The sequence below is a fragment of the Cydia amplana genome, chromosome 25 (genome assembly GCF_948474715.1).
Source record: "Cydia amplana chromosome 25, ilCydAmpl1.1, whole genome shotgun sequence".
In the NCBI taxonomy this organism is placed as follows: Eukaryota; Metazoa; Arthropoda; class Insecta; order Lepidoptera; family Tortricidae; genus Cydia; species Cydia amplana.
Window position 1 is genome coordinate 5,779,420 of NC_086093.1, and position 125,608 is coordinate 5,905,027.

The 125,608-nt window shown below is 47.2% G+C and overlaps 21 protein-coding genes and 1 long non-coding RNA gene across 22 annotated transcripts; 2 read left to right on the top strand and 20 right to left on the bottom strand.

The window, feature by feature from the left end:
- Positions 1 to 5,939: 5,939 nt before the first annotated feature.
- Positions 5,940 to 6,617, bottom strand: LOC134659751 (histone H1C-like). Its single transcript, XM_063515444.1, has one exon. The coding sequence runs from the start codon at positions 6,615 to 6,617 to the stop codon at positions 5,940 to 5,942; it is 678 nt and encodes a 225-aa protein (XP_063371514.1).
- A 4,590-nt stretch (positions 6,618 to 11,207) lies between these two features.
- LOC134659778 (histone H2B) lies at positions 11,208 to 11,585 on the bottom strand. Its single transcript, XM_063515480.1, has one exon. The coding sequence runs from the start codon at positions 11,583 to 11,585 to the stop codon at positions 11,208 to 11,210; it is 378 nt and encodes a 125-aa protein (XP_063371550.1).
- Positions 11,586 to 12,334: 749 nt separating this feature from the next.
- LOC134659780 (histone H2A) lies at positions 12,335 to 12,709 on the bottom strand. Its single transcript, XM_063515483.1, has one exon. The coding sequence runs from the start codon at positions 12,707 to 12,709 to the stop codon at positions 12,335 to 12,337; it is 375 nt and encodes a 124-aa protein (XP_063371553.1).
- A 696-nt stretch (positions 12,710 to 13,405) lies between these two features.
- On the bottom strand, positions 13,406 to 14,083 carry LOC134659776 (histone H1C-like). The gene has a single exon (XM_063515478.1). It carries the CDS (start codon positions 14,081 to 14,083, stop codon positions 13,406 to 13,408), a length of 678 nt encoding a protein of 225 aa, XP_063371548.1.
- A 3,438-nt stretch (positions 14,084 to 17,521) lies between these two features.
- Positions 17,522 to 17,932, bottom strand: LOC134659777 (histone H3). The gene has a single exon (XM_063515479.1). It carries the CDS (start codon positions 17,930 to 17,932, stop codon positions 17,522 to 17,524), a length of 411 nt encoding a protein of 136 aa, XP_063371549.1.
- A 741-nt stretch (positions 17,933 to 18,673) lies between these two features.
- LOC134659636 (histone H2B) lies at positions 18,674 to 19,051 on the bottom strand. The gene has a single exon (XM_063515313.1). It carries the CDS (start codon positions 19,049 to 19,051, stop codon positions 18,674 to 18,676), a length of 378 nt encoding a protein of 125 aa, XP_063371383.1.
- Positions 19,052 to 19,800: 749 nt separating this feature from the next.
- Positions 19,801 to 20,175, bottom strand: LOC134659762 (histone H2A). The gene has a single exon (XM_063515460.1). The coding sequence runs from the start codon at positions 20,173 to 20,175 to the stop codon at positions 19,801 to 19,803; it is 375 nt and encodes a 124-aa protein (XP_063371530.1).
- Positions 20,176 to 26,595: 6,420 nt separating this feature from the next.
- LOC134659750 (histone H1C-like) lies at positions 26,596 to 27,273 on the bottom strand. The gene has a single exon (XM_063515443.1). The coding sequence runs from the start codon at positions 27,271 to 27,273 to the stop codon at positions 26,596 to 26,598; it is 678 nt and encodes a 225-aa protein (XP_063371513.1).
- Positions 27,274 to 31,863: 4,590 nt separating this feature from the next.
- Positions 31,864 to 32,241, bottom strand: LOC134659800 (histone H2B). The gene has a single exon (XM_063515505.1). The coding sequence runs from the start codon at positions 32,239 to 32,241 to the stop codon at positions 31,864 to 31,866; it is 378 nt and encodes a 125-aa protein (XP_063371575.1).
- A 749-nt stretch (positions 32,242 to 32,990) lies between these two features.
- Positions 32,991 to 33,365, bottom strand: LOC134659801 (histone H2A). The gene has a single exon (XM_063515506.1). The coding sequence runs from the start codon at positions 33,363 to 33,365 to the stop codon at positions 32,991 to 32,993; it is 375 nt and encodes a 124-aa protein (XP_063371576.1).
- A 6,420-nt stretch (positions 33,366 to 39,785) lies between these two features.
- LOC134659798 (histone H1C-like) lies at positions 39,786 to 40,463 on the bottom strand. The gene has a single exon (XM_063515502.1). It carries the CDS (start codon positions 40,461 to 40,463, stop codon positions 39,786 to 39,788), a length of 678 nt encoding a protein of 225 aa, XP_063371572.1.
- A 3,438-nt stretch (positions 40,464 to 43,901) lies between these two features.
- Positions 43,902 to 44,312, bottom strand: LOC134659799 (histone H3). The gene has a single exon (XM_063515504.1). It carries the CDS (start codon positions 44,310 to 44,312, stop codon positions 43,902 to 43,904), a length of 411 nt encoding a protein of 136 aa, XP_063371574.1.
- A 741-nt stretch (positions 44,313 to 45,053) lies between these two features.
- Positions 45,054 to 45,431, bottom strand: LOC134659639 (histone H2B). The gene has a single exon (XM_063515317.1). The coding sequence runs from the start codon at positions 45,429 to 45,431 to the stop codon at positions 45,054 to 45,056; it is 378 nt and encodes a 125-aa protein (XP_063371387.1).
- Positions 45,432 to 51,916: 6,485 nt separating this feature from the next.
- Positions 51,917 to 52,291, bottom strand: LOC134659811 (histone H2A). The gene has a single exon (XM_063515516.1). The coding sequence runs from the start codon at positions 52,289 to 52,291 to the stop codon at positions 51,917 to 51,919; it is 375 nt and encodes a 124-aa protein (XP_063371586.1).
- A 696-nt stretch (positions 52,292 to 52,987) lies between these two features.
- Positions 52,988 to 53,665, bottom strand: LOC134659749 (histone H1C-like). Its single transcript, XM_063515442.1, has one exon. It carries the CDS (start codon positions 53,663 to 53,665, stop codon positions 52,988 to 52,990), a length of 678 nt encoding a protein of 225 aa, XP_063371512.1.
- Positions 53,666 to 58,255: 4,590 nt separating this feature from the next.
- On the bottom strand, positions 58,256 to 58,633 carry LOC134659794 (histone H2B). Its single transcript, XM_063515499.1, has one exon. The coding sequence runs from the start codon at positions 58,631 to 58,633 to the stop codon at positions 58,256 to 58,258; it is 378 nt and encodes a 125-aa protein (XP_063371569.1).
- A 749-nt stretch (positions 58,634 to 59,382) lies between these two features.
- On the bottom strand, positions 59,383 to 59,757 carry LOC134659796 (histone H2A). The gene has a single exon (XM_063515500.1). The coding sequence runs from the start codon at positions 59,755 to 59,757 to the stop codon at positions 59,383 to 59,385; it is 375 nt and encodes a 124-aa protein (XP_063371570.1).
- A 6,259-nt stretch (positions 59,758 to 66,016) lies between these two features.
- Positions 66,017 to 66,694, bottom strand: LOC134659792 (histone H1C-like). Its single transcript, XM_063515497.1, has one exon. The coding sequence runs from the start codon at positions 66,692 to 66,694 to the stop codon at positions 66,017 to 66,019; it is 678 nt and encodes a 225-aa protein (XP_063371567.1).
- A 3,452-nt stretch (positions 66,695 to 70,146) lies between these two features.
- Positions 70,147 to 70,557, bottom strand: LOC134659793 (histone H3). The gene has a single exon (XM_063515498.1). It carries the CDS (start codon positions 70,555 to 70,557, stop codon positions 70,147 to 70,149), a length of 411 nt encoding a protein of 136 aa, XP_063371568.1.
- Positions 70,558 to 71,300: 743 nt separating this feature from the next.
- Positions 71,301 to 71,678, bottom strand: LOC134659641 (histone H2B). The gene has a single exon (XM_063515319.1). The coding sequence runs from the start codon at positions 71,676 to 71,678 to the stop codon at positions 71,301 to 71,303; it is 378 nt and encodes a 125-aa protein (XP_063371389.1).
- Positions 71,679 to 79,833: 8,155 nt separating this feature from the next.
- LOC134659492 (uncharacterized) lies at positions 79,834 to 81,421 on the top strand. Its single transcript, XR_010097811.1, has 3 exons — positions 79,834 to 79,957; positions 80,502 to 80,558; positions 81,362 to 81,421. It is a non-coding gene; the product is annotated as an uncharacterized LOC134659492 (long non-coding RNA).
- Positions 81,422 to 81,452: 31 nt separating this feature from the next.
- LOC134659839 (zinc finger protein 883-like) lies at positions 81,453 to 83,739 on the top strand. Its single transcript, XM_063515547.1, has 2 exons — positions 81,453 to 81,474; positions 81,545 to 83,739. Exons 1-2 carry the CDS (start codon positions 81,453 to 81,455, stop codon positions 83,659 to 83,661), a joined length of 2,139 nt encoding a protein of 712 aa, XP_063371617.1. The 3' UTR covers positions 83,662 to 83,739.
- The last annotated feature ends 41,869 nt before the right edge of the window (positions 83,740 to 125,608 follow it).

Genomic DNA, 125,608 nt, shown 5'->3' on the forward strand with positions numbered 1-125,608 from the left:
TAGTGCGGCGCGATCCCTCGTAGATGGTCGTGGCTGCAGTTGTCCGCGCGGTCGAACATGCCCCGCGCGAGACGCTCGACGAACTCCTCCAGGCTGCTCCACTTCAGGTACTCGGCGATGGCTGCGTTGGTCACGTACCGCGTTGCTGCGACGATGGTCCGTAGCGAGAGGGTCTCCTGACGCCTCATCTTCTCCTTGTTGGTCCTGGAACAGAAAGAATACCAGGCTGGTGAAGCGTATGTTAGGCGTGAGCGGACGTAAGCTTTGTACAGACCGAGTTTGGTCCGTACAGGGAGCTTACTGTGGAGGACTGGTCGCAGTTTCATGCGAGCGGTTTTCGCTCGCATGACTGTGTTTGCGACGTGCGGTTGCATGGTCAGTCCCCTGTCTATGGTCACCCCCAGGTATTTCACTGTGGGTGACCATGTGAGGGGTTGGCCCGCGAGAGAGGGGGGTGTGGGCAGCGGCACTCTTGCGTGTGGCTGCCCTGTGATGATGGCTTGCGTCTTGCCCACGTTGACTGATAGCCTCCATTTGGAGAGCCAGTCAGGAAGGGCGTCGAGCGTTGGCTGGATCTTCGTAACCGCGTGCTGCATCTGTAAAGAAGTCGTATAGTAAGCGGCGTCGTCTGCGAATAGGGCTAGTTGCGCTTGTCCAACGACTGGGATGTCGTTGGTGTAGCGCACATAGCATGCGGGTGAGAGGCAGCTCCCCTGGGGGACGCCCGCCCGTATTGGGCGGTCTTGCGACTGCGCCGTGCCTTCCACTTGCACGTGGAAGCGTCGGTCGGTCAGGAACGATGCGATGACTCTCACGATGCGGCGGGGTGCTGTGGACAGAGAAAGTTTGTATATTAGTCCTTCGTGCCAAACTCGATCGAACGCTTTCTCCATGTCTAGGAGAACGGCAACGGTGTGCTCCTTTTTGTTGTGAGCCATGCCCATGTGGTGTAACACACGGGTGAGCTGCAACGTGGTGGAGTGTTGAGACCTGAAACCAAATTGCTCCGGCCTGGGTGCCAGGTGTGGCGAGAGGTTCCGGAGCAGCAACCTCTCGAACACCTTTGATAGGTTGCATAGCAACGTGATGGGCCGGTAGTTCTCCGGCTTCTTCCTGTCCTTCCCGGGTTTGGGAATGACGATGACCCGTCCTGTCTTCCAGATGGTGGGGAAGTGCCCCGACCGCAAGATCCCGTTGAACAGGCGCGCCACTGCCGCTAAGGTGTTTAGCGGCAGTTGGCGGAGCGCCATGTTCGGGATCTCGTCGGGGCCCGGCGCCTTCTTCGGGTTGCAGTGACGCCTGATAGTCGCCTGGACCTGCGAAGGAGAAAAGTAGAGTGGATCATCGTGTGTCTCTACGGGCACGTTGAGATAATCTCGAACGTGCTGTACGATGACCGCCGTGTGTTGCGGGTCGGTGTCGGGGAAGGGCCTGAATTGCTGCTCAAGGCTGCGAGCGAGTATTTCCGCTCTGTCCTTGGCTGCGTATTTCAGGATCCCGTCGGTTTCGTCCACTAGGGGTCGAATCGGCTCTGGCGTCGCGCTGAGTTGTCTGCATAACCTGTGGATGGAAGGAACGTGATCAGTTACGCTTTCAATGTGTGTTTCCCAGCTCGCAGCTCTGTGCTCGCTGAGTTTTTCCCTTAACAGTCGCTCGAGACGATTGAGCTCAGTCTTGACCGACTGAGCTCTAGTCCTTTGCCACTGTTTCCTATACCAGCGCTTTTTCTCTAAAAGCGCTTGAAGCGGCCTCGGAAGCGGCTTACGCCGGTCTGTGTGTGGGACCGGGTGTGTGGCCTCGGCGAGGGCTGCTTTGATGTCCCTGGTGATTGTGGCTGCTGCGGCATCGACCTCTTCTGCGGTCGATATGGGACCTGTACGGGGAGAGATTACCATGGCTTCTGTGAAAGCCGTCCAATCGTAGCGGCGTCCGGGTCTGTAGAGTCTCGTCGTCGGCTGGTCTGCGATGGTCAGGAGCACCGGCCTGTGGTCGGATGAGAGATCGTAGAATACCTGATGCCTCATAAGAGAATCAACTCCGCGAGAAATCGCAAAGTCGATCGTGGTGCCTCTGCGGTATACGTCGGCGTGGTGGTAGTGCGTGGGCTCGTAGGGGCCCCCTACGGTGAGGTCGAGGTCCTCTACGACCTGGTAGATGACGTTTCCCGATTGGGAATGCGCGGAGGAGTTCCAGGCGGAGTGCTCGGCGTTGAAGTCCCCGGCCAGGATGGTCGGCACGGGGGAGTCCACTAGTAGTCGTTTGAGGTCGGCGCGCGTCTCTGCTAGCAGACAGTATCTGCTGGGCCTGTAGACAGCAAACAAACGCAGGTTATGCCTTTGTAGTTTGATGTCTACCCCTAACGCGGACAGCGTGTTGGGCTGCGCGACGTCCTCCACCAGTTGGTGGATGATTGTCCTCTTTATGAGGATGGCGAGGCCTCGCCAGGCAACCCCGGTAACGGGGTTCGCTTGGTCCAAGCGGTACGCCATGTAGCCGCTGACTGTGAGCGTCATTGCTGACGTCAGCTTGGTCTCGCAGATCAGCATGATGTCGATGTCCTGGCTGTGGAGAAAAGTACGGATATCATTAATTTTACCATTTAATGTTTCCGCGTTCCAATACACTATCCTTAACTCTTTCTCTTTTATGCCGTAAGAGGGAGTGAAGCTAGCGAATAACTGGCGTTATTGCTGAGAGAGGGGCGAGCTAAGCCTGATTGTGGTCAGGCTTAGACAGAGACTTAATAGCTAGTACTAACTCGTCTAGCGTTGGCCTCAGGGATATAGTTACCGCGGATTGCACCGCGGTAACTATGTCCTTGTGCAATGCTGTGGTGTCGAGTGCGGGGGCCGCAGGGGGCGCTGTGGTCCGCGTCGCTCGGGGCTCTGCTTGTGGCATCCTCTGCGGTTTAGGTTGTGGCTGCGTCCGTCCTCGATGTCCGGTTGTCCGCTGCCTCGGCTGATTGGCGGGTGCCATTAGAGAACCTGTGGAAGAGTCCTCTACCAGGTTGGGCGTGTCCGAAGCCCTGGTGTCGGGGCCTCGTTGCGGGCGGCGGGTTGGCGGGCGGCGTGTGTGGGAGCGGGTGCCCGCTCGCCAGTTGCGCAGCTCCTGCAAGTAAAACTCGCACTGCTTGTGGTTGCCCGGGTGGTCCCTCAGGCAGTTGGCGCACGTCGCTGGCTCGTCCCTCGGCCGCGTGCACTGGTGCGATAAGTGCGGCAGCGCGCACTTTACGCAGCGCATCGGCCGGTGGCATCCCTGTGAGGAATGTCTGAAGCCCTGGCACCGGTAACATTGCGGTGGCCCAGGCTTACCTCTCCAAGGTTCGACACGAACCTTGGTGTTGATGTTTGCGATGCTGGTGAGGTCGAGAAAACCGAAGTTCTCTCGCTCCGTGCCGTCGAGTTGGACGAAGAAGATGGTGCCCCCTCGTCCTCTGCCTGTGGAGATAAGACGTGCGTGTGATACGTTATACCCCTCTTTGGCGCAGGCGTCCTTCACGTCCTGCACCGTCATGGTTGACGGTAGGCCGCGGATAGCGGCCTTCATGGGCAGGGTCGACTTCTCCGGGTGCTTGACGAACTGGATCATCGGGTTGAGTTTCTGCTCCTTGCAGAGGTAGGCGAATACCACACGGTATTCCTCCGAGGTCCTGGGGTAGAACCGCACGCCGGTAGGTTCGACGTTCTCGGTTTTGGCCTCAAAACCGAGGCGTTCGTTGAGGGTCCTTAGGTGGTGGCCCGCGTCTGGGAGGACCTCGACCAGAATCTGGGGCGGTTTGGCCCTCTTGGCCGGCGGCTGCGGCTGCTGCTTCTTCTTCTTGCTGGCTGCGGTATCTGTGGGCAGTGAAGAGGCGGTTTTAGGTGGCGATTTTGCAGCGGCCGCGTACGTGTCGGTGTTTGCTACCGGGGTCGGTAGTAACACCTTGCGTGGAGGCGGCTGTTGCGAGCATCCGGCCGCGGGTGTCGATGGGACGGTTGTGTCCATCGGTGAGACCTGTGGGCAGACGGCGGGTTGAGTAGGTCCGCGCGACACAGGAGTGATACGGTTACATTCCCGTTTCTCCTCCTGTGCCGGCGGGCTGTCCTCCGCCCGTCGTCTCTTCTGTTGGCGCGCCCCGGAGTGCGCCAACAGGGTTGATAATAGCGCCGCCTCGAGCGGGCCGAGGGTGCAACTGTCTAGCGATCCCCGAGCTACTCTGTCGAGTTTCTCGAATATCGCCATCCAGGCGTCCCCGGTCAACCCGAGGCCGGGCTGAGGGCGGCAAGGCGGCTGGTGGCGGCGTTGCGGTGAGTTGGCCGGCGTGCTGAAGTTGCCGGCCGGCTGCGATGGCGGCGGGCTCGCCGCACGTGGTGAATAATTACCACGTGGTGATAAGTCAAGCGGCAATAAATCGCCACGTGACAAATCACCACGTGTCAATTCTCCGTTGTCGCCTGCCCGCCCCGACTCTCCGTCCACGGGGGGCTCGGAATTGCATTGGTCCTCCGCGTCTGAGCCTTCGCTAGGGCCCTCCACGGGGTCGACAACATCGATGGACTCATCCGAGTCACTATCTGAGATCGTCGACCCCGTGTAGCTTCCACGCGCTGGCAGACGCTTTGGCCTTTTGCATTCCGATCCACCTGCGATTTCGTCGAGCAGGAGCAGGCCGGTGTCTGGGAGCACCACCACGTGCGTAGGGCCCGCCGCCTGGGCTGCGTCCTCTTCCTGTGCTGCCGCCGTCTTGGTGGGCGTCCTCTGGATGACCATGATGGCGTGTGTGTGTGTGTGGCGTCGGCGCGTTGACCTGTAATTAATTACAGGCGTGAGTACAAGTAGTACAGCTTGCGCCGGACTGTCTGGGTTTTCACCCCGTTTGTGGTGTGTGTGCGAACCAGCAAAACGGCCACTGCTAACGCCTGGGGCTTGTGTTGGCACCGTTAGGTTTAGCCTGGCAGGACGATCACAGCAAAAGTGGTCTTTACGACAGGGGCTACACTACACAGAATACACAGATATGCACAATCGTGCGTACATACAGACAAAATAGTACAGCTGGTTGCCGGACTGTCTGGGTTTTCACCCCGCTTGTGGTGTATGTGCAAACCAACAAAACGGCCACTGCTAACGCCTGGGGCTTGTGTTGGCACCGTTAGGTTTAGCCTGGCAGGACGATCACAGCAAAAGTGGGCTTTCCGACAGGGGCTATACTATACCGGTATGCACTACACTTGCACAACACTGGCGTTAATACTGATCAACTAGTGAGTTGGGTAGGGTGCGTAAGTCTCGAGAGCGAGCTCAAGCGCGTGCGTTCCCCTCAACGTCACAGTTGCGACTTTAAAAAATATCATAGCGCTACGTATATCCTTTTATACGTTCACGGAGTACGCTGATAGTGGGGATACAACGAGCCGACATAACACGAGCCCGATCGACCAATCAACGCCCCGCCCCGCTTGCAAGAGCGCGAATTAGAGAGAATAGAAAATTCAATTTACAAACAACTAAGTATAAATATATTATAATTTTTAATACGTATGTAGATAGATGACTATTGTTTGAAGTCTTGAGACTTTTAAATAATGTTTATTCACGTTCTAATAACCGTGTAAATTCATATATAAAATCTAATTTAATTTAACGTAACGTGACCCATCCGTCTATCTATCGGTATCTAAAAATATATTCGTAAAATATTTGGTCCGTTTATTTTTATATCTTATTTTGATTGATTGTTTGATCGATCGACTCGTGTATTGTGCTTATATTGCAATGAAACAGAGGCGATATGAACCTTTGAATACATTTGTTAGCCCTGAAAAGGGCTTTTTGATGTGCGTTTAACGCGCACAGGCGTATCACGTGAGTCGAGAAGAGGCGACGCGTCGTCGTATAAGAATATTATAGCGACGACAATCGACATCTCCTCTACGACGACAACAATAACTGTCGCAGTCTTACTTCTTCGAGGCAGCCTTCTTGGCGGCGGGCTTCGCTTTGGGTGCGGCCGCTGCCTTCTTGGGCTTCGGAGCTTTAGGCTTCTTGGTCGGCGGCTTCGCGGTCTTCTTGGCCTTAGGCGCGGCGGCGCTCTTGCCCTTGGCGGGGGTGGAGGGTTTCTTAGCGGCGGGCTTCTTCTTGGCGGCGGCTGCCTTCTTGTCCTTCGTGGCGGCCTTAGGCTTGGCCGGGGAAGCGGCGGCCTTCTTCGCCTTAGCGGGCTTAGCTGCGGCGGGCTTCTTGGCGGCTGCTGAAGATTTAGCGCTAGATTTCTTGGCCGCGGCGGGCTTCTTGCCGGCCGATGATGACTTCGACTCCAGTTTGAACGAGCCGGACGCGCCCTTGCCTTTGGTCTGAATGAGTGCGCCGGATTCGACTGCGCTCTTCAGATATTTTCTGATGAAAGGGGCCAGTTTCTCGGCGTCGACCTTGTACTGGGCGGCGATGTACTTCTTGATAGCCTGCAGGGACGAACCGCTCCTCTCCTTCAACTCCTTGATGGCGCTGTTAACCATCTCGGACGTCTTAGGGTGGGTGGGCTTCGCCTTAGGCTTCTTAGCGCCTGCGGATGCGGACGCCTTGGGCTTCTTCGCGGGCGTCGCCGGGGCGGGAGCGTCGGCAGCAACTGCGGTATCGGCCATAATTATTTATTATTATTTAATAACGAAATGAGCAAGTAAATTTAGTAAATCGCACGAACTGCGCAAAGATAGAATACAGGCGGACGCGTGTAAGCGGAGCGCTGCGCTGGCGAGTACTAAACACGTCAAATTGGGGGCGCCACTTTTTATATATACTCCGGCTTAACCGTAACGCAGACCCTTGTGTCGCGGGACGTTTTCTCGTAATAACAGTTCCAACTTTTCACTTACTCGTTTATGATTAAACTAAATTTATAGCGAATTATATTATAATGATTATAATAAAATTACACATATATATTCTTTATGAATTGATATATGTATTTTAATGGATGTTTAAAGTTTTGGAACGGCGATAAACGAATGAGAGAACTTTACTTTTGGTATTATAGGTTGCGGACACCTCGGGTCAGTTTAAAAAGTGATTTTTCTTAATTAAAATCACATTTAACACTATTATGTGTCTTCCATTTAAAAGTGAAGATACCATAGATAGATGTGACACAATAACAACAGTTGAAAATTATCGTTATAATGTTATTTTGACTTGTTGTCTTCACTGTCGTAAAACAGCCGTACCGCGACTTGGATTGCCTACGTTCAGTTCAGTTTGCTCTCTGCTGGTACCGATGTAAAACGGGATAGGTACTTTATATTAAGTTTAATAAATTATGTACTATTATACATTACTATATCGTATTAATGAATATTATTATAATTCGTATTATAGTTTAAATAAACGAGCGATCTTCTACGGGGATCATACAGGTAGAGCGCGAAACTCGCGGAGCGTGCGGTGCGGGCAGGGCATGGTGGTTATTTAGTGTATCGTGTATATCGTATTTATTTATAATAATTTAACGTATTATATTATCGTAAGTGAGGTGAGAGTGGGTGCGGTGATGGTGGGTGTCCCTGTCTGTCTGTTTGTTTTGCGCACTATATGCGAATCATTTACCTGATTGGGCAGTTCATCCCAATCTTAAGTAGGTGGCAGGTCGGATCGGTACACCTAGTTACAGGTCACATCACATCACATCACAGTGCATGTGATTGTTGTTGTTTATTTATACATATTATGGTGTTATTACCTATTGGTGAAAGTAATAATAAGTGAGTGCGTGTGTGAGAAAAATATGTAAATGGATGCAGTGCAAGACATGATTTTCGATTTGGAAAACGTGAGTAGGTAAATACCTAACCTAATGATAAATAAATAAGATAATAGTGCAATGTATGTATGTCGGGAAGTCGGGAAAAATAAGAAGATGAAGATACTGTATGATACGGGAGAGATATATGTATACATATATGTATATGTATCTGAATGTATGAAATGAAATGAAATTGATGCTCCACTTACTACCTGAATAAATTACCCCAACATACATTACATTATTATAGAGAAGTTTCGAACGAAAAGTGTAGTGTAGTGTAGGTAGGTACTACGTTCAATCGATCGAATCTATATCTATGCCTATTTTTATTTTATTTTTATTTTATTTTATTTTATTTTATTTTAAGGTTCACCAACAGTTATTACATTGAGGCTTAAGTACATCAATACAAACTTAAATAACATGCTGAATGTATAACTAATTACTGGTAAACACCACATGCAAAAATTAAAAAAGCAAATTCAACAACAAAGCCACATTTGAACACCTTATTACTATAGAATAAGGAGCAAAGCGCAACCACGATGTAGACTGGTTAAGTTATTTTATACGAGTAAGTAGGTACATGAGGTGTACCAAAATATTTATGTATGTAATAAGTAGGTATACTTAGTACCGTGGTTTGAAACCAAACTCGCAACGAGCAAATTTTGAAGCCCCATTTTGTAATATTATTTATCTATCTTTGTACTTATGTAAAACAATTATTGTAATTGTTTCAGAGAGCTGACTTCATACACCTACCAGTACCACCGAAGCGGCGCGGCGAGCGAACGAACGAGCGAGCTGGCTACACATGCAAGTTAGAAAATTGGACTTGCGGTGCGGGGTGAGTCATTATTTTTAATATACGTAGGTACATATAAATAAATAAATATAATATAATATATAATGACTTAGGTAGGTAGGTAGGTAGGTAGGTACAGTATAGGTACCTACTTAGATAGATCGATTGTTTATACGTCTGTGTTGTGTCGCCACTGAAACTTTGTTTGTATTGTAATCGTATCATAGAATTATTTGCGGCCCTGAAAAGGGCCTTTTTGTATTTGCGTCCGAGGACGCGGGGTGCGGGGTGCGGGGACCGACGACACTGTCTCGGCGGGCGGACAGTGCAGCGGCCGGCCGGCCGGCCGGCGCGCTTAACCTCCGAAACCGTAGAGGGTGCGGCCCTGACGCTTCAGAGCGTAGACGACGTCCATGGCGGTGACGGTCTTCCTCTTGGCGTGCTCGGTGTAGGTGACCGCGTCACGGATCACGTTCTCGAGGAACACCTTGAGAACACCGCGGGTCTCCTCGTAGATCAGACCGGAGATACGCTTGACGCCACCTCTGCGGGCGAGACGACGGATGGCGGGCTTGGTGATACCCTGGATGTTATCGCGGAGCACCTTCCTGTGGCGCTTGGCTCCTCCTTTCCCCAGACCTTTACCTCCCTTACCGCGACCGGTCATTGCGACTTGTGGTAGAGAGAGATTAGACTTCTCGAACGGAATTCAACACACGACACACGACTTGCGGCGCGCGTCGACACGAGTGGAATAACTGGCGTTTGGCTCAGGCCCGCGCTATATTTATACGCTTTACCCCATTGCGGGGCGACGGGGGACGGGGTTAGAGATATCGGAGCATTATTATTTGATTTACTTTTCATATAAATACCTACATGTAAAGTAAAATAAGTTCATACCTATGATACTTTATTTAAAATCATACATATATATATACTATTACTTACTTCATATTACTATAACAACGGCGACCGGATCGTGGAAGAGTGCCCCGTAGCGCTATCTCTCTCTCGTATTTCTCCTCTAATATATATATATATATATATATATATATATTTGTAAGTATTTGAATTTATCGCGACCGAGTAAGCAAATCATTAATAATGAATCATTATGTATATTAACATTAATTCAATTTCCCGTCTAGTAATATATAGGGGTAATAAGTTCATAAGTAAATAATCTTACTTACTTGCGTGTATTTCGTGGTTATATAATTTATTTATTGTAACTACGTGCGAATTAAATATATTTGACTAATGATGATGATCGATTGAATAATCTAAGCAGGCGTTTGTTCAAAGAAACAATTGTGAACTTTTCGAATCATGTGTGGCCCTGAAAAGGGCCTTTTGATATATGACAGAAGCGTCACGTTCGCATGTCCGGGACACAAAATGGCATGCGTTCGCGCAGACTGCGTTCGGTGATGTAGCTCCGTGTCAGTGTTAGTGCAGCATTGTGGTGGTTTAGGCACGTTCACCGCGGATCCTGCGAGCCAGCTGGATGTCCTTGGGCATGATGGTCACACGCTTGGCGTGGATGGCGCAAAGGTTGGTGTCCTCGAAGAGGCCGACGAGGTAAGCCTCGCTGGCCTCCTGGAGAGCCATGACGGCGGAGCTCTGGAACCGCAGGTCGGTCTTGAAGTCCTGAGCGATCTCACGCACCAGACGCTGGAAGGGCAGCTTGCGGATCAGAAGCTCAGTGCTCTTCTGGTAGCGACGGATCTCACGGAGGGCGACGGTGCCGGGCCTGTAACGATGGGGCTTCTTGACGCCCCCGGTGGCTGGCGCGCTCTTGCGGGCCGCCTTGGTGGCGAGCTGTTTACGGGGCGCTTTACCACCGGTGGATTTACGAGCGGTCTGCTTGGTACGGGCCATTGCGAAAAATTTACTACGACACGCGTGTACGTTACGTTAACGAGTCACGAGAGGGAATAAACAAAATTTTAGGCGCGAGGCGCTTTTATATATACGCTCGTCGGAAAGGGACGGAGATAGTGTCCGTGTGAGCGAGAGGGCACGTCCCCCTCGCCCCTCTTCCTTTCTCACAGACACGATTTCTGATTAGAGTAAAACTAATAATATGTAATATTATTGAAATATAATACAATACATTTAAATAAATTAACAAATTTGAACCTAAACTCTTACTCTCATATATATATATTATAGCGTTTTTGATTATGATTTAGGACAGCTAGTTAGGTTAGGCTAGATAACATTATTTCACATAGTAAAGTTTAGCTTAAATAATAATTCCTAACTTATTTTATTATTATTGTATAATTTAAACCCAACTGTTGCCTCACGTTGCGCATGTCTGTCTATCTATAGTTTAGTTTTTCATATTTAAGCGCCCGTCGATTACATACAAAAGCTTTTACTTGCGTGTTGATTGATATAGTGATGTTTAATCGACCGATTGACACCGTATGCACGGTTAGAAACTTGCTATATTATATTCAGAACTTATTTGTGGCCCTGAAAAGGGCCTTTTTGGTTGTTGCACAAACCACACTCTCTCAAAGCGTGTCGTCGTGTCGCAATACGAACTATCTAAACCCATCACACTAAAATGTGCATTGAGAAGACGGACCGCATACGAGGAACGACGGACGCTTACTTGGAGCTGGTGTACTTGGTGACGGCCTTTGTGCCTTCACTGACGGCGTGCTTGGCGAGCTCACCGGGCAGCAAGAGCCTCACGGAGGTCTGCACCTCCCTGCTGGTGATGGTGGACCTCTTGTTGTAGTGAGCGAGACGGGAGGCCTCGGCGGCGATGCGCTCGAAGATGTCGTTCACGAACGAGTTCATGATCGACATGGCCTTGCTGGAGATACCGGTGTCGGGGTGGACCTGCTTGAGCACCTTGTAGATGTAGATGGCGTAGCTCTCCTTGCGCTTATGCTTCTTCTTTTTCTTCGAGTCAGACTTGGAGATGTTCTTCTGGGCCTTGCCGGATTTCTTGGCGGCCTTACCGCTAGTCTTGGGTGGCATTGTGATATAGTTAGATGCTTACAGTACGAGAGTTGAACTGGTAATGTGAACAAAAATTTTTGATATTTTGTTTATATTAGGCGCGGCGAACGGGAAATAGGGGACTAAAGATCGAGCGTTACGCCGGCGTTATCTCGACCAATAGCGTTCGTGCATCATTAGCATCGTCGGTTGGCAAGGTGGGGAGTGAGAGCGCGTGTTGATATTATAATAATACTGACGAATTTACTATTAATGTAATGAAAAGAATATTAATGATTTAGTTAACAGATCTCATTTAAATATATATTATATATAATTAGATCTGTTATTGTCCATTTTAAAACTGTGTGTAGGCGGATTAGCTCATTTGTTTATAACTGCCGTTTTGCTGCTGTAGATGAGCAAGTAATAGCTCTGAGCCATATATATGTACACACATTGTTGTATGTTTAATATCCCATATTTGTAGTTTGTAATATTCTTTAATACTTCTCGAAATCATTAGAATTTAGTATCAGTACATAATAAATAAATAAATAATTGATCTATCGAATGACATCATATACGTACGAGTTATGCCATGAAACTTATATAACGTTATCACAGAATCATATTGTGGCCCTGAAAAGGGCCTTTTGTAACGGTCACTCGGGAGGGAATGTAACATAGGCCCCGTGCGATAAAATATACGCAAGAGACGAATGCAAACATTCACCAATCGCCGGGTGATACCGCTAGAGACGTACACGGATGAGAAGTGTGGACACTTAAGCCTTCTTCTCGGTCTTCTTGGGCAGGAGCACGGCCTGAATGTTAGGCAGCACACCACCCTGGGCGATGGTCACGCCGGAGAGGAGCTTGTTCAACTCCTCGTCGTTACGGATCGCCAGCTGGAGATGTCTAGGGATGATCCTGGTCTTCTTGTTGTCGCGAGCGGCGTTGCCCGCCAACTCGAGAACCTCAGCGGCCAGGTACTCCATGACGGCGGCTAGGTACACCGGGGCACCGGCACCGACGCGCTCGGCGTAGTTGCCCTTGCGTAGAAGCCTGTGGATACGGCCGACGGGAAACTGGAGTCCGGCACGGTTAGAACGGGACTTTGCCTTTCCCTTAACCTTGCCACCTTTACCGCGTCCAGACATGTTTAAAGGGATTAAAGTTTAGTTTATCAACACACACACAAAACGTGAGCACACGAACGTACGCTGCTCAGCCTTTAATAAAAATATCATAGCGCTACGTATATCCTTTTATACGTTCACGGAGTACGCTGATAGTGGGGATACAACGAGCCGACATAACACGAGCCCGATCGACCAATCAACGCCCCGCCCCGCTTGCAAGAGCGCGAATTAGAGAGAATAGAAAATTCAATTTACAAACAACTAAGTATAAATATATTATAATTTTTAATACGTATGTAGATAGATGACTATTGTTTGAAGTCTTGAGACTTTTAAATAATGTTTATTCACGTTCTAATAACCGTGTAAATTCATATATAAAATCTAATTTAATTTAACGTAACGTGACCCATCCGTCTATCTATCGGTATCTAAAAATATATTCGTAAAATATTTGGTCCGTTTATTTTTATATCTTATTTTGATTGATTGTTTGATCGATCGACTCGTGTATTGTGCTTATATTGCAATGAAACAGAGGCGATATGAACCTTTGAATACATTTGTTAGCCCTGAAAAGGGCTTTTTGATGTGCGTTTAACGCGCACAGGCGTATCACGTGAGTCGAGAAGAGGCGACGCGTCGTCGTATAAGAATATTATAGCGACGACAATCGACATCTCCTCTACGACGACAACAATAACTGTCGCAGTCTTACTTCTTCGAGGCAGCCTTCTTGGCGGCGGGCTTCGCTTTGGGTGCGGCCGCTGCCTTCTTGGGCTTCGGAGCTTTAGGCTTCTTGGTCGGCGGCTTCGCGGTCTTCTTGGCCTTAGGCGCGGCGGCGCTCTTGCCCTTGGCGGGGGTGGAGGGTTTCTTAGCGGCGGGCTTCTTCTTGGCGGCGGCTGCCTTCTTGTCCTTCGTGGCGGCCTTAGGCTTGGCCGGGGAAGCGGCGGCCTTCTTCGCCTTAGCGGGCTTAGCTGCGGCGGGCTTCTTGGCGGCTGCTGAAGATTTAGCGCTAGATTTCTTGGCCGCGGCGGGCTTCTTGCCGGCCGATGATGACTTCGACTCCAGTTTGAACGAGCCGGACGCGCCCTTGCCTTTGGTCTGAATGAGTGCGCCGGATTCGACTGCGCTCTTCAGATATTTTCTGATGAAAGGGGCCAGTTTCTCGGCGTCGACCTTGTACTGGGCGGCGATGTACTTCTTGATAGCCTGCAGGGACGAACCGCTCCTCTCCTTCAACTCCTTGATGGCGCTGTTAACCATCTCGGACGTCTTAGGGTGGGTGGGCTTCGCCTTAGGCTTCTTAGCGCCTGCGGATGCGGACGCCTTGGGCTTCTTCGCGGGCGTCGCCGGGGCGGGAGCGTCGGCAGCAACTGCGGTATCGGCCATAATTATTTATTATTATTTAATAACGAAATGAGCAAGTAAATTTAGTAAATCGCACGAACTGCGCAAAGATAGAATACAGGCGGACGCGTGTAAGCGGAGCGCTGCGCTGGCGAGTACTAAACACGTCAAATTGGGGGCGCCACTTTTTATATATACTCCGGCTTAACCGTAACGCAGACCCTTGTGTCGCGGGACGTTTTCTCGTAATAACAGTTCCAACTTTTCACTTACTCGTTTATGATTAAACTAAATTTATAGCGAATTATATTATAATGATTATAATAAAATTACACATATATATTCTTTATGAATTGATATATGTATTTTAATGGATGTTTAAAGTTTTGGAACGGCGATAAACGAATGAGAGAACTTTACTTTTGGTATTATAGGTTGCGGACACCTCGGGTCAGTTTAAAAAGTGATTTTTCTTAATTAAAATCACATTTAACACTATTATGTGTCTTCCATTTAAAAGTGAAGATACCATAGATAGATGTGACACAATAACAACAGTTGAAAATTATCGTTATAATGTTATTTTGACTTGTTGTCTTCACTGTCGTAAAACAGCCGTACCGCGACTTGGATTGCCTACGTTCAGTTCAGTTTGCTCTCTGCTGGTACCGATGTAAAACGGGATAGGTACTTTATATTAAGTTTAATAAATTATGTACTATTATACATTACTATATCGTATTAATGAATATTATTATAATTCGTATTATAGTTTAAATAAACGAGCGATCTTCTACGGGGATCATACAGGTAGAGCGCGAAACTCGCGGAGCGTGCGGTGCGGGCAGGGCATGGTGGTTATTTAGTGTATCGTGTATATCGTATTTATTTATAATAATTTAACGTATTATATTATCGTAAGTGAGGTGAGAGTGGGTGCGGTGATGGTGGGTGTCCCTGTCTGTCTGTTTGTTTTGCGCACTATATGCGAATCATTTACCTGATTGGGCAGTTCATCCCAATCTTAAGTAGGTGGCAGGTCGGATCGGTACACCTAGTTACAGGTCACATCACATCACATCACAGTGCATGTGATTGTTGTTGTTTATTTATACATATTATGGTGTTATTACCTATTGGTGAAAGTAATAATAAGTGAGTGCGTGTGTGAGAAAAATATGTAAATGGATGCAGTGCAAGACATGATTTTCGATTTGGAAAACGTGAGTAGGTAAATACCTAACCTAATGATAAATAAATAAGATAATAGTGCAATGTATGTATGTCGGGAAGTCGGGAAAAATAAGAAGATGAAGATACTGTATGATACGGGAGAGATATATGTATACATATATGTATATGTATCTGAATGTATGAAATGAAATGAAATTGATGCTCCACTTACTACCTGAATAAATTACCCCAACATACATTACATTATTATAGAGAAGTTTCGAACGAAAAGTGTAGTGTAGTGTAGGTAGGTACTACGTTCAATCGATCGAATCTATATCTATGCCTATTTTTATTTTATTTTTATTTTATTTTATTTTATTTTATTTTAAGGTTCACCAACAGTTATTACATTGAGGCTTAAGTACATCAATACAAACTTAAATAACATGCTGAATGTATAACTAATTACTGGTAAACACCACATGCAAAAATTAAAAAAGCAAATTCAACAACAAAGCCACATTTGAACACCTTATTACTATAGAATAAGGAGCAAAGCGCAACCACGATGTAGACTGGTTAAGTTATTTTATACGAGTAAGTAGGTACATGAGGTGTACCAAAATATTTATGTATGTAATAAGTAGGTATACTTAGTACCGTGGTTTGAAACCAAACTCGCAACGAGCAAATTTTGAAGCCCCATTTTGTAATATTATTTATCTATCTTTGTACTTATGTAAAACAATTATTGTAATTGTTTCAGAGAGCTGACTTCATACACCTACCAGTACCACCGAAGCGGCGCGGCGAGCGAACGAACGAGCGAGCTGGCTACACATGCAAGTTAGAAAATTGGACTTGCGGTGCGGGGTGAGTCATTATTTTTAATATACGTAGGTACATATAAATAAATAAATATAATATAATATATAATGACTTAGGTAGGTAGGTAGGTAGGTAGGTACAGTATAGGTACCTACTTAGATAGATCGATTGTTTATACGTCTGTGTTGTGTCGCCACTGAAACTTTGTTTGTATTGTAATCGTATCATAGAATTATTTGCGGCCCTGAAAAGGGCCTTTTTGTATTTGCGTCCGAGGACGCGGGGTGCGGGGTGCGGGGACCGACGACACTGTCTCGGCGGGCGGACAGTGCAGCGGCCGGCCGGCCGGCCGGCGCGCTTAACCTCCGAAACCGTAGAGGGTGCGGCCCTGACGCTTCAGAGCGTAGACGACGTCCATGGCGGTGACGGTCTTCCTCTTGGCGTGCTCGGTGTAGGTGACCGCGTCACGGATCACGTTCTCGAGGAACACCTTGAGAACACCGCGGGTCTCCTCGTAGATCAGACCGGAGATACGCTTGACGCCACCTCTGCGGGCGAGACGACGGATGGCGGGCTTGGTGATACCCTGGATGTTATCGCGGAGCACCTTCCTGTGGCGCTTGGCTCCTCCTTTCCCCAGACCTTTACCTCCCTTACCGCGACCGGTCATTGCGACTTGTGGTAGAGAGAGATTAGACTTCTCGAACGGAATTCAACACACGACACACGACTTGCGGCGCGCGTCGACACGAGTGGAATAACTGGCGTTTGGCTCAGGCCCGCGCTATATTTATACGCTTTACCCCATTGCGGGGCGACGGGGGACGGGGTTAGAGATATCGGAGCATTATTATTTGATTTACTTTTCATATAAATACCTACATGTAAAGTAAAATAAGTTCATACCTATGATACTTTATTTAAAATCATACATATATATATACTATTACTTACTTCATATTACTATAACAACGGCGACCGGATCGTGGAAGAGTGCCCCGTAGCGCTATCTCTCTCTCGTATTTCTCCTCTAATATATATATATATATATATATATATATATTTGTAAGTATTTGAATTTATCGCGACCGAGTAAGCAAATCATTAATAATGAATCATTATGTATATTAACATTAATTCAATTTCCCGTCTAGTAATATATAGGGGTAATAAGTTCATAAGTAAATAATCTTACTTACTTGCGTGTATTTCGTGGTTATATAATTTATTTATTGTAACTACGTGCGAATTAAATATATTTGACTAATGATGATGATCGATTGAATAATCTAAGCAGGCGTTTGTTCAAAGAAACAATTGTGAACTTTTCGAATCATGTGTGGCCCTGAAAAGGGCCTTTTGATATATGACAGAAGCGTCACGTTCGCATGTCCGGGACACAAAATGGCATGCGTTCGCGCAGACTGCGTTCGGTGATGTAGCTCCGTGTCAGTGTTAGTGCAGCATTGTGGTGGTTTAGGCACGTTCACCGCGGATCCTGCGAGCCAGCTGGATGTCCTTGGGCATGATGGTCACACGCTTGGCGTGGATGGCGCAAAGGTTGGTGTCCTCGAAGAGGCCGACGAGGTAAGCCTCGCTGGCCTCCTGGAGAGCCATGACGGCGGAGCTCTGGAACCGCAGGTCGGTCTTGAAGTCCTGAGCGATCTCACGCACCAGACGCTGGAAGGGCAGCTTGCGGATCAGAAGCTCAGTGCTCTTCTGGTAGCGACGGATCTCACGGAGGGCGACGGTGCCGGGCCTGTAACGATGGGGCTTCTTGACGCCCCCGGTGGCTGGCGCGCTCTTGCGGGCCGCCTTGGTGGCGAGCTGTTTACGGGGCGCTTTACCACCGGTGGATTTACGAGCGGTCTGCTTGGTACGGGCCATTGCGAAAAATTTACTACGACACGCGTGTACGTTACGTTAACGAGTCACGAGAGGGAATAAACAAAATTTTAGGCGCGAGGCGCTTTTATATATACGCTCGTCGGAAAGGGACGGAGATAGTGTCCGTGTGAGCGAGAGGGCACGTCCCCCTCGCCCCTCTTCCTTTCTCACAGACACGATTTCTGATTAGAGTAAAACTAATAATATGTAATATTATTGAAATATAATACAATACATTTAAATAAATTAACAAATTTGAACCTAAACTCTTACTCTCATATATATATATTATAGCGTTTTTGATTATGATTTAGGACAGCTAGTTAGGTTAGGCTAGATAACATTATTTCACATAGTAAAGTTTAGCTTAAATAATAATTCCTAACTTATTTTATTATTATTGTATAATTTAAACCCAACTGTTGCCTCACGTTGCGCATGTCTGTCTATCTATAGTTTAGTTTTTCATATTTAAGCGCCCGTCGATTACATACAAAAGCTTTTACTTGCGTGTTGATTGATATAGTGATGTTTAATCGACCGATTGACACCGTATGCACGGTTAGAAACTTGCTATATTATATTCAGAACTTATTTGTGGCCCTGAAAAGGGCCTTTTTGGTTGTTGCACAAACCACACTCTCTCAAAGCGTGTCGTCGTGTCGCAATACGAACTATCTAAACCCATCACACTAAAATGTGCATTGAGAAGACGGACCGCATACGAGGAACGACGGACGCTTACTTGGAGCTGGTGTACTTGGTGACGGCCTTTGTGCCTTCACTGACGGCGTGCTTGGCGAGCTCACCGGGCAGCAAGAGCCTCACGGAGGTCTGCACCTCCCTGCTGGTGATGGTGGACCTCTTGTTGTAGTGAGCGAGACGGGAGGCCTCGGCGGCGATGCGCTCGAAGATGTCGTTCACGAACGAGTTCATGATCGACATGGCCTTGCTGGAGATACCGGTGTCGGGGTGGACCTGCTTGAGCACCTTGTAGATGTAGATGGCGTAGCTCTCCTTGCGCTTATGCTTCTTCTTTTTCTTCGAGTCAGACTTGGAGATGTTCTTCTGGGCCTTGCCGGATTTCTTGGCGGCCTTACCGCTAGTCTTGGGTGGCATTGTGATATAGTTAGATGCTTACAGTACGAGAGTTGAACTGGTAATGTGAACAAAAATTTTTGATATTTTGTTTATATTAGGCGCGGCGAACGGGAAATAGGGGACTAAAGATCGAGCGTTACGCCGGCGTTATCTCGACCAATAGCGTTCGTGCATCATTAGCATCGTCGGTTGGCAAGGTGGGGAGTGAGAGCGCGTGTTGATATTATAATAATACTGACGAATTTACTATTAATGTAATGAAAAGAATATTAATGATTTAGTTAACAGATCTCATTTAAATATATATTATATATAATTAGATCTGTTATTGTCCATTTTAAAACTGTGTGTAGGCGGATTAGCTCATTTGTTTATAACTGCCGTTTTGCTGCTGTAGATGAGCAAGTAATAGCTCTGAGCCATATATATGTACACACATTGTTGTATGTTTAATATCCCATATTTGTAGTTTGTAATATTCTTTAATACTTCTCGAAATCATTAGAATTTAGTATCAGTACATAATAAATAAATAAATAATTGATCTATCGAATGACATCATATACGTACGAGTTATGCCATGAAACTTATATAACGTTATCACAGAATCATATTGTGGCCCTGAAAAGGGCCTTTTGTAACGGTCACTCGGGAGGGAATGTAACATAGGCCCCGTGCGATAAAATATACGCAAGAGACGAATGCAAACATTCACCAATCGCCGGGTGATACCGCTAGAGACGTACACGGATGAGAAGTGTGGACACTTAAGCCTTCTTCTCGGTCTTCTTGGGCAGGAGCACGGCCTGAATGTTAGGCAGCACACCACCCTGGGCGATGGTCACGCCGGAGAGGAGCTTGTTCAACTCCTCGTCGTTACGGATCGCCAGCTGGAGATGTCTAGGGATGATCCTGGTCTTCTTGTTGTCGCGAGCGGCGTTGCCCGCCAACTCGAGAACCTCAGCGGCCAGGTACTCCATGACGGCGGCTAGGTACACCGGGGCACCGGCACCGACGCGCTCGGCGTAGTTGCCCTTGCGTAGAAGCCTGTGGATACGGCCGACGGGAAACTGGAGTCCGGCACGGTTAGAACGGGACTTTGCCTTTCCCTTAACCTTGCCACCTTTACCGCGTCCAGACATGTTTAAAGGGATTAAAGTTTAGTTTATCAACACACACACAAAACGTGAGCACACGAACGTACGCTGCTCAGCCTTTAATAAAAATATCATAGTAGTGGATGTCTTTCGACGCCCCTTTTGAAGGGGTGTGAGAGGCCTCTTCCGCCTTCCGGCTGCGGAGGCTGCGTCGAATCGCGCCCCACCTTGTGGGGCGGTCATTTCGCTCGTCGTTTGGAGGACGGCTGTGTTGCTGGTGTGGGCCAGCTTTATCACTACCGGCCGTTATCCAACCCCGCGACCCCTAGCCTGGTGATACCGTTTGAGCGGGGCCAGGTTCGGGACCGCAGGGAAGGCGACCGGCAGCTTAGGCTGGCGTGTGCGTCGTGCCTATGTAGGCGTCATCCGATGTTGAGTGTTTGTGTCTTCTTCTTCTTCGTCGTCTGTGTTGTGTAGGAGGGCTCGGGGGAGATGCCGAGCCCTTGGCTGGTCCGGTGGCCGCGTGTAGTGCGGCGCGATCCCTCGTAGATGGTCGTGGCTGCAGTTGTCCGCGCGGTCGAACATGCCCCGCGCGAGACGCTCGACGAACTCCTCCAGGCTGCTCCACTTCAGGTACTCGGCGATGGCTGCGTTGGTCACGTACCGCGTTGCTGCGACGATGGTCCGTAGCGAGAGGGTCTCCTGACGCCTCATCTTCTCCTTGTTGGTCCTGGAACAGAAAGAATACCAGGCTGGTGAAGCGTATGTTAGGCGTGAGCGGACGTAAGCTTTGTACAGACCGAGTTTGGTCCGTACAGGGAGCTTACTGTGGAGGACTGGTCGCAGTTTCATGCGAGCGGTTTTCGCTCGCATGACTGTGTTTGCGACGTGCGGTTGCATGGTCAGTCCCCTGTCTATGGTCACCCCCAGGTATTTCACTGTGGGTGACCATGTGAGGGGTTGGCCCGCGAGAGAGGGGGGTGTGGGCAGCGGCACTCTTGCGTGTGGCTGCCCTGTGATGATGGCTTGCGTCTTGCCCACGTTGACTGATAGCCTCCATTTGGAGAGCCAGTCAGGAAGGGCGTCGAGCGTTGGCTGGATCTTCGTAACCGCGTGCTGCATCTGTAAAGAAGTCGTATAGTAAGCGGCGTCGTCTGCGAATAGGGCTAGTTGCGCTTGTCCAACGACTGGGATGTCGTTGGTGTAGCGCACATAGCATGCGGGTGAGAGGCAGCTCCCCTGGGGGACGCCCGCCCGTATTGGGCGGTCTTGCGACTGCGCCGTGCCTTCCACTTGCACGTGGAAGCGTCGGTCGGTCAGGAACGATGCGATGACTCTCACGATGCGGCGGGGTGCTGTGGACAGAGAAAGTTTGTATATTAGTCCTTCGTGCCAAACTCGATCGAACGCTTTCTCCATGTCTAGGAGAACGGCAACGGTGTGCTCCTTTTTGTTGTGAGCCATGCCCATGTGGTGTAACACACGGGTGAGCTGCAACGTGGTGGAGTGTTGAGACCTGAAACCAAATTGCTCCGGCCTGGGTGCCAGGTGTGGCGAGAGGTTCCGGAGCAGCAACCTCTCGAACACCTTTGATAGGTTGCATAGCAACGTGATGGGCCGGTAGTTCTCCGGCTTCTTCCTGTCCTTCCCGGGTTTGGGAATGACGATGACCCGTCCTGTCTTCCAGATGGTGGGGAAGTGCCCCGACCGCAAGATCCCGTTGAACAGGCGCGCCACTGCCGCTAAGGTGTTTAGCGGCAGTTGGCGGAGCGCCATGTTCGGGATCTCGTCGGGGCCCGGCGCCTTCTTCGGGTTGCAGTGACGCCTGATAGTCGCCTGGACCTGCGAAGGAGAAAAGTAGAGTGGATCATCGTGTGTCTCTACGGGCACGTTGAGATAATCTCGAACGTGCTGTACGATGACCGCCGTGTGTTGCGGGTCGGTGTCGGGGAAGGGCCTGAATTGCTGCTCAAGGCTGCGAGCGAGTATTTCCGCTCTGTCCTTGGCTGCGTATTTCAGGATCCCGTCGGTTTCGTCCACTAGGGGTCGAATCGGCTCTGGCGTCGCGCTGAGTTGTCTGCATAACCTGTGGATGGAAGGAACGTGATCAGTTACGCTTTCAATGTGTGTTTCCCAGCTCGCAGCTCTGTGCTCGCTGAGTTTTTCCCTTAACAGTCGCTCGAGACGATTGAGCTCAGTCTTGACCGACTGAGCTCTAGTCCTTTGCCACTGTTTCCTATACCAGCGCTTTTTCTCTAAAAGCGCTTGAAGCGGCCTCGGAAGCGGCTTACGCCGGTCTGTGTGTGGGACCGGGTGTGTGGCCTCGGCGAGGGCTGCTTTGATGTCCCTGGTGATTGTGGCTGCTGCGGCATCGACCTCTTCTGCGGTCGATATGGGACCTGTACGGGGAGAGATTACCATGGCTTCTGTGAAAGCCGTCCAATCGTAGCGGCGTCCGGGTCTGTAGAGTCTCGTCGTCGGCTGGTCTGCGATGGTCAGGAGCACCGGCCTGTGGTCGGATGAGAGATCGTAGAATACCTGATGCCTCATAAGAGAATCAACTCCGCGAGAAATCGCAAAGTCGATCGTGGTGCCTCTGCGGTATACGTCGGCGTGGTGGTAGTGCGTGGGCTCGTAGGGGCCCCCTACGGTGAGGTCGAGGTCCTCTACGACCTGGTAGATGACGTTTCCCGATTGGGAATGCGCGGAGGAGTTCCAGGCGGAGTGCTCGGCGTTGAAGTCCCCGGCCAGGATGGTCGGCACGGGGGAGTCCACTAGTAGTCGTTTGAGGTCGGCGCGCGTCTCTGCTAGCAGACAGTATCTGCTGGGCCTGTAGACAGCAAACAAACGCAGGTTATGCCTTTGTAGTTTGATGTCTACCCCTAACGCGGACAGCGTGTTGGGCTGCGCGACGTCCTCCACCAGTTGGTGGATGATTGTCCTCTTTATGAGGATGGCGAGGCCTCGCCAGGCAACCCCGGTAACGGGGTTCGCTTGGTCCAAGCGGTACGCCATGTAGCCGCTGACTGTGAGCGTCATTGCTGACGTCAGCTTGGTCTCGCAGATCAGCATGATGTCGATGTCCTGGCTGTGGAGAAAAGTACGGATATCATTAATTTTACCATTTAATGTTTCCGCGTTCCAATACACTATCCTTAACTCTTTCTCTTTTATGCCGTAAGAGGGAGTGAAGCTAGCGAATAACTGGCGTTATTGCTGAGAGAGGGGCGAGCTAAGCCTGATTGTGGTCAGGCTTAGACAGAGACTTAATAGCTAGTACTAACTCGTCTAGCGTTGGCCTCAGGGATATAGTTACCGCGGATTGCACCGCGGTAACTATGTCCTTGTGCAATGCTGTGGTGTCGAGTGCGGGGGCCGCAGGGGGCGCTGTGGTCCGCGTCGCTCGGGGCTCTGCTTGTGGCATCCTCTGCGGTTTAGGTTGTGGCTGCGTCCGTCCTCGATGTCCGGTTGTCCGCTGCCTCGGCTGATTGGCGGGTGCCATTAGAGAACCTGTGGAAGAGTCCTCTACCAGGTTGGGCGTGTCCGAAGCCCTGGTGTCGGGGCCTCGTTGCGGGCGGCGGGTTGGCGGGCGGCGTGTGTGGGAGCGGGTGCCCGCTCGCCAGTTGCGCAGCTCCTGCAAGTAAAACTCGCACTGCTTGTGGTTGCCCGGGTGGTCCCTCAGGCAGTTGGCGCACGTCGCTGGCTCGTCCCTCGGCCGCGTGCACTGGTGCGATAAGTGCGGCAGCGCGCACTTTACGCAGCGCATCGGCCGGTGGCATCCCTGTGAGGAATGTCTGAAGCCCTGGCACCGGTAACATTGCGGTGGCCCAGGCTTACCTCTCCAAGGTTCGACACGAACCTTGGTGTTGATGTTTGCGATGCTGGTGAGGTCGAGAAAACCGAAGTTCTCTCGCTCCGTGCCGTCGAGTTGGACGAAGAAGATGGTGCCCCCTCGTCCTCTGCCTGTGGAGATAAGACGTGCGTGTGATACGTTATACCCCTCTTTGGCGCAGGCGTCCTTCACGTCCTGCACCGTCATGGTTGACGGTAGGCCGCGGATAGCGGCCTTCATGGGCAGGGTCGACTTCTCCGGGTGCTTGACGAACTGGATCATCGGGTTGAGTTTCTGCTCCTTGCAGAGGTAGGCGAATACCACACGGTATTCCTCCGAGGTCCTGGGGTAGAACCGCACGCCGGTAGGTTCGACGTTCTCGGTTTTGGCCTCAAAACCGAGGCGTTCGTTGAGGGTCCTTAGGTGGTGGCCCGCGTCTGGGAGGACCTCGACCAGAATCTGGGGCGGTTTGGCCCTCTTGGCCGGCGGCTGCGGCTGCTGCTTCTTCTTCTTGCTGGCTGCGGTATCTGTGGGCAGTGAAGAGGCGGTTTTAGGTGGCGATTTTGCAGCGGCCGCGTACGTGTCGGTGTTTGCTACCGGGGTCGGTAGTAACACCTTGCGTGGAGGCGGCTGTTGCGAGCATCCGGCCGCGGGTGTCGATGGGACGGTTGTGTCCATCGGTGAGACCTGTGGGCAGACGGCGGGTTGAGTAGGTCCGCGCGACACAGGAGTGATACGGTTACATTCCCGTTTCTCCTCCTGTGCCGGCGGGCTGTCCTCCGCCCGTCGTCTCTTCTGTTGGCGCGCCCCGGAGTGCGCCAACAGGGTTGATAATAGCGCCGCCTCGAGCGGGCCGAGGGTGCAACTGTCTAGCGATCCCCGAGCTACTCTGTCGAGTTTCTCGAATATCGCCATCCAGGCGTCCCCGGTCAACCCGAGGCCGGGCTGAGGGCGGCAAGGCGGCTGGTGGCGGCGTTGCGGTGAGTTGGCCGGCGTGCTGAAGTTGCCGGCCGGCTGCGATGGCGGCGGGCTCGCCGCACGTGGTGAATAATTACCACGTGGTGATAAGTCAAGCGGCAATAAATCGCCACGTGACAAATCACCACGTGTCAATTCTCCGTTGTCGCCTGCCCGCCCCGACTCTCCGTCCACGGGGGGCTCGGAATTGCATTGGTCCTCCGCGTCTGAGCCTTCGCTAGGGCCCTCCACGGGGTCGACAACATCGATGGACTCATCCGAGTCACTATCTGAGATCGTCGACCCCGTGTAGCTTCCACGCGCTGGCAGACGCTTTGGCCTTTTGCATTCCGATCCACCTGCGATTTCGTCGAGCAGGAGCAGGCCGGTGTCTGGGAGCACCACCACGTGCGTAGGGCCCGCCGCCTGGGCTGCGTCCTCTTCCTGTGCTGCCGCCGTCTTGGTGGGCGTCCTCTGGATGACCATGATGGCGTGTGTGTGTGTGTGGCGTCGGCGCGTTGACCTGTAATTAATTACAGGCGTGAGTACAAGTAGTACAGCTTGCGCCGGACTGTCTGGGTTTTCACCCCGTTTGTGGTGTGTGTGCGAACCAGCAAAACGGCCACTGCTAACGCCTGGGGCTTGTGTTGGCACCGTTAGGTTTAGCCTGGCAGGACGATCACAGCAAAAGTGGTCTTTACGACAGGGGCTACACTACACAGAATACACAGATATGCACAATCGTGCGTACATACAGACAAAATAGTACAGCTGGTTGCCGGACTGTCTGGGTTTTCACCCCGCTTGTGGTGTATGTGCAAACCAACAAAACGGCCACTGCTAACGCCTGGGGCTTGTGTTGGCACCGTTAGGTTTAGCCTGGCAGGACGATCACAGCAAAAGTGGGCTTTCCGACAGGGGCTATACTATACCGGTATGCACTACACTTGCACAACACTGGCGTTAATACTGATCAACTAGTGAGTTGGGTAGGGTGCGTAAGTCTCGAGAGCGAGCTCAAGCGCGTGCGTTCCCCTCAACGTCACAGTTGCGACTTTAAAAAATATCATAGCGCTACGTATATCCTTTTATACGTTCACGGAGTACGCTGATAGTGGGGATACAACGAGCCGACATAACACGAGCCCGATCGACCAATCAACGCCCCGCCCCGCTTGCAAGAGCGCGAATTAGAGAGAATAGAAAATTCAATTTACAAACAACTAAGTATAAATATATTATAATTTTTAATACGTATGTAGATAGATGACTATTGTTTGAAGTCTTGAGACTTTTAAATAATGTTTATTCACGTTCTAATAACCGTGTAAATTCATATATAAAATCTAATTTAATTTAACGTAACGTGACCCATCCGTCTATCTATCGGTATCTAAAAATATATTCGTAAAATATTTGGTCCGTTTATTTTTATATCTTATTTTGATTGATTGTTTGATCGATCGACTCGTGTATTGTGCTTATATTGCAATGAAACAGAGGCGATATGAACCTTTGAATACATTTGTTAGCCCTGAAAAGGGCTTTTTGATGTGCGTTTAACGCGCACAGGCGTATCACGTGAGTCGAGAAGAGGCGACGCGTCGTCGTATAAGAATATTATAGCGACGACAATCGACATCTCCTCTACGACGACAACAATAACTGTCGCAGTCTTACTTCTTCGAGGCAGCCTTCTTGGCGGCGGGCTTCGCTTTGGGTGCGGCCGCTGCCTTCTTGGGCTTCGGAGCTTTAGGCTTCTTGGTCGGCGGCTTCGCGGTCTTCTTGGCCTTAGGCGCGGCGGCGCTCTTGCCCTTGGCGGGGGTGGAGGGTTTCTTAGCGGCGGGCTTCTTCTTGGCGGCGGCTGCCTTCTTGTCCTTCGTGGCGGCCTTAGGCTTGGCCGGGGAAGCGGCGGCCTTCTTCGCCTTAGCGGGCTTAGCTGCGGCGGGCTTCTTGGCGGCTGCTGAAGATTTAGCGCTAGATTTCTTGGCCGCGGCGGGCTTCTTGCCGGCCGATGATGACTTCGACTCCAGTTTGAACGAGCCGGACGCGCCCTTGCCTTTGGTCTGAATGAGTGCGCCGGATTCGACTGCGCTCTTCAGATATTTTCTGATGAAAGGGGCCAGTTTCTCGGCGTCGACCTTGTACTGGGCGGCGATGTACTTCTTGATAGCCTGCAGGGACGAACCGCTCCTCTCCTTCAACTCCTTGATGGCGCTGTTAACCATCTCGGACGTCTTAGGGTGGGTGGGCTTCGCCTTAGGCTTCTTAGCGCCTGCGGATGCGGACGCCTTGGGCTTCTTCGCGGGCGTCGCCGGGGCGGGAGCGTCGGCAGCAACTGCGGTATCGGCCATAATTATTTATTATTATTTAATAACGAAATGAGCAAGTAAATTTAGTAAATCGCACGAACTGCGCAAAGATAGAATACAGGCGGACGCGTGTAAGCGGAGCGCTGCGCTGGCGAGTACTAAACACGTCAAATTGGGGGCGCCACTTTTTATATATACTCCGGCTTAACCGTAACGCAGACCCTTGTGTCGCGGGACGTTTTCTCGTAATAACAGTTCCAACTTTTCACTTACTCGTTTATGATTAAACTAAATTTATAGCGAATTATATTATAATGATTATAATAAAATTACACATATATATTCTTTATGAATTGATATATGTATTTTAATGGATGTTTAAAGTTTTGGAACGGCGATAAACGAATGAGAGAACTTTACTTTTGGTATTATAGGTTGCGGACACCTCGGGTCAGTTTAAAAAGTGATTTTTCTTAATTAAAATCACATTTAACACTATTATGTGTCTTCCATTTAAAAGTGAAGATACCATAGATAGATGTGACACAATAACAACAGTTGAAAATTATCGTTATAATGTTATTTTGACTTGTTGTCTTCACTGTCGTAAAACAGCCGTACCGCGACTTGGATTGCCTACGTTCAGTTCAGTTTGCTCTCTGCTGGTACCGATGTAAAACGGGATAGGTACTTTATATTAAGTTTAATAAATTATGTACTATTATACATTACTATATCGTATTAATGAATATTATTATAATTCGTATTATAGTTTAAATAAACGAGCGATCTTCTACGGGGATCATACAGGTAGAGCGCGAAACTCGCGGAGCGTGCGGTGCGGGCAGGGCATGGTGGTTATTTAGTGTATCGTGTATATCGTATTTATTTATAATAATTTAACGTATTATATTATCGTAAGTGAGGTGAGAGTGGGTGCGGTGATGGTGGGTGTCCCTGTCTGTCTGTTTGTTTTGCGCACTATATGCGAATCATTTACCTGATTGGGCAGTTCATCCCAATCTTAAGTAGGTGGCAGGTCGGATCGGTACACCTAGTTACAGGTCACATCACATCACATCACAGTGCATGTGATTGTTGTTGTTTATTTATACATATTATGGTGTTATTACCTATTGGTGAAAGTAATAATAAGTGAGTGCGTGTGTGAGAAAAATATGTAAATGGATGCAGTGCAAGACATGATTTTCGATTTGGAAAACGTGAGTAGGTAAATACCTAACCTAATGATAAATAAATAAGATAATAGTGCAATGTATGTATGTCGGGAAGTCGGGAAAAATAAGAAGATGAAGATACTGTATGATACGGGAGAGATATATGTATACATATATGTATATGTATCTGAATGTATGAAATGAAATGAAATTGATGCTCCACTTACTACCTGAATAAATTACCCCAACATACATTACATTATTATAGAGAAGTTTCGAACGAAAAGTGTAGTGTAGTGTAGGTAGGTACTACGTTCAATCGATCGAATCTATATCTATGCCTATTTTTATTTTATTTTTATTTTATTTTATTTTATTTTATTTTAAGGTTCACCAACAGTTATTACATTGAGGCTTAAGTACATCAATACAAACTTAAATAACATGCTGAATGTATAACTAATTACTGGTAAACACCACATGCAAAAATTAAAAAAGCAAATTCAACAACAAAGCCACATTTGAACACCTTATTACTATAGAATAAGGAGCAAAGCGCAACCACGATGTAGACTGGTTAAGTTATTTTATACGAGTAAGTAGGTACATGAGGTGTACCAAAATATTTATGTATGTAATAAGTAGGTATACTTAGTACCGTGGTTTGAAACCAAACTCGCAACGAGCAAATTTTGAAGCCCCATTTTGTAATATTATTTATCTATCTTTGTACTTATGTAAAACAATTATTGTAATTGTTTCAGAGAGCTGACTTCATACACCTACCAGTACCACCGAAGCGGCGCGGCGAGCGAACGAACGAGCGAGCTGGCTACACATGCAAGTTAGAAAATTGGACTTGCGGTGCGGGGTGAGTCATTATTTTTAATATACGTAGGTACATATAAATAAATAAATATAATATAATATATAATGACTTAGGTAGGTAGGTAGGTAGGTAGGTACAGTATAGGTACCTACTTAGATAGATCGATTGTTTATACGTCTGTGTTGTGTCGCCACTGAAACTTTGTTTGTATTGTAATCGTATCATAGAATTATTTGCGGCCCTGAAAAGGGCCTTTTTGTATTTGCGTCCGAGGACGCGGGGTGCGGGGTGCGGGGACCGACGACACTGTCTCGGCGGGCGGACAGTGCAGCGGCCGGCCGGCCGGCCGGCGCGCTTAACCTCCGAAACCGTAGAGGGTGCGGCCCTGACGCTTCAGAGCGTAGACGACGTCCATGGCGGTGACGGTCTTCCTCTTGGCGTGCTCGGTGTAGGTGACCGCGTCACGGATCACGTTCTCGAGGAACACCTTGAGAACACCGCGGGTCTCCTCGTAGATCAGACCGGAGATACGCTTGACGCCACCTCTGCGGGCGAGACGACGGATGGCGGGCTTGGTGATACCCTGGATGTTATCGCGGAGCACCTTCCTGTGGCGCTTGGCTCCTCCTTTCCCCAGACCTTTACCTCCCTTACCGCGACCGGTCATTGCGACTTGTGGTAGAGAGAGATTAGACTTCTCGAACGGAATTCAACACACGACACACGACTTGCGGCGCGCGTCGACACGAGTGGAATAACTGGCGTTTGGCTCAGGCCCGCGCTATATTTATACGCTTTACCCCATTGCGGGGCGACGGGGGACGGGGTTAGAGATATCGGAGCATTATTATTTGATTTACTTTTCATATAAATACCTACATGTAAAGTAAAATAAGTTCATACCTATGATACTTTATTTAAAATCATACATATATATATACTATTACTTACTTCATATTACTATAACAACGGCGACCGGATCGTGGAAGAGTGCCCCGTAGCGCTATCTCTCTCTCGTATTTCTCCTCTAATATATATATATATATATATATATATATATTTGTAAGTATTTGAATTTATCGCGACCGAGTAAGCAAATCATTAATAATGAATCATTATGTATATTAACATTAATTCAATTTCCCGTCTAGTAATATATAGGGGTAATAAGTTCATAAGTAAATAATCTTACTTACTTGCGTGTATTTCGTGGTTATATAATTTATTTATTGTAACTACGTGCGAATTAAATATATTTGACTAATGATGATGATCGATTGAATAATCTAAGCAGGCGTTTGTTCAAAGAAACAATTGTGAACTTTTCGAATCATGTGTGGCCCTGAAAAGGGCCTTTTGATATATGACAGAAGCGTCACGTTCGCATGTCCGGGACACAAAATGGCATGCGTTCGCGCAGACTGCGTTCGGTGATGTAGCTCCGTGTCAGTGTTAGTGCAGCATTGTGGTGGTTTAGGCACGTTCACCGCGGATCCTGCGAGCCAGCTGGATGTCCTTGGGCATGATGGTCACACGCTTGGCGTGGATGGCGCAAAGGTTGGTGTCCTCGAAGAGGCCGACGAGGTAAGCCTCGCTGGCCTCCTGGAGAGCCATGACGGCGGAGCTCTGGAACCGCAGGTCGGTCTTGAAGTCCTGAGCGATCTCACGCACCAGACGCTGGAAGGGCAGCTTGCGGATCAGAAGCTCAGTGCTCTTCTGGTAGCGACGGATCTCACGGAGGGCGACGGTGCCGGGCCTGTAACGATGGGGCTTCTTGACGCCCCCGGTGGCTGGCGCGCTCTTGCGGGCCGCCTTGGTGGCGAGCTGTTTACGGGGCGCTTTACCACCGGTGGATTTACGAGCGGTCTGCTTGGTACGGGCCATTGCGAAAAATTTACTACGACACGCGTGTACGTTACGTTAACGAGTCACGAGAGGGAATAAACAAAATTTTAGGCGCGAGGCGCTTTTATATATACGCTCGTCGGAAAGGGACGGAGATAGTGTCCGTGTGAGCGAGAGGGCACGTCCCCCTCGCCCCTCTTCCTTTCTCACAGACACGATTTCTGATTAGAGTAAAACTAATAATATGTAATATTATTGAAATATAATACAATACATTTAAATAAATTAACAAATTTGAACCTAAACTCTTACTCTCATATATATATATTATAGCGTTTTTGATTATGATTTAGGACAGCTAGTTAGGTTAGGCTAGATAACATTATTTCACATAGTAAAGTTTAGCTTAAATAATAATTCCTAACTTATTTTATTATTATTGTATAATTTAAACCCAACTGTTGCCTCACGTTGCGCATGTCTGTCTATCTATAGTTTAGTTTTTCATATTTAAGCGCCCGTCGATTACATACAAAAGCTTTTACTTGCGTGTTGATTGATATAGTGATGTTTAATCGACCGATTGACACCGTATGCACGGTTAGAAACTTGCTATATTATATTCAGAACTTATTTGTGGCCCTGAAAAGGGCCTTTTTGGTTGTTGCACAAACCACACTCTCTCAAAGCGTGTCGTCGTGTCGCAATACGAACTATCTAAACCCATCACACTAAAATGTGCATTGAGAAGACGGACCGCATACGAGGAACGACGGACGCTTACTTGGAGCTGGTGTACTTGGTGACGGCCTTTGTGCCTTCACTGACGGCGTGCTTGGCGAGCTCACCGGGCAGCAAGAGCCTCACGGAGGTCTGCACCTCCCTGCTGGTGATGGTGGACCTCTTGTTGTAGTGAGCGAGACGGGAGGCCTCGGCGGCGATGCGCTCGAAGATGTCGTTCACGAACGAGTTCATGATCGACATGGCCTTGCTGGAGATACCGGTGTCGGGGTGGACCTGCTTGAGCACCTTGTAGATGTAGATGGCGTAGCTCTCCTTGCGCTTATGCTTCTTCTTTTTCTTCGAGTCAGACTTGGAGATGTTCTTCTGGGCCTTGCCGGATTTCTTGGCGGCCTTACCGCTAGTCTTGGGTGGCATTGTGATATAGTTAGATGCTTACAGTACGAGAGTTGAACTGGTAATGTGAACAAAAATTTTTGATATTTTGTTTATATTAGGCGCGGCGAACGGGAAATAGGGGACTAAAGATCGAGCGTTACGCCGGCGTTATCTCGACCAATAGCGTTCGTGCATCATTAGCATCGTCGGTTGGCAAGGTGGGGAGTGAGAGCGCGTGTTGATATTATAATAATACTGACGAATTTACTATTAATGTAATGAAAAGAATATTAATGATTTAGTTAACAGATCTCATTTAAATATATATTATATATAATTAGATCTGTTATTGTCCATTTTAAAACTGTGTGTAGGCGGATTAGCTCATTTGTTTATAACTGCCGTTTTGCTGCTGTAGATGAGCAAGTAATAGCTCTGAGCCATATATATGTACACACATTGTTGTATGTTTAATATCCCATATTTGTAGTTTGTAATATTCTTTAATACTTCTCGAAATCATTAGAATTTAGTATCAGTACATAATAAATAAATAAATAATTGATCTATCGAATGACATCATATACGTACGAGTTATGCCATGAAACTTATATAACGTTATCACAGAATCATATTGTGGCCCTGAAAAGGGCCTTTTGTAACGGTCACTCGGGAGGGAATGTAACATAGGCCCCGTGCGATAAAATATACGCAAGAGACGAATGCAAACATTCACCAATCGCCGGGTGATACCGCTAGAGACGTACACGGATGAGAAGTGTGGACACTTAAGCCTTCTTCTCGGTCTTCTTGGGCAGGAGCACGGCCTGAATGTTAGGCAGCACACCACCCTGGGCGATGGTCACGCCGGAGAGGAGCTTGTTCAACTCCTCGTCGTTACGGATCGCCAGCTGGAGATGTCTAGGGATGATCCTGGTCTTCTTGTTGTCGCGAGCGGCGTTGCCCGCCAACTCGAGAACCTCAGCGGCCAGGTACTCCATGACGGCGGCTAGGTACACCGGGGCACCGGCACCGACGCGCTCGGCGTAGTTGCCCTTGCGTAGAAGCCTGTGGATACGGCCGACGGGAAACTGGAGTCCGGCACGGTTAGAACGGGACTTTGCCTTTCCCTTAACCTTGCCACCTTTACCGCGTCCAGACATGTTTAAAGGGATTAAAGTTTAGTTTATCAACACACACACAAAACGTGAGCACACGAACGTACGCTGCTCAGCCTTTAATAAAAATATCATAGCGCTACGTATATCCTTTTATACGTTCACGGAGTACGCTGATAGTGGGGATACAACGAGCCGACATAACACGAGCCCGATCGACCAATCAACGCCCCGCCCCGCTTGCAAGAGCGCGAATTAGAGAGAATAGAAAATTCAATTTACAAACAACTAAGTATAAATATATTATAATTTTTAATACGTATCCCTAGCCTGGTGATACCGTTTGAGCGGGGCCAGGTTCGGGACCGCAGGGAAGGCGACCGGCAGCTTAGGCTGGCGTGTGCGTCGTGCCTATGTAGGCGTCATCCGATGTTGAGTGTTTGTGTCTTCTTCTTCTTCGTCGTCTGTGTTGTGTAGGAGGGCTCGGGGGAGATGCCGAGCCCTTGGCTGGTCCGGTGGCCGCGTGTAGTGCGGCGCGATCCCTCGTAGATGGTCGTGGCTGCAGTTGTCCGCGCGGTCGAACATGCCCCGCGCGAGACGCTCGACGAACTCCTCCAGGCTGCTCCACTTCAGGTACTCGGCGATGGCTGCGTTGGTCACGTACCGCGTTGCTGCGACGATGGTCCGTAGCGAGAGGGTCTCCTGACGCCTCATCTTCTCCTTGTTGGTCCTGGAACAGAAAGAATACCAGGCTGGTGAAGCGTATGTTAGGCGTGAGCGGACGTAAGCTTTGTACAGACCGAGTTTGGTCCGTACAGGGAGCTTACTGTGGAGGACTGGTCGCAGTTTCATGCGAGCGGTTTTCGCTCGCATGACTGTGTTTGCGACGTGCGGTTGCATGGTCAGTCCCCTGTCTATGGTCACCCCCAGGTATTTCACTGTGGGTGACCATGTGAGGGGTTGGCCCGCGAGAGAGGGGGGTGTGGGCAGCGGCACTCTTGCGTGTGGCTGCCCTGTGATGATGGCTTGCGTCTTGCCCACGTTGACTGATAGCCTCCATTTGGAGAGCCAGTCAGGAAGGGCGTCGAGCGTTGGCTGGATCTTCGTAACCGCGTGCTGCATCTGTAAAGAAGTCGTATAGTAAGCGGCGTCGTCTGCGAATAGGGCTAGTTGCGCTTGTCCAACGACTGGGATGTCGTTGGTGTAGCGCACATAGCATGCGGGTGAGAGGCAGCTCCCCTGGGGGACGCCCGCCCGTATTGGGCGGTCTTGCGACTGCGCCGTGCCTTCCACTTGCACGTGGAAGCGTCGGTCGGTCAGGAACGATGCGATGACTCTCACGATGCGGCGGGGTGCTGTGGACAGAGAAAGTTTGTATATTAGTCCTTCGTGCCAAACTCGATCGAACGCTTTCTCCATGTCTAGGAGAACGGCAACGGTGTGCTCCTTTTTGTTGTGAGCCATGCCCATGTGGTGTAACACACGGGTGAGCTGCAACGTGGTGGAGTGTTGAGACCTGAAACCAAATTGCTCCGGCCTGGGTGCCAGGTGTGGCGAGAGGTTCCGGAGCAGCAACCTCTCGAACACCTTTGATAGGTTGCATAGCAACGTGATGGGCCGGTAGTTCTCCGGCTTCTTCCTGTCCTTCCCGGGTTTGGGAATGACGATGACCCGTCCTGTCTTCCAGATGGTGGGGAAGTGCCCCGACCGCAAGATCCCGTTGAACAGGCGCGCCACTGCCGCTAAGGTGTTTAGCGGCAGTTGGCGGAGCGCCATGTTCGGGATCTCGTCGGGGCCCGGCGCCTTCTTCGGGTTGCAGTGACGCCTGATAGTCGCCTGGACCTGCGAAGGAGAAAAGTAGAGTGGATCATCGTGTGTCTCTACGGGCACGTTGAGATAATCTCGAACGTGCTGTACGATGACCGCCGTGTGTTGCGGGTCGGTGTCGGGGAAGGGCCTGAATTGCTGCTCAAGGCTGCGAGCGAGTATTTCCGCTCTGTCCTTGGCTGCGTATTTCAGGATCCCGTCGGTTTCGTCCACTAGGGGTCGAATCGGCTCTGGCGTCGCGCTGAGTTGTCTGCATAACCTGTGGATGGAAGGAACGTGATCAGTTACGCTTTCAATGTGTGTTTCCCAGCTCGCAGCTCTGTGCTCGCTGAGTTTTTCCCTTAACAGTCGCTCGAGACGATTGAGCTCAGTCTTGACCGACTGAGCTCTAGTCCTTTGCCACTGTTTCCTATACCAGCGCTTTTTCTCTAAAAGCGCTTGAAGCGGCCTCGGAAGCGGCTTACGCCGGTCTGTGTGTGGGACCGGGTGTGTGGCCTCGGCGAGGGCTGCTTTGATGTCCCTGGTGATTGTGGCTGCTGCGGCATCGACCTCTTCTGCGGTCGATATGGGACCTGTACGGGGAGAGATTACCATGGCTTCTGTGAAAGCCGTCCAATCGTAGCGGCGTCCGGGTCTGTAGAGTCTCGTCGTCGGCTGGTCTGCGATGGTCAGGAGCACCGGCCTGTGGTCGGATGAGAGATCGTAGAATACCTGATGCCTCATAAGAGAATCAACTCCGCGAGAAATCGCAAAGTCGATCGTGGTGCCTCTGCGGTATACGTCGGCGTGGTGGTAGTGCGTGGGCTCGTAGGGGCCCCCTACGGTGAGGTCGAGGTCCTCTACGACCTGGTAGATGACGTTTCCCGATTGGGAATGCGCGGAGGAGTTCCAGGCGGAGTGCTCGGCGTTGAAGTCCCCGGCCAGGATGGTCGGCACGGGGGAGTCCACTAGTAGTCGTTTGAGGTCGGCGCGCGTCTCTGCTAGCAGACAGTATCTGCTGGGCCTGTAGACAGCAAACAAACGCAGGTTATGCCTTTGTAGTTTGATGTCTACCCCTAACGCGGACAGCGTGTTGGGCTGCGCGACGTCCTCCACCAGTTGGTGGATGATTGTCCTCTTTATGAGGATGGCGAGGCCTCGCCAGGCAACCCCGGTAACGGGGTTCGCTTGGTCCAAGCGGTACGCCATGTAGCCGCTGACTGTGAGCGTCATTGCTGACGTCAGCTTGGTCTCGCAGATCAGCATGATGTCGATGTCCTGGCTGTGGAGAAAAGTACGGATATCATTAATTTTACCATTTAATGTTTCCGCGTTCCAATACACTATCCTTAACTCTTTCTCTTTTATGCCGTAAGAGGGAGTGAAGCTAGCGAATAACTGGCGTTATTGCTGAGAGAGGGGCGAGCTAAGCCTGATTGTGGTCAGGCTTAGACAGAGACTTAATAGCTAGTACTAACTCGTCTAGCGTTGGCCTCAGGGATATAGTTACCGCGGATTGCACCGCGGTAACTATGTCCTTGTGCAATGCTGTGGTGTCGAGTGCGGGGGCCGCAGGGGGCGCTGTGGTCCGCGTCGCTCGGGGCTCTGCTTGTGGCATCCTCTGCGGTTTAGGTTGTGGCTGCGTCCGTCCTCGATGTCCGGTTGTCCGCTGCCTCGGCTGATTGGCGGGTGCCATTAGAGAACCTGTGGAAGAGTCCTCTACCAGGTTGGGCGTGTCCGAAGCCCTGGTGTCGGGGCCTCGTTGCGGGCGGCGGGTTGGCGGGCGGCGTGTGTGGGAGCGGGTGCCCGCTCGCCAGTTGCGCAGCTCCTGCAAGTAAAACTCGCACTGCTTGTGGTTGCCCGGGTGGTCCCTCAGGCAGTTGGCGCACGTCGCTGGCTCGTCCCTCGGCCGCGTGCACTGGTGCGATAAGTGCGGCAGCGCGCACTTTACGCAGCGCATCGGCCGGTGGCATCCCTGTGAGGAATGTCTGAAGCCCTGGCACCGGTAACATTGCGGTGGCCCAGGCTTACCTCTCCAAGGTTCGACACGAACCTTGGTGTTGATGTTTGCGATGCTGGTGAGGTCGAGAAAACCGAAGTTCTCTCGCTCCGTGCCGTCGAGTTGGACGAAGAAGATGGTGCCCCCTCGTCCTCTGCCTGTGGAGATAAGACGTGCGTGTGATACGTTATACCCCTCTTTGGCGCAGGCGTCCTTCACGTCCTGCACCGTCATGGTTGACGGTAGGCCGCGGATAGCGGCCTTCATGGGCAGGGTCGACTTCTCCGGGTGCTTGACGAACTGGATCATCGGGTTGAGTTTCTGCTCCTTGCAGAGGTAGGCGAATACCACACGGTATTCCTCCGAGGTCCTGGGGTAGAACCGCACGCCGGTAGGTTCGACGTTCTCGGTTTTGGCCTCAAAACCGAGGCGTTCGTTGAGGGTCCTTAGGTGGTGGCCCGCGTCTGGGAGGACCTCGACCAGAATCTGGGGCGGTTTGGCCCTCTTGGCCGGCGGCTGCGGCTGCTGCTTCTTCTTCTTGCTGGCTGCGGTATCTGTGGGCAGTGAAGAGGCGGTTTTAGGTGGCGATTTTGCAGCGGCCGCGTACGTGTCGGTGTTTGCTACCGGGGTCGGTAGTAACACCTTGCGTGGAGGCGGCTGTTGCGAGCATCCGGCCGCGGGTGTCGATGGGACGGTTGTGTCCATCGGTGAGACCTGTGGGCAGACGGCGGGTTGAGTAGGTCCGCGCGACACAGGAGTGATACGGTTACATTCCCGTTTCTCCTCCTGTGCCGGCGGGCTGTCCTCCGCCCGTCGTCTCTTCTGTTGGCGCGCCCCGGAGTGCGCCAACAGGGTTGATAATAGCGCCGCCTCGAGCGGGCCGAGGGTGCAACTGTCTAGCGATCCCCGAGCTACTCTGTCGAGTTTCTCGAATATCGCCATCCAGGCGTCCCCGGTCAACCCGAGGCCGGGCTGAGGGCGGCAAGGCGGCTGGTGGCGGCGTTGCGGTGAGTTGGCCGGCGTGCTGAAGTTGCCGGCCGGCTGCGATGGCGGCGGGCTCGCCGCACGTGGTGAATAATTACCACGTGGTGATAAGTCAAGCGGCAATAAATCGCCACGTGACAAATCACCACGTGTCAATTCTCCGTTGTCGCCTGCCCGCCCCGACTCTCCGTCCACGGGGGGCTCGGAATTGCATTGGTCCTCCGCGTCTGAGCCTTCGCTAGGGCCCTCCACGGGGTCGACAACATCGATGGACTCATCCGAGTCACTATCTGAGATCGTCGACCCCGTGTAGCTTCCACGCGCTGGCAGACGCTTTGGCCTTTTGCATTCCGATCCACCTGCGATTTCGTCGAGCAGGAGCAGGCCGGTGTCTGGGAGCACCACCACGTGCGTAGGGCCCGCCGCCTGGGCTGCGTCCTCTTCCTGTGCTGCCGCCGTCTTGGTGGGCGTCCTCTGGATGACCATGATGGCGTGTGTGTGTGTGTGGCGTCGGCGCGTTGACCTGTAATTAATTACAGGCGTGAGTACAAGTAGTACAGCTTGCGCCGGACTGTCTGGGTTTTCACCCCGTTTGTGGTGTGTGTGCGAACCAGCAAAACGGCCACTGCTAACGCCTGGGGCTTGTGTTGGCACCGTTAGGTTTAGCCTGGCAGGACGATCACAGCAAAAGTGGTCTTTACGACAGGGGCTACACTACACAGAATACACAGATATGCACAATCGTGCGTACATACAGACAAAATAGTACAGCTGGTTGCCGGACTGTCTGGGTTTTCACCCCGCTTGTGGTGTATGTGCAAACCAACAAAACGGCCACTGCTAACGCCTGGGGCTTGTGTTGGCACCGTTAGGTTTAGCCTGGCAGGACGATCACAGCAAAAGTGGGCTTTCCGACAGGGGCTATACTATACCGGTATGCACTACACTTGCACAACACTGGCGTTAATACTGATCAACTAGTGAGTTGGGTAGGGTGCGTAAGTCTCGAGAGCGAGCTCAAGCGCGTGCGTTCCCCTCAACGTCACAGTTGCGACTTTAAAAAATATCATAGCGCTACGTATATCCTTTTATACGTTCACGGAGTACGCTGATAGTGGGGATACAACGAGCCGACATAACACGAGCCCGATCGACCAATCAACGCCCCGCCCCGCTTGCAAGAGCGCGAATTAGAGAGAATAGAAAATTCAATTTACAAACAACTAAGTATAAATATATTATAATTTTTAATACGTATGTAGATAGATGACTATTGTTTGAAGTCTTGAGACTTTTAAATAATGTTTATTCACGTTCTAATAACCGTGTAAATTCATATATAAAATCTAATTTAATTTAACGTAACGTGACCCATCCGTCTATCTATCGGTATCTAAAAATATATTCGTAAAATATTTGGTCCGTTTATTTTTATATCTTATTTTGATTGATTGTTTGATCGATCGACTCGTGTATTGTGCTTATATTGCAATGAAACAGAGGCGATATGAACCTTTGAATACATTTGTTAGCCCTGAAAAGGGCTTTTTGATGTGCGTTTAACGCGCACAGGCGTATCACGTGAGTCGAGAAGAGGCGACGCGTCGTCGTATAAGAATATTATAGCGACGACAATCGACATCTCCTCTACGACGACAACAATAACTGTCGCAGTCTTACTTCTTCGAGGCAGCCTTCTTGGCGGCGGGCTTCGCTTTGGGTGCGGCCGCTGCCTTCTTGGGCTTCGGAGCTTTAGGCTTCTTGGTCGGCGGCTTCGCGGTCTTCTTGGCCTTAGGCGCGGCGGCGCTCTTGCCCTTGGCGGGGGTGGAGGGTTTCTTAGCGGCGGGCTTCTTCTTGGCGGCGGCTGCCTTCTTGTCCTTCGTGGCGGCCTTAGGCTTGGCCGGGGAAGCGGCGGCCTTCTTCGCCTTAGCGGGCTTAGCTGCGGCGGGCTTCTTGGCGGCTGCTGAAGATTTAGCGCTAGATTTCTTGGCCGCGGCGGGCTTCTTGCCGGCCGATGATGACTTCGACTCCAGTTTGAACGAGCCGGACGCGCCCTTGCCTTTGGTCTGAATGAGTGCGCCGGATTCGACTGCGCTCTTCAGATATTTTCTGATGAAAGGGGCCAGTTTCTCGGCGTCGACCTTGTACTGGGCGGCGATGTACTTCTTGATAGCCTGCAGGGACGAACCGCTCCTCTCCTTCAACTCCTTGATGGCGCTGTTAACCATCTCGGACGTCTTAGGGTGGGTGGGCTTCGCCTTAGGCTTCTTAGCGCCTGCGGATGCGGACGCCTTGGGCTTCTTCGCGGGCGTCGCCGGGGCGGGAGCGTCGGCAGCAACTGCGGTATCGGCCATAATTATTTATTATTATTTAATAACGAAATGAGCAAGTAAATTTAGTAAATCGCACGAACTGCGCAAAGATAGAATACAGGCGGACGCGTGTAAGCGGAGCGCTGCGCTGGCGAGTACTAAACACGTCAAATTGGGGGCGCCACTTTTTATATATACTCCGGCTTAACCGTAACGCAGACCCTTGTGTCGCGGGACGTTTTCTCGTAATAACAGTTCCAACTTTTCACTTACTCGTTTATGATTAAACTAAATTTATAGCGAATTATATTATAATGATTATAATAAAATTACACATATATATTCTTTATGAATTGATATATGTATTTTAATGGATGTTTAAAGTTTTGGAACGGCGATAAACGAATGAGAGAACTTTACTTTTGGTATTATAGGTTGCGGACACCTCGGGTCAGTTTAAAAAGTGATTTTTCTTAATTAAAATCACATTTAACACTATTATGTGTCTTCCATTTAAAAGTGAAGATACCATAGATAGATGTGACACAATAACAACAGTTGAAAATTATCGTTATAATGTTATTTTGACTTGTTGTCTTCACTGTCGTAAAACAGCCGTACCGCGACTTGGATTGCCTACGTTCAGTTCAGTTTGCTCTCTGCTGGTACCGATGTAAAACGGGATAGGTACTTTATATTAAGTTTAATAAATTATGTACTATTATACATTACTATATCGTATTAATGAATATTATTATAATTCGTATTATAGTTTAAATAAACGAGCGATCTTCTACGGGGATCATACAGGTAGAGCGCGAAACTCGCGGAGCGTGCGGTGCGGGCAGGGCATGGTGGTTATTTAGTGTATCGTGTATATCGTATTTATTTATAATAATTTAACGTATTATATTATCGTAAGTGAGGTGAGAGTGGGTGCGGTGATGGTGGGTGTCCCTGTCTGTCTGTTTGTTTTGCGCACTATATGCGAATCATTTACCTGATTGGGCAGTTCATCCCAATCTTAAGTAGGTGGCAGGTCGGATCGGTACACCTAGTTACAGGTCACATCACATCACATCACAGTGCATGTGATTGTTGTTGTTTATTTATACATATTATGGTGTTATTACCTATTGGTGAAAGTAATAATAAGTGAGTGCGTGTGTGAGAAAAATATGTAAATGGATGCAGTGCAAGACATGATTTTCGATTTGGAAAACGTGAGTAGGTAAATACCTAACCTAATGATAAATAAATAAGATAATAGTGCAATGTATGTATGTCGGGAAGTCGGGAAAAATAAGAAGATGAAGATACTGTATGATACGGGAGAGATATATGTATACATATATGTATATGTATCTGAATGTATGAAATGAAATGAAATTGATGCTCCACTTACTACCTGAATAAATTACCCCAACATACATTACATTATTATAGAGAAGTTTCGAACGAAAAGTGTAGTGTAGTGTAGGTAGGTACTACGTTCAATCGATCGAATCTATATCTATGCCTATTTTTATTTTATTTTTATTTTATTTTATTTTATTTTATTTTAAGGTTCACCAACAGTTATTACATTGAGGCTTAAGTACATCAATACAAACTTAAATAACATGCTGAATGTATAACTAATTACTGGTAAACACCACATGCAAAAATTAAAAAAGCAAATTCAACAACAAAGCCACATTTGAACACCTTATTACTATAGAATAAGGAGCAAAGCGCAACCACGATGTAGACTGGTTAAGTTATTTTATACGAGTAAGTAGGTACATGAGGTGTACCAAAATATTTATGTATGTAATAAGTAGGTATACTTAGTACCGTGGTTTGAAACCAAACTCGCAACGAGCAAATTTTGAAGCCCCATTTTGTAATATTATTTATCTATCTTTGTACTTATGTAAAACAATTATTGTAATTGTTTCAGAGAGCTGACTTCATACACCTACCAGTACCACCGAAGCGGCGCGGCGAGCGAACGAACGAGCGAGCTGGCTACACATGCAAGTTAGAAAATTGGACTTGCGGTGCGGGGTGAGTCATTATTTTTAATATACGTAGGTACATATAAATAAATAAATATAATATAATATATAATGACTTAGGTAGGTAGGTAGGTAGGTAGGTACAGTATAGGTACCTACTTAGATAGATCGATTGTTTATACGTCTGTGTTGTGTCGCCACTGAAACTTTGTTTGTATTGTAATCGTATCATAGAATTATTTGCGGCCCTGAAAAGGGCCTTTTTGTATTTGCGTCCGAGGACGCGGGGTGCGGGGTGCGGGGACCGACGACACTGTCTCGGCGGGCGGACAGTGCAGCGGCCGGCCGGCCGGCCGGCGCGCTTAACCTCCGAAACCGTAGAGGGTGCGGCCCTGACGCTTCAGAGCGTAGACGACGTCCATGGCGGTGACGGTCTTCCTCTTGGCGTGCTCGGTGTAGGTGACCGCGTCACGGATCACGTTCTCGAGGAACACCTTGAGAACACCGCGGGTCTCCTCGTAGATCAGACCGGAGATACGCTTGACGCCACCTCTGCGGGCGAGACGACGGATGGCGGGCTTGGTGATACCCTGGATGTTATCGCGGAGCACCTTCCTGTGGCGCTTGGCTCCTCCTTTCCCCAGACCTTTACCTCCCTTACCGCGACCGGTCATTGCGACTTGTGGTAGAGAGAGATTAGACTTCTCGAACGGAATTCAACACACGACACACGACTTGCGGCGCGCGTCGACACGAGTGGAATAACTGGCGTTTGGCTCAGGCCCGCGCTATATTTATACGCTTTACCCCATTGCGGGGCGACGGGGGACGGGGTTAGAGATATCGGAGCATTATTATTTGATTTACTTTTCATATAAATACCTACATGTAAAGTAAAATAAGTTCATACCTATGATACTTTATTTAAAATCATACATATATATATACTATTACTTACTTCATATTACTATAACAACGGCGACCGGATCGTGGAAGAGTGCCCCGTAGCGCTATCTCTCTCTCGTATTTCTCCTCTAATATATATATATATATATATATATATATATTTGTAAGTATTTGAATTTATCGCGACCGAGTAAGCAAATCATTAATAATGAATCATTATGTATATTAACATTAATTCAATTTCCCGTCTAGTAATATATAGGGGTAATAAGTTCATAAGTAAATAATCTTACTTACTTGCGTGTATTTCGTGGTTATATAATTTATTTATTGTAACTACGTGCGAATTAAATATATTTGACTAATGATGATGATCGATTGAATAATCTAAGCAGGCGTTTGTTCAAAGAAACAATTGTGAACTTTTCGAATCATGTGTGGCCCTGAAAAGGGCCTTTTGATATATGACAGAAGCGTCACGTTCGCATGTCCGGGACACAAAATGGCATGCGTTCGCGCAGACTGCGTTCGGTGATGTAGCTCCGTGTCAGTGTTAGTGCAGCATTGTGGTGGTTTAGGCACGTTCACCGCGGATCCTGCGAGCCAGCTGGATGTCCTTGGGCATGATGGTCACACGCTTGGCGTGGATGGCGCAAAGGTTGGTGTCCTCGAAGAGGCCGACGAGGTAAGCCTCGCTGGCCTCCTGGAGAGCCATGACGGCGGAGCTCTGGAACCGCAGGTCGGTCTTGAAGTCCTGAGCGATCTCACGCACCAGACGCTGGAAGGGCAGCTTGCGGATCAGAAGCTCAGTGCTCTTCTGGTAGCGACGGATCTCACGGAGGGCGACGGTGCCGGGCCTGTAACGATGGGGCTTCTTGACGCCCCCGGTGGCTGGCGCGCTCTTGCGGGCCGCCTTGGTGGCGAGCTGTTTACGGGGCGCTTTACCACCGGTGGATTTACGAGCGGTCTGCTTGGTACGGGCCATTGCGAAAAATTTACTACGACACGCGTGTACGTTACGTTAACGAGTCACGAGAGGGAATAAACAAAATTTTAGGCGCGAGGCGCTTTTATATATACGCTCGTCGGAAAGGGACGGAGATAGTGTCCGTGTGAGCGAGAGGGCACGTCCCCCTCGCCCCTCTTCCTTTCTCACAGACACGATTTCTGATTAGAGTAAAACTAATAATATGTAATATTATTGAAATATAATACAATACATTTAAATAAATTAACAAATTTGAACCTAAACTCTTACTCTCATATATATATATTATAGCGTTTTTGATTATGATTTAGGACAGCTAGTTAGGTTAGGCTAGATAACATTATTTCACATAGTAAAGTTTAGCTTAAATAATAATTCCTAACTTATTTTATTATTATTGTATAATTTAAACCCAACTGTTGCCTCACGTTGCGCATGTCTGTCTATCTATAGTTTAGTTTTTCATATTTAAGCGCCCGTCGATTACATACAAAAGCTTTTACTTGCGTGTTGATTGATATAGTGATGTTTAATCGACCGATTGACACCGTATGCACGGTTAGAAACTTGCTATATTATATTCAGAACTTATTTGTGGCCCTGAAAAGGGCCTTTTTGGTTGTTGCACAAACCACACTCTCTCAAAGCGTGTCGTCGTGTCGCAATACGAACTATCTAAACCCATCACACTAAAATGTGCATTGAGAAGACGGACCGCATACGAGGAACGACGGACGCTTACTTGGAGCTGGTGTACTTGGTGACGGCCTTTGTGCCTTCACTGACGGCGTGCTTGGCGAGCTCACCGGGCAGCAAGAGCCTCACGGAGGTCTGCACCTCCCTGCTGGTGATGGTGGACCTCTTGTTGTAGTGAGCGAGACGGGAGGCCTCGGCGGCGATGCGCTCGAAGATGTCGTTCACGAACGAGTTCATGATCGACATGGCCTTGCTGGAGATACCGGTGTCGGGGTGGACCTGCTTGAGCACCTTGTAGATGTAGATGGCGTAGCTCTCCTTGCGCTTATGCTTCTTCTTTTTCTTCGAGTCAGACTTGGAGATGTTCTTCTGGGCCTTGCCGGATTTCTTGGCGGCCTTACCGCTAGTCTTGGGTGGCATTGTGATATAGTTAGATGCTTACAGTACGAGAGTTGAACTGGTAATGTGAACAAAAAGTAGTAGTGGATGTCTTTCGACGCCCCTTTTGAAGGGGTGTGAGAGGCCTCTTCCGCCTTCCGGCTGCGGAGGCTGCGTCGAATCGCGCCCCACCTTGTGGGGCGGTCATTTCGCTCGTCGTTTGGAGGACGGCTGTGTTGCTGGTGTGGGCCAGCTTTATCACTACCGGCCGTTATCCAACCCCGCGACCCCTAGCCTGGTGATACCGTTTGAGCGGGGCCAGGTTCGGGACCGCAGGGAAGGCGACCGGCAGCTTAGGCTGGCGTGTGCGTCGTGCCTATGTAGGCGTCATCCGATGTTGAGTGTTTGTGTCTTCTTCTTCTTCGTCGTCTGTGTTGTGTAGGAGGGCTCGGGGGAGATGCCGAGCCCTTGGCTGGTCCGGTGGCCGCGTGTAGTGCGGCGCGATCCCTCGTAGATGGTCGTGGCTGCAGTTGTCCGCGCGGTCGAACATGCCCCGCGCGAGACGCTCGACGAACTCCTCCAGGCTGCTCCACTTCAGGTACTCGGCGATGGCTGCGTTGGTCACGTACCGCGTTGCTGCGACGATGGTCCGTAGCGAGAGGGTCTCCTGACGCCTCATCTTCTCCTTGTTGGTCCTGGAACAGAAAGAATACCAGGCTGGTGAAGCGTATGTTAGGCGTGAGCGGACGTAAGCTTTGTACAGACCGAGTTTGGTCCGTACAGGGAGCTTACTGTGGAGGACTGGTCGCAGTTTCATGCGAGCGGTTTTCGCTCGCATGACTGTGTTTGCGACGTGCGGTTGCATGGTCAGTCCCCTGTCTATGGTCACCCCCAGGTATTTCACTGTGGGTGACCATGTGAGGGGTTGGCCCGCGAGAGAGGGGGGTGTGGGCAGCGGCACTCTTGCGTGTGGCTGCCCTGTGATGATGGCTTGCGTCTTGCCCACGTTGACTGATAGCCTCCATTTGGAGAGCCAGTCAGGAAGGGCGTCGAGCGTTGGCTGGATCTTCGTAACCGCGTGCTGCATCTGTAAAGAAGTCGTATAGTAAGCGGCGTCGTCTGCGAATAGGGCTAGTTGCGCTTGTCCAACGACTGGGATGTCGTTGGTGTAGCGCACATAGCATGCGGGTGAGAGGCAGCTCCCCTGGGGGACGCCCGCCCGTATTGGGCGGTCTTGCGACTGCGCCGTGCCTTCCACTTGCACGTGGAAGCGTCGGTCGGTCAGGAACGATGCGATGACTCTCACGATGCGGCGGGGTGCTGTGGACAGAGAAAGTTTGTATATTAGTCCTTCGTGCCAAACTCGATCGAACGCTTTCTCCATGTCTAGGAGAACGGCAACGGTGTGCTCCTTTTTGTTGTGAGCCATGCCCATGTGGTGTAACACACGGGTGAGCTGCAACGTGGTGGAGTGTTGAGACCTGAAACCAAATTGCTCCGGCCTGGGTGCCAGGTGTGGCGAGAGGTTCCGGAGCAGCAACCTCTCGAACACCTTTGATAGGTTGCATAGCAACGTGATGGGCCGGTAGTTCTCCGGCTTCTTCCTGTCCTTCCCGGGTTTGGGAATGACGATGACCCGTCCTGTCTTCCAGATGGTGGGGAAGTGCCCCGACCGCAAGATCCCGTTGAACAGGCGCGCCACTGCCGCTAAGGTGTTTAGCGGCAGTTGGCGGAGCGCCATGTTCGGGATCTCGTCGGGGCCCGGCGCCTTCTTCGGGTTGCAGTGACGCCTGATAGTCGCCTGGACCTGCGAAGGAGAAAAGTAGAGTGGATCATCGTGTGTCTCTACGGGCACGTTGAGATAATCTCGAACGTGCTGTACGATGACCGCCGTGTGTTGCGGGTCGGTGTCGGGGAAGGGCCTGAATTGCTGCTCAAGGCTGCGAGCGAGTATTTCCGCTCTGTCCTTGGCTGCGTATTTCAGGATCCCGTCGGTTTCGTCCACTAGGGGTCGAATCGGCTCTGGCGTCGCGCTGAGTTGTCTGCATAACCTGTGGATGGAAGGAACGTGATCAGTTACGCTTTCAATGTGTGTTTCCCAGCTCGCAGCTCTGTGCTCGCTGAGTTTTTCCCTTAACAGTCGCTCGAGACGATTGAGCTCAGTCTTGACCGACTGAGCTCTAGTCCTTTGCCACTGTTTCCTATACCAGCGCTTTTTCTCTAAAAGCGCTTGAAGCGGCCTCGGAAGCGGCTTACGCCGGTCTGTGTGTGGGACCGGGTGTGTGGCCTCGGCGAGGGCTGCTTTGATGTCCCTGGTGATTGTGGCTGCTGCGGCATCGACCTCTTCTGCGGTCGATATGGGACCTGTACGGGGAGAGATTACCATGGCTTCTGTGAAAGCCGTCCAATCGTAGCGGCGTCCGGGTCTGTAGAGTCTCGTCGTCGGCTGGTCTGCGATGGTCAGGAGCACCGGCCTGTGGTCGGATGAGAGATCGTAGAATACCTGATGCCTCATAAGAGAATCAACTCCGCGAGAAATCGCAAAGTCGATCGTGGTGCCTCTGCGGTATACGTCGGCGTGGTGGTAGTGCGTGGGCTCGTAGGGGCCCCCTACGGTGAGGTCGAGGTCCTCTACGACCTGGTAGATGACGTTTCCCGATTGGGAATGCGCGGAGGAGTTCCAGGCGGAGTGCTCGGCGTTGAAGTCCCCGGCCAGGATGGTCGGCACGGGGGAGTCCACTAGTAGTCGTTTGAGGTCGGCGCGCGTCTCTGCTAGCAGACAGTATCTGCTGGGCCTGTAGACAGCAAACAAACGCAGGTTATGCCTTTGTAGTTTGATGTCTACCCCTAACGCGGACAGCGTGTTGGGCTGCGCGACGTCCTCCACCAGTTGGTGGATGATTGTCCTCTTTATGAGGATGGCGAGGCCTCGCCAGGCAACCCCGGTAACGGGGTTCGCTTGGTCCAAGCGGTACGCCATGTAGCCGCTGACTGTGAGCGTCATTGCTGACGTCAGCTTGGTCTCGCAGATCAGCATGATGTCGATGTCCTGGCTGTGGAGAAAAGTACGGATATCATTAATTTTACCATTTAATGTTTCCGCGTTCCAATACACTATCCTTAACTCTTTCTCTTTTATGCCGTAAGAGGGAGTGAAGCTAGCGAATAACTGGCGTTATTGCTGAGAGAGGGGCGAGCTAAGCCTGATTGTGGTCAGGCTTAGACAGAGACTTAATAGCTAGTACTAACTCGTCTAGCGTTGGCCTCAGGGATATAGTTACCGCGGATTGCACCGCGGTAACTATGTCCTTGTGCAATGCTGTGGTGTCGAGTGCGGGGGCCGCAGGGGGCGCTGTGGTCCGCGTCGCTCGGGGCTCTGCTTGTGGCATCCTCTGCGGTTTAGGTTGTGGCTGCGTCCGTCCTCGATGTCCGGTTGTCCGCTGCCTCGGCTGATTGGCGGGTGCCATTAGAGAACCTGTGGAAGAGTCCTCTACCAGGTTGGGCGTGTCCGAAGCCCTGGTGTCGGGGCCTCGTTGCGGGCGGCGGGTTGGCGGGCGGCGTGTGTGGGAGCGGGTGCCCGCTCGCCAGTTGCGCAGCTCCTGCAAGTAAAACTCGCACTGCTTGTGGTTGCCCGGGTGGTCCCTCAGGCAGTTGGCGCACGTCGCTGGCTCGTCCCTCGGCCGCGTGCACTGGTGCGATAAGTGCGGCAGCGCGCACTTTACGCAGCGCATCGGCCGGTGGCATCCCTGTGAGGAATGTCTGAAGCCCTGGCACCGGTAACATTGCGGTGGCCCAGGCTTACCTCTCCAAGGTTCGACACGAACCTTGGTGTTGATGTTTGCGATGCTGGTGAGGTCGAGAAAACCGAAGTTCTCTCGCTCCGTGCCGTCGAGTTGGACGAAGAAGATGGTGCCCCCTCGTCCTCTGCCTGTGGAGATAAGACGTGCGTGTGATACGTTATACCCCTCTTTGGCGCAGGCGTCCTTCACGTCCTGCACCGTCATGGTTGACGGTAGGCCGCGGATAGCGGCCTTCATGGGCAGGGTCGACTTCTCCGGGTGCTTGACGAACTGGATCATCGGGTTGAGTTTCTGCTCCTTGCAGAGGTAGGCGAATACCACACGGTATTCCTCCGAGGTCCTGGGGTAGAACCGCACGCCGGTAGGTTCGACGTTCTCGGTTTTGGCCTCAAAACCGAGGCGTTCGTTGAGGGTCCTTAGGTGGTGGCCCGCGTCTGGGAGGACCTCGACCAGAATCTGGGGCGGTTTGGCCCTCTTGGCCGGCGGCTGCGGCTGCTGCTTCTTCTTCTTGCTGGCTGCGGTATCTGTGGGCAGTGAAGAGGCGGTTTTAGGTGGCGATTTTGCAGCGGCCGCGTACGTGTCGGTGTTTGCTACCGGGGTCGGTAGTAACACCTTGCGTGGAGGCGGCTGTTGCGAGCATCCGGCCGCGGGTGTCGATGGGACGGTTGTGTCCATCGGTGAGACCTGTGGGCAGACGGCGGGTTGAGTAGGTCCGCGCGACACAGGAGTGATACGGTTACATTCCCGTTTCTCCTCCTGTGCCGGCGGGCTGTCCTCCGCCCGTCGTCTCTTCTGTTGGCGCGCCCCGGAGTGCGCCAACAGGGTTGATAATAGCGCCGCCTCGAGCGGGCCGAGGGTGCAACTGTCTAGCGATCCCCGAGCTACTCTGTCGAGTTTCTCGAATATCGCCATCCAGGCGTCCCCGGTCAACCCGAGGCCGGGCTGAGGGCGGCAAGGCGGCTGGTGGCGGCGTTGCGGTGAGTTGGCCGGCGTGCTGAAGTTGCCGGCCGGCTGCGATGGCGGCGGGCTCGCCGCACGTGGTGAATAATTACCACGTGGTGATAAGTCAAGCGGCAATAAATCGCCACGTGACAAATCACCACGTGTCAATTCTCCGTTGTCGCCTGCCCGCCCCGACTCTCCGTCCACGGGGGGCTCGGAATTGCATTGGTCCTCCGCGTCTGAGCCTTCGCTAGGGCCCTCCACGGGGTCGACAACATCGATGGACTCATCCGAGTCACTATCTGAGATCGTCGACCCCGTGTAGCTTCCACGCGCTGGCAGACGCTTTGGCCTTTTGCATTCCGATCCACCTGCGATTTCGTCGAGCAGGAGCAGGCCGGTGTCTGGGAGCACCACCACGTGCGTAGGGCCCGCCGCCTGGGCTGCGTCCTCTTCCTGTGCTGCCGCCGTCTTGGTGGGCGTCCTCTGGATGACCATGATGGCGTGTGTGTGTGTGTGGCGTCGGCGCGTTGACCTGTAATTAATTACAGGCGTGAGTACAAGTAGTACAGCTTGCGCCGGACTGTCTGGGTTTTCACCCCGTTTGTGGTGTGTGTGCGAACCAGCAAAACGGCCACTGCTAACGCCTGGGGCTTGTGTTGGCACCGTTAGGTTTAGCCTGGCAGGACGATCACAGCAAAAGTGGTCTTTACGACAGGGGCTACACTACACAGAATACACAGATATGCACAATCGTGCGTACATACAGACAAAATAGTACAGCTGGTTGCCGGACTGTCTGGGTTTTCACCCCGCTTGTGGTGTATGTGCAAACCAACAAAACGGCCACTGCTAACGCCTGGGGCTTGTGTTGGCACCGTTAGGTTTAGCCTGGCAGGACGATCACAGCAAAAGTGGGCTTTCCGACAGGGGCTATACTATACCGGTATGCACTACACTTGCACAACACTGGCGTTAATACTGATCAACTAGTGAGTTGGGTAGGGTGCGTAAGTCTCGAGAGCGAGCTCAAGCGCGTGCGTTCCCCTCAACGTCACAGTTGCGACTTTAAAAAAAAAGTGTGAACAAAAATTTTTGATATTTTGTTTATATTAGGCGCGGCGAACGGGAAATAGGGGACTAAAGATCGAGCGTTACGCCGGCGTTATCTCGACCAATAGCGTTCGTGCATCATTAGCATCGTCGGTTGGCAAGGTGGGGAGTGAGAGCGCGTGTTGATATTATAATAATACTGACGAATTTACTATTAATGTAATGAAAAGAATATTAATGATTTAGTTAACAGATCTCATTTAAATATATATTATATATAATTAGATCTGTTATTGTCCATTTTAAAACTGTGTGTAGGCGGATTAGCTCATTTGTTTATAACTGCCGTTTTGCTGCTGTAGATGAGCAAGTAATAGCTCTGAGCCATATATATGTACACACATTGTTGTATGTTTAATATCCCATATTTGTAGTTTGTAATATTCTTTAATACTTCTCGAAATCATTAGAATTTAGTATCAGTACATAATAAATAAATAAATAATTGATCTATCGAATGACATCATATACGTACGAGTTATGCCATGAAACTTATATAACGTTATCACAGAATCATATTGTGGCCCTGAAAAGGGCCTTTTGTAACGGTCACTCGGGAGGGAATGTAACATAGGCCCCGTGCGATAAAATATACGCAAGAGACGAATGCAAACATTCACCAATCGCCGGGTGATACCGCTAGAGACGTACACGGATGAGAAGTGTGGACACTTAAGCCTTCTTCTCGGTCTTCTTGGGCAGGAGCACGGCCTGAATGTTAGGCAGCACACCACCCTGGGCGATGGTCACGCCGGAGAGGAGCTTGTTCAACTCCTCGTCGTTACGGATCGCCAGCTGGAGATGTCTAGGGATGATCCTGGTCTTCTTGTTGTCGCGAGCGGCGTTGCCCGCCAACTCGAGAACCTCAGCGGCCAGGTACTCCATGACGGCGGCTAGGTACACCGGGGCACCGGCACCGACGCGCTCGGCGTAGTTGCCCTTGCGTAGAAGCCTGTGGATACGGCCGACGGGAAACTGGAGTCCGGCACGGTTAGAACGGGACTTTGCCTTTCCCTTAACCTTGCCACCTTTACCGCGTCCAGACATGTTTAAAGGGATTAAAGTTTAGTTTATCAACACACACACAAAACGTGAGCACACGAACGTACGCTGCTCAGCCTTTAATAAAAATATCATAGCGCTACGTATATCCTTTTATACGTTCACGGAGTACGCTGATAGTGGGGATACAACGAGCCGACATAACACGAGCCCGATCGACCAATCAACGCCCCGCCCCGCTTGCAAGAGCGCGAATTAGAGAGAATAGAAAATTCAATTTACAAACAACTAAGTATAAATATATTATAATTTTTAATACGTATGTAGATAGATGACTATTGTTTGAAGTCTTGAGACTTTTAAATAATGTTTATTCACGTTCTAATAACCGTGTAAATTCATATATAAAATCTAATTTAATTTAACGTAACGTGACCCATCCGTCTATCTATCGGTATCTAAAAATATATTCGTAAAATATTTGGTCCGTTTATTTTTATATCTTATTTTGATTGATTGTTTGATCGATCGACTCGTGTATTGTGCTTATATTGCAATGAAACAGAGGCGATATGAACCTTTGAATACATTTGTTAGCCCTGAAAAGGGCTTTTTGATGTGCGTTTAACGCGCACAGGCGTATCACGTGAGTCGAGAAGAGGCGACGCGTCGTCGTATAAGAATATTATAGCGACGACAATCGACATCTCCTCTACGACGACAACAATAACTGTCGCAGTCTTACTTCTTCGAGGCAGCCTTCTTGGCGGCGGGCTTCGCTTTGGGTGCGGCCGCTGCCTTCTTGGGCTTCGGAGCTTTAGGCTTCTTGGTCGGCGGCTTCGCGGTCTTCTTGGCCTTAGGCGCGGCGGCGCTCTTGCCCTTGGCGGGGGTGGAGGGTTTCTTAGCGGCGGGCTTCTTCTTGGCGGCGGCTGCCTTCTTGTCCTTCGTGGCGGCCTTAGGCTTGGCCGGGGAAGCGGCGGCCTTCTTCGCCTTAGCGGGCTTAGCTGCGGCGGGCTTCTTGGCGGCTGCTGAAGATTTAGCGCTAGATTTCTTGGCCGCGGCGGGCTTCTTGCCGGCCGATGATGACTTCGACTCCAGTTTGAACGAGCCGGACGCGCCCTTGCCTTTGGTCTGAATGAGTGCGCCGGATTCGACTGCGCTCTTCAGATATTTTCTGATGAAAGGGGCCAGTTTCTCGGCGTCGACCTTGTACTGGGCGGCGATGTACTTCTTGATAGCCTGCAGGGACGAACCGCTCCTCTCCTTCAACTCCTTGATGGCGCTGTTAACCATCTCGGACGTCTTAGGGTGGGTGGGCTTCGCCTTAGGCTTCTTAGCGCCTGCGGATGCGGACGCCTTGGGCTTCTTCGCGGGCGTCGCCGGGGCGGGAGCGTCGGCAGCAACTGCGGTATCGGCCATAATTATTTATTATTATTTAATAACGAAATGAGCAAGTAAATTTAGTAAATCGCACGAACTGCGCAAAGATAGAATACAGGCGGACGCGTGTAAGCGGAGCGCTGCGCTGGCGAGTACTAAACACGTCAAATTGGGGGCGCCACTTTTTATATATACTCCGGCTTAACCGTAACGCAGACCCTTGTGTCGCGGGACGTTTTCTCGTAATAACAGTTCCAACTTTTCACTTACTCGTTTATGATTAAACTAAATTTATAGCGAATTATATTATAATGATTATAATAAAATTACACATATATATTCTTTATGAATTGATATATGTATTTTAATGGATGTTTAAAGTTTTGGAACGGCGATAAACGAATGAGAGAACTTTACTTTTGGTATTATAGGTTGCGGACACCTCGGGTCAGTTTAAAAAGTGATTTTTCTTAATTAAAATCACATTTAACACTATTATGTGTCTTCCATTTAAAAGTGAAGATACCATAGATAGATGTGACACAATAACAACAGTTGAAAATTATCGTTATAATGTTATTTTGACTTGTTGTCTTCACTGTCGTAAAACAGCCGTACCGCGACTTGGATTGCCTACGTTCAGTTCAGTTTGCTCTCTGCTGGTACCGATGTAAAACGGGATAGGTACTTTATATTAAGTTTAATAAATTATGTACTATTATACATTACTATATCGTATTAATGAATATTATTATAATTCGTATTATAGTTTAAATAAACGAGCGATCTTCTACGGGGATCATACAGGTAGAGCGCGAAACTCGCGGAGCGTGCGGTGCGGGCAGGGCATGGTGGTTATTTAGTGTATCGTGTATATCGTATTTATTTATAATAATTTAACGTATTATATTATCGTAAGTGAGGTGAGAGTGGGTGCGGTGATGGTGGGTGTCCCTGTCTGTCTGTTTGTTTTGCGCACTATATGCGAATCATTTACCTGATTGGGCAGTTCATCCCAATCTTAAGTAGGTGGCAGGTCGGATCGGTACACCTAGTTACAGGTCACATCACATCACATCACAGTGCATGTGATTGTTGTTGTTTATTTATACATATTATGGTGTTATTACCTATTGGTGAAAGTAATAATAAGTGAGTGCGTGTGTGAGAAAAATATGTAAATGGATGCAGTGCAAGACATGATTTTCGATTTGGAAAACGTGAGTAGGTAAATACCTAACCTAATGATAAATAAATAAGATAATAGTGCAATGTATGTATGTCGGGAAGTCGGGAAAAATAAGAAGATGAAGATACTGTATGATACGGGAGAGATATATGTATACATATATGTATATGTATCTGAATGTATGAAATGAAATGAAATTGATGCTCCACTTACTACCTGAATAAATTACCCCAACATACATTACATTATTATAGAGAAGTTTCGAACGAAAAGTGTAGTGTAGTGTAGGTAGGTACTACGTTCAATCGATCGAATCTATATCTATGCCTATTTTTATTTTATTTTTATTTTATTTTATTTTATTTTATTTTAAGGTTCACCAACAGTTATTACATTGAGGCTTAAGTACATCAATACAAACTTAAATAACATGCTGAATGTATAACTAATTACTGGTAAACACCACATGCAAAAATTAAAAAAGCAAATTCAACAACAAAGCCACATTTGAACACCTTATTACTATAGAATAAGGAGCAAAGCGCAACCACGATGTAGACTGGTTAAGTTATTTTATACGAGTAAGTAGGTACATGAGGTGTACCAAAATATTTATGTATGTAATAAGTAGGTATACTTAGTACCGTGGTTTGAAACCAAACTCGCAACGAGCAAATTTTGAAGCCCCATTTTGTAATATTATTTATCTATCTTTGTACTTATGTAAAACAATTATTGTAATTGTTTCAGAGAGCTGACTTCATACACCTACCAGTACCACCGAAGCGGCGCGGCGAGCGAACGAACGAGCGAGCTGGCTACACATGCAAGTTAGAAAATTGGACTTGCGGTGCGGGGTGAGTCATTATTTTTAATATACGTAGGTACATATAAATAAATAAATATAATATAATATATAATGACTTAGGTAGGTAGGTAGGTAGGTAGGTACAGTATAGGTACCTACTTAGATAGATCGATTGTTTATACGTCTGTGTTGTGTCGCCACTGAAACTTTGTTTGTATTGTAATCGTATCATAGAATTATTTGCGGCCCTGAAAAGGGCCTTTTTGTATTTGCGTCCGAGGACGCGGGGTGCGGGGTGCGGGGACCGACGACACTGTCTCGGCGGGCGGACAGTGCAGCGGCCGGCCGGCCGGCCGGCGCGCTTAACCTCCGAAACCGTAGAGGGTGCGGCCCTGACGCTTCAGAGCGTAGACGACGTCCATGGCGGTGACGGTCTTCCTCTTGGCGTGCTCGGTGTAGGTGACCGCGTCACGGATCACGTTCTCGAGGAACACCTTGAGAACACCGCGGGTCTCCTCGTAGATCAGACCGGAGATACGCTTGACGCCACCTCTGCGGGCGAGACGACGGATGGCGGGCTTGGTGATACCCTGGATGTTATCGCGGAGCACCTTCCTGTGGCGCTTGGCTCCTCCTTTCCCCAGACCTTTACCTCCCTTACCGCGACCGGTCATTGCGACTTGTGGTAGAGAGAGATTAGACTTCTCGAACGGAATTCAACACACGACACACGACTTGCGGCGCGCGTCGACACGAGTGGAATAACTGGCGTTTGGCTCAGGCCCGCGCTATATTTATACGCTTTACCCCATTGCGGGGCGACGGGGGACGGGGTTAGAGATATCGGAGCATTATTATTTGATTTACTTTTCATATAAATACCTACATGTAAAGTAAAATAAGTTCATACCTATGATACTTTATTTAAAATCATACATATATATATACTATTACTTACTTCATATTACTATAACAACGGCGACCGGATCGTGGAAGAGTGCCCCGTAGCGCTATCTCTCTCTCGTATTTCTCCTCTAATATATATATATATATATATATATATATATTTGTAAGTATTTGAATTTATCGCGACCGAGTAAGCAAATCATTAATAATGAATCATTATGTATATTAACATTAATTCAATTTCCCGTCTAGTAATATATAGGGGTAATAAGTTCATAAGTAAATAATCTTACTTACTTGCGTGTATTTCGTGGTTATATAATTTATTTATTGTAACTACGTGCGAATTAAATATATTTGACTAATGATGATGATCGATTGAATAATCTAAGCAGGCGTTTGTTCAAAGAAACAATTGTGAACTTTTCGAATCATGTGTGGCCCTGAAAAGGGCCTTTTGATATATGACAGAAGCGTCACGTTCGCATGTCCGGGACACAAAATGGCATGCGTTCGCGCAGACTGCGTTCGGTGATGTAGCTCCGTGTCAGTGTTAGTGCAGCATTGTGGTGGTTTAGGCACGTTCACCGCGGATCCTGCGAGCCAGCTGGATGTCCTTGGGCATGATGGTCACACGCTTGGCGTGGATGGCGCAAAGGTTGGTGTCCTCGAAGAGGCCGACGAGGTAAGCCTCGCTGGCCTCCTGGAGAGCCATGACGGCGGAGCTCTGGAACCGCAGGTCGGTCTTGAAGTCCTGAGCGATCTCACGCACCAGACGCTGGAAGGGCAGCTTGCGGATCAGAAGCTCAGTGCTCTTCTGGTAGCGACGGATCTCACGGAGGGCGACGGTGCCGGGCCTGTAACGATGGGGCTTCTTGACGCCCCCGGTGGCTGGCGCGCTCTTGCGGGCCGCCTTGGTGGCGAGCTGTTTACGGGGCGCTTTACCACCGGTGGATTTACGAGCGGTCTGCTTGGTACGGGCCATTGCGAAAAATTTACTACGACACGCGTGTACGTTACGTTAACGAGTCACGAGAGGGAATAAACAAAATTTTAGGCGCGAGGCGCTTTTATATATACGCTCGTCGGAAAGGGACGGAGATAGTGTCCGTGTGAGCGAGAGGGCACGTCCCCCTCGCCCCTCTTCCTTTCTCACAGACACGATTTCTGATTAGAGTAAAACTAATAATATGTAATATTATTGAAATATAATACAATACATTTAAATAAATTAACAAATTTGAACCTAAACTCTTACTCTCATATATATATATTATAGCGTTTTTGATTATGATTTAGGACAGCTAGTTAGGTTAGGCTAGATAACATTATTTCACATAGTAAAGTTTAGCTTAAATAATAATTCCTAACTTATTTTATTATTATTGTATAATTTAAACCCAACTGTTGCCTCACGTTGCGCATGTCTGTCTATCTATAGTTTAGTTTTTCATATTTAAGCGCCCGTCGATTACATACAAAAGCTTTTACTTGCGTGTTGATTGATATAGTGATGTTTAATCGACCGATTGACACCGTATGCACGGTTAGAAACTTGCTATATTATATTCAGAACTTATTTGTGGCCCTGAAAAGGGCCTTTTTGGTTGTTGCACAAACCACACTCTCTCAAAGCGTGTCGTCGTGTCGCAATACGAACTATCTAAACCCATCACACTAAAATGTGCATTGAGAAGACGGACCGCATACGAGGAACGACGGACGCTTACTTGGAGCTGGTGTACTTGGTGACGGCCTTTGTGCCTTCACTGACGGCGTGCTTGGCGAGCTCACCGGGCAGCAAGAGCCTCACGGAGGTCTGCACCTCCCTGCTGGTGATGGTGGACCTCTTGTTGTAGTGAGCGAGACGGGAGGCCTCGGCGGCGATGCGCTCGAAGATGTCGTTCACGAACGAGTTCATGATCGACATGGCCTTGCTGGAGATACCGGTGTCGGGGTGGACCTGCTTGAGCACCTTGTAGATGTAGATGGCGTAGCTCTCCTTGCGCTTATGCTTCTTCTTTTTCTTCGAGTCAGACTTGGAGATGTTCTTCTGGGCCTTGCCGGATTTCTTGGCGGCCTTACCGCTAGTCTTGGGTGGCATTGTGATATAGTTAGATGCTTACAGTACGAGAGTTGAACTGGTAATGTGAACAAAAATTTTTGATATTTTGTTTATATTAGGCGCGGCGAACGGGAAATAGGGGACTAAAGATCGAGCGTTACGCCGGCGTTATCTCGACCAATAGCGTTCGTGCATCATTAGCATCGTCGGTTGGCAAGGTGGGGAGTGAGAGCGCGTGTTGATATTATAATAATACTGACGAATTTACTATTAATGTAATGAAAAGAATATTAATGATTTAGTTAACAGATCTCATTTAAATATATATTATATATAATTAGATCTGTTATTGTCCATTTTAAAACTGTGTGTAGGCGGATTAGCTCATTTGTTTATAACTGCCGTTTTGCTGCTGTAGATGAGCAAGTAATAGCTCTGAGCCATATATATGTACACACATTGTTGTATGTTTAATATCCCATATTTGTAGTTTGTAATATTCTTTAATACTTCTCGAAATCATTAGAATTTAGTATCAGTACATAATAAATAAATAAATAATTGATCTATCGAATGACATCATATACGTACGAGTTATGCCATGAAACTTATATAACGTTATCACAGAATCATATTGTGGCCCTGAAAAGGGCCTTTTGTAACGGTCACTCGGGAGGGAATGTAACATAGGCCCCGTGCGATAAAATATACGCAAGAGACGAATGCAAACATTCACCAATCGCCGGGTGATACCGCTAGAGACGTACACGGATGAGAAGTGTGGACACTTAAGCCTTCTTCTCGGTCTTCTTGGGCAGGAGCACGGCCTGAATGTTAGGCAGCACACCACCCTGGGCGATGGTCACGCCGGAGAGGAGCTTGTTCAACTCCTCGTCGTTACGGATCGCCAGCTGGAGATGTCTAGGGATGATCCTGGTCTTCTTGTTGTCGCGAGCGGCGTTGCCCGCCAACTCGAGAACCTCAGCGGCCAGGTACTCCATGACGGCGGCTAGGTACACCGGGGCACCGGCACCGACGCGCTCGGCGTAGTTGCCCTTGCGTAGAAGCCTGTGGATACGGCCGACGGGAAACTGGAGTCCGGCACGGTTAGAACGGGACTTTGCCTTTCCCTTAACCTTGCCACCTTTACCGCGTCCAGACATGTTTAAAGGGATTAAAGTTTAGTTTATCAACACACACACAAAACGTGAGCACACGAACGTACGCTGCTCAGCCTTTAATAAAAATATCATAGTAGTGGATGTCTTTCGACGCCCCTTTTGAAGGGGTGTGAGAGGCCTCTTCCGCCTTCCGGCTGCGGAGGCTGCGTCGAATCGCGCCCCACCTTGTGGGGCGGTCATTTCGCTCGTCGTTTGGAGGACGGCTGTGTTGCTGGTGTGGGCCAGCTTTATCACTACCGGCCGTTATCCAACCCCGCGACCCCTAGCCTGGTGATACCGTTTGAGCGGGGCCAGGTTCGGGACCGCAGGGAAGGCGACCGGCAGCTTAGGCTGGCGTGTGCGTCGTGCCTATGTAGGCGTCATCCGATGTTGAGTGTTTGTGTCTTCTTCTTCTTCGTCGTCTGTGTTGTGTAGGAGGGCTCGGGGGAGATGCCGAGCCCTTGGCTGGTCCGGTGGCCGCGTGTAGTGCGGCGCGATCCCTCGTAGATGGTCGTGGCTGCAGTTGTCCGCGCGGTCGAACATGCCCCGCGCGAGACGCTCGACGAACTCCTCCAGGCTGCTCCACTTCAGGTACTCGGCGATGGCTGCGTTGGTCACGTACCGCGTTGCTGCGACGATGGTCCGTAGCGAGAGGGTCTCCTGACGCCTCATCTTCTCCTTGTTGGTCCTGGAACAGAAAGAATACCAGGCTGGTGAAGCGTATGTTAGGCGTGAGCGGACGTAAGCTTTGTACAGACCGAGTTTGGTCCGTACAGGGAGCTTACTGTGGAGGACTGGTCGCAGTTTCATGCGAGCGGTTTTCGCTCGCATGACTGTGTTTGCGACGTGCGGTTGCATGGTCAGTCCCCTGTCTATGGTCACCCCCAGGTATTTCACTGTGGGTGACCATGTGAGGGGTTGGCCCGCGAGAGAGGGGGGTGTGGGCAGCGGCACTCTTGCGTGTGGCTGCCCTGTGATGATGGCTTGCGTCTTGCCCACGTTGACTGATAGCCTCCATTTGGAGAGCCAGTCAGGAAGGGCGTCGAGCGTTGGCTGGATCTTCGTAACCGCGTGCTGCATCTGTAAAGAAGTCGTATAGTAAGCGGCGTCGTCTGCGAATAGGGCTAGTTGCGCTTGTCCAACGACTGGGATGTCGTTGGTGTAGCGCACATAGCATGCGGGTGAGAGGCAGCTCCCCTGGGGGACGCCCGCCCGTATTGGGCGGTCTTGCGACTGCGCCGTGCCTTCCACTTGCACGTGGAAGCGTCGGTCGGTCAGGAACGATGCGATGACTCTCACGATGCGGCGGGGTGCTGTGGACAGAGAAAGTTTGTATATTAGTCCTTCGTGCCAAACTCGATCGAACGCTTTCTCCATGTCTAGGAGAACGGCAACGGTGTGCTCCTTTTTGTTGTGAGCCATGCCCATGTGGTGTAACACACGGGTGAGCTGCAACGTGGTGGAGTGTTGAGACCTGAAACCAAATTGCTCCGGCCTGGGTGCCAGGTGTGGCGAGAGGTTCCGGAGCAGCAACCTCTCGAACACCTTTGATAGGTTGCATAGCAACGTGATGGGCCGGTAGTTCTCCGGCTTCTTCCTGTCCTTCCCGGGTTTGGGAATGACGATGACCCGTCCTGTCTTCCAGATGGTGGGGAAGTGCCCCGACCGCAAGATCCCGTTGAACAGGCGCGCCACTGCCGCTAAGGTGTTTAGCGGCAGTTGGCGGAGCGCCATGTTCGGGATCTCGTCGGGGCCCGGCGCCTTCTTCGGGTTGCAGTGACGCCTGATAGTCGCCTGGACCTGCGAAGGAGAAAAGTAGAGTGGATCATCGTGTGTCTCTACGGGCACGTTGAGATAATCTCGAACGTGCTGTACGATGACCGCCGTGTGTTGCGGGTCGGTGTCGGGGAAGGGCCTGAATTGCTGCTCAAGGCTGCGAGCGAGTATTTCCGCTCTGTCCTTGGCTGCGTATTTCAGGATCCCGTCGGTTTCGTCCACTAGGGGTCGAATCGGCTCTGGCGTCGCGCTGAGTTGTCTGCATAACCTGTGGATGGAAGGAACGTGATCAGTTACGCTTTCAATGTGTGTTTCCCAGCTCGCAGCTCTGTGCTCGCTGAGTTTTTCCCTTAACAGTCGCTCGAGACGATTGAGCTCAGTCTTGACCGACTGAGCTCTAGTCCTTTGCCACTGTTTCCTATACCAGCGCTTTTTCTCTAAAAGCGCTTGAAGCGGCCTCGGAAGCGGCTTACGCCGGTCTGTGTGTGGGACCGGGTGTGTGGCCTCGGCGAGGGCTGCTTTGATGTCCCTGGTGATTGTGGCTGCTGCGGCATCGACCTCTTCTGCGGTCGATATGGGACCTGTACGGGGAGAGATTACCATGGCTTCTGTGAAAGCCGTCCAATCGTAGCGGCGTCCGGGTCTGTAGAGTCTCGTCGTCGGCTGGTCTGCGATGGTCAGGAGCACCGGCCTGTGGTCGGATGAGAGATCGTAGAATACCTGATGCCTCATAAGAGAATCAACTCCGCGAGAAATCGCAAAGTCGATCGTGGTGCCTCTGCGGTATACGTCGGCGTGGTGGTAGTGCGTGGGCTCGTAGGGGCCCCCTACGGTGAGGTCGAGGTCCTCTACGACCTGGTAGATGACGTTTCCCGATTGGGAATGCGCGGAGGAGTTCCAGGCGGAGTGCTCGGCGTTGAAGTCCCCGGCCAGGATGGTCGGCACGGGGGAGTCCACTAGTAGTCGTTTGAGGTCGGCGCGCGTCTCTGCTAGCAGACAGTATCTGCTGGGCCTGTAGACAGCAAACAAACGCAGGTTATGCCTTTGTAGTTTGATGTCTACCCCTAACGCGGACAGCGTGTTGGGCTGCGCGACGTCCTCCACCAGTTGGTGGATGATTGTCCTCTTTATGAGGATGGCGAGGCCTCGCCAGGCAACCCCGGTAACGGGGTTCGCTTGGTCCAAGCGGTACGCCATGTAGCCGCTGACTGTGAGCGTCATTGCTGACGTCAGCTTGGTCTCGCAGATCAGCATGATGTCGATGTCCTGGCTGTGGAGAAAAGTACGGATATCATTAATTTTACCATTTAATGTTTCCGCGTTCCAATACACTATCCTTAACTCTTTCTCTTTTATGCCGTAAGAGGGAGTGAAGCTAGCGAATAACTGGCGTTATTGCTGAGAGAGGGGCGAGCTAAGCCTGATTGTGGTCAGGCTTAGACAGAGACTTAATAGCTAGTACTAACTCGTCTAGCGTTGGCCTCAGGGATATAGTTACCGCGGATTGCACCGCGGTAACTATGTCCTTGTGCAATGCTGTGGTGTCGAGTGCGGGGGCCGCAGGGGGCGCTGCGGTCCGCGTCGCTCGGGGCTCTGCTTGTGGCATCCTCTGCGGTTTAGGTTGTGGCTGCGTCCGTCCTCGATGTCCGGTTGTCCGCTGCCTCGGCTGATTGGCGGGTGCCATTAGAGAACCTGTGGAAGAGTCCTCTACCAGGTTGGGCGTGTCCGAAGCCCTGGTGTCGGGGCCTCGTTGCGGGCGGCGGGTTGGCGGGCGGCGTGTGTGGGAGCGGGTGCCCGCTCGCCAGTTGCGCAGCTCCTGCAAGTAAAACTCGCACTGCTTGTGGTTGCCCGGGTGGTCCCTCAGGCAGTTGGCGCACGTCGCTGGCTCGTCCCTCGGCCGCGTGCACTGGTGCGATAAGTGCGGCAGCGCGCACTTTACGCAGCGCATCGGCCGGTGGCATCCCTGTGAGGAATGTCTGAAGCCCTGGCACCGGTAACATTGCGGTGGCCCAGGCTTACCTCTCCAAGGTTCGACACGAACCTTGGTGTTGATGTTTGCGATGCTGGTGAGGTCGAGAAAACCGAAGTTCTCTCGCTCCGTGCCGTCGAGTTGGACGAAGAAGATGGTGCCCCCTCGTCCTCTGCCTGTGGAGATAAGACGTGCGTGCGATACGTTATACCCCTCTTTGGCGCAGGCGTCCTTCACGTCCTGCACCGTCATGGTTGACGGTAGGCCGCGGATAGCGGCCTTCATGGGCAGGGTCGACTTCTCCGGGTGCTTGACGAACTGGATCATCGGGTTGAGTTTCTGCTCCTTGCAGAGGTAGGCGAATACCACACGGTATTCCTCCGAGGTCCTGGGGTAGAACCGCACGCCGGTAGGTTCGACGTTCTCGGTTTTGGCCTCAAAACCGAGGCGTTCGTTGAGGGTCCTTAGGTGGTGGCCCGCGTCTGGGAGGACCTCGACCAGAATCTGGGGCGGTTTGGCCCTCTTGGCCGGCGGCTGCGGCTGCTGCTTCTTCTTCTTGCTGGCTGCGGTATCTGTGGGCAGTGAAGAGGCGGTTTTAGGTGGCGATTTTGCAGCGGCCGCGTACGTGTCGGTGTTTGCTACCGGGGTCGGTAGTAACACCTTGCGTGGAGGCGGCTGTTGCGAGCATCCGGCCGCGGGTGTCGATGGGACGGTTGTGTCCATCGGTGAGACCTGTGGGCAGACGGCGGGTTGAGTAGGTCCGCGCGACACAGGAGTGATACGGTTACATTCCCGTTTCTCCTCCTGTGCCGGCGGGCTGTCCTCCGCCCGTCGTCTCTTCTGTTGGCGCGCCCCGGAGTGCGCCAACAGGGTTGATAATAGCGCCGCCTCGAGCGGGCCGAGGGTGCAACTGTCTAGCGATCCCCGAGCTACTCTGTCGAGTTTCTCGAATATCGCCATCCAGGCGTCCCCGGTCAACCCGAGGCCGGGCTGAGGGCGGCAAGGCGGCTGGTGGCGGCGTTGCGGTGAGTTGGCCGGCGTGCTGAAGTTGCCGGCCGGCTGCGATGGCGGCGGGCTCGCCGCACGTGGTGCATAATTACCACGTGGTGATAAGTCAAGCGGCAATAAATCGCCACGTGACAAATCACCACGTGTCAATTCTCCGTTGCCGCCTGCCCGCCCCGACTCTCCGTCCACGGGGGGCTCGGAATTGCATTGGTCCTCCGCGTCTGAGCCTTCGCTAGGGCCCTCCACGGGGTCGACAACATCGATGGACTCATCCGAGTCACTATCTGAGATCGTCGACCCCGTGTAGCTTCCACGCGCTGGCAGACGCTTTGGCCTTTTGCATTCCGATCCACCCGCGATTTCGTCGAGCAGGAGCAGGCCGGTGTCTGGGAGCACCACCACGTGCGTAGGGCCCGCCGCCTGGGCTGCGTCCTCTTCCTGTGCTGCCGCCGTCTTGGTGGGCGTCCTCTGGATGACCATGATGGCGTGTGTGTGTGTGTGGCGTCGGCGCGTTGACCTGTAATTAATTAATTACAGGCGTGAGTACAAGTAGTACAGCTTGCGCCGGACTGTCTGGGTTTTCACCCCGTTTGTGGTGTGTGTGCGAACCAGCAAAACGGCCACTGCTAACGCCTGGGGCTTGTGTTGGCACCGTTAGGTTTAGCCTGGCAGGACGATCACAGCAAAAGTGGTCTTTACGACAGGGGCTACACTACACAGAATACACAGATATGCACAATCGTGCGTACATACAGAGAAAAATAGTACAGCTGGTTGCCGGACTGTCTGGGTTTTCACCCCGCTTGTGGTGTATGTGCAAACCAACAAAACGGCCACTGCTAACGCCTGGGGCTTGTGTTGGCACCGTTAGGTTTAGCCTGGCAGAACGATCAAAAATATCATAGCGCTACGTATATCCTTTTATACGTTCACGGAGTACGCTGATAGTGGGGATACAACGAGCCGACATAACACGAGCCCGATCGACCAATCAACGCCCCGCCCCGCTTGCAAGAGCGCGAATTAGAGAGAATAGAAAATTCAATTTACAAACAACTAAGTATAAATATATTATAATTTTTAATACGTATGTAGATAGATGACTATTGTTTGAAGTCTTGAGACTTTTAAATAATGTTTATTCACGTTCTAATAACCGTGTAAATTCATATATAAAATCTAATTTAATTTAACGTAACGTGACCCATCCGTCTATCTATCGGTATCTAAAAATATATTCGTAAAATATTTGGTCCGTTTATTTTTATATCTTATTTTGATTGATTGTTTGATCGATCGACTCGTGTATTGTGCTTATATTGCAATGAAACAGAGGCGATATGAACCTTTGAATACATTTGTTAGCCCTGAAAAGGGCTTTTTGATGTGCGTTTAACGCGCACAGGCGTATCACGTGAGTCGAGAAGAGGCGACGCGTCGTCGTATAAGAATATTATAGCGACGACAATCGACATCTCCTCTACGACGACAACAATAACTGTCGCAGTCTTACTTCTTCGAGGCAGCCTTCTTGGCGGCGGGCTTCGCTTTGGGTGCGGCCGCTGCCTTCTTGGGCTTCGGAGCTTTAGGCTTCTTGGTCGGCGGCTTCGCGGTCTTCTTGGCCTTAGGCGCGGCGGCGCTCTTGCCCTTGGCGGGGGTGGAGGGTTTCTTAGCGGCGGGCTTCTTCTTGGCGGCGGCTGCCTTCTTGTCCTTCGTGGCGGCCTTAGGCTTGGCCGGGGAAGCGGCGGCCTTCTTCGCCTTAGCGGGCTTAGCTGCGGCGGGCTTCTTGGCGGCTGCTGAAGATTTAGCGCTAGATTTCTTGGCCGCGGCGGGCTTCTTGCCGGCCGATGATGACTTCGACTCCAGTTTGAACGAGCCGGACGCGCCCTTGCCTTTGGTCTGAATGAGTGCGCCGGATTCGACTGCGCTCTTCAGATATTTTCTGATGAAAGGGGCCAGTTTCTCGGCGTCGACCTTGTACTGGGCGGCGATGTACTTCTTGATAGCCTGCAGGGACGAACCGCTCCTCTCCTTCAACTCCTTGATGGCGCTGTTAACCATCTCGGACGTCTTAGGGTGGGTGGGCTTCGCCTTAGGCTTCTTAGCGCCTGCGGATGCGGACGCCTTGGGCTTCTTCGCGGGCGTCGCCGGGGCGGGAGCGTCGGCAGCAACTGCGGTATCGGCCATAATTATTTATTATTATTTAATAACGAAATGAGCAAGTAAATTTAGTAAATCGCACGAACTGCGCAAAGATAGAATACAGGCGGACGCGTGTAAGCGGAGCGCTGCGCTGGCGAGTACTAAACACGTCAAATTGGGGGCGCCACTTTTTATATATACTCCGGCTTAACCGTAACGCAGACCCTTGTGTCGCGGGACGTTTTCTCGTAATAACAGTTCCAACTTTTCACTTACTCGTTTATGATTAAACTAAATTTATAGCGAATTATATTATAATGATTATAATAAAATTACACATATATATTCTTTATGAATTGATATATGTATTTTAATGGATGTTTAAAGTTTTGGAACGGCGATAAACGAATGAGAGAACTTTACTTTTGGTATTATAGGTTGCGGACACCTCGGGTCAGTTTAAAAAGTGATTTTTCTTAATTAAAATCACATTTAACACTATTATGTGTCTTCCATTTAAAAGTGAAGATACCATAGATAGATGTGACACAATAACAACAGTTGAAAATTATCGTTATAATGTTATTTTGACTTGTTGTCTTCACTGTCGTAAAACAGCCGTACCGCGACTTGGATTGCCTACGTTCAGTTCAGTTTGCTCTCTGCTGGTACCGATGTAAAACGGGATAGGTACTTTATATTAAGTTTAATAAATTATGTACTATTATACATTACTATATCGTATTAATGAATATTATTATAATTCGTATTATAGTTTAAATAAACGAGCGATCTTCTACGGGGATCATACAGGTAGAGCGCGAAACTCGCGGAGCGTGCGGTGCGGGCAGGGCATGGTGGTTATTTAGTGTATCGTGTATATCGTATTTATTTATAATAATTTAACGTATTATATTATCGTAAGTGAGGTGAGAGTGGGTGCGGTGATGGTGGGTGTCCCTGTCTGTCTGTTTGTTTTGCGCACTATATGCGAATCATTTACCTGATTGGGCAGTTCATCCCAATCTTAAGTAGGTGGCAGGTCGGATCGGTACACCTAGTTACAGGTCACATCACATCACATCACAGTGCATGTGATTGTTGTTGTTTATTTATACATATTATGGTGTTATTACCTATTGGTGAAAGTAATAATAAGTGAGTGCGTGTGTGAGAAAAATATGTAAATGGATGCAGTGCAAGACATGATTTTCGATTTGGAAAACGTGAGTAGGTAAATACCTAACCTAATGATAAATAAATAAGATAATAGTGCAATGTATGTATGTCGGGAAGTCGGGAAAAATAAGAAGATGAAGATACTGTATGATACGGGAGAGATATATGTATACATATATGTATATGTATCTGAATGTATGAAATGAAATGAAATTGATGCTCCACTTACTACCTGAATAAATTACCCCAACATACATTACATTATTATAGAGAAGTTTCGAACGAAAAGTGTAGTGTAGTGTAGGTAGGTACTACGTTCAATCGATCGAATCTATATCTATGCCTATTTTTATTTTATTTTTATTTTATTTTATTTTATTTTATTTTAAGGTTCACCAACAGTTATTACATTGAGGCTTAAGTACATCAATACAAACTTAAATAACATGCTGAATGTATAACTAATTACTGGTAAACACCACATGCAAAAATTAAAAAAGCAAATTCAACAACAAAGCCACATTTGAACACCTTATTACTATAGAATAAGGAGCAAAGCGCAACCACGATGTAGACTGGTTAAGTTATTTTATACGAGTAAGTAGGTACATGAGGTGTACCAAAATATTTATGTATGTAATAAGTAGGTATACTTAGTACCGTGGTTTGAAACCAAACTCGCAACGAGCAAATTTTGAAGCCCCATTTTGTAATATTATTTATCTATCTTTGTACTTATGTAAAACAATTATTGTAATTGTTTCAGAGAGCTGACTTCATACACCTACCAGTACCACCGAAGCGGCGCGGCGAGCGAACGAACGAGCGAGCTGGCTACACATGCAAGTTAGAAAATTGGACTTGCGGTGCGGGGTGAGTCATTATTTTTAATATACGTAGGTACATATAAATAAATAAATATAATATAATATATAATGACTTAGGTAGGTAGGTAGGTAGGTAGGTACAGTATAGGTACCTACTTAGATAGATCGATTGTTTATACGTCTGTGTTGTGTCGCCACTGAAACTTTGTTTGTATTGTAATCGTATCATAGAATTATTTGCGGCCCTGAAAAGGGCCTTTTTGTATTTGCGTCCGAGGACGCGGGGTGCGGGGTGCGGGGACCGACGACACTGTCTCGGCGGGCGGACAGTGCAGCGGCCGGCCGGCCGGCCGGCGCGCTTAACCTCCGAAACCGTAGAGGGTGCGGCCCTGACGCTTCAGAGCGTAGACGACGTCCATGGCGGTGACGGTCTTCCTCTTGGCGTGCTCGGTGTAGGTGACCGCGTCACGGATCACGTTCTCGAGGAACACCTTGAGAACACCGCGGGTCTCCTCGTAGATCAGACCGGAGATACGCTTGACGCCACCTCTGCGGGCGAGACGACGGATGGCGGGCTTGGTGATACCCTGGATGTTATCGCGGAGCACCTTCCTGTGGCGCTTGGCTCCTCCTTTCCCCAGACCTTTACCTCCCTTACCGCGACCGGTCATTGCGACTTGTGGTAGAGAGAGATTAGACTTCTCGAACGGAATTCAACACACGACACACGACTTGCGGCGCGCGTCGACACGAGTGGAATAACTGGCGTTTGGCTCAGGCCCGCGCTATATTTATACGCTTTACCCCATTGCGGGGCGACGGGGGACGGGGTTAGAGATATCGGAGCATTATTATTTGATTTACTTTTCATATAAATACCTACATGTAAAGTAAAATAAGTTCATACCTATGATACTTTATTTAAAATCATACATATATATATACTACTACTTACTTCATATTACTATAACAACGGCGACCGGATCGTGGAAGAGTGCCCCGTAGCGCTATCTCTCTCTCGTATTTCTCCTCTAATATATATATATATATATATATATATATATATATATATATATATTTGTAAGTATTTGAATTTATCGCGACCGAGTAAGCAAATCATTAATAATGAATCATTATGTATATTAACATTAATTCAATTTCCCGTCTAGTAATATATAGGGGTAATAAGTTCATAAGTAAATAATCTTACTTACTTGCGTGTATTTCGTGGTTATATAATTTATTTATTGTAACTACGTGCGAATTAAATATATTTGACTAATGATGATGATCGATTGAATAATCTAAGCAGGCGTTTGTTCAAAGAAACAATTGTGAACTTTTCGAATCATGTGTGGCCCTGAAAAGGGCCTTTTGATATATGACAGAAGCGTCACGTTCGCATGTCCGGGACACAAAATGGCATGCGTTCGCGCAGACTGCGTTCGGTGATGTAGCTCCGTGTCAGTGTTAGTGCAGCATTGTGGTGGTTTAGGCACGTTCACCGCGGATCCTGCGAGCCAGCTGGATGTCCTTGGGCATGATGGTCACACGCTTGGCGTGGATGGCGCAAAGGTTGGTGTCCTCGAAGAGGCCGACGAGGTAAGCCTCGCTGGCCTCCTGGAGAGCCATGACGGCGGAGCTCTGGAACCGCAGGTCGGTCTTGAAGTCCTGAGCGATCTCACGCACCAGACGCTGGAAGGGCAGCTTGCGGATCAGAAGCTCAGTGCTCTTCTGGTAGCGACGGATCTCACGGAGGGCGACGGTGCCGGGCCTGTAACGATGGGGCTTCTTGACGCCCCCGGTGGCTGGCGCGCTCTTGCGGGCCGCCTTGGTGGCGAGCTGTTTACGGGGCGCTTTACCACCGGTGGATTTACGAGCGGTCTGCTTGGTACGGGCCATTGCGAAAAATTTACTACGACACGCGTGTACGTTACGTTAACGAGTCACGAGAGGGAATAAACAAAATTTTAGGCGCGAGGCGCTTTTATATATACGCTCGTCGGAAAGGGACGGAGATAGTGTCCGTGTGAGCGAGAGGGCACGTCCCCCTCGCCCCTCTTCCTTTCTCACAGACACGATTTCTGATTAGAGTAAAACTAATAATATGTAATATTATTGAAATATAATACAATACATTTAAATAAATTAACAAATTTGAACCTAAACTCTTACTCTCATATATATATATTATAGCGTTTTTGATTATGATTTAGGACAGCTAGTTAGGTTAGGCTAGATAACATTATTTCACATAGTAAAGTTTAGCTTAAATAATAATTCCTAACTTATTTTATTATTATTGTATAATTTAAACCCAACTCTTGCCTCACGTTGCGCATGTCTGTCTATCTATAGTTTAGTTTTTCATATTTAAGCGCCCGTCGATTACATACAAAAGCTTTTACTTGCGTGTTGATTGATATAGTGATGTTTAATCGACCGATTGACACCGTATGCACGGTTAGAAACTTGCTATATTATATTCAGAACTTATTTGTGGCCCTGAAAAGGGCCTTTTTGGTTGTTGCACAAACCACACTCTCTCAAAGCGTGTCGTCGTGTCGCAATACGAACTATCTAAACCCATCACACTAAAATGTGCATTGAGAACAGACGGACCGCATACGAGGAACGACGGACGCTTACTTGGAGCTGGTGTACTTGGTGACGGCCTTGGTGCCTTCACTGACGGCGTGCTTGGCGAGCTCACCGGGCAGCAAGAGCCTCACGGAGGTCTGCACCTCCCTGCTGGTGATGGTGGACCTCTTGTTGTAGTGAGCGAGACGGGAGGCCTCGGCGGCGATGCGCTCGAAGATGTCGTTCACGAACGAGTTCATGATCGACATGGCCTTGCTGGAGATACCGGTGTCGGGGTGGACCTGCTTGAGCACCTTGTAGATGTAGATGGCGTAGCTCTCCTTGCGCTTATGCTTCTTCTTTTTCTTCGAGTCAGACTTGGAGATGTTCTTCTGGGCCTTGCCGGATTTCTTGGCGGCCTTACCGCTAGTCTTGGGTGGCATTGTGATATAGTTAGATGCTTACAGTACGAGAGTTGAACTGGTAATGTGAACAAAAAGTAGTAGTGGATGTCTTTCGACGCCCCTTTTGAAGGGGTGTGAGAGGCCTCTTCCGCCTTCCGGCTGCGGAGGCTGCGTCGAATCGCGCCCCACCTTGTGGGGCGGTCATTTCGCTCGTCGTTTGGAGGACAGCTGTGTTGCTGGTGTGGGCCAGCTTTATCACTACCGGCCGTTATCCAACCCCGCGACCCCTAGCCTGGTGATACCGTTTGAGCGGGGCCAGGTTCGGGACCGCAGGGAAGGCGACCGGCAGCTTAGGCTGGCGTGTGCGTCGTGCCTATGTAGGCGTCATCCGATGTTGAGTGTTTGTGTCTTCTTCTTCTTCGTCGTCTGTGTTGTGTAGGAGGGCTCGGGGGAGATGCCGAGCCCTTGGCTGGTCCGGTGGCCGCGTGTAGTGCGGCGCGATCCCTCGTAGATGGTCGTGGCTGCAGTTGTCCGCGCGGTCGAACATGCCCCGCGCGAGACGCTCGACGAACTCCTCCAGGCTGCTCCACTTCAGGTACTCGGCGATGGCTGCGTTGGTCACGTACCGCGTTGCTGCGACGATGGTCCGTAGCGAGAGGGTCTCCTGACGCCTCATCTTCTCCTTGTTGGTCCTGGAACAGAAAGAATACCAGGCTGGTGAAGCGTATGTTAGGCGTGAGCGGACGTAAGCTTTGTACAGACCGAGTTTGGTCCGTACAGGGAGCTTACTGTGGAGGACTGGTCGCAGTTTCATGCGAGCGGTTTTCGCTCGCATGACTGTGTTTGCGACGTGCGGTTGCATGGTCAGTCCCCTGTCTATGGTCACCCCCAGGTATTTCACTGTGGGTGACCATGTGAGGGGTTGGCCCGCGAGAGAGGGGGGTGTGGGCAGCGGCACTCTTGCGTGTGGCTGCCCTGTGATGATGGCTTGCGTCTTGCCCACGTTGACTGATAGCCTCCATTTGGAGAGCCAGTCAGGAAGGGCGTCGAGCGTTGGCTGGATCTTCGTAACCGCGTGCTGCATCTGTAAAGAAGTCGTATAGTAAGCGGCGTCGTCTGCGAATAGGGCTAGTTGCGCTTGTCCAACGACTGGGATGTCGTTGGTGTAGCGCACATAGCATGCGGGTGAGAGGCAGCTCCCCTGGGGGACGCCCGCCCGTATTGGGCGGTCTTGCGACTGCGCCGTGCCTTCCACTTGCACGTGGAAGCGTCGGTCGGTCAGGAACGATGCGATGACTCTCACGATGCGGTGAACAAAAATTTTTGATATTTTGTTTATATTAGGCGCGGCGAACGGGAAATAGGGGACTAAAGATCGAGCGTTACGCCGGCGTTATCTCGACCAATAGCGTTCGTTCATCATTAGCATCGTCGGTTGGCATGGTGGGGAGTGAGAGCGCGTGTTGATATTATAATAATACTGACGAATTTACTATTAATGTAATGAAAAGAATATTAATGATTTAGTTAACAGATCTCATTTAAATATATATTATATATATAATTAGATCTGTTATTGTCCATTTTAAAACTATGCGGATTAGCTCATTTGTTTATAACTGCCGTTTTGCTGCTGTAGATGAGCAAGTAATAGCTCTGAGCCATATATATGTACACACATTGTTGTATGTTTAATATCCCATATTTGTAGTTTGTAATATTCTTTAATACTTCTCGAAATCATTAGAATTTAGTATCAGTACATACATGTACATACATGTCAATAAAATCGGAACAACAAGCTACGCATGTCTTTTTGAAGCCGAGTCAGCATTCGCGGAACCCGTCTTGCACTTATTTTTGACATATTAAGATGGTCATGTATAATATCATGTACGGTACCAATAGAGAGATTGGTTACTTGTGCTATAGATTTTACCTTCACTCGATCATCTTCCAATATAAGTTTTTCCACTTTATCAATATTTTCTTGTGAAGTAGCTACTACAGGCCGGCCAGGTCTAGAGTCATCTTCAATACTCTCCCTTCCGCGTTTAAACTCGCTTGACCACTTTTGAATGGTAGATAAAGAAGGAGCAGACTCACGGTAAACACAATCCATTTCCTCTTTTATAGTTTTTTGATTTTTACCCTGTTTTGTCAAGAATTTTATCACGCATCGATGTTCTAATTTAGTTAACATTGTCAATTCGCACATGATGTTCATGTTTGTTCAGCAATTGCAGAAAAACAAAAGACTATCTCGGTTCGAATTATACTTTTTTTTAATGTCAATGAATAAACCTTAGCGGCCAGTAACGAAAGAAATTTTAGAAGAGGTCGTAAGATATCAATACCGAGAATATTTTGAACGCCCCTCGTACTCAACCTCATATCTGCAACAATCATTTGATGGAAATGTCGCTTTTCTTTCATTCGGAATACGGGTGTTTTTGTCATCAAATGAGTGTTGCAGATACGAGGTTGAGTAAGTATAGCGGCCACATGCACACCATGGGGAAACGTGACATGGGGCGGTGCAGACTCTGTATGGAGGCAGAGGAGACGCCCTTGCACATCCTCACAGAGTGCCCTTGCCTAATGCGTACTCGTGACTTAATCCTGGGCGGGCACATATTGCGCCCGGAGGAGGTAAAGTCTCTCGAGTTCAAAAAGATCCTGCAGCTATTTGAAGTTGCATGTTTGGATCGAGAGTTGTAGTAGGTGGCGATCACAATAGATCAGCGATGGTCGCAGTGATACATAGGCTTTGGAGCCTTATATAGCCCCTAACAAGAAGAAGAAGAAGAAGAAGAAGTATAGCGGCGATATATTTCTTTGAGTACAGGATTGCAGCGTCCTCGATTATGACAAGATACAGAGTTGGATGGTCTTACGTATACTACAATATTAGTAAAACACTTGACCTGTACAAAATACAAAGTAGAACAGAAAATAGTTATTTACGATACAAGTGCGGAAAAGACGGAATTCGAAACGAGTGGCGATAAATTAAAACTCGACCGAAGGGAGTACAGTCAGCGTCAAATACTTTGTAGCAGTCAAAGTGGCCAAATAGTTCGGTACACCATACTAACAAGGAAGGGTACCCAACTGGTCAGCTCCGATTTGATTTATTTTTAAATATGTTACAGAGTAGTCTAAAATAACGGATACGTATTTTTTTTAGCTGCCCATACTCAACTTCCTGGGAGAAATTGGCCTCCAAAGTACTGAAAAATGACAAAATGCTCTAACTTCTGTACAGAGTTTTGTTCAAGCAAATTTCTAGTTAATTACTGGTTTGAATATATGTTAGAGAACATGAAAAAATAATGCACACGTGTTTTGTTATTTCGGCTCAAACTCATATTTTACAAAAAAAACACACTTCAAAGTTTCATACTTCTCATCCTTTCACTCGAACTTCACGTTGGTTATTTTATTAGTTTTTTTTATCTTCTTCTTCCTTCCTGCCCTTAATCCCAACTTCATTTGGGGTCGGTGTGAAGAAGGCCCTTCTTCACATTATCAGTACTGCTAGTTGACAATAGATGTCACTAGTTTCGCTACTAACGAAAAATGTATTATTAAAACAATTTATAACTAATATTAGAAGCAGACGGAGTTGAAAATAGAGTTCCGGTTAATCTGGTTATAACCAGAAACACATTCATATTAATAATTAAAAATATTATAATATTAGCTGAAAAGCCGCGACATCTATTGTCAACTAGCAGTAATGATAATGTCCAGTACGTCTACTACTTGACGCTAGATGTCGACAACGAAATAACTAGCGTTTTGGTAAGAAAACTGATGTATGGAGCAGGGATGTAACGGATGTGGTTTTATCGGAACCGAAAGCGGAACCAGGTGTTTTAAATTTAGTTTATCGGAACCAGAAACGGAATCGGAACCGAAAACGGAACCGGAACCAGAACCGGAGCCTGAGTCGGTACTATCAGTAGATATACATTACACAACACAACACATACGAATAGGTACTTTAAATTCGAAAACACGAATAAACCAGAACATCTAATTACTGCAGCACGTGGCAAGCGGGGCTATGAGCGAATGACTGGTATAAACCTGTTTGTTTTTGATGTACACCGCTCATGTCCCGCTGCCGCGCTAAGCATTGACATCCGATATAACTTCCGTTTCAAAAGTAACGGAACCGGAACAGAAACGGAGCTCTGTAACATCCCTGGTATGGAGTTACCACTCTTTCTTTACTTATATTTCTCTATGGTTCAAACACAGCACACGCTCATTATTCCGCGGAGCTGTGTCTAAAGTTCGTATTTCCCTAATGATAGCCGACCTCCGGTAGGAGATGACACTGGAGGAAGAAGACACTTACATAAAGAAGGCTGGGAAGGCTCGCTGCACGCGTCATCTTCAGGCGTCACGTCCAGGACTTCCTCGTCTAAATTATAACACATAATAAGGTTTTGAACCAATATCTAAAGTAAACATCAAAAGTGCTTAAGGGCAGGTGCAGCAGACAGACTGCAACCCGACATCAAATTATATGGGAACTGCACCCTGACTGCACAGTTTCCAATACAAATTGCAGTTGGGGTGCAGTCCACCTGTACCCGCCCTTAAAGTCTTCCTAAACTACCACTCAGGCACTCAATAGTCTTTTTACAGCCTGGTTATTGACAATTAGTTTTAGGTAGACCAACAAATACTGTTTATTATACTACTAGCGACCCGCCCTGGCTTCACACGGATTAACAAATTATACATAAACCTTCCTCTTGAATTGCTCTATCTAGTTGAAAAACCGCATCAAAATCCATAATAATAATAATAATATAGCCTTTATTTCTGACATTTATCATCATTTCAAAACCCACTGCTTAGTTTTAAAGATCTAAGCATACATAGGAACAGACAGCGGGAAGTGACTTTGTTTTATACTATGTAGTGATACATATTCTATGCGATGAGTGTGTTTTATAGACGCTCCAACGCTTCCCGCTATTTTCATGGCTTTATCTCTTTTCCATCTCACTTTCAAGTTAATTTACTGCATAATGGGCTATATCACTTTAAATTAAACAACAAAAAACAACCATGACATGGCGACATGTGTGTATTTATTTTGTTATCAAAGCTTGATATTTACCTTTGACACGCAGCCCTCCCTGCAACCTCTCCTGCAGCTCAGCCTGGCAGTGCTGCACCTGCATCTTAAAGTGGCAAGCCTCTCGCAGCCGCCCCAGACACACCTCGCAGATACCACTCTTGCCATCGTCACTGGATGTTAACTAACTAACTACAAAATATATATATCTATTAATCGTGTTCGTGTAGTATCAATGAGGCTGTTGTGGCTTCTTTTTGGCTCTTGACAGATCTAAAATAATGCTTATGCTTAAAGATAATTGAAGTGAGAGAGTGTAAGGGAAACCATCACATTTCAAGAAAAAGAGGCAGATTACATTACAAATGAAAATATTCTGCATCATTACTTACTTTGATAACAAAGCATTCTTCGATCATGACCGAGTATATTTCCGTTATGCCGAGGCGAGTGGACGGTGTCCTCAAATCTTTCGCCGAAGGCCGCTGCAGGCAGCAGTGGCACTGGTTCATAGATTCCATCATTTCGTTACTTAAAAATACTTTGTGAAACAAAACAATTTTACGATAAACGTTGCGATACTTGCGATCAACAATTGGGGGTAGTTAGTACTGCAATGTTCTGCCGCCAGTATTTGTTCTTTTGGACAGGCTAAGAAAGACCATAAGCCATACTGCCTCGTCTTCGGTATGGTGACTAATTGACTTGGTACAAATTTTACTTGAATGGGGCTGGCTGGTCGAAGTATTTAGCAGATGGCGATGGCGGCGATGGCCAAAGATAATATAATACGTGCGATGGCGCCATCATAACTTACGCTGTCACCATAGAGTATATTGAATAATGTCAATATACTCAAAGAGATTAGAGAATATAATCACTACGTTTTAAGAGACGGGACTTCCATACTAGCGATTTGAATCAATTTTTTCAGTCTGTGTATGTTTGGTTCTCCAATCATTACCAACATGTACGACAAAGAACTGTCAAAGAACAATACTACCAACATAACAGACTTAAATGTAGCATCCTACACGCTTGCGTATTTTATCGATATCGATAAAAAAATATCGATATCGATAAAATGGGGATGGTTGAAACATAGGCTCCTGTCAACAAATTTCGTACTCAGTTTAGGATCGAGTCCACATTTAAGTCGTACGTTACTTATATAGTGTTTATTTAGTGGACTAATACATGGTTGGACTTCAATGTGGACCAGAAATATTTTGGAGGATGGAGCAAAATGACTCATGTTTTTTTTATTAAAAGCTTTTTTTTTGGTAAAGGCTTTTGAAAATTAAACTCCAAGAAATACGCGAGTAACACATCCAAGGCGCCATGACACATCCATGACAAGCAAAGCAATATGGCTGACAGTTGACTTGACAGCTAAATATACTTGGTCAACCAGATCTTGACAGTAGAAAAAGGCGGCAATTTTGAAAAATGTAGGCGCGAAGGGATATCGTCCCATAGAAAATTTGAATTTCGCGCCTTTTTTTACTGACAAGATTTGGTTGACCAGCTATAGCACTAATGTTTTATTTTGTTTTTTTTGGCTATGGTCAGGTCACCAACTTATATTCTTTGTTCATGACCCAAACCCACAACCGTCTCTTAAAACGTAGTGAATATATTCTCTTTGGGTCTATGGTCACGTCACGTAAGGTGTTGTGTTGATTTGATTGTTGACCGCGCATACAAACACCTGAAAATTGCGCGTTGTCTTGTAATTGGGTTAAGAACAGCATTTTACTCGTATTTTAATATAAAATCGTTGATGAAGAATGTATTGAAGTTTGAATAAACTAATGCGATGGAATCTATGAACCAGTGCCATTGCTGCCTGCAGCGGCCTTCGGCGAAAGATTTGAGGACGCCGTACACTCGTCTCGGCATAACGGAAATATATTCGGTCATGATAGAAGAATGCTTTGTAATCAAAGTAAGTACCTAATGATCTCATCACATCATAATATCATTATACACAATATTAATTATGTTTGCGGGGTAAGGCCTTCTTATGGTACTTTGCGAAGCCCTACGTTGTCTCTGCCTGAAATGTGTTGTGTAATCAATATCTTTCAGAATACTGAGTCTTGCTTCTACTTTTGTACTATTATTATTTCTTATTTATCTTTAAAATAATAAAAAATCGCGTCCCGGCATTTTTGCCACGGCTCACGGGATCCTGGGGTCCGCTTGGCAACTAATCCCAGGAATGGCGTGGGCACTAGTTTTTACGAAAGCGACTGCCATCTCAACTTCCAACCTAGAGGGTTAACTAGGCCCTTATTAGGATTATTCCGGTTTCCTCAAGATGTTTTCCTTCACCGAAAAGCGACTGGTAACTATCAAATGATATTTCGTACATAAGTTCAGAAAAACTCTTTGGTACAAGCTGGGGTTTCAACCCGCGACCTCCGGATTGCAAGTCGCACACTCTTACTTCACACACATTCTATGGGTTTAAGAAAATCTATAGATTCACTACTTATACCTCAGGCAGTCTCTTAAAAAAGTTGCATGGTGATTTTTATTAATATAAGGGAGCAGAGTTATGGGACTAAATATAGTTTAAATACATAATTATAACATTTTGACTTACTTAACATAGTACAAATCAGCTTGACACAGCTAAGCCTGTAATCACTCCGTTAACTCACCATAATACGTCTTATCAACTGCCTCAGTTAAATGGTAGACCTATAATTTTCAAATACTTTTTTATTGTACAGAACTCATAGTTACTCATAATTTATTAATTTATTACATTGGTGGCAAACAAGAATACGGCCTGCCTGATAGTAAGCTGTAGCCGTCCGTTAGCTGCTACTCTATGTTACATGTTCTTGCATGAGTCTTGTGTGCCTTGTATAAAAATAAAAACTAAATAAAAATAAAAAAGCCGCACATAGACACACATAACTTAATACCTGACTGTTGTACAATTTGCCCCTGAGTAGCTTAAAAATATATGTTACCAGGCACAGTTCCCTGCGCACCCGCAGCTCGTTGTACCCCACCATACCACATGTTGCAGCTTACCCACCATACCATGTAACTATGTTGCAGCTAACACCAGACAATGGCAAGAGTGGTATTTGTGAGCTGTGTCTGGAGCGCCTGCGGGAGGCGTGCCTCTTCAAGATGCAGGTGCAGCACTGCCAGGCCGAGCTGCAGGAGAGGTTGGAGGGAGGGATGAGTGTTAAAGGTAAGTTTTTATATCATGTTTGGTGTAGCAAAAAGGATAATGGTCCCAGTAATGCGGAATTGTTGTATTTAGGCTTCTGTGTATGGCTGCCCATTTCTCTAAGAGGCTAGAAAAATGTTGATAATTCTTTATGATTTAAACGGATGAACCTTACGGTACAGTTACTCTCATTATTATCAAGTGATGAGGGGACATATAATTTGTTATTTGACGATAGTATATAATAATATGATAATAATGATATAATATTTGTAATAATATAAATGAAACCTGCATGTACTGTACTCAAACTCAATAGATTTAAGAATATTGCCGTGCCCTACCAGGGCCCATGTGAAACAACTATTACCTATGTAACACTTACCATGGATGCAATAAATATATGAATATGGATCTATTAGAAATTGAGGGAAAACTTAAAATAATATGGGCAGGTTTTTTCTAAGACAATATCTAAGTACCGCCATGTATGTTGCTTGAATAAGAAATATACTACTATTGTTTACAATTATTGATGATCTTTATATAATATTATATATTATAGACGAGGAGTGCTGGGACCAGCCACCTGAAGATGGTGCGTGCAGCGAGCCTTCTTTATGTAAGTACCTAAAGCGGTATATATAGTTTAACACAGCTAAGAAGTCAATTCTGTTTTGAATTAACCTTATATATATAACACAGGATATCAGTTAAACGGTAGGTCTTAGCTTCGTAAATATAAAAAGTTCAATTGATAATTGTCAAAATTGACTTCTTAACATCTTAACTCACAGCGACTATATAATCCATCAGCGAAAGTGTGTCTGTCTGTCTGTCTGTTACCTCTTCACGCTTAAACCGTTGAATCAATTTTGATGAAATTTGGTATAGAGATAGTTCGAGTCCCGGGAAAGGTCATAGGGTAGTTTTTATCCCAGAAGTCATCCTTTAAGGGGATGAAAAGGGGGGTGGAAGTTTGTACGGGGAATCGATAAAAAGCAGATTGGATAAAAAAATAAGCTACTTACCCAAATTACTAACTCCACGCAGACAAAGTCGCAGGCAAAAGCTAGTTTGGTATAAAAGGAAACGAGTAGATCGCTAGTGGATTAGCAGTAAGGCGTGGGGCCTCCAATCTCCTTTCCAACAAAGTCGTTGGTTCAAATCGTACTTTAACATGATTTTCTCTAAATACTATTTAATACTTTTCATAGTAGCGGTACTGATAATTCCGCTATTCGATGCTAGATGTCGACTATGAAAATAATAGTCTTTTTGGTACCAAAACTGATGTATGGAGTGAGCACATATTTCTCTATGCTACATCTCAAACACTTTGAACGTCACGCCTATTATTATATAACACACAGTATTTGGCGATCAGAGGGTAAATGTACCTACACTCTATTATTACGTGTTCAGGTTCAGACGAGGAGTCCCCGGGCCCGCCGTGTGAAGGACCGCGAGACGCACATCTGTTACGTAAGTACACACTTCTAATTTTATTATAACCATGATAAGGGTGCGGGGGAGGGGTTAACAACTATAGGTATCAGGGAGAAACGTCCCCCTGATGTGATGTTTCAGGTGAGTTTTCCGTTTCAGTGTCGTCAGCCGGCGAGTATGGAGTTAACGCGGCGCCTCTGTCCCTGCGCTGTAGGCAGCAGCTCGCGCTGGCGTGCTCCGTGAGGCTCGAGCGCCTCCGCCACTCCCCGCGCGCGAGCCAGCCGTGTCCCGTGACGTCACACCGCGAGCCGCGCCCCGCCAGCAGTGTGCGGGACGTGACGTCACACCGCGGGCCGAGCCCCGCCAGCAGTGTGCAGGACGTGACGTCACACCGCGGGCCGAGCCCCGCCAGCAGTGTGCAGGACGTGACGTCACACCGCGGGCCGAGCCCCGCCAGCAGTGTGCAGGACGTGGCGTCACACCGCGAGCCGAGCCCCGCCAGCAGTGTGCAGGACGTGACGTCACAACGCGAGCCGAGCCCCGCCAGCAGTGTGCAGGACGTGGCGTCACACCGCGAGCCGAGCCCCGCCAGCAGTGTGCAGGACGTGACGTCACACCGCGGGCCGAGCCCCGCCAGCAGTGTGCAGGACGTGACGTCACACCGCGGGCCGAGCCCCGCCAGCAGTGTGCAGGACGTGGCGTCACACCGCGAGCCGAGCCCCGCCAGCAGTGTGCAGGACGTGACGTCACACCGCGAGCCGAGCCCCGCCAGCAGTTTGCAGGACGTGGCGTCACACCGCGAGCCGAGCCCCGCCAGCAGTGTGCAGGACGTGACGTCACACCGCGAGCACTTAGCGGAGAGTCCGTACGTTTGTGGAGAATGCAATAAGCGATATACAACAAAATCCTATTTGAATATACATAGAAGAATCCACACTGGAGTCAAACCATTCAAATGTAAAGAATGTAACTTGCAATTCGGACGTAAACAGACTTTACTTAGACATGAAATAACTCACAGTGGAGAGAAACCATATAAATGTATAGATTGCAACAATATATATGCATATAAAGAAACATTAGATAGCCATATAAGACATAATCACCCGGGAAGTGCCATGCCATATAAATGTAAAAAATGTAATGAGCAATTTACACGTCGAGAGAATTTACAAATGCACCGGAGAATTCACGCTGGAGAGAGATATGTCTGTGACCAATGTAACAAGCAATTCACAAAGAAGAAAAATATAATTAGACATATAAAAGTTCATGCTCCAGAAAAGCCAGAAAAACGATACGTGTGTCAAGCATGTACCAAGAAGTTTACCCGTAAAGATCATTTAGATAGACATTATATAGTGACCCATACTGGACGGAAAGCATTTACATGTAAGGTGTGTAACAAACAATTTGCACTTAAATATCAATTATCTCAACATGAAAGACACCATAGTGAAGACAAACCATATAAATGTAAAGAATGTCACAAGCAATACGCAGAAAGAAACCACTTAAAGTACCACGAAAGAGTCCATAGTGGCGTAAAACTATACAAATGTAAGGAATGTAACAAAGAATTCGCGAAAAAGGCATCTTTAGTTAACCATGAAAAAAACCCTTGTGTAATGAAACCGTACAAATGTGAAAAATGTAACAAGGAATTCACACAAAAAAACAATTTAACTTGCCATGTAAGAAGCCACACTGAAGAAAACACATACAAATGTAAAAAATGTAACAAGCAATACACACACCAAAATGCTTTACATTATCATGAAGGAACGCATAGGGAAGAGAAACCATATAAGTGTAAAGAATGTGACAAGGGATTCACAAAAAAACTATATTTAGTTAACCATGAAAGAGTTCACACCGCAGAAAAAACATATAGATGTGAAGAATGTAACGAGGCATTTACACAAAAAAGCAGTTTAAATGATCATGTAAAAATTAAACACGGCAATATACAATTCAAAGATAATTTCGTTGCTTATCAAAGACACGTCGAAACACAACTATCCAGCTGTAATGAACGTAACCAGCATCTAAGTCAAAAAGATATTTTAGAGACACATAAAATGAGTCACGTCGGAGAGAAGCCGTATAGATGTGAAGAATGTAAGAACCAGTTTACATTAAAATCTGAATTAGAGAGACATAAAAAAATACATACCGATGAACAATCATACGAATGCGAAATATGTGAAACAATTTTCTTCGATGAAATAAGTTTATTCCAACATATTGAAACACATAAATCCAGGATACCGTAACATAACCTCGTTAAGTTGTTTCGTAAAAGTGTTAAATGTAATAACTCAATTCAAATATGGTCATGCCACCTACAGAAACGCAGCTGTACAGAGTATTTTATTCGGATTCAGGTGATAAAATTTCGCCACATTCAATTTTCAATTTTAAAATATACTTTTTCTACTCCAGCACTTAAATGTGTCAATTAAATGACTGACAGTGATATCTAAAGCAATGTCATTTGAATGATTTGTCTATAGGCTCATAAGATGACTGCTAGCAGTCATCTTATGAGTATAATACAACTGCTTTATTTTTTTTAAAGATACAAGTTCCGATCATCTTGATTGAAAGAGGTATGTTTTCATTTACAATAATAACTCTTTTTTTTTTTAAATAATAACTCAATTTTTTTTAAATAATAACTTTTTTTTTAATAATAACTTTTTTTTTTTGCTGCAGCTGTCATAGAAAAAGTTTTTTTTTTTTTTTTTTTTGCTGCAGCTGTCATAGAAAAAGTAATGTATGCAACAGCTCATAATTGGTTCTTAAAATTCTCGGGTCTTTTTTTACAAAACTCGACTACGTCTCGTTTTGTAACTTCGACCCTTGAATTTTAAGAACCCTTATTATATCACTGTTGCATAAACTACTATTATTCATGTAGGCCTAGCAACAAGCACTGATGAATAGTAATTAGGTATTACATAGGTACATATTATCTTAATCTAATTATCAGAGCAATTCACTTAAACATCATCAATATTAAGAGGGAAGAGGGAAGAATACTTACCAAAGTGTCATTCTATGGAACTTGCTATGAAAACAAACCGCCATATTAGAATTGTCTCTGAATGTCAATTTACTAGTGACTTTTGTTTACATAGTTAGCAAGTTCCATAGAATGAAACTTTACTATTGCTGTCCGCGACGCAATATAGCCTCTAAGACGGATCGCTGGTAGTGCTGCCAACAGTGGGACCCTGGCACTACGCCGCTCCAGGAGAAGTGCCTACTCGGATCGCGGAAGTCGAAAATAAACTGACTCGATATTTCAAACTGACTTATTTACTCGCGAACAAAATATAAAAATACTGCCCATGACGAGAACGGTTCCGGATTAATTCTTGAGGTTTTCTTGAGGACTTCTTGATTTGGCTGCTTTTCCGATACTGTAAATCCATCGTCTCGGGTCTTCGCCAAAGGTCAGTTCTAGTTCTCTGGTAGCTAGTTCTCTGGGCGGGAGCTTGTGATGCGCTTCTGGGGGTCTGGTGAAGTGGGGGGGCTATTCGATTCAAGTGTTCATGGCGAGAGTTATCGGCTTTGTCGTACATTGTTCTGGCAATCTATTCTATAAATGTGTGTAAGATATAATTTCATTGTTTTTACCTTTAATTCCGACGTTTCAGCTGAGTTGCACCAGCTGTGGTCACGGAAAGACTGACGTCCCAACAAATGTTAACGGAGATATTAATAAAACACCACTAAACTACCCGAAATTAGTTTATAAAAATGTTCGGGGTAGACAAAGAAATTGCAGCTACCCGTCAAAGTTTAATGTTTATTGTCCACGGCACGACACGCAACACTCACAGTATCCGCACACTGGTCCGAAGATATATCCGCTGGTTTCAACATTTGAATCACTGGTCTCCAAGTAGACGATAATTTGTACCCGTCCTCTCGATTGAAATTTTTAGGATGTTTTTTAATTTCAATCGCCTCTTGTGTAATTAAATATGTGTACAAAACGCGAGAGTTTGAAGTGTTAATGTGTGTAAGGTTTCCCATTTGAGGTCTCTTTGAATTAGGCTATTACGTACGTACAGGGGCAGCCACTATGGCCCGTAGTACTTGGTTTTCTTGCGCCCTTAGGCGCTTTTTGTTGGTTTCCGATGCCAATGCATACCAAGCTGGTTCCGCATATGTTAATTTAGGCCTGACGTAGGTTTTATAAATATTTAATTTTGTTTTTAATGGAAGTTTGCTGTTGAAGATGGGGAATAGTTTACTTCTAGCTGCTTTCGTGCTGTTAATGGCTTAGGATACTTAATGTTTCATTGTTAATCTTCTATCTAAGACAGCGGTCGGCAACCTGCGGCCCGTGAACTTGTCACTTGCGGCCCGCGAGCCTCCCTGGCTATTTGTTATATAATATTGACAAACGACAATGTCAGATAAAGTCATAAATATTAACAAAGTACGGCCCGCGTCTACTTCGTTAACTACTATGTGGCCCTTGGCTGCTAAAAGGTTTTTATTATTTACACATTACACAGTATTCAGTCGACACAACAACAACATATTTACAAAATTGTGCAAAATTACAATTTGTAACATGCAATCATTAAAACAGTATAATATTATTATTATACTGTAAACGGGTGGTTTATTGTAAAAGTACATTTTAAAATATACATAGAGGCTAGGGGGGAATGTGAAACTTTTGGAAAAGAGTTCTGCACGTGTCATCAAATTTAACGCCACCCAATGCTCGTATAATTACAATGTTTCTGGATCACAAATGCCTTCTGGACGTAACAGAATTACCCCACATTTAGGGCAAAGGTCATATGGTGTATGATTCTAGTGAGTTGTAGTGTAGTGTGGTTAAATAATCTATATATATAAATGCAAGTGTCCTGACTGACTGACTGACTGACTGACTGACTGACTGACTGATTCATCAACGCAGAGCCGAAACTACAAAAGCTAGAAAGTTGAAATTTGCACACTAGGTTGCATTTATAAAGTGTACAAGAGATAAGAAGCGATTTTGAAAAATTCAACCCCTAAGGGGGTTAAAAAGGGGATGAAAGGTTGTATGGGGTACAAGTTTTATTTTAAGCTAGGAATTTAAAACTTTGTAAAAATGTATTATATTAAAAAACAAGAAAACTAATTTCAGCGTTTTTGAAAATTCATCCCCTAAGGTGGTGAAAAAGGGGTTGAAAGTTTGTATGGAGATCAAATATTTTTGTGAGTGTGGGACTTGAAACTTTGTATGTGGGGATATTATTATAAGTCAAGAAAAGTAATTTCAGCGTTTTTGAAAATTCATCCCCTAACAGGGTTAAAAAGGGGTTGAAAGATTGAATCTATTACAAATGCTTTGAAACTTCTTAGAAAGGCATAATAGCCGATTACAAAATAAAGTAATTGCGACGTTTTTGGAAATTCAACCCCTAAGGGGGTTAAAAAGGGGATGAAAGTTCGTCTTGGGGTGCAAATTTAATTTTAAGCTAGGAACTTGAAACTTTGCATATAGATATTAAATTTAAATACAAGAAAACTAATTTCAGCGTTTTTGAAAATTCATCCCCTAAGATGGTGAAAAAAGGGTTGAAAGTTTGTATGGATATCAAACATTTTTTCGAGCGCGGGACTTGAATCTTTGTATTTGGGGATATTATTAAAAGACAAGAAAAGTAATTTCAGCCTTTTGTAAAATTCATCCCCTAACAGGGTTAAAAAGAGGTTGAAAGTTTGTATGTGGTTCAAATTTTATTTTAAGCTAGGTACTTGAAAGTTCGTAAAAATATATATTTTTAAAATACAAGAAAACTAATTTCAGCGTTTTTGAAAATTCATCCCCTAAGGTGGTGAAAAAAGGGTTGAAAGTTTGTATGGATATCAAACATTTTTTCGAGCGCGGGACTGGAATCTTTGTATTTGGGGATATTATTAAAAGACAGGAAAAGTAATTTCAGCGTTTTGTAAAATTCATCCCCTAACAGGGTTAAAAAGAGGTTGAAAGTTTGTATGTGGTTGAAATTTTATTTTAAGCTAGGTACTTGAAAGTTCGTAAAAAGATATATTATTAAAATGCAAGAAAACTAATTTCAGCGTTTTTGAAAGTTCATCCCCTAAGGTGGTGAAAAAAGGGTTGAAAGTTTGTATGGATATCAAACGTTTTTTCGAGCGCGGGACTGGAATCTTTGTATTTGGGGATATTATGAAAAGACAGGAAAGTAATTTCAGCGTTTTGTAAAATTCATCCCCTAACAGGGTTAAAAAGAGGTTGAAAGTTTGTATGTGGTTCAAATTTTATTTTAAGCTAGGTACTTGACAGTTCGTAAAAAGATATATTATTAAAATACAAGAAAAGAAATTTCTGCGTTTTTGAAAATTCATCCCGTAAAGTGGTAAAAAAGGGGTTGAAAGTTTGTATGGATATCAAACATTTTTTCGAACGCGGGACTTGAATCTTTGTATTTGGGGATATTATTAAAAGACAGGAAAAGTAATTTCAGCGTTTTGTAAAATTCATCCCCTAACAGGGTTAAAAAGGGGTTAAAAGTTTGAATCCATAACAAATGCTTTGAAACTTCTTAGAAAGGCATAATAGCCGATTACAAAATAAAGTAATTGCAACGTTTTTGGAAGTTCAAACCCCTAAGGGATTTAAAAAGGGGATGAAAGTTCGTCTTGGGGTGCAAATTTTATTTTAAGGTAGGAACTTGAAAATTTGCAAATAGATATTAAATTTAAACACAAGAAAACTAATTTCAGTGTTTTTGAAAATTCATCCCCTAAGGTGACGAAAAAGGGGTTGAAAGTTTGTATGGATATCAAAAATTTTTTCGAGCGCGGGACTTGAATCTTTGTATTTGGGGATATTATTAGAAGATAATACAAGTAATTTCAGCGTTTTGTAAAATTCATCCCCTAACAGGTTTAAAAAGGGGTTGAAAGTTTGTACAGGGTACAAATTTTATTTTAAGCTAGGAACTTGAAACTTCGTAAAAAGGTATTATAATAAAAGAGAAGAAAACTAATTTCAGCGTTTTGGAAAATTCATCCCTCAAGGTGGTGAAAAAGGGGTTGAAAGTTTGTATGCACATCAAATATTTTTTCGAGTGCGGGACTTGAATCTTTGTACAAGGGCATAATATAAGAATACAAGAAAAGTAATTTCAGCGTTTTTAAAAATTTATCCCTTGAAAGGGTTAAATAGGGGTTGAAAGTTTGTATGGAGATCAAACATTTTTTTTGAGTGCGGGACTTGAATCTTTGTATAAAGGCATATTATTAGAATACAAGAAAAGTGATTTCAGCGTTTTTGAAAATTCATCCCCCAAGGTGGTGAAAAAGGGGTTGAAAGTTTGTATGCACATCAAATATTTTATTGAGTGCGGGATTTGAATCTTCGTATAAGGGCATATTATAAGAATACAAGAAAAGTGATTTTAGAGTTTTTAAAAATTCATCCCTTAAAAGGTTTAAATAGGGGTTGAAAGTTTGTATGGAGATCAAACATTTTTGTGTGCGGGACTTGAATCTTTGTATAAAGACATATTATTAGAATACAAGAAAAGTAATTTCGGCATTTTTGAAAATTCTTCCCTCAAGTTGGTAAAAAAGGGGTTGAAAATTTGTATGGAGGTCAAACATTTTTTTTGAGTGCGGGGCTTTAATCGTTGTATAAAAAAGGCATATTATTATAATACATAATAAGTAATTTCAGCTTTTTTAAAAATTCATCCCCTAAAAGGTTTAAGAAGGGGTTGAAAGTTGGTAGAGAGTTCAAATGTTATTTAAAGCTAGGAACTTCAAACTTCGTAAATAGGTAGTTAGGTAGTAGGTTTTACTAAATAGTGGACTTGAAAATATGCTGGGGGTTGAGAGGGATTATATAGAGAACAATTTTATTCAGTTAGGGGCTTGAAACTTCGTAGCCAGGTTGTGTATAATAATTAACAAATGATTAACTGCAGTCCCTACTGCTATCGTTTTCTGCATAATGTTCTAAGCTAATATAGAATATATAACCACCAATATACAAATCCACGCGTACGAAGTCGCGGGCAACAGCTAGTAATAAATAAATTTCTTTATTTCAGACTTTGTTGTCCATAGAGTTATTAGTATTACACAAACTTACAACTATGTTAGTAACACAATACGAGACAAAACACTTAATATAGTAATGTATAAATTAAACAATGATTAAAATTAAATGCCCTTACCTAAAACCGTATTTTTTTTTGAGGATTTTAATGGAATTTAGAGAAAATTTGGGACCTCTGTCATATCCATACGTTTGACGCCGGGGTGTCCCGAAGGGTCAACCCGGGGGAATAGAAAAAGATGCCTGCGTCCTGAAGGGGCTCAGGTCTTAACCTCCTGTGAGGGTGTTAGTTAGTTATTGGTCAGTTGGTTAGTCTAGTCAGTTTTGTTTATTTGTAATTAGATTGTCAGTTTTTCTGTCGAGCGGGAGAGAGCGATATGATGACATTTGGATCGGAGGTAGTAGACATGGACATCGCTAGGTGTTAGCCTGAGCGACCGCCCCTGCAGCCATTTGTTGAGACGTGGTGACCTGTGGAGCAAAAGTTAGGGGTACACCCACTCGCGGGTTTGATTTTAGTCGCTTTTGTATATTTATAATATGTGCTAGAGTCTGTGCAGAAAGAGAAGAGTCGTGGAATGTACGGGGTCCAATACATTCCACTACTCTTCTCTTTCCGCACAGACTCTATTGCGGTTATGGCGTCATTGTCTGTCAGGTTTGTCAGGTCTATTTTGTGTGTGCAGTCAGGTGGGAAAGTTTCTTTGCGGGGGGGAGGGGGGGGGGGGTCTTCGTTGAACCTGATCGTTATATCGTCATCTGGGTCTGTGAGAACGTGTTTTGGTCTGAGTTTTCCTCTTTTGGGGTTTGGTGAGGGGGTGTAGGAAACTGTGGAAACTATTAGTGGATTTGAGTGATGGGGGGCTTTGTCAAAGTACCTCCTTGAGGCATATTTAGGGTTACCAGATGACAGGAATTTTCCTGACATGGCAGGAATTTTGGCCTTTTGTCAGGAATGGGGACGGAACACGAAAATGTCAGGAATTTATTGAACTGATAGACTTTATTATAAAGTACCTTTTTATTTACTTAAATTAATCAATTAATCAAAAACATTGTAAAAAAATAATAAATGAGATCCATTCAACTTATCAATAACTTCTTAATTATTAATTAACAAATCTTGAGACCCCCCGTCGTCGTCGTGAAAAATATGAATGTCAGGAAAAATATTCGGAAATCAGGAATTTTGTCAGGAAATTCTAAATTTGTATCTGGTAACCCTAGGCATATTGGAAAAAGTTTTGGACTGATTGGAGGTTCAGGTCAGGGATGTTGCGAATATCCGCATCCGCAACCGCGGAACTTCCGCATTATTTTATTTTCAACATCCGCATCCGCATAAAATCGATGCGGATTTAATGCGGATGCGGATGTGGAACAGGTCGGTACAGGAACGTCTTAGCATCGGCGTATTAGTGCTAGACTGCTAGGTAATTTAGTCATTAACCAAAAAAACCTATTAGTAATGAGCAGTCAAGCGTGAGTGGGACTTAATGTACGGAACCCTTGAATCGCGAGTCCGACTCGCACTTGGCCGGTTTTTTGAAATAAAAATTACTAAAATGTAATATTTGACGTTTTTTTATGGTACTATCTTAACATCCGCATCCGCGGATGTCAGCCTTTAAAAATCCGCATCCGCATCCGCAACCGCGGATGTCAAAAAATCGGCATCCGCAACATCTCTGGTTCAGGTCATGGTGGAGGTCTTCGTTTCTAATATACCAGGCCGCACCAGCTGCCCTTCTGAGGAAACGGTTCTGGAGTATTTGAAAAGATTTTAGTTTGTACTTGGATGAGTGGGCGAAGACAACGCTGGCGTACGATAGGATGGGTCTAATACAGGTTTTGTACAGCGTTATCTTCGCCCTGATGCTCATGTTGCTATTGCCTTTAATTAGAGGATTCAAACGGCTCAAATAACAAATAACAAATAAAAAAAAATAAAAAACAAAGAATTGTAATTAAAAAAAAAAAATTAAGTACCTATTAGATTTTAAAGATCTGTATTCAGTATGATAACGAGCTGCATGTATATATCGCTATAGTTTAGTTATTGTTTTAAGGTTTAATTTGATAATCTTACCTAAACCTACATTTAACCATCAAAGTTCAACCAAATTGTGTAAGTCTAGTTTGAGCAACAAAAATGTTATCTAAAATGTCATTCTATGGAACTTGCGAACTATGTAAACAAAAGTTACTAGTAAATTGACATTTAGTGTCAATTTTAGTATGGCGGTTTGTTTACATAGTTAGCAAGTTCTATTGAATGACACTTTATATATATAAATGCAAGTGTCCTGACTGACTGACTGACTGACTGACTGATTCATCAACGCAGAGCCGAAACTACAAAAGCTAGAAAGTTGAAATTTGCACACTAGGTTGCATTTGTAAAGTGTACAAGAGATAAGAAGCGATTTTGAAAAATTCAACCCCTAAGGGGGTTAAAAAGGGGATGAAAGGTTGTATAGGGTTCAAGTTTTAGTTTAAGCTAGGAATTTGAAACTTTGTGAAAATGTATTATATTAAAAAACAAGAAAACTCATTTCAGCGTTTTCGAAAATTCATCCCCCAAGGTGGTGAAAAAGGGGTTGAAAGTTTGTATGGAGATCAAATATTTTTGAGAGTGTGTGACTTTAAACTTTGTATATGGGTATATTATTATAAGATAGGAAAAGTAATTTCAGCGTTTTTGAAAATTCATCCCCTAACAGGGTTAAAAAGGGGTTGAAAGTTTGAATCCATTACAAATGCTTTGAAACTTCTTAGAAAGACATAATAGCCGATTACAACAAAAAGTAAATGCGACGTTTTAGGAAATTCAACCCCTAAGGGGGTAAAAAAGGGGATGAAACTTTGTCTTGGGGTGCAAATTTTATTTTAAGCTAGGACCTTGAAACTTTGCAAAAAGGTATTAAATTAAAAAACAAGAAAACAAATTTCAGCGTTTTTAAAAATTCATCCCCCGAGGTGGTGAAAGAGGGGTTGAAAGTTTGTACGGAGATCAAATATTATTGAGAGTGCGGAACTTGAGTCTTTGTATAAAGCCATATTATTAAAACTCAAGAAAAGTAATTTCAGCGTTTTTAAAAATTCATCCCTTAAAAGGGTTAAAAAGGGGATGAAAGGTTGTATGGGGTTCAAGATTTATTTTAAGCTAGGAATTTGAAACTTTGTAAAAATGTATTATATTAAAAAAATAAGAAAACTAATTTCAGCGTTTTCGAAAATTCATCCCCCAAGGTGGTGAAAAAGGGGTTGAAAGTTTGTATGGAGATCAAATATTTTTGTGAGTGTGTGACTTTAAACTTTGTATATGGGTATATAATTATAAGAGAGGAAAAGTAATTTCAGCGTTTTTGAAAATTCATCCCCTAACAAGGTTAAAAAGGGGTTGAAAGTTTGAATCCACTACAAATGCTTTGAAACTTCTTAGAAAGGCATAATAGCCGATTGCAAAAAAAGGAATTGCGACGTTTTAGGAAATTCAACCCCTGAGGGGGTAAAAAAGGGGATGAAACTTTGTCTTGGGGTGTAAATTTTATTTTAAGATAGGACCTTGAAACTTCGCAAAAAGGTATTAAATTAAAAAAACAACAAAACAAATTTCAGTGTTTTTAAAAGTTCATCCCCCGAGGTGGTGAAAAAGGGGTTGAAAGTTTGTACGGAGATCAAATATTTTTAGAGTGCGGGACTTGAATCTTTATATAAAGCCATATTATTAATTCTCAAGAAAAGTAATTTCAGCGTTTTCAAAAATTCATCCCTTAAAAGGGTTAAAAAGGGATTGAAAGATTGTACAGGGTTTAAATTTTATTTTAAGCTACGAATTTGTAACTTCGTAAAAAGTTATTTCATTAAAAGAGAAGAAAACTAATGTTAGCGTTTTTCAAAATTCAACATTTAAGGTGGTGAAAAGGGGGTTGAAAATTTGTATGGAAGTCAATATTTTTTGTAAGTACGGGACTTGAATCTTTGTATAATGACATATTATTAGAATACGAGAAAAGTAATTTCAGCGTTTTTAAAAATTCATACCCTATAAGGGTCCAAAAGGGGTTGAAAGTTTGTATAGGGTTCAAATTTTATTTAAAGCTAGGAACTTGAAACTTCGTAAAAAGGTATTTTATTAAAAAAACAAAAAACCTATTCAGCGTTTTTAAAAATTCATCCCCCGAGGAGGTGAAAAAGGGGTTGAAAGTTTGTATGGAGATCAAATATTTTTGAGAGTGCGAGACTTCAATCTCTGTACAACGCCATAGTATTAGAACACAAGAAAACTTATTTCAGCGTTTTTAAAAATTCATCCCATAACAGGGTTAAAAAGGGGTTGAAAGATTGTATAGGTTATAATTTTATTTAAAGCTAGGAACTTGAAGCTTCGTAAAAAGGTATTTTATTAAGAGAAAAGAAAACTAATTTCAGAGTCTTTGATAATTCATCCCCCGAGGTGGTGAAGGGGGTCGAAAATTTGTATGGAACACAAATATTTATTGGAGTGCGGGACTTGAATCGTTGTATAAAGGCATATTATTACAATACAAGAAAAGTAATTTCAGCGTTTTTAAGAATTCATCCCCTAAAAGTTTAAACAGGGGTTGAGAGTTGGTAGAGGGTTCAAATTTTATTTAAAGCTAGGAACTTCAAAACTTCGTAAATAGGTAGTTAGGTAGTAGGTTTTATTAAATAGTGGACTTGAAAATCTTCTGGGGGTTGAGAGAGATTATATCGAGATTATCGAGAACAATTTTATTCAGTTAGGGGCTCGAAACTTTGTAGCCAGGTTGTGAAAGACAAATCTCATGCGTTGTATAATAATTAACAAATGATTAACCGTCCCTACTGCTATCTTTTGCTGCATAATGTTCTAAGCTAATGTAGAATTTATAACCACCAATATACAAATCCACGCGTACGAAGTCGCGGGCAACAGCTAGTTACTCTATAAGTGGAAACTGTTATGGCTTATGTGTTTTCTGTATTTGTTTAAACATATGTATTTTTTTTTCGCTGTTTGTTTCCCAATAATAAATAAAAAAAAAATGATATAAGCTGCCCTTACTATTTTTATGTGTTCATGGACATTAAGGCGAGTATCCAAGGTTACTTGGCATGCTCGCTCCACGTGATATATTTGTTAAAAAGTTTAATTTTGTCGTAATTTTGTTGGGTTTGTTGAAGACCTCCCCCTTTTCTGGTGAAAAGAATGGCGACACTTTTTTCAGGGTTCACCTCAATTCTCCAGCGGTCGAACCAGTCCCCTAGGGAGTCCGCCGCTCGCTGGAGGAGAGAGGTGAGCATGGTTGGAGAGCGGGATGAGGCATAGAACGCTGTGTCATCAGCAAATAGTGCGTACTGGACATCCTGTACTTTGGGTAGGTCGTTGACGTACAGGGAGAACAGCGTTGGCGACAGAACCGAACCCTGTGGTACACCTGCCTTCACGGGGTGAAAGGTAGAGAGGGACCCCTCCACTCTGTAACCAAAGCTTCGACCGGTTAAGAAGTCTCTAATGATATGAATGAGACGTGTTGGCACACCTAGTTTGTTCAGCTTGTAAATCAAGCCGGTGTGCCATACCTTGTCGAAGGCTTTGGCCACATCGAGGAAGACTGCTCCGTCAGCCGGTGAAGGATGTGCTCTGTGATTCTGTGAACTTGATGAACACAGGAGTGGTTCGCCCTGAACCCAAACTGCTCCCCCTGCAAGATGTCATTTTCGTCTATATGTTGGTGAATCCTATTGAGGACACAGCGTTCATAAATTTTGCCCATGATGTTGAGCAGGCTGATGGGTCTATTACTATATATATATATATATGGGTCTATTGTTATTAGTGGGAATATTACTGGGTTTCCCCGGCTTTGGAATGCCAATGACAACTGCCACTTTCCACGCTGTTGGAAAGTGGCAGCCGTCAAGAGCTGCATTATAAATTTTTAATACAAAATACAAAAATACAAAATACAAATAATTTATTGAGAAAAGTATAGTACAGTGTTTGCTCTTAAAGACTAATAATTTATAAAGACAAGTGATTTACAAATGCCTGAACTAGGATTCCCTGTGTTTCAGGCAGCAAAGGACAATATTAATTATTTATTACTTATTCAAGTCTTATTACCTAAACAAAAAGTGGATTCTTAAGTACCATTAAATATCAGAGGTAGGTAATCATTTTACGACTATTAGTAAGTTCTCTGTATCATCGTACGTCATTTTTTGAAGGGCGTTGCTATTAAGACGTGTCTTATTTGTGTTAAGTAAAATTGCTTGCTGGACATTTTTGGTCAAGTACAGCATACTATTTTCTGCATCAGCAGAATTATAAACGGGGCCAAAGTCAATATTGCGTAAATCATCTCCAAGTTTGTTTATATTTAAACAGCGGCGAACATGATGTTTGCAGGTTTCGACATCGCATGCTTTAGACTCTGATACAGAGAAATTATCTAGGTCAGAAAATATGCTATTGTTCATAGGTAGTTAAACTAATGAAAGTGAATGAAGTGCTATAAAAGTATGTGAAAAGTTAGCGCTCCTAGGCGCCTTCATAATTAGTTTAAATACCTTTTTTCGGCCATTTTTCTAGCTGGGCAGTCGGCTTCGCCTGTTTGGTGGTTGCATGGTTTCTTGTAGTACGAGCATGTTGCTCATTTTGGTGCTTCGTCCTTTTTTGTGCATTCCTTAAATGAGTGACCCGCTTCGCCGCAGTGGCCGCAGATGTTAGTCTCCATTTTGCAGGTCTTCGCTGCATGATTGTAAAGCTGACATTTGAAACAGCGCGTAACTAAGGTGAAATCCCTAACAGGGCACGATGACCAATTCACAAAAACTCTGTCGTTCGTAATTAAGGCCTTGCGTATCGCTCCAGAAACTTCAATTATATAATTACAGGTCTCTGCGTCCTTTTTTCCGGATTTGTGACTGAGCTTAGTGGAAGCCATAAATTTTTCGAGCGACCAATCTTGTAATTTATCGGCTAAGTTTTGATGGAATATGCACTTGAGGACTTCAGGTTCCTGCATGTCCGCGGGAACTCCAATGACTACAATTCTGGGCTTGCGTTTTTGTGGCTCGTCAACGGTGAGTCCAGAGGTCATAAGCTGCGCCGATTGCTTGAGTTTTATTACGTCTTCTTTTGAGTCAGTGCTTATCACTACACCGCCGTTTTTGATCTTGCGCAACCCTCTCACGTGCAGCTTCATTACTTCGGGCCGGATAATCTTTTGAACTGAACGAGAGAATTTGTCTCCTCACTCGATTTCAACTTGTCAACCGGATAGATTGCGACTGAGCTATGTTAGACGGTTGAACGTACCTCGTTCCATTTTTCTTAAGGGCGTCGGCAAACGATACAGGTTCCGAAACTTGTCGGCTGGATTCCTCAATTGACTCCTTTAGTTCTTGGATGCGTTGTACGAGGTCCATTTTTTCCTGATGCGCTTGGCGAGACTGATATGCTTGGACTGAGTGGCTTTTTAGGGATTGGTATTCAATAGCCATTTGTGAGGCTAAGTGGCTCACGTTGAGACACAAGTTGTTAATTCTGATCTGGTCAGTGTTAAGTTTACCTTCTGCAGATGTGGAGCATACGTCGTGGAGGTTCAGTTCGATCTTTTTCAGCCAGGTCTGGATGTCACTCGTGGGAAATACCTTCGGGGGCTCTTCTTCCTGCGGCATGTTTGCTGGTGCGGGCCCGGGCGGGCCGGGCTTCGGCGTGGGCGTTGAGGGCGGGCTGCGGCGTGTTAGTCCACTCCGATTAAATGGACTATTCTCCGACATTTTTCGCTTACACTTGTTTACTACACTTATACATTATACTGTAGCCGTAGGTCGGGGTAGATGACTAATGACCCAGAGAATGCACGATTGTAAATGCAGACAATCACGAAATTATGCACGTGAATAATTAATTATTTTAATAAACACGTCCGATCTCATTGACGGCTCTTGAGAGTTGAGAGTGAGAATAGAATGTGAATTAGTGGGTCTGGGAGAAGTTTGTAAAATCTGTTGGGTATTCCGTCTAGTCCAGGTGCTTTCAATAAATAAAATAAAATAAAATAAAAATCATTTATTTCAGACCTTGAGTCCATACACTTACAACTAACTACAAACTAAATTTAACTTAAAAAACAAAGTTTTGTACGGAACACTAATAATATGAGCTAGACTATAAATAGTGTTTGATGACTCGGTAATAACTACATACACTCATGTGTATGTAGCCACCACCGAGTGTACCCCGGCCCAGTGCACAAGAAGCTGACTGTCCATCCTGTCCGCTATAACAGTCAGGAGACTGTTGCGACTGTCCCGCAGGCGCCGCAGTGCAGCCGCGCAGCGCGCGCGTGATGGCCGGGAACCCGTTCACGCGCGCATCCGCGAACATCCCGGACGCGCTGCACCAGCGAGGCAGCCGCAACAGTGCCCTGAAGGCATTGTTGTATTGGATGCGTAGGTCGTTTAGCGACCTTTGCGTATAGCTGGTCCATAGTGCACATGCATAGAAAGTCGTGCAAAAGGCTCGAAACAAGGTTATCTTTACCGGCGTGGTGCAGCGCCTAAATCTATGTGCCAGCATATTCGCTCTAGTCGCCAACGCCCTACGCTCCCTTTTTATATCCTCGTCATCCCTCATGTTATCACACACTACATGTCCTAGGTACTTAAATACAGACACCCGTTTTAAAGGCACGCCATTAAGCAATACTGGGGGAAAGTCATCTGAACATTTATTACTAGGCTTAAAAATCATAAATTCACTTTTGGTACAGTTATACTTAAGGCCATGACTAGCAGCATAATGCTCACATACACTCAGCAGTTTCCTAAGCCCTCCTACCGAGGGGCTCAGCAGCACCATATCGTCCGCATAGCTAATGTTATTGAAACTAGTGTCTTGTATGCGACAACCAACATGCATGCATTTCAATGGTTTTAATTTATTTATTATTCTTTTAAGTTCTGTAAAAGTGATCTGCTGGAGTGGGGGATCTGCTGGTGGTTCTATTAAGAGCTCCTCCACCTCCTCCTCTATTATGGGGATGTGATCTGGATCATTGGGTTCCCTGCCGGGAGAGCATTGGTCCTCCAGGCTCACGGCCAGGCATTCGGCCTTTTCGGTGTCAGTAAATGCCGGTAGGTGGGAGTCAGGACGAACAAGTGGGGGCATTAACACTGCCGTGTCAGCCTTGAAAGACCTGGCCAGTTGCCAATAGGCTTTGTGACCTGGCCTGATCTCTCCAAGCATGTCATTCCACTTGTTCTCCCTGTGCACCTTTAACTTTTCCTTTATTTGCCTTTGGAGCCGATTGATTTCAGTTTTGCTCTCACGGGAGGGAAAGCGATCGTAATTTTTTAAGACAATGTTTTTCCTATTAATTAAGTCATTGATCTCGGGGGGGAGCTGCCATCGTCTATCATCATCAGCCGGGACAGCTATTTATGACATCTTGAAAGCCCTTTGTTAAGTCCTCGACTGCTTTCTCCAGTGAGGCCTTTGATGATAGGTTAGGGTTTAGTAGATTTAGAAGTGGACTGTCCTCCTTGGCCAGTTCCACCCCCACGTTTGCCCAGTTCACCACCTTCTTTGTGGCGTCTGGATCCGTTGGGGGAGGGCCCAGCCTGAGGATGACAGGTCTGTGGTCGGAGTTAAGGGGGGGGGGGACAATTTTTTTTATCACCAGGATTGAATATGTTAGTGATTCTGAGTTGAAAGAACCCAAAAACACCAGGATCTGGGAGAATCGGGTTTTCAATATTTATTTTAGAAAACGCCCAAGGATGTGAGCCACCTCTATTGATCGCATTCTGAGTGATACGTTTTTCATGAGTGCGACGTCCAGAATATCTGGTAGGAAATCATCCTGTGCTGGATAGTGAGTAGGCTCAAGGGGAGATAATATGTCAATCGGGGGGTCAGATTTTAGAAGGTACTGACATAACAGCCTGCCATTCCCATTGTTCAACCTGCAGTTCCATTGAACGTGCTTGGCATTAAAGTCGCCGGCCACTATGACCGACTCGTCCATGCCAAACACGGTCTCCAGGTCCTGCAGGATGATACTCTTGGATGCAGGCTGGTATGCAGAGACTATTATGATGGGTATATGGCCTGTGAGTGCTATTCTACATGCAGAGATTTCTAAGTTGGTTAGGGTTGGAGGGGGGATGACCGAGCAGTGTAGCTCTTTTTTATAATATATTAAGGTACCGCCTTTCATAATAACCAGCCTGTCGTTTCTTATTAATTTATAATTGGTTATCTTGGGGCTTCTGTGGGTTGGTTTTAGGAATGTTTCCTGTACCAGGAGGACATCCAATTGAAGTGATTTCATGGCCCCTGCTAGCTCTTCTTTTTTGCCTTGTATACCGTTAATGTTAAAGAAACCAACGTTTAATGACTTTGGTTTGTTTCTGCTAATGGGCGTGTAATCCATTGACACTATTTTTGCATAGGTGTTTTATGTTTTGATAGGAGTTTCGCATGTTGGGCCATGGCTAATAATTGTTGAGCCGTGGAGTTTGCGTTCCTGATCTTTGAGGCCAGTAAACAGACCTCGTCGATGTCTAGTGCGTTCGCCATGTCCATTACCAACTGTAAGTCCGCTTCAGGATTGCCATATGGGTGTGGGATGTGGGAAAGGTGTGACTGCTGCGGAGGCGGGACTGCTGTTCGTCTTCGATTGTTTTTTGTGGGCAAGTGCGACTCACGATGATGTGGCACTGTGGGTGGTGGGGGGAAGTTTTGAGGTGTGAGGAGCTCATTTGGTAGGGGTAAGGGTTTGGTGTTTGATGTTTGGTTTGGCTGGAGAAGGATTTGGTTGTCAGGGTTGGGTTTGGGAGTGGGAAGGGGGGGGGGGGGATTTCTGCCCCATGTGTTATTTGAGTTGTATTTCACTAATATTTTTTGTTGGGGTGGTTGAAGTTGAGGCTGATGGATTTGAATTTGAGAGGATAAATTACGTGGAGTGGGTAGGATTGGAAAGGTGCCCCTGGCATCACCTGTCTCTGCCTGAGAGAGATCGAAGTTAGGCTGGTTTGAGGGTGAGATCGGTTGGGTACGGGGGTTATTGTTATTACCCCTTCTGCGGCGGGGTCTGACATTTTTTAGAGTGGGGGGGGGGGGCTGCCGGGCAAATTGAGGCGTTTGCAGAGTGATTTCCTCCGCATAACACACATGTGGTTACGAATTTGCCCGTTACCGGATCAGGCTGTCTGTCACAGTTGACCGTGAGGTGATTGCCTGGGCATTTAACACACCTGGGTGGCATCTGACAATATTTTGCGGTGTGGCCATACCTTTGACATTTTTGACACTGAGCCACTCTGTTGCTCTTGTGAGGTGGTTCAATTTTGAGCCCAATGAGGCCGCATACGTGCTGGACATCAAATATTTTTTCGGCACGTACCTCCACGCATGTCGGTCCGATTTTTCAGTTATTTCAGCCAAGCGATGTGACACGACCGGCTTGTAGTTCCTCGTGTCGTCCTTGGTTAACCCAGCCTAGTAATACTTGAGAGTCATGTCAGGTCTGAATGGGAAGTGGGTAGGTTCTGGGGGGGAGATCAGATCGAATGGAATTTTGTTGTCTAGTATGAGGTGATGGTGATATAGCCTGTTTGAGGCGACGCAGTTCCAAGAAGAATGCTTGCTGTTGAGGTCTCCGGCCACTAAGACCGAAGGCCCCAGGTCAGCAAGCAACTTCAAGTCCTCGAGGAGAAGACCTTTTCCGGGTGAGAGGTATGCTGAAACTATGGTAAGCCATTGGGGTTGGCAGAAGTGCTGTCTTTGCTGCTACCTGGGAGTAGGAGCCGGTTATGATTGGGTTTTGTGAGGTTTGCGAGAGGTACTCGAAGTACTGCGAAGGGAATTCTTTCGGAATCGAAAGAAGCACTCCTCCGGGAACCGGTCACGGACCTTGAGGATCTCCATTTCGTCCAATAGTTTTATTACCGCTCTGTAATCTTCATTGCCTCTCACGGAGATCTTAATGCCCTCCGTCACGTTTGTACCTGTGATGAGGATGCCCCTTTGGGCTAGGATAGTCCTGACCGTGTGATATTTTGACTTATCTTGAATAATGACGTTGTCCGTTTTGATTTTCCCCGCTGGGGACTGAGAGGGGGGCTGAGAGGGAGTGGGGTCCTGGGACGTGAGAGGAAAGGGGGGGTCTTCTGTGACAGTGGTTGCTTCGGGACATCAGGTGGGGGGGTGACCAGGGCTTCCTTTGGGGGGTTTACGGGCCTTCGGGGGTCGTTGGAGGCGAGTTTAGCGGTCTTGGGGGTGGCCGGGGGTTATTTCCCCTGTGGGTCTAATTTTTCGAAGGCGCGTTTGGATTTCCTATTTATTTTCCTATTTAGGGAGTCCGCGGATTGCCACTGACTCCCGTCAGTCTCCATGTCCGCGTCTCCGTTGTCATTGTTTTGGCTAATATTTATTTTTTCAGTGCCCTCGTCACTGTCACGATAAGTCCTAATGGTCGAACGGGAATAACTTCTTTCTCTTATTGTTCGTTCTTTGATTCTACGGGGTTCAATCGACCCCGGGGTCCTCTTCACGTGCGGGTCTACCCGCGCCACCGCGCCCGCCTCCAATCCTGGCTCAGGCAAGATGGCGGCGTGCGCGGCGGGCCCGGGCACACCCACTGTGGGCGGGGCCGGGCGAGCCGCCATATTGGCGGGGGCCATTACGGCGGCCGCAGAGTCCCGTCCGCGATTCCTGGGAACTACCGGGCCGTTGGTTGTCTTGTCAATCGTGTCGTGCTGTTTTTGTGATGGAAGTTCTATGCCTAACTTTTTGCAGCTTTTTTTGAAGAAGGCATCGAACTTCTCCACGTGAGTTTCATCGATCTGTCTCAGATATTCCCCGAAAAGCTCCATCAGAATGATGCCATCGAGCTTTCCCTTTCGGGGGGTATCCGAGGCTATGTCTGTACATATATGTTGTTTTATTTATTTAATTAGACCTGAGGAGTTAATTAGGATGTGTATATATTAAATTTATAGGTGCTATTAGAAAAAAAACTTAGCATCGAAGGTTAACGGCGGGAACTTCGCGCCCGCCTTAGCCTTCTGAACCTAACCGACTTGGTTTTGCCCTTATCCATCAGATTCACTCGTTTTATAAAATTATGATAATTCATTTTGTGACAGTTAAAGTTATTTCTAGTATGCGGATTCTTTATTATGCGCAATAAGTGTTATGCTTTTTTATTATTATGCCTGTTCAATGTTATGAACAATTATATTATGCCAAATCTGTTATGCGAATTCATATTATGACAATTAATGTTAGGCGTATTAAGGGGCACCCCAGCAGATTATGTAATCTCGATCGTGCCATTCCGTAGCTCGGTGGCAGCTTCACGTCGTCAGACGCCCACAGCTGTCCAATCTCGTACCGGCCTGCAACTGCCTTACGTACCGTAGCATTGAAAATGTCGATGGCACGTTGATCGCTCGGACTTACGTTTTCTTTTTGTGTTACGCCAAGCGCCTCGATTGACCAATGTTTCTTCACTTGCTCGTTCAAGTCGTCGTCGTCTGTACGGCAATGCATAACAGTTTGCTCGACGGTTCGAATTATTCGTGGCATTCGTCCAAAGAATACCCATCCCAATGGAGTCTTCATGGCGCACGGCTCGTCATTGCCGCCCTGCCTTATCTCCATGGGAGACAGAAATCACCTCCGATTAACATTTGTGGCACGCCTGTACCTGTGTATCACTTTTCGCCTAAGTCTGTGAGATGCGCGTACTTCATTAACTCCGATTTGTTTAATGACTGCGATCGGATTCCCAAACCTACTGTTTTCATGACGATCTCTTGCTCGGTGCCTCCTCGTGCCGGTCTCTCTGTTGCCTTTACCGTCTGCGTGATAGATTGTCTTTTTTTTATTTTTTTTTATTTAACAAAATACAAAGTACAGTACAGTGTACTTATAACTAAAGTTTCGCCAAACTGTAAAACAGTTTGTTGGCGATGCGCTCAAATAAACTCAAACTAAAATAACTACAGTACTTAGGTAGGTAGTTACCATGTGTGCTTCAGATTACGTATCCCACGAAAACAGAGGGGCTCGTCTTCACCCACTGCTCCTATCTCGTCCGCAACATCTTGATCTATGTATATCGTCGATCCGTCGACTAAAAAGAGTAAAAAGGCATAAATCTGAGCCGTACCTTTTGGGGCTGTTACCGTTGCAGGCAGCACACCTTTAGTAGCACGTTGTAGTCCGAGGTCGATGACACGTACACGCGTGGGTCATTGTCCTCTCGTTCCGAGGGCCGGCGGCTCTGCTACCGCCGCTGGCTCGACCGATGACGTAACTCTCGGTGGGGCGACCGCTCGCTGCGTAGTTTGAGTTACCGTCATTGTAGTCTCATCAAGTCATCATTGGCATGGAGCAGACGATGATGCGCGTGCGGGCAGCCTGCCACGCCGCATCCTTTCGCCTTACACTGGATCTTGAGATGCTTCGCGTGCATACACCTGTAGCAGATTCTGTAGTTTGAGAGAGCAGACGCTCTCTATAGCACGATTGGGTGTCGGCATGAGCGCACAAGCGATAGCATGTAGCGTAAAGCTTTGGTTTCCTCGGAAAGCGGTGCCGTCATAAAGCGGACGCAAAAAGACGGCCGTCTTTAACCCCTGGAGCGCCCCATAATTACCGTAGTATGGAACTCCTATACTAGTTACTAGCACACGTGTCTTGTTAGGGCGCTCCACGGGTTAAGGTGACATGTGGAAAGTTCCACCGCGTCATACCACACCGTCAGCCACCAAGGTCAAACGAAACGTATCCAGGAGAGAAAATGGATGCACTTTATTTAGCTTTAATAATTTACTTGAAGGATGAACTATCATCAGAAGAGGAAAATAATCGTAGTGCGGAAGATCATTTACAGTACATATGGTGCTACTTTCCGTAAGAAAGAAAGAACACTCCGTGCGTATGTCAAAAGTTTAAAGGGCCATATGTACTGTAAAACGTTGTACGATATACGTGCTCGTGTCGTTTTAAAACACTCCCTTCGGTCGTGTTTTATTTTATCGCCACTAGTTTCGAATTTCCTCTTTTCCGCACTTGTATCGTAAATAACTATTATTCAAATCTCGTGGTACAGGAGGTGCATTTGAGATTTTTACAAATTCACCGTTATCAAATAAAACGTTCACGAAACTATCGACACGGTCTTGACGGCCGTCATGCAAATGGCGCACCGCTTTTTGACATGTTTTTGACGTTACGGTGTCAATCATCGCCCTCTAGGAAACCGCGCCATTTGGTTTACATAGACAACGTTCTAGTGACGTCATTCACCGCTGTTTTACGGCCGCTATATGACGGCACCGCTTTCCGAGGAAACCAGAACTTTAGGATCGCAAAACTATTCTTCCCTATTACGAGGGCTTAAATCTTTATTGCAAACCATGGTATGTACATAGATGTTATAAATTATGTTAAGTTTGACGTGGACCCCGGTGGAGTGTAGCAAATTTTAGCAAGTACCTAACTAGTTTACACTTAATTATACAAACTTAACTAGGTACTTTAAATATGTTATCATTTTGTTTTCATATTTTGTACTAAAATGCGATGGTTATTTTGTCTCAGATAATTTGTATTTGTGTATTTATCAAGTTAGCGTTTCCATTTATTACTCTAGTCAGCACTATCTTACGAGCAAACCTAGTTGTATCTTCATACTTTTATGAATCTTACTAACTTGTGTGTAATCTGATAATCTCCACATTCTTATAAGAAAATAATAGTACCTATATGTGTTTCTTACGGTGAAGTAAATATGTTTTAATCAATTATTTGTTTTATTATTTTACCCAAACGTCAATGGGGTCGACAATCAAAGAATACCTATAAGGGTAATCCGTCATAGGCTAGTAGTAGGGCCTATTCCGTCCACGAGCGTATATTTCTTTGATTTCCAATCGTAGGAAAAAACCATCTGCTTTTGATTGATGAAACAAAATGCAATCGCTGCTTTGTCGATGAAATTATCAATTTTGTTCGTTGTTCGAGAAAAACCCTTGTCGAGCGTAGACTGTAGCTTTTTTCTTTATATTTGTTCTCCGAAGTGAAGAAACGCAGTCAGGAACGCGCCGGCCGCTATGTTGCCCAGAAGTCCGCTTTACCTCCAATTTACCACCAATTACCGGGATGTGTTTATGTGAAATAAAAACACATATTTAACTTTAATAATACTGGAGAGTGTTCAAGCAAAGTGCTTGGGTGGGTGAGTAAAACTCTCTGAATAAGCAACCAAGATCGGGGTTTATATAGGCAAATATCCCGTCGTAGGTACTTTTCCAGCAACTAGTGGGTGTTACATGGAGAGTCAGTTTTATTTATTTCGACCAATCACCTTAATCTATTACATTTTAATAAATACAGTGATACAAGACTTAAAACTAGGCACATAACATTCCACACAATACATTAACATGATATAAACAGTAATAAACACATAAAAGTAAAATTACACGAAATTACACGTAAAATCAAGATTACACTAAAACATGCATGATTGAGAGCTATTCACGACAGTCTCCCCCACGTGTGCCAACACCGTCTTCATGTGAGGAGTGGATGGGTATAAGCCGGGAAACTGGGCGGCGGACGTCACCTGCGCGGGTGCGAACAATGGCCACTCTTACATGGCCATCCGGGCCGGAAAAGAGCTGGACGATTACGTCTCTGGGCCACGTTCCTCGTGGCATGGAGCAGTCGCTTATTATGACGCTGTCGCCTACGTGCAATCTCTGTATGTTGTGATGAGCGTCGAGTATATTCGTAGCTGCAGCGGTAGATGATAGTGGATTCGTTCGAGGCCTTTCTAATGATAAGTCGCCCACGGGAACCTTGAGGTTGGCCCCGCGACAGGTTCGACACCATTGGCGCTTACCTGATCGATAACAAATACTACCGCGCAGTCCGACTATGTGATATTTTTGTTATAACTCGCTTATCACTGTCGAGTGGTTGCCGTTGTACAGAGTGTGAAAATGATGAATTAGCAGCTTGGCGAAGTCTTCTTTAGCGTGTAAGACGGGTACTTGCTTACTTCCGTCGTCTGTCACGATGACTCCGTATTCGTCAAGTTTTACTGCTATTCTGCGTAGCGGAGATTTTTTCGGTAGCGCATGCCCAGCTTCCAGGGACTTTACTTCCTCTGGATAGGCTTCATATTGGCTCCGTTTGATTAGCAATATCTCAGCTAAAATCAAATTCCCCTTGATCATTTCTGTGTCTGTATTCTTATATGGCAACTTGGCGTTATTTACCTCGGTGGCAACCAGAACTCTAGCCGTGGCCCTAACTAAATGCGTATATTCGGAAAAACTGTTTACCTTAGGTAGGTACTCGAATTTACTTTTAGTTTTCTTATTTGAGCGCACGGATTTTGACGCGCGTCGTCGTGTATGACACGTCGCGGCGTTGTCGACGACGGGCGCGAGCGTTTCAATTATTGACGATCGCGGCTTATGGTCGCTTTTAGGTTCGGGTTCTACAGCCCACCGGGAGGTTGCTCTTACTTGAGCAGGTTTGCCTCGGTCAAACGTCGACGCGGGCTGCGTTGTGGGCAATATCTGCGCGGTGGGCACGTCTTTGGGCGGGTTTAGAGAGCTTTCGCTCCCCCCGGCGAAAGACGTGTTGCCTTTTCTACCTACGCTAGATGTTATCGCGGACGTGTTTGACGCGAAGTTAACTGTGTTTACGGCTCGTGCCCAGCTAACCTTAGTTGCAGACGAGGCCGTGTGCAATCCGTGCAGCAGTCTATGATGACTTGCTTCGCATTCGCCTACGCCGCATGCTACGTATTTGCATGTATTCGGCTGATGAGGCGCGGATTTTAAACACTTAAAACACAGTCGCGCACCCTTCGCTAGTTCCCATCTATCAGAAATCGTTGCCGCCGTAAACTGTGCGCACGTGCTAACGAAGTGATACTCATTACAAATGGGGCACGTATTGCGCGGCGGGACAGAGATGGACGATTCCTGATCGAATCTAGCTCCGGTTGACGGGGGTTTTTTTCTACTATTACTATCGCGGTGCTTTACCTGTGCGATAGTAGACTTACTGCGCGAACTACTTTTCGAATTGCGCGAGTAAACTTCGTGGGAATCTGATTCCGAATTCGTGCTAGAGTCGCGGGAGGACGCGGGGGCGCGAGACCTAGAGAGAGCGTTGCTCGATCGTCTGGGTTCGCGCTCAGAAGAAACCGTGTTCCCTACATTTCGCGATCTATTTCCCGTATCACGTGTGTATGTTTCGTGGGAATCTGACTCCGAATCCGAACTATATTCACGGTAGAACGCGGGGGCACGAGACCCCGAGAGAGCACGGCTCGATCGTCTCGGTTCACGCACAGAGGACTCCGCATTCACTGCATTCCGTGATTTCGAATCCGACCTACAGTCACGGAAGAACGCGGGGGCACGAGACCCAGAGAGAGCTTGACTCGATCGTCTCGGTTCGCGCACAGAGGATACCGCATTCACTGCATTCCGTGATCTATTGGACGGCTTATGTCGGTTTACGCGCTTGGCCGCAGTGCTAATTTCGTTAAGAAACTCGGATATCGCAACTAACCCGGGTGATTCTACGTTAGACTGCCTGTATTTGGCCCATTCATAGCGCACTATCAGATTCAACTTATCCACGATTTTATTCACAAGCTCAGGCGCGTGTAAATATTTTTCTTGACGCAACGATCGAATGGTGGCGACGGCGTTCGCGATATGCGCGGCAAATGAGGCGATATTCGCATTGTCTTGGGACAAACGCGGCATGCGTTTGATGTTATGTATTTCCGTAAGAACAATTTCCTCAGGGTCGCCGAACTGCCGTTCTAGCGCTTCCATTATTTCGTACGGATCCTGAACCGTGTACATGATTGATTTTACGGCGGTCCGAGCTTCGCCCTTAAGTGCGCGCCTAATCCGACTCACGTTATTGACGGCACTAAACATGGGCGACGTATCCTCGAACTCTGCCCTAAATGATATCCACTCGGTGATATCTCCGCCGAATGCGGGTAATTCTGGCGGTTTATGGTACATTGGCGCGTAGGTACCGTGCGGTACCTCTAAAAAGCGCGGTTGAGGTCTGCTAGCCCGATCGGCGGCTGCACGCGGCGCGGTCTCTTTCGGCGGCGGGATTTTAACGTCTTCACTCGCGATCTCGCGCTGTAACCTAGCTTGTCGTTCTACCCAACTTCTAGTCCGTTCTTCGACGGTCGCGTCACTGCTGCCGACAGACTGCGCCTTCAATTGCGCAACCTGCAGCCTTAACTTTGCAGTGTCGGACTCTGCCTTAGCAACGGTTAGAGTGGCTTTATGAACCTCGAGCTCGGCCATTAGCACGGCTAATTTCTTATCGCGTTCCCTATTTACCGATTCGCGATTTCTTTTTGACGATTCGCGATCAGACGGCGCCCGCGGCGGCGGCGCGACATCGGTGTCTTTATGCACTAGCGTATTTGACCTACTGCGAACTAATACCGTATTGTCGAACGCTTCCGAGTGTACCGACTCGTTCTCACCGGTAGTGTTCCGGTTGCCACTGGTGCCCTTGCTCCACGTATTGGTCTCGCCGGACGTAGTCTTTCCGGCCGAGGGGGTAGGGGTGTCCATGTTCGGTGCGGGGGCAGGCTGGCCCTTGGTGCGCGAGCGAAGGCTTCGTGCTTCCTTTTCGGACATCTTCTTCTTGGAACCACTTCACTTTACACTTTACACACGCGGGGGGTCCCTAACTATATACCTGCCTACGCCTATGATCTGACGTTACAGAGCGCAACGTCGATGCCCTAAGCGTGGATCCCTCGTGGCACTGAGTCTCCCGCAATGGCAAAGTGCAATGCCTAGAGCGTTTGAAAGCAGTGTGTTGGTATCAACCATGTGACACATGCAACGAAAGTTGCCAGGACGCGTGAGTGGAGGAAAACCTACAACACTGCACGGTCCGTCCGGCAAGCCGGTAATTGGGGTATGGAAAGGTTATTGGGGTAGGGTCTGAACCGAAGCGAACTTCTAGGCTCAGCGCGTACTTTATTCTTTCTTGCCGTCTGAGTTAAGCAATAGTTCGCTTGAAACTCAGCGCGTATATACTTTATTCTTTCTTGCTGTCTGAGTTAAGCAATAGTTCGCTTGAAACTCAGCGCGTACGTGTTTCTTTCTTGCTGTCTGAGTTAAGCAATAGTTCGCTTGAAACTCAGCGCGTACGTGTTTCTTTCTTCATTCGGCAGCGAAGGACCAAACTGTCGAGCGTAGACTGTAGCTTTTTTCTTTATATTTGTTCTCCGAAGTGAAGAAACGCAGTCAGGAACGCGCCGGCCGCTATGTTGCCCAGAAGTCCGCTTTACCTCCAATTTACCACCAATTACCGGGATGTGTTTATGTGAAATAAAAACACATATTTAACTTTAATAATACTGGAGAGTGTTCAAGCAAAGTGCTTGGGTGGGTGAGTAAAACTCTCTGAATAAGCAACCAAGATCGGGGTTTATATAGGCAAATATCCCGTCGTAGGTACTTTTCCAGCAACTAGTGGGTGTTAAATGGAGAGTCAGTTTTATTTATTTCGACCAATCACCTTAATCTATTACATTTTAATAAATACAGTGATACAAGACTTAAAACTAGGCACATAACATTCCACACAATACATTAACATGATATAAACAGTAATAAACACATAAAAGTAAAATTACACGAAATTACACGTAAAATCAAGATTACACTAAAACATGCATGATTGAGAGCTATTCACGACAACCCTAGTAGACGGAAAAATCCCTGTGACTGAATTAGCCACATTGACCTTACTTACGAGGGTAATTTGAGAAGTAACTTGTTTCGCCTACGTATAGATGGCGTTGGCGTCAACTCTGTATGTATTGATTTAGTTTAGTAATTAAACATATTTAATATGTGGCGTCATGTCATTTTTGGCAGGAATTTGACATTTGACAGTGGTTCAAACAAAACTGGTCTGAGTTACGCGGGAAAATGGAGAAAATTGGAATTCGTGGAGTTTTTCAGTTCTTTTTTTGGAAGGCAAAACTGTGAAACAAATCCATAAAAGGATTTTACCTACGTTGGGTAGTTCGTGTCCTTCCTAGGGAACGATTTGACTTTGCGTAAATGAGTTTAGCGAGGCAGGACATGCATTAAAGATGCACCTCGCCCTGGAGTCCCGAAAACAGCACTTTTACCCGAAATCATCGATAAAATCCATGATTTAGTTTTAGCCGACCGAAGACTGAAAATACGCGAATTAGCTGAAGCCACAAACATCTCTTCTGAGCGGGTGCATTTTATTTTACACGACGATTTGCACAAGAAAACGCTTTGTGTAAGGTAAGTGCCGCGATTACTGACTCCAGAACAAATGCGTATTCGCATGTGAACATCTGATGAAGATTTGCAGGTGTTTAAAAAAAATCCAACAGATTTTATTCGCCGTTTTGTTACTATGGATTAGATATGAGCGCCGATAGGCATTAAGCCGGCGGCGGCGCGCCGGTCAAAATTGGTCGGCGGCGGCGGCGAATCGGCGGCGTGGCCTTGAAACACCTTCGATTAATGAAAAAAACGATTCAAACGAAAATGTTACCGAAAAACATGTTTTTGCTGTAAGAAAGTTATAAAATAAATGCTTTTTTCTTTTTTCAAGGATAATTTATTGAATAATGGTACGAAAAAAGTTTTATATCGTATAAACTGTGGATAGGCGGTCTTAATCTTGGCGAGGTTCTGGCCGGAAGATCTTAGCGAGGCAAGGCCGAGCTCCATGTAACACCGAAGACTTGATTTCGACGCCTTCCAATGCGAGGCCAGAGGATGAGCTGCAGGTAAGCATAGAGCTAAGAATCGAACGCCAAGTGTGAGCTTGGCTGTCGGCCAAACGCCTGGAGCGCTGATTGCGGCGCGCTTCTGTGCGAGGCCGAGCTACAAGAGAGCAGAGCGAGGGCGAAGGCCGATAAAGACCGAAGCCATAGTGTTAAAGATCTGGAGCTTTCCTGCGGGCGCATTCGTGCGACGCCAAAGGCCGAGCTGCAATGGAGCTAAGATCAGACAAGGACCAATGTTCAAGCGTTTTAAAAGAGGCCGAAAGTTGAGCTCCAAACAGGGCAAAAAACTTACAGGTTCATATAGCGGCTTACTTCCATGCAAGCGATGCAAGGCCAAAGACTGAGCTGCGAGAGAGCAAAGCTTGAAATTTGACAGTGGCCAAGTTTAAATAAGACCCGATTCCGACGCCCTTCCGTGCGAAGCCAACGGCCGGACATTTGGACGTGGAAACCATTAATATCTCAAAATTAGCCCCTTTTTAAACCTTTTAAAGACGTTTAATCATGCTTGCAATGGTTAAATTCGCGGTAAATTACGGATGGTTAATAGCTGGCAAAATTAGTTATGCATTGGGTCGATAATCCAAAGATGTGGGTTCGAGTCTCACGTTAGCCAGAGTTGATCACAGGTAATTTTTTCATTGTGATTGACATGTCTAGTGTATATACAATCTATAAATTGTAATGTAGAACGTTCCACAATAAAAATGGTAGAAAATCAGTATGTTTATTACGAGTATATTGATGTTTAAATTGATATTAAATAATTTCGTTTCCCCAAGACTAGTAGCGCGGTTACTAGACAGATAAATTTGCATAACCTTCGATATTTTTGAATTATATGGGCCTAAAATACCTTTTGAATGCCTATAAACTATTCGAAGTGGCGCCGTTAAACATCTAAACTCGATTGAATATAATATTATCTGGTTCTGAAACCTCTGAAAGTAGATAGTAACTACCAAGGTCACGCCGATGCCACGCCGATAGGGCAGCGTCGGCGGCGGCGGCGCGAAAATTTTGTCGGCGGCGGCGGCGCGCCGGCGCGGCGCTCATATCTACTATGGATGGAACCTGGATCCATCACTACATCCCGGAGACGAAACATCAGTCGAAACAATGGGCTGGTCATGGTGAGCCAACTCCAAAGAAAGCCATATGCATTCCGTCTGCTGGAAAGGTGATGGCGTCTGTGTATTGGGACGCAAAGGGATACTTTTAATTGCCTACCTGGCCAAGGGAAAACTATAATTGGAGCATACTACGCATCACTTTTGGATCAGTTACAGGCGGCAATAGCTGAAAAACATCCAGGTTTGGCAAAAAATAATGTGATTTTTCACCATGACTACGCTCCGGTGCATTCAAGTCGTGTCGCTGCACAAAAATTGTCGGAGTTACGATTGGAACTTCTTCCACACCCTACTTATTCACCAGATTTGGCTTCGTCGGACTATCACCTCTTCCCGAAACTGAAAACATTTCTCTTAGGGCGAAATTTTAAGTCCGATGAGGAGGTTATATGGGAGGTCAATGCGTATTTCGAGGCCCTTGAAGAAACGCACTTCCGTGAAGGCATAGAGAAGTTGCAGACTCGTTGGGACAAGTGCGTAGAACTTCGGAGGGATTACGTAGAGAAATAAAATAAATACATTTGCAATATTATTATTTTTTGATATGAAACCAAGTTACTTCTCAAACAACCCTCGTATTTAATAGAACGCAATACAATCATTTACGCTAGTATATGCTTATACAGGGTGTTGCTTATAACAGGAGCAATTTAAACTGTAGGCTGTACTACTCAAACTGACCAACATTTGTTCAGCAACTTTTAAAAATAACTTGTTTTGATTTTTTTTAAAGATAAGATAAGAATAGCCTTTATTGACCAAAAAATAAGATTCATTACATATTACATTTAAATTAGTTCACATTTCATTTATATTACACTTAACATTTTTCTTAAGTAATTTTAATAAATATTGTAACAATACAAATTCTCACGGCGCGCGGGCTCGAATACTTTCTCGCTCGCACAGTACTGCCTCACACCGGCCAGCCACCGAGGAGCACCGAGCGCGCACGACGATCGCCGAGCGGACCGAATAAAAGGCGCAGTCCGCGCCGCATCAGATCACTTAGCTAGTGGCAGCCTTAGCGATAGGTACACATCTGTCCTTTGGCGAGTCACAATGAGTCTGGAGTTCGATAGCCCACTTGCAGTCTTCTCCGAGACTTACCTAGGTCCCTTGGCGATAGGTTCATAGACGGTCCCTTGGTTTTTTTACATTGTGAGTTGAGACGCTCAACAATGACAACTACCCGCTCTTTTAAAGAAGACGTTAAACCTACCCGACATTATTTTTCTAAAGTACCCTACGTGTAAAATGGGACTGTACAAAATGAATAAGGAGGTAAACGACGAATCATGCACAAAGAAGGTAGTAACAACACAATTTGAAGACAAAGTAGCAACAGAAGAACCCACAGCAACACCAATCCAGTTGATGTATGCTATCAGAGCAGCTTCACTCCAGGGGGAGGGTTCTAACGAACACCCTCTCAAGCGGTACTGTTCGATAGTGTCGACTTGGCGAAACTGAAGGAGATATCGTTCTACACAAGTCCTGGTATTCTCAATGGAGGCATACGAATACCAGAGGGAGAGAATGCAACAATACTGATCCTGGTACTCTCACGGGACGTCATCGAGCACCAGAGGGGGAGAATGTAACAATACTGATCCTGGTACTCTCACGGGACGTCATCGAGTACCAGAGGGGGAGAATGTAACAATGCAAATTCTCACGGCGCGCGGGCTCGAATACTTTCTCGCTCGCACAGTACTGCCTCACACCGGCCAGCCACCGAGGAGCACCGAGCGCGCACGACGATCGCCGAGCGGACCGAATAAAAGGCGCAGTCCGCACCGCATCAGATCATCAGATCATCAGGGAAAGCCATCGGAACTTCGCTCGGACACACCAGCACCAGCTTATCCTGCCAGCATTTTCTTTGAAAATCTTCGCCGGATCGCGCCCGGCCTCGCCGGAGGGGAAGCCAGCTGACCACCGCAGCCGCTACCGACCGCCTTGGACTGTGGAAGTTTATCCAGGCTCCGCTACAACGGCCCGCCTGGACAGGGGACTGCAGTTCAGGACCACGGCCGGCAGTAATGCGTCGCGCAGGTCCCGCCTACTAAACACCGACTGAACCCGAATGGACCAGAAACCTCCGAAGCACCCCCCCGACCCCTCGGGGCGGGCGGGTAGTCATCTACACGGTTTTTCCAAACCACCCGCAGCCGCACCAAAGAAGCTCGCGACCCCCCCCGTCCCCTCGGATAGGGTGGGTAGTTCGAAACGCGAGTTTCAAGAAGTACCCGCACAAAACCCGCTGACAGATTCCAACCCCCACGCCTCGGCGGGGCAGGTGTGTACTCTGGAAAGCGGGTTTTCACAACCACCGACGCCAGCAACACCGAAGCCCGACGCCGTAAACACGGAAATCGACGCCGAACTCGCCGATTTCACCGACGCCCTGTCAACGGACTCCGCCAGCGGCTCCCCAAAGCCGTGGCAATCAGCAGAGGCAGCCCCCGGACGCACCTTCTCGCCGATCCCGCAGGAAGCTCTAGACCGACTTTCCCCTCGCGAGCTACTGGATCATGATCGTATCCTGGTAGCCCGCCTGGGGCAAGTCGGTTACATGTCTCCAGTGATGGAGGCGTGGAGCTGCTCCCGGAAGACCTGCTTCTCCTGCGCTTCCTTGAGGAACACCCGGCCATCCTTCAACTATCGGCGGTCAAGAGGAAACCGGAATGCAGCCCCCCCACCAAGCAGGACCCGAAGAGGGTCTGCAACAATATATCGCCGCCAACAGACCCGAGACTCCGGCCCCACCCAGGAACCGAGCCGCAGCCCTCGCAAGGTCCAATTAAGGGCCCAAACACCAGCGACCCCGCACGCACCGAAGCCAAGCTGGGAGCCACAGCCCCAGCCCACACATCATCCGCACCACCAACCGCGGAACCCAGCACGAGCTACGCCACCGCCGCCGCCCTCCCCTCGGACGCAGCAGACGCGAGCTCCAAGGCCACCGGCAGCAAGGCTGCTGGAAAAAAAAAGAATAATGACACCACAAAAAAAACAAACAGCACCCAAAAAAGTATCAAAAAGAGCAGTGATACCCAGCAGCCTTGCGGTGACGATGAGGAGGGTACAACAAAAAAAAAGAAATCAAAATACCCTCCCATTGTCGCCGATTGCCTACCAAACTGGCCGAAGGTCTTGGAAGACATCGCAGAGGAGCTCGGAGAGTCGCCCTTCACCACGCCGAAGGGAGAGGGCGTCCTTTTCGAGCCCCGCACCGAGGCGGAATATCGCCTCGTGATCCGGCATCTAGCAAGACTGGAGGACGCAGCGGTAGCAGCCATTAATGAAGCCAAGCAGAAGGGAGTGGCCACCGACGTCATCAAACCGCTCTACAACGTCTATGGGCTGGACGACGAAAAGCGGTTCAAGGTGGCCGTCAAGGGCCTCCCGGAGAAAACTCCCATCTCCAATATCATGAGCGCCCTGGAGAAGCTAGGACACCCCGTGGAGTACGTGAAGCAGATAAACGCGAGAGCAGGGCGCCCGGGCTGCATTTACTTCGTGCAGCTCTTGGGGCCCGCTCGGGAACACGCGGAGATCTACGAGGTGAAGGAGCTTCTCCACACCCGAGGAGTCAAGGTGGAGGCATGGCGGGGCAAGAAGGGGCCCCCGCAGTGCCACAACTGCCAGGGCTTTGGTCACTCCTCGCATGGCTGCCACCGTGAACTCGCCTGTGTACGCTGCGCCGAGCCCCACCTCGCGAACCAGTGCACAAGGCCCCGCGACCAAGCAGCCACATGCAAAAACTGCAGGGGCCCACACCCGGGAAACCATCGAAACTGCCCGGCCTATAAAAAGGCTTACCGGCTATGGAAAGCTGGGAGATCTGCCCTCCTGGCCCCGTCTCGCCCCGGCCCCCTTACCAACGCTACGGTCCCCAAGCCCACGGTGGAAGAGTCGGCGCCAGCTACTCTGATGGCGTCGGCGAACCCCTCCACCCAAAGGGGGGTGAACAGACCGCAGCAGGCGAAGGAGCCCGGACCCCAGACGGCAAAGACGAAGTCCAAAAAGAAGAAAAGAAGGCAGCCCCCACTCAAGCAGTGCCAGCCCAAACCTCCACCTCTACTGCCCCACCACCATCAAGAGTTCCAGCACCAGACACCGACATCGCGCCCCCCGCCACTCCCGACCTCGCCACCCTCGTGGCGCAGCTCGCACAAGTGGCCCAGGCGCTCACAGCTGCCCTCAACACGCGGACAAAAATTCAATAGTCTGCGTGTTGTCTACTGGAACGCGCAGGGGCTACGGTCGAAGATCGGGCTCCTGCGCCACTTCGTCACAGGCGTCACAGCGCAGAACGTGGACGTGATGCTGGTGTCCGAAACGCTCCTGCGCGCTGAAACCGCACTGAAGATCCCCGGCTACGTCATCTACAGGAAGGAGGAGCTCCAGCAGAATGGCACAGCTTACCGGGGCCTCGCAGTCCTAGTCCGGAGGTCCATCGTCCACCAGCCGGTCGAATACCAGCCCCTCGACTCCCTCTATGCTCTGGGAGTCGACATTAGAGTCTCGGGACACGATTTTCGGCTCTACGCGATCTACAGGCCGGGAGGCGCCCTACAAAGAGACCTGCTGAAGCTTCTCAGTCCCCCCATGCCGACCATCCTGGCCGGGAATTGGAACGCGAAGCACCAAGCGTGGCACGCGTCGAGGCAGAGCGCAGCTGGCCGCGTCATTTACCAAGCCGCCGTGGACCGCAACTTCGAGGTGTCTGGACCCGAAGAGCCGACGCACTACGACGTCGCGCACGGGCCCGACACAATCGACTTCGCGGTACACAAGAATATCACCGCAGCCATCACTCAGGAGACTCTACCCGACCTACCATCGGATCACCGCCCAGTGCTCCTGACCCTGGACGACCTACCGGTGAAAGCCATCACCGCCCGACCCAGACGCCGTATCTGCTGGGAGACGTACGTCGAAGCCATGGAGGGGAAACCTCAGACCATGGCGGTCTCCTCAGCAGAGGAAGTGGAGACTGCAGCCTTCGCCATCACCTCCGACATACAGGACGCGCTGAACACTGCGGCGCACACCATCCGGAGTGACGGGAGACGCCCTCTCCTGCCACAAAGGATCCTGGACCTCATCAAGCGCAAGCACGTCCCTTCGGGAGGTATGACAGAAGCAGACGAGCATCAGATCATTCAGCTAGCGACTGCCTTAGCGATAGGTACACCTCTGTCCTTTGGCTAGTTTCTATGGGTCGGGAGTTCGATAGCCACTTGCAGTCTTCTCCCTGACGTCCCTAGGTTTAGCTAGTGCCTTGGCGATAGGTCCCGACTGTCCCTTGGCTCTTTGCATCGATAGTAGGCGTGCTCAACCTTGCCGTCTGCTATTCGATTTAATTTAGTTAGGAAGTAACCAGTTTGTATGAACCCGATAATTGTATGCACCTATGTATAAGTCAATAAACGTATCGTTGACATTGGCGTTTGAGTAAATCTCCTACCTACCCTACAATATGATAATGATATTTTTAATGTCATTGCTTTTTATTAATTATTTAGTCTGCCTTCTTGGCATAGGCCTCCTCCAGCTCTCTCCATAGCTCTCTATTCTGTGCTGTCCCAATCCAATTGACTACTCCCACTTCTCCTCTTTCCATCTCTAGGATACCATTCCACTACCTCTCTGTACCACTTATTTTTACCTTCTCTTGCCATATGTCCAGCCCATTTCCATTTTAACATTTTTACAGTCACTGATATATCCTTAATTTTAGTTTTTAACCGACTTCCAAATCTAAAAGGAGGAGGTTATCAATTCGGTTGTATGTTTTTTTTTATTTTATTTTTTATTATTTTTTATGTTTGTTACTCCATATCTTCGTCATTACTGGACCGATTTTGAAAATTTTTTTTTGATTGTATGTATATGCATACAGATTGGTCCCGTTTTTGTCAAAACCCAGTTCTGATGATGGGATCCATGAGGAATCGAGGGAACTCCTCAAATCTTAAAGGCATACATATAGTGATTTTTGTGTTTTTATCAACAAATCAAGCATATACATTCAAAAAAGTGACATTTCATGAAGTGGAACTGCTGATGATGATCAGAACGGAACTCTTCAACGACGCATAGTACACGTTTGACGATTTGTCCTCTTCGTTATGTTTGTTAAGCAAGTTAAGTTTTTAAGCCACATTTTTGTCAAGCCCGAGTTCTGATGATGGGATCAATGAGGAATCGAGGGAACTCCTCAAATCTTAAAGGCATGCATATAGAGATTTTTGTATTTTCATCAAAAAATTAAGCATTTTCATTAAAAACTGTCGCATTTGATGCAGTGGAACTGCTGATGATGATCAGAACAGAACTCTTCAACGACGCATAGTTCACGTTTGGAGATTTGTCCTCTTCGTTATGTTTGTTAAGCAAGTTAAGTTTTTAAGCCACATTTTTGCTAAGCTCGAGTTCTGATGATGGGATCCACGAGGAATCGAGGGAACTCCTCCAATCTTAAAGGCATGCGTATAGAGATTTTTGTATTTTCATCAGAAAATCGAGCATTTTCATTAAAAACTGTCGCATTTGATGAAGTGGAACTGCTGATGATGATCATAACGGAACTCTTCAACGACGCATAGCTCGCATTTGGCGATTTGTCCTTTTCGTTATGTTTGTTAAGCAAGTTAGGTTTTTAGGCACATATATGTCAATCTCAAGTCCTGACCATGGGATCCATGAGGAATAGAGGGAACTCCTAAAATCTTAAAGGCATACGTATAGAATTTTATATATTTTCATCAGAAAATCAAGCATTTACATTACAAACTGTGGCATTTGATGAAGTGGAACTGCTGATGATGATCAGAACGGAACTCTTCAACGACGCATAGTACACGTTTTGTGATTTTGAATTTCGATTTTGACTTGGACTTGGCCCCGGACTCCGGACTCGGACCAGTACTCGGACTCGGATCCGGACACGGACCTTGACCCGGAAAACCACTATGATACCTAAACTAAATAAACCACTATGATTACCATAAGATGTATACATATTACCAAATAAAGTATAAGCGCTGTCAAGTGGGTCCAGGCTAGTAGTTAGAGAAGTCGGTTTTTTTCTATTAAAGATTATCTTTCTAATATCTGTGAGTCTTACTTTGTCTTTCCTTTTTACAGATAAGATTGATCTTTCCATGTTGTGTTGGCAAACTTTTAACTTTTGGAGATCTTTCTTAGTTACTGCCCAGGTTTGACATCCGTATTTCATAGACTTTGATTTGCAAGACAATGGTAAATCTTGGTTTTTTAGAATGTCTCTCAATGACCAGGCTTTCCATCCGTTAACAGTTCTTTTTCAATTTCTTTACTCGTCATGTTTGAACCTGTTATAATTTGTCCTAGATATGTCCTGAATCCTAAATCCCACATATCTAGGATTTTTTTTATTACACTTTAAAGTTTATTCTAAGACGCAATGTATTGCAAATTTTGTTATGTCACATTCACTGCCAGGAACCCCACCTGGTGGGCGCTTGTGAACTTGTCTCAGATGGCCGGACAACCCGCTGGGCGGCAGGCGCGGATCCATCCCCAAAAAAAAAACCACAACCTTTTTTTCATAGCCACCCGAAAATCGGCAAGTACGAGTCAGAGTACCTAGGTGTCGAACTCGCTCATGAAGAATCATGACTCTAGAACGCTTCACACACCAATACAAAGACGGCACCGAATTTAGCGTAGTCTTAAACGCATTCCTGTCGAAATCGGCTTAATAATTTTTTAATACTAAATGGCCTCCGTAATCAACGCGATGAAGTCTCCTGTTTCCTTAGGGGCAACCAAGTGGATATCCTCTTGGTTCAGGAGACCCTCCTAAAACCCAGCGCTAGAAGCCCCAAGATTGCCAACTACAACTTATTGCCTAAAGACCGCACCACCCCGGGTGGACGTACAGCCATTTACTATAAACGCTCCCTACATTGTAGCAACATAAATGTCCCCGACCTTGAGAACATGGAGGCGTCAGCTTGCCGGCTGGCGCTTACCAACCATCCCCCAATAACAATAGTTTCCTTATATCAACCGCCAAACAAACCAATCCTTGCCAGTGACCTGGACGTGCTGTTGGGGTTGGACTCATCGGTAATATTGGCCGGTGACTTCAACTCCTACACGTCCAGTGGAGCTGTAGATTATCCACACCCAATGGTCGCAGACTCCTCAAATACATCACAGAAAACAACATTAATATCATAGCCCCCATAGAGCCCACACACTATCCCATTACCAACCTATCCTATAACCCTGATATCCTAGATATGGCTCCTTAACCCCTCGTTTCCCAGGACCTCTCAAATCCATACAATTCCGGCTCATATTTGAGCCACTGGGATCTGACAGGTTAAGGGAGTGACCCTCAGCTTTAATAGCATTACTGTCATCCAAGAACTCGACTCAGACCACCGACTCAACTGTGCTGCTCAAATTGGGCCCACAGTGCACAGGCCGATGAGCCACTTGAAACAAAGACCATCATCAACTGGGTCGAGTTGGGCAAACGCCTAGCTGCAGAAGACCTGCAGCTCCTGGGAAACCTCCCTAAAGTTGAAAATAAAATAGAAACAGACGAAGCGATCACATTCCTCTCCACCGGCCTCCAAAGCGTAATAGCCGAGTGCTCCAGGGAGGTTCCAGCGGATGGTGACAACCGACGTTGGCGTCTTCCTGAGCACTTGAGGGAGCTGATGTGGAGGAAGAATCGTGCCCTTAAAGAGTACAACAGGTGTCGTTCCCCTGCGGCAAAAACTAATTTAAACAGACTACAAAAGTTAGACTGGAAATTGCCGAGTTCAGGGCTGACAGGTGGGGTCAATTTCTGAAGGGGATCGCGCCAGGCCACCAGGCTTACTGGAACCTGGCGCGATCCCTGAGGAAAGACACAGTACTGTCTATGCCCCCTCTTGTTGTCCCTGGATCCGGCGCTCCAGCCTTTCTTGACTCTGAATAATTTTTAAGGAAAAAAAACCGACTTCTATGCGGCCCGGTGAAAGATTATTGTAGATGGTGCGCTATGTAGAAAAGGAAGCATTTCGTTTCTGTAAGGCTCGCAGTTCTAACCTAACCTAACCCACTTTTGTTCGGTTCTGTGAGGATAGCAGTTCAAACCTAACCTAACCCACTTAACGGCGCATGCGGTGCGGTGTACGGGGGTTTGAGCGGGAGGGGTTTGGCCTCATCATACTTTATACCTACATTTTATGGTAGGTAATCATAGTGGTTTATTTAGTTTAGGTATCATGGTGGTTTTCCAGGTCAAGGTCCGGGTCTGTGTCCGAGTCCGGGTCCGAGTCTGGGTCTAGTCCAGGTCCGAGTCCGAATCCGAGTCCAGGTCCGGGTCCGGGTCCGAACCGGATCCGGGTACGAGTCCGGATCTGGATCCGAGACCGGGTCCCAGTCCAAGACAAAGTCGAAATTTGAAATCACCTAACATGTACTATGCGTCGTTGAAGAGTTCTGTTCTGATCATCATCAGCAGTTCCAGTTCATCAAATGCGACAGTTTTTAATGTTAATGCTTTATTTTATGATGAATATACAGAAAATTCTATACGTGTGCCTTTAAGATTTGAGGAGTTCCCTCGATTTCTCATGGATCCCATGTTCAGAACTTGAGCTTGACATAAATATGGCTTAAAAACCTAACTTGCTTAACAAACATAACGAAAAGAAAAAATCGCCAAACGCGAGCTATGCGTCGTTAAAGAGTTTCGTTCTGGTCATCATCAGCAGTTACACTTCCTCAAATGTTACTTTTTAAATGTATATGCTTGATTTGTTGATTAAAACACAACAATCACTATATGTATGCCTTTAAGATTTGAGGAGTTCCCTCGATTCCTTATGGATCTCATCATCAGAACTCGAGCTTGACAGAAATGTGGCTTAAAAACTAAACTTGCTTAACAAACATAACGAAGAGGACAAATCGCCAAACGTGAACTATGGGTCGTTGAAGAGTTCTGTCCTGATCATCATCAGCAGTTCCACTTCATCAAATGCGACAGTTTTTAATAAAAATTCTTGATTTTCTGATGAAAATACAAAAATCTCTATACGCAGACCTTTAAGATTTGAGGAGTTCCCTCGATTCCTCATGGATCCCATCATCAGAACTCGAGCTTGACAAAAATGTGGCTTAAAAACTTAACTTGCTTAACAAACATAACGAAGAGGACAAATCGCCAAACGTGAACTATGAACAACCGAATTGATAACCTCCTCCTTTTAGATTTGGAAGTCGGTTAAAAAGCAGAATGTCTGGCTAGCAGCCTGGAGGCGCAATGCTCCCCCAGCCTGCAGCCAGCTGACCAGGCGCATATCGACTTCATTGGTAATGAAGTCGATAAATTTTCCAAGCAGCCTATCTCACATCCACCGCTTGATCAGGTTACCGGTAGTGAAGTTAAAACGATAATCAAGAAATTAAAAAACCTAAAATCGCCGGGAAACGACACCATCCCTAACCGAGTCTACAAATGACTACCAGACACAATCATTATTTTCCTAGCTACAGTTTTTAATGCGGCACTGTCAAACTGCCACTTTCCAGAGGCCTGGAAATCCGCCAACGTCATTGGAATCCACAAACCCGGAAAGCCAGCTAACAATCCCACCAGTTATCGTCCCATCAGTCTATTGAGCACTATGGGCAAAATTTATGAGCGCATAGTGCTTAATAGACTTATCAAATTCATAAGTAAAGAAAACAGATAAATATGTTAATAGTTATTGTACACGACGCGGTATAAAATTGTAATTAGAATAAGTGAAATAAATAAGTAGTTTTAAGACGTTAACATAAGTACCTAAATTAGTATATAGTAGAATAAAAATATGATCTCGCCGTCTTTTAATACCTCAGTAGTTCAGTAATACGAATATAGGGCAGAGAATGGGCCACAAAGGAAAGGCTCACTCTGCCAATAGGAATCTTATAAGAAATAAATAGGTTAGGTAGAGTCTTATTAGAATAAAACAAGTGTAATATAGGATTTAAGATAATTTATTTAAATAAAGAAAGAGAGTGAGAGGGTCGAAAGAAAGAGAGGGCGCATGCCGCGCCTGCGCAGGTACGAACTGCGCAGGCGCGGCATGCGCGGTGCGGGGGGCGAGGCACATAAAATAGAGGCCAATAAAAGAAGCGCGCGCCGCCCGCACCGCGTCGGATTGCACTCGAGTCTTACTACGTTCGGACGCACTCAAGCAATCGCAAATTCGATATTTATTTTAATAAATAAATCACCGAATTAGGCGGCCCGGCACCCGCCGGAGGGGAAAGCTTCACATCAGAGCTATCGTCGTCGGGGCCCAGACCGTATTCCCGATCCCGGTCCCGCTCAAACGGACGCCCCGGGAAAGGGAATGCAGGGAAAGGCCTAGCCGGCGACGACGAGCGTCGCGCAGACCCCGAGGAGCCTATGGAAGAAAAGAAGAAACGTGTGGGTAGGTCGCGATCTCGATCTAGCGGCCTACCCTCAGCATCGAGATCGACATCACGAAGGCGGAAAGCTTCACCGCAGCCGCCGGAGGAAGGGGAGGGTAGTTGGGACCTGGGTTTTTTCCCTCTACCCCCCGATTTTGACCCCGGATCCATCGCCGGCAGCGATGACCCCGACGACGCCGAAAACGCCGCCGGAGACGCCCCCGCCTCCCGAGCCACTTCCCCCGCACCCGCGGAGCAAGAAACAGCCACAAACACAGCAGAAGCAAACCCGGATGCCTCATCGCTACTACCGGACCAGACTACGCGGCCATTCTCGCCGGTGTCCCCCGCCGACCAGCACCGCACCCCAATGGACCAACTAGAAAGTGACACTCTTCTGGTTGCCCATATCATGGGATTGGAGCAGCCGTCGCTGAGACTGAAGGCATGGCTGGCCGCCTTCATCAGGATATCGTCACACGAATTGGGGCTGGAAACAGAGCTGCACCCCGAGGACGCCCCCTTCATAGAGTTCCTCAAAGCCCATCCGGACATCTTAAGGCCTGAAAAAAAAAAAGGTACAGAAAAACGCACCTGCAGAAAGCGCTCGCCACCGACGGACCCGAGACTGCGTCGCCGCTCCAAATCCGCAGGAGCGTCGGAGCCAACGAAGCAACAACAGACATCTCCCTGGAAGGCCCCGTCCCCCAAGGAGACGATCATGATAGGAGGCCTGCAAGTCTACAGGAGGGACCTATTCAAGCCCCGCCCCCCAGTGCCGCCAGCAGAGGCCCCAGCAGCGGCAGATCAACCCACTCAAGAGATGGCCCCCCTAACCCAGGAGCCACCACCACAGAAGCAGGGCCCCCCGCAAGAGGAGCCCCAACCACAACGCCTCACCAAAAGGCAACAGAAGTGGGACCCCAAGCCACCGGAGCCCCCACTAGCACCCCAGCCACGACCAAGCCCCCCGACGGAAGAGCCAACTGCCAAGCAGCGCCCTCCGACAAAGGAGCCCCTACCGCAGAAGCCCATCTCCGCGGAACTGCCACCACCAGAAACCGGATCCAGCCAAAAGCCCCACACCAACTTGGGGACAACGCCACACGCAGACCCGCAGACCTCCTACGCTGCCAAAGCCGCCGAGGCAGGCGAAGCCAAGGCGGCGAAAAAGCAGAAGAAGGACCAACAGCAGCCGCAACCCCAACAGCAGCGTAAGAACCAATACCCGAACATCGTGGCGTCGGTGCTCCCGCAATGGTTCAAAGTCACGGAAGACATCGCAAAGGAACTGGGGAGGACAGCGAACTCCAAGAACACGGGGAGAGGAGTACGCTTCGAACCCAAGTCCGAGAGGAGTACAGGTGTGTCTACAACCACCTGGAAAAACTGGAGCAATCAGGGGTGCCAATGGAGTGGCACACCTACCAGCTGCATGGGGAGAAGCGCATGAAGGTGGCGCTGCGCGGAATCCCATCAGACACCCCGATCGAAGAAATCAAGAAGGCGTGCGAGGGGCTCGGCTATCCGGTCGAGTACGTCATACAGATCGATGCAAGAGGGGGGAAGCCGGGCTGTGTATACTTCATACAGCTCGCCGGGCCCCCAAGAGACTACACAGAAT

Excerpts from the sequence above, each read along its gene's own strand:
- LOC134659776 (XM_063515478.1), bottom strand. The coding sequence starts at position 14,083 with ATGGCCGATACCGCAGTTGCTGCCGACGCTCCCGCCCCGGCGACGCCC.
- LOC134659777 (XM_063515479.1), bottom strand. The coding sequence starts at position 17,932 with ATGGCCCGTACCAAGCAGACCGCTCGTAAATCCACCGGTGGTAAAGCG.
- LOC134659799 (XM_063515504.1), bottom strand. The coding sequence starts at position 44,312 with ATGGCCCGTACCAAGCAGACCGCTCGTAAATCCACCGGTGGTAAAGCG.
- LOC134659750 (XM_063515443.1), bottom strand. The coding sequence starts at position 27,273 with ATGGCCGATACCGCAGTTGCTGCCGACGCTCCCGCCCCGGCGACGCCC.
- LOC134659636 (XM_063515313.1), bottom strand. The coding sequence starts at position 19,051 with ATGCCACCCAAGACTAGCGGTAAGGCCGCCAAGAAATCCGGCAAGGCC.
- LOC134659800 (XM_063515505.1), bottom strand. The coding sequence starts at position 32,241 with ATGCCACCCAAGACTAGCGGTAAGGCCGCCAAGAAATCCGGCAAGGCC.
- LOC134659639 (XM_063515317.1), bottom strand. The coding sequence starts at position 45,431 with ATGCCACCCAAGACTAGCGGTAAGGCCGCCAAGAAATCCGGCAAGGCC.
- LOC134659778 (XM_063515480.1), bottom strand. The coding sequence starts at position 11,585 with ATGCCACCCAAGACTAGCGGTAAGGCCGCCAAGAAATCCGGCAAGGCC.
- LOC134659749 (XM_063515442.1), bottom strand. The coding sequence starts at position 53,665 with ATGGCCGATACCGCAGTTGCTGCCGACGCTCCCGCCCCGGCGACGCCC.
- LOC134659798 (XM_063515502.1), bottom strand. The coding sequence starts at position 40,463 with ATGGCCGATACCGCAGTTGCTGCCGACGCTCCCGCCCCGGCGACGCCC.
- LOC134659811 (XM_063515516.1), bottom strand. The coding sequence starts at position 52,291 with ATGTCTGGACGCGGTAAAGGTGGCAAGGTTAAGGGAAAGGCAAAGTCC.
- LOC134659793 (XM_063515498.1), bottom strand. The coding sequence starts at position 70,557 with ATGGCCCGTACCAAGCAGACCGCTCGTAAATCCACCGGTGGTAAAGCG.
- LOC134659839 (XM_063515547.1), top strand. The coding sequence starts at position 81,453 with ATGATAAGGGTGCGGGGGAGGG. Across the intron at positions 81,475-81,544 it reads GATAAGGGTGCGGGGGAGGG|TGTCGTCAGCCGGCGAGTAT; the intron begins GTTAACAACTAT and ends TTTCCGTTTCAG.
- LOC134659780 (XM_063515483.1), bottom strand. The coding sequence starts at position 12,709 with ATGTCTGGACGCGGTAAAGGTGGCAAGGTTAAGGGAAAGGCAAAGTCC.
- LOC134659762 (XM_063515460.1), bottom strand. The coding sequence starts at position 20,175 with ATGTCTGGACGCGGTAAAGGTGGCAAGGTTAAGGGAAAGGCAAAGTCC.
- LOC134659751 (XM_063515444.1), bottom strand. The coding sequence starts at position 6,617 with ATGGCCGATACCGCAGTTGCTGCCGACGCTCCCGCCCCGGCGACGCCC.
- LOC134659796 (XM_063515500.1), bottom strand. The coding sequence starts at position 59,757 with ATGTCTGGACGCGGTAAAGGTGGCAAGGTTAAGGGAAAGGCAAAGTCC.
- LOC134659792 (XM_063515497.1), bottom strand. The coding sequence starts at position 66,694 with ATGGCCGATACCGCAGTTGCTGCCGACGCTCCCGCCCCGGCGACGCCC.
- LOC134659794 (XM_063515499.1), bottom strand. The coding sequence starts at position 58,633 with ATGCCACCCAAGACTAGCGGTAAGGCCGCCAAGAAATCCGGCAAGGCC.
- LOC134659801 (XM_063515506.1), bottom strand. The coding sequence starts at position 33,365 with ATGTCTGGACGCGGTAAAGGTGGCAAGGTTAAGGGAAAGGCAAAGTCC.
- LOC134659641 (XM_063515319.1), bottom strand. The coding sequence starts at position 71,678 with ATGCCACCCAAGACTAGCGGTAAGGCCGCCAAGAAATCCGGCAAGGCC.